This window comes from Lynx canadensis, chromosome A3 (genome assembly GCF_007474595.2).
Source record: "Lynx canadensis isolate LIC74 chromosome A3, mLynCan4.pri.v2, whole genome shotgun sequence".
Taxonomy (NCBI): domain Eukaryota; kingdom Metazoa; phylum Chordata; class Mammalia; order Carnivora; family Felidae; genus Lynx; species Lynx canadensis.
The window spans coordinates 722,983-857,772 of NC_044305.1; the positions used below are offsets into that span (position 1 = coordinate 722,983).

Here is a 134,790-nt window from a genome sequence, read left to right on the forward strand (position 1 = left end):
CTCCAGCTGTCAGCACAGAGCCCAACGAGGGGCTTGAACCCACGAGTCGCGAGACGGTGACCCGAGCCAAAGTTAGACGCTTAACCGACTGAGCCACGCAGGCGCCCCAAATGGGCTTCTACTTAAATGATGTCCTACCTGAGCCAAATCAGAGGCTGACGAAGGAGACGATAGGGCCTCCGAGAGCAGGCAGCCCACGGAAGGGATTTCCCAGGTCAGCCTGAGGCCCCAAAGCCCCCTCCACACTCTGCACCACCCGGGAAGAGCCCCACCCTACCCTGGGTTCCCAGATACAAACACAAAGAGGCCAGGGTGCGGGTTGTAAGGAGGAGGGAAGCCGTTGACCCTCGAGTCGTGCAGGGGGCAAAGGTGGGGGCTGGGCAGAGCCTGGAGGTGGGCAGTGGGGCCGGCTGCTTGCTCCTGGTTTCTCTGAGTTGAATGTCACATGGAGACCAGGTAAGGCCAGGTGCTCCTACTGCTGGGTTCACGAATATATGCCCGCTTTTCCCTTCTTTCTCTGGTAAATGTCAAGGGCCACTGGGGAAACAAGGTTGACCCCAGGACTCAAATGAGTTTGAAGCTGGTCTGGAGGTGAGTGGGTTGGTCTAGAGTGAGGGAAGGAAGGAGGGAGGGAGGGAAGAGAAGGTAAGGGAAAGGAGGGGAAGGGAAGGGAGAAGGAGGGAAAGAAGGAGAGAGGGAAGGAGGGAAGAAGAGTGAAGAGGCCGGCAGGTGCCTGGGATTATAGAAGGACAGACGGCCCCCATTTTTTTTTCAGCCAAATTCCAGCAATGTCTGTGGCCTGAGAAATTTGCATCAGAAACAATGATTTTGCTATCAAAAACTGACACGTAGGGCCTGCGTGTGTCTGAAAGAGTACTAGTTATCCCTCGCCCCGGGAGAGAACATCCGGGGCCCAGAGGAACATTTCTCGGTTGCCGTATTGGGTGCACACAGGGTGGTGAAGCCACAGGCTGGAGCTCGGCCACGCCCGGCTCACAGGGGACCCGGGTGCCTGTGCCACCAGGACCTGGGACTGACCCTCGCTGACGTCGGCCCAGATGCACAGAGTCCGCCTCTCCAAGGTGCCATAGAGTCCAAGATAGGTGCTGGCACATTGGAGTGGCTTGCTTTGAGAGGGGACACACCAGACAGAAACGTCACCGCACCAGGACGGCCAATGGTACCTGAGCAGCAAAAGCCATCGCCACCGATGGGGGGCTCTGGGTGAGGAGGCAAGGCTGGCCTGGTGCCCCTGCTCAGAGGGCCGGTGGCCCGCCATCCTGTCCCAGGGACACTTCCTGCTGGTGACTTCCAGTTCCCTAGGAAGGGGGTGTGGGTGTTGCTAATGGAAAGATCCCCCCCCCACTCTTTCTGTGCCTCAGTTTCCATTTTCAGGCTGCCCTCCAGAACGCATGAGGTCAGGGACAGCAGGCAGAAGACGCAATGGCTGAGAGCAGGCTGGAGGCTAAGCCCCCAGGGAGGCCGGGCTTAGTTCACGGGGCCTCCCTCTGCGCCCCACTCTCCTGGAGATCCAGGGGGGGCCCCCACCTTCAAAGCTCACAGTGGGAGGCACGTGCAGGTTGCCATGGAAACACGCACAGTCTGTGGCCTGGAGGATGGGCCCCGGAGGGCCCGGGATGAGGTCGGGGAAAGAAGAATGAGTTTCTGCGGGGAGCAGGGGAGGAGGACGTGGGGTGGGGAAGCGTGACCCTCTCAGGCTGGGGAGAAAACCTCGCATTCAGCTAGTTAACCGGGGTCCACGCGAGGCTTCTTCGGGCAAGTGGTATTTAAAACCCGTGAGCAAAACCAGCTGTAGGACCCCAGCCGTCCGTCTTGCCCCTGGTTGGGTCGTGCACAGCCTTTACCGGTGGGACCGACGCTTGAGTCTGCAAACACGTGCCTCCCTCCGGTGTAGCTCTGGGCTGGAGAGGTGGGGGCGCCCCGCTGGCAGCCGGGCCACGCCCCAAATCCCGCGCTGTCCTCCCCCACCCCCACCAGGGACTGCAAGGCACCCAGCCCCCATGGGCCTCTGAGGCCCCAGCGCCCGCGCCCACAGGGGGGATCACGGGTCCCCTGCCCTGTGCCTGCCCTCGGGGAGCTGATTTCCTCCCACGGAAGCCCCTTGCCAGCCCATCCCAGACTGAGGGGAGGGGTCCTTCCAGGCGCGGCCCGGTGGCGTGTCCCGAGGCGCCCTGGTCCAAGCCAGGCCCTCAGCAGACCCTGGGGAGCAGGCGGCCGCGGCCGGGGCACAGGGGGACTGCCAGCAGGGGGATTACCGCCTCTCGAGCAGCCTGGCGGGAGAGCAGCGGGGTGATGGCTTGCGCCCACCTGCACCTGCCCTCGGCCCCGCCTACCGCACGGCTTCCCGTGGCAGGTGAGTGTCCCTTCGGGCTGTCCTCCGCTTGCAGGCAGGCAAGCAGCTGGCCCGGGGAGGGGAGGGGCAGGGAGCGGCCTGTGTGCTCAGGCGGGAGGCTCGTAAACCCTGTGGGCCTGGGCCCTGTGGGGGCACCCCCGGGCCGAGCTGAAGGCCGCAAGCCCTCCCTGCCGTTCCTCCCGGGGCCGAGGCCTGTCCTGAGGGCTGCTCTCTGTCCTCCACTCCTAGGGGGCCGGCGGGGGGGGGGGGGGTTACTCGTGGCGGAAGGCGTGTCACCCTCTGGTCGCACTGGAATCGCTGGCTCTGACCATCACATGTTCTCTCTCCTCTGCCCGGACACATCCTCTTTCACACCATCGTCACTGTGAGTAGACAGGACCCCAGCAAGACCAGAGCCACGGGCCCGAGTGCACAAGGTCACCCAAGGTCACTCCTGCCAGCCCGGCCCCGGGGAACTGGGGTCTCACTGTCTGTGGCCGACGTGGGGGGCTCTTGCCCAAAGGCGTGGTCTCCCGAGGTCCCGAGTGTCGGGGGTCCTGTGACCTTCACGGCCGCCCCCCTGGCGAGGCCCGCAGAGGCCTGGCTCAGATCCCGGTCAGGCCCCCCCTTGCGCTGCCCCACAGCTCGCGTCTCCCTGTTGCCCGCCCTCCCGGGGAAGCTGGTCGGGCATAACAGGGTCCCGCTACCCAGATTTCCTGCTCTGAGGGTAACTGTTACAGGGGGGAAGGAAGGCCAGGAGGGGGGCTGAGAGCACAGCACAGGGCTGATGGTGGGCGGGCTCACTCTGCCAGGACAGCGGCTGGCACCCAGGTCCCCATGGAGCCTACAGCGCATTTCCTGGGTCCCAGAGCAGAGCCAGACCCCGCCGTCCATCCCGACCTTGGGGTCCAGCCTTTCCCGGAAGGTGCTCTGCAGAACCCCATTGCCTACAGAGGCCCCCAGATAGCTCTGCGTTCAAATCGGCGTGGTCAGTGCATGCGCCCCAGTCCAGGAACCACAGGGGAATTAGCACGACGAGGCAACAAAAAAGGGCTGATTAATGAGTTTTCTCTAACCAGGATCCCCAGACGCATTTGGCCAGAGGTCACTTCTCCAGAGTAGTCCCTCTAAAGTGTCCGAGTGTCCCCGGCTCATGTGGGCCCGCACCTGAGCTGGTGCTGTTCCCGTCACAGGGGACCCTGACAGCGAGGGGCCTCACTACCGAGAAAGGCAGGCTTCCGGACCCCACACCGGGCATCACAGGGTGGGGGGGGTGCCCCATCACCTATGGTCCACACAGGCACTAGAGGCAACTATGCCTTTCAGAGGCCAGTGAGGACACGGAGGTTTGGGGTGGGTCACCGTCTGCTCCGGGACAGTGGTCCTGGCCGTGTTACCACCATCCCTCCCGCAGGACCACCCTGGGCATTATCTTCACGAGTCTGGATCTCCCGGGCTCCCCCTCCGGCCCCTGGGTCGTCTGTGGGGTGAGACTCAGGGGCGGGCCCTGCCGGTGCCCTCAGTGCCCACCCCGTCTGTCTGAGCCTGGCTGGGCCGAGGGGGCCCCAGGGGAAAGGAGGGTGGGGACTTTGTCTGGTCAATCCATTCCTGAGAAGCCAGGAAGGAGGCGGCTGTGGCTTGGGGAGGGGGGGCCTGGAGTGGACGCCAGTGTGTCCAGGCCCCGGTGGGGGGTGTGCCCTGCCCAGCCTCTCTGTGTGTCCCGAGGGCAGGGGCAGCCGCCACCTTAAGGCCTGCCCTGGCCTGGGCACCAGCTCTGGGCCAGCAGGGTGGTGGGCGCGGGGAGGCCGAGGGGCATGGCCCTCCTCCCTGGAGGCCTCGTCCGGCAAGCGCAGCCATGGGCACAGAAATCCCATTAAAATCTCTCTCCCCCAGAACCCCACACCCGCCTAGCTGGCGAGTAGAACGCCCCCCGGGTCCTGAGCTGGACCCGCTCACCTGAACGGCTTGTGCTCAGCCTTCCCCTCGCTTCTCGAGGGCGCGTGGCTGGCGGGGTCTGATTCAGATGAGGACGCGCGTTGCAGCCGGGGTGAGGGCCGGGGGCAGCAGGGGGGCCCAGCGGCGCCTCCTGCGGGGCTGGCGTGGCCCACTTCCTACAGGAAGTCCCCTCCTGGGGCTGCGGAGGCCTGAGGATTTAGCACCCCTGACTCCAGGGAGAGCAGAGGACAGACTTGCAGGACGCCTGCCTCTGCATCCAGCTTTTTTTTTCTTTTTTTTTCAACGTTTTTTTTTTTTTTTTTTTTTTTATTTATTTTTGGGACAGAGCGAGACAGAGCATGAACGGGGGAGGGGCAGAGAGAGGGAGACACAGAATCGGAAACAGGCTCCAGGCTCTGGGCCATCAGCCCAGAGCCCGATGCGGGGCTCGAACCCACGGACCGCGAGATCGTGACCTGGCTGAAGTCGGACGCTTAACCGACTGCGCCACCCAGGCGCCCCTGCATCCAGCTTTTAAAAGGTCTGCAGGTACCACGCACGGCTGATGCCCACCGAGAGCTAACGGGATTGCCTAGGGGAGGGGAGGGCAGGTGTGGGCCCCCTCTCCCTGAGCCCAGGGCCTCGGGTGGCCTCAACGTCCAGGCCCCAGGTTCTCCCCGGCTGAGCCCCCACCTGCGCCTCCTACCCTTGGCTGGTGTCTGCAGGCACTGGGCCTGGGCTCACTCAGAGTCCCGAAGACGGGCTGCTTTTAGCTGTGCCCCGGCCAGGGAGGGCGCGGCTGCAGGCCAGGTCAGCCCCACGAAAGGGGGAGCGGCCAGAGGGGTCCTTGTGGGGGTCTGGAGCCGCACGTGCTGGCGAGGGCAGGGGACGGGGGCCACGTGCCTCCAGGCAGGCCCTGGCAGGCTTGGTGGCGGTGGCTGCGGGCGAGCAGGTGCAGACCCGGCAGGACACGGTCTGCAAGGCAGGCTCTGGGGTCAGGAGGGCGGGACTGGGGGGCCGTGACCCCAGCAGCTAGTGCTGCCCAGTAGGGAGCAGCGTGGCCAGGTGAGGGGCAGAAAGAGGCTGCAGGGGTGCCCTGGGGGGTCCAGGAGCTGGGCTGGTCCCGGAGAGGTGGCCGTGGCCTGCCTGCCGGAGTCTTCCTCGGCAGACGCGCCCCTCTCAGCCCAAGCAGGGTGTGTGGGGATAGCGAGGCAGCAGGGAGGGGGTGTGGGGGGCTGTGGGGAGAGCTGGGGGAGAGGCCATCCGGCCAGCGGGGTCAAAGCACTCCCGGGCTCACGTCACCACGGGTCCCGAGTCTCCGGGTCACTGTGTGAAGGTGGCCATCCAGGAAGACGACAGACTTGTCCCACGGGGGAAGAGAGGGGCTTCCGGGTAAGACCCCAGCATCGGGATGGAGGCAGGCCCCGTCCCTGTGTGACCGCCCTCCTGGGATGGAGGACCCGGCCCTGAGGCGACGGGCGTGACCCACGCTCTGAGGAGCCCCATCTCCCTGCAGCCCAACAGCCAGGTCAGCCCTGCCTCACCTGAACCACGGCCGCGCCCGCCCACCGACGCCCTGCTGCAGCCGTGGTCCCTCCATCCACGGGCACCACCCGGAGCCTGAAAACGGGCAGCGGGCACCCCCAGGCCCTGGGCGCTGGCCTCACCAGGGGCTCCGTCCGCCCCGTGTGCTCGGGGAGGGCCTGAGGACCGGTGGCCTGCTGTGTGAGGGGGGCCAGAGGGGTCTGAGTGGTGTCCGGGATGGACTGAGGCTCTGTCCCCATACAGTTCCACCCTGCGGGTCTCATCCCAGGGCTTTGCTGCAAAGGCCTCTTTGCACTTGAGCTCTGGGCACATGGGCACATGGGAAAGGGGTTCACTGTGACCCACTGGGCCCTCTGGCCTTGACTCAGCTGGAACGGGGCCCGAGAGGCCAGGCTATGTGGCTGTGCTGGACTGAGGCCCACCGGACCGGGAAACCCCAGAGCCACATAACACTGGGGGACACTTGGGGTCGGGCTCCAGCGGGGGGCACGTGGGAGGCCACCGCCCCCCCGCCCCGCCCCCGGCACTGGCCTCCTCTCGGGGGCTCTCAGCACAAGGTTTTCAACACGAAAAGCCAGTTCTGTGTCCTCCTTATAAACCTTCCCAACCAAAGCTTGATTCTTCCGTGGGGCCTACAGGGAAGCCATTGGCTCAGAACCCGCTCTCAACACGAGCGCCCGAAACTGTGCCGAGGCGCCCGGCGCTGAGATGCTTCCCCGCTGCCTCACCCTCATCCGCCATCCACGCTTCCTGTCCTGGGCAGGACCAGAGCCGCCGTCCTCTGAGAAAGATGTTGGGAGCCCTTTTTGGGGAGGTGGCCTTCTACCCAAGACCTGAATGATGAGAAGGAGCCAGACAGAGCACGGGGGCAGGTGGGCAGGGAAGGGCCCAGCTAGAACCTTCTAGATTCTGGAACTGTGGCAGGCAGGGGCGAGAAAGAGGAGGATGGAGAGGGTCACTCAGGTCCTCTTGGGCCAGGGATGGGGTTGGGCGTTATTTCAGGGGCCCTGTCCCCCCGCCGTCAGCAGCGTGTTGGCTCTAAGCTCTGGGGTGCTGGGGTGGGAGGGACCTACCCTGTTCTGGTTTCCCATGGGGCCATGGGGCCGGCCGCGAGACGGGACGGGGCTGGCTTGACACATGTTTGCAGAGCTCCATCTGGCTCCTGCCGGCCGGACAGCAGCAGCCGTTCCCCGCGTCCTGCAGGCCTGCCCACCTCAGGACCAGGCGCCTGTGGTTGATTCTTCGGAACTAGAGGCCCTGCTCACCCTCCCCCTGCCCGCGGCCCGGAGCCGCTCCGAGTGAGATCCCACCTGCAGCCGCTCTGGGGACCACCTGCACACGGGTGTGGAGCTCTGCAGCTCCCCGCCCTCCGGCCCGCGTGCACCCCAGGCCCCTGTGCCCGGTGGGGATGTCTGGGCCCCGGGCAGGTTCTGAGAATGAAGTGCCCCCTGTGTGTCCGCACCGAGCTCCGTGCCGGTTCCTGGGTGAGAAGACACCCGGCCCCTCAGTGGTGGAAACGCCAGCCCGGAGCAGGTGAGCCAAGAAAGGGACACACCGCCCACCGTGGCTGCCACAGCCAGGTCTGCGTCTCCGACGCCGAGAAAACGTATTTAAGCTCCGCGAACGGACGTCAGGGTCATTTTCTCCGCCCCGGACGGGGACAGGGTCCAGGGCCTTCCTGAGAACAGGCCAGGGACGTGTCAAGTGCTTTGGAGAGACGGCGAGCTGGAGCAGGGCCCGGGCGCCGGGACAGCCCTGGTGGCCCTGACCCCACCTGGGTGCAGAGGGGGGGGGGTCCCACCAGCCACCTCCCGCTGCGCCCGCAGGAGGTGAAGGACTGAGGGGGGGCGCCTGAAGGTCGGAGGATTGCAGCCTGCAGGGAGGCTGGGTTGGCTCAACTCACACTAATTAGGAAGATTCGTGAATATTCATGAGCCGCAGGCTGGCCCAGGTAGCTGAGGCGGAGCTGGCACGGCGGCTTCTGGAGCTACTGGAGCCCGAGGAGCTATTTGCAGACACGTCTTTGTCAACAGGGAGCCAAGCTGGCTTTGCGAGCTCTCCTGGGCAGTGAGCTCTGGGCACCGCCCGGGGAGGACGGCGGGGTGGGGGCCCGGGCCCGGGGGACTTTGGGCGCTGTGACGTGAGGCGGCCAGAGGAGCTCAGCCTGGTCACGGGGGCAACACGACACTCGTGTGGCCCCGGACGCTGTGACGATCCGTCCGGTGTGACAGATGTGAGAACATGCCAGAAATGAAACAGTACTCCACACTGCAAATAAGTACATCTGTCTTCCCCCCCCCCCAAGACACCACGTCTCCCCCCCCCACCCCCAAGACACCAAGCGCGAGCTCAGAAGCCCAGCGGGAGGAGGGCTGCAGTTCCCGGCCTCCGAAAGGCCGCATTTGCACAGGAGCCACAGGTGTTGGACATCCTCACCCGCCGGGCTCCCGGCTCCCCGTGTGGAGGCGGGACAGCCAGCATCCCCCGCAGAGGCAGTGGACGGGACAGCAGAGGGTGATGGGGCCTCTCGGGGCCGGGCTGGGCCTTGGGGCCCCGGACCACTCAGAGTGTGCCTCCTTTTTCTCCATTTTATTGTTTATTTACGTTTCTAGCTTCACGGAGACGTAAGTGACCTTTGGCATTGCGGACGATTGAGGTGCACAACGGGTTGATCCGATGCACACTTTTTTTGAGGTGGGGAAGGAGCAGAGAGAGGGAAAGAGGATCCCAGCAGGCTCTGCACTGTCAGCACAGAACCCCGACGTGGGGCTTGAACACACGAACCGTGAGATCTGACCTGAGCCGACATCAAGAATCCAAGGACCGCCGCTCAACCCACTGAGCCCCCGGGGAGAGCCCGCCCTCCGCAGCCCCGCCCACCCAGCTCGACCTCTGCCTGAGCCCGGGGTTTCTCAGGTGGGCTTCCTCACCTAAGCACCTGGAGACCCAGAGGTGCCAAATCCTGCTTTATCCCACCTGCCCCGCGGCAGCGCCCCTGGCCCCCCCCACGGCCGCCCCTGCTCCAGAGGCCCTGTGGGTGGTGCGTTTCCGCAGCGCATCCTGGGGGGCGGGGTCAGCAACCTCCACTGGGGAAGCCCGGACAGCGTCCCTTCTGCCCAGGGCTCCTGAGCTGCTGGCTGTGGCATGCGAAGCGACCTTGCATCTCTCGGGCACCCAGTGCTGCTTGGAGGACAAGGACAGGACGCAGAGGACAGAGCCCTGCCCCCCCTCCCCCCCCCATCCCTGCTTCACTTCCAGGGAATGTGCTGATTTGAAATCCAGTCGCCTGGCTAAGGGAACCTCTGCTCCCTGGTCAGCACCTGGGCCTGGCGACCAGAGTTCCCACCGGGGAGGGCTGCGGAGGAGGGCCGGGTGGATGTCCCCAGGCTCGGGCAGGCTGGAGGTGGAGGGGCCTGCCTTCTCCTGCAGGGGCAGGAGAGCTGGGCCCGAAATGGGGCAGACATGAGTGGGGCTGGCCAGGCCCAGGGCTGCACTGCAGAAACGGGCCCCCATTTAGGAACGTGGACACAAGGGCAGGCAGCCTTCCCTGTGCCTACCAGGAAATGGCCCATGGCCTCCAGGTTCTCCCCTGGCCTCTGGGCCTGCAGCCGTCCTGAAGATGCTGGGGCTTCCTGTCCAGCCTCCTCTGCCGGCCTCACCGGCTCGGCCCCAGGGAGACCCCCCCCCAACCCCCCGCGTGGCCTTTTGTGGTTCCTCCGCAGGCCGGTCTCTGCAGCCTGTTGGCATTGTTTGCACTGTCGGAGGCGGGTGTCGTCAGCACTCGGGCCCGTGGGACTGGCCCACAAGGTCTGGCAGGGAGGATCCAGCCTGGCCCAAGGGACCCCAACTGTGCTGCTCCCCAAGGAGCCTGGGATGGCAATGCAGGTAGGCCTGGCGTGTGTGGAGGGGGGAGCCGACCTCAGGGCCGTCGTCCTGGGCCAGCCGCACTGGCACCCTCCCCCAGGCCCCTGTGGCCTTTGCCGCAAGGAGCCTTCCCCTCGGCCAGAAACATCCCTGCTCTCGAGGCCTGGGGACTAAGGGAAGGCTCCCTGACCTCATGGGTGGGATGCTGAGCTGGGGAAGGGCTTGCCCAGCTGCTGTGCCTGGAGGGGCCTGGACCTATATATGCCTCCTGACTTGGGGTCCCATGGCTCACACATGCGAAAGCGGGGGCCCCGGGGCATGTGCTCGGGAATGGAGGTGACAAGCTGGGGAGGGGTCTTAGCTCTGCCCAGGTCTGCAGGGAGCAGAGCCCACCCCCGCCCCCCTACGTCCAGGGGCCAACAAGAGCATGAACTTGGCCTCCTCTCCCCTATCTTGATGGGTGGGACCGGTTTTTGAGGATCAAGCCCCAATTTCCAACCTCAGGAGGTGTTCCTCCCTCCCTGGGAGGCCCCTGGGCCTGCTCAGTGGGGCTTTGTGGGCAGCGGCCAAGCCCAGTCCGGGCGGGATGCACCAAGGCCTGGCTGGCCTCTCCTCTAGGATTTCCTGGCAGCCACCTGCCTTGAGGGTCCCAGGGTCTGGTGGGGGAGGTGGGCACCCACAGCCAGCAATTTTGGGCCCCCTGTGGGCCAGCAGAGCTGGGCTAGCCCCAGGACATGCACCTTGCTGTGCTCACAGAAGGGAGGTCCCATGCGTGGCCTGGAGACATCAGAGTCTCCAGACTCTGGGTCACAAACCATGAGCACTAGCCTGGGGCTCAGGGCCTGTCCAGGCCCTGACACGGGGCCTCCATTGGCCTGGGAGGGGCCCGGCCTCGTGGCCCTAGGCAGAGCTCCATCTGGAACTGGTCCGTGCCAGGTTTGGGGGCTGAGAGAGGGCAAGCTGATTGGAGGTGAGGGGCAAAGAAGTAGATTTGCTGGGCGGACTTGGCATTCTCCCTGGAGGGTCACAGAGTTTCCCACTGGACCTGTTCCCTCTCCACATGCAGAGCCACTCAGCCTGTGGGCCGCCCTCCCCCTCCCCGGGGAGCCCCCCCCCCCCCAGGGACGCTGTCTGGGTCCTCCCGGGATGTCCATGTCCGGAGGGCTCAGGCTAGGAATCAGCAGGCCGCCAGCTGGCTGGGACAAAGGGCTTTTCTGTGCCTGGAGCCGTCATGATGCATTTCTTCACAAAGAGCCGACTCCTTCTACTAAAGTCTGCTCAGGGGCCTCTGCCAGAGGGCTCGATGCGTCTGCCAGCTCGAGGAGCGAGGAGCGGGCATGCGTCCAGAGGCCTGCTGTCTGGGTCCTGGGTTAGGCCGCCTGGACAGAGCCTCGTGTGGGGGTCCTCCGCCCCCAATGCAGGCAGGATGCAGCTGGGATGGTCTGCAGCCCCTGGGGCAGGTGGCAGGGCTCACAGGGCGCAGGCTCTGTGTCTGTCCCATCCTCGGCCTGGCCCACGAGCTCCGTGCTTGCACTCTGAAGGCACCTGAGTTGCCACCCCACGCGCAGCCCCTTGGCTGTCGGCACAGGGACGCTTCCCTTGAGAAAGAAAATCAACATAGCAGTCAGTGCACGGTGGCCACAATTCAGCCGCTGCCAGACCCTGAGCAAGGCCCCACATGCCCGGCTGGAAGGCCCCCCTGAGTCGAGGACTAATATTATCCCCACTTAGCAGCTGAGAAGACTGAGGCTCAGAGAGGCACCGCTGGCAGGGCAGAGCCAGTGTCTGAGCCCATTTTCCTCAGCCCTGCTGCACAAGCACCCCGATCCTCTTGCTCAGTGCAAAGACCCCTCACGCTGCAGTCTTTCACTTGGAGTGTGTTTGTAGATAATGAACTACTTAGCAGAGATGCAGGCAGAGCTGGGGGGGGGGAGGGGTCGGTGGGCAGAGACACTCAGCTGTGAAATTGGAGTCCGGCCAGTGGCAGATCAATATTCTGTCTAAAAAGATCCTGCAGAGTCGAGGGCAAGACCCCGCTCACAGGAAACGCAGCTCGAAGGGGTGCTCGTGAAGGTCGGGAGCAGGGCCCAGCCTCGCTCAGTTGGCTCAGGGGACACGGGGCCCCGCGGAGACCCAGCTGTGGGATGCCAAGAGTGTGGGGGGCAGGGGCACCTGTCAGAGCAGCAGCGCCTGGTCCTGGGGCAGCGCGGCTTATCTGTGATTCCACAGCAGGCCCGGGCGAGCTGTCCGTGTCTTGGGGAGGGGCTGTGTCTCCTCTGCTACTGCCCACTCCTCTCCCGTGAGGAAAACATCCAGGGCTCTTTAAACTGCTGTGGTCTGGGGCACCTGGGTGGCTCAGTCGGTTAAGCATCTGACGTCAGCTGGGGTCATGATCTCGTGGTTTGTGAGTTCGAGCCCCACGTCGGGCTCTGTGCTGACAGCTCAGCCTGGAGCCTGCTTTGGATTCTGTGTCTCCCTCTCTCGCTGCCCCTCCCTGCTCACATGCTCTCTCTCTCTCTCAAAAATAAATAAATAAACATTAAAAAAAAAAACTGGGATGCTTAGAAGTCGGGGCCTCCCAGCCACCCTGTCCCCTCTGTCCCGCCCATAAGCCAGCATTGGTGTGGCCTTCAGGGGACCAGCAACGGTGTCCCCATAAGGGGCTGGTTGGAAGCATCTGCGGCGGGGGGAGAGAGGGGAGCCTTCCCCTTTGGAGATGCGCCCCAGGAAGGGCTTCTGGCCTGGGCGGGAGCGGGCGGCGCGAGGCGCTGTCCACGGTGCTGAGGGCCGGGAGGCAGGGTGCGGCAGAGCCCAGCGGGGACCGGGCCGGTGGAGCCCTCTGGACCTGGAGGATTCTTGTCTCCATGTGGTGGTCAGCATGGCCTGGGGGCCGGACACAGCGTTCTCTCCAGGACTCTCTGGCAGTGTGTGTGGGACCAGGGCTCCTGCTGTGGGATTCAACCCCAAGGCCAGGCCAGGGTCCTCCTAACAGCCCCAGGGAGAAGGCAGGCAGGGCCAGCCCGGGGCTCTGGTGGGGCAGAGTCCACTGTGCACCAGGGGGAAGGTCCCACGGGCAGGACCGGCAGACAGGAGTGTTTCAGGGGCAGCCAGGGGACAGGCATAACCCCCGACCGGAGGGAGGGCAGAGCCAGCGAAACAAGAACCACTAAATTCTGATTCACTCCTGATGGATGACAGGAAAATCGATGAGCTGAAAATGGATAGCTCTGAACCCTCCCCAGTCCCCGGTGTCATTGTGCCTGCCTGATCCACATGCTCATTGTTCCTTCCTCCCAGGTATCACCTACCCATAAGCCTAGGGCCAGCCTCAAACACCTGGATCCTCTCAGCCTGAGCATGAAGGGTCCAGGCCAGGGTGGGGTTGATGGGTGGCACAACAGGGGCCCACTACGGACCTGGCTTCCCTTATGCCCTTTGAGAGATATCAATCCATCCATCCATCCATCCATCCATCCATCCACGTCTCCATCTATCCATCAGTCTCTTTATCCGTCCACACACCCATCCATCCGTGCACCACCCATCTCTCCATCCACCCATCCATCCAACCATGAATTCATCCATTCATTCATCCATGCATGCATTCGATCATTTACCCACCCATCCATTCACACACACGCTCATTCATTCATTCACTCATGCACGCATCCAGCATGCTTACCCAGCCTCTGCTAAAAGCCAGGCAGTGTGTACAAAGCCTGCAGCCCCCCCCTCTGAGCCGACTTTGTTGGCAGAGGTGTGGTGTGGAGCAAGACCCACGTACAATGTGCAGGAAGCTGTCTGGTGGACAGGAGTCCTAGAAAGAGAGACACAGCCTGGCCTTGGAGCAGAGTGTGGGGGAATGAGAGAAAACACCCCGAAATCTCCCTTCACAGTGGAGCCCAGATGGCACTCGTCGTATCCCCCCTTCCTCAGGGGTATTTGGGATTTGAAGGGCCTGCCGTGGCCGACCCTAGAGCGAATGGAGGGGTATTAGGCGCGGTGTCACCTGGGTGAGACAGAGGCTCGGGCAGGGCAGGCTGAGGCTGGTGACAGGTTGGAGGTCTTCTGAGGTAGTGGGAGTGCCTGCAGGCTGAGCCCGCCAGCGCTGCCCCCTCCTCACGGGGGTCTCTGGAGCCCCCACTCCTGGGGCTGATGGCCCCTCCCTGGGGGCTCTCGCCGCCCCCCTGCTCAGTCCAGCTCAGACTGGGCACCCAGCTGGAATCTCCCACCTTTAATTCAAATCCCTGTTTATGCCAACAACCGGTTACCATGGAAATGTCCTTGGGACAGGGTGGAGGGTGGAGAGGGCAATGGGAGGGAGGGCCGAGGCTGTTCCTGCAGAGACGACCTTCCACTTTTGCCGGTAGTAGTCCTTGGAGTTGGCGCGACACTGACTGGGGGTGCGTCTGGGAAGGGGCCTCTGAGGGGCCTGTTCCACATCCTTCCTCCCCTCGGCCCCCACCCGTGATCACCCTCGGGGGACACTCTGCTCCCGCCACCAAGGCCGTGAGACTCAGGGCCACGGGGGCGCCCCTCTCTCAAAGCTGGTCTCATTTGTTTGTGAATTTTTCCACTGAAACGGCCGACTCAGGAGCAGCTGGAGGGAGGGGCCTCGAGGCCCGGAGTAAGAGTCTAATTCAGCGGCCGCTACGATGATTACTAGGCTCCCACAAGGAGTGCTTTCCAGCCGGGTGCAGGTGGGGAGGGAGGACCTTGCAAATTAATGAGTGAGACCCGGTTAATCTCGCTGCATTAGCCAATCTGCAGGGAAAGCCAAATGAGGTTGGACAGATGTGTGTGAGCGTGCGCACGCCAGCCACGGGCCTATGTCCGCCAGAGCCTGGTCCCAGGCACCAGGAGAGACAGGCCCGCTGGCCTCTGCTGGGCTCTCGGGCTGAATTCACCCGTGGGAATGGCCATCAAGAGCCACCATCCTGGCTGCTGCGCTGGCCGAAGTGAAGGGGGCAGAGGGTAGAGGGGATTTAGCCTGGGCACTGCGGCAGGCTCCCGCCGAGAGCCAGGATCCCCTTTCCCTGTGCAGGTGTGCACCCCCTGCGGCTGGTCCTGCGCCTGCTGTGGGCCGAGACACCGGGCTGTCTCCCCTGGCCCAGGGCTCAGCCTGACCCTCCTCATGGGTCCTCGGGACTACGTTCCTCTGTGCCCCTTCTTCCAGGAAGCCTTCGCAGATTGGCCCAGCTCCCCGCACACCCCCTTGTCGTCTGACTCCGGTCTGACAATTGCAGGAGCGCCTCACCTCAACCAGTCCTGCGGGAGGAGCCTGAATGCAGGGGCGTGAGGGAACATCCTCATCCCAAAAGGCACACGTTTGCTGTGGGAGAGCGGGACAGGGCAAAGGTCACTTCATCAGTTAGTGACGAGCCTGTTTATGGCTCGCCTTCCTCGATTGCCAGCTGAGTGTAATGATGATGTCTGCTTCACAGAGACGCTGAGGTAGTTGGAACGGCATTCCAGAAGGACTCAGAGCATGGCTGGCCTCTACTACTGACAAAGGAATGCGGGACTGACCGGGCCTGGACTGTCAAGCAGAACGCTGTTCTATTTGCTCTGGGACATGCAGAACAGGGGATCTCTCGAAATCGGACACAAAATCGGAGGCTCCGGGCAGGCGCTCCCATCCGTCCACCGGCACTTGTCACCCTCCCTGGTCCCCTCCCTGAGAGGGAGGCTCCAGCAGGTTCTAAGTCTCCTGGGGATGAGGCGGCTCTTGCCTGGTCCAGGTGAGACACGGGTCAGCCGGGTGGGGGTGGGGGGGTCTGAAGGACAGCTGGGCTGGGCTGGGCTGGGCTGTCCAGGTTCCCCAGAGGGCAGGCTTCCCTTAGCTCCAGGAAATGACAGACCATGGGGTGCTCCCAGGAGTCTGTCTCAGTAGGGACACAGGCCAGTCCCGGGACACACCATGCCCAAGGACTGAAGGTCCGGAAGCCAGGCGGCCTGGGCTGGAAACCCTCTGCTGGCCGGATGAGCTTGGGCACGTGGCCTAACCTGTCCATGCATTTACCTCCCGATCCGGATGCAGGGACAGCAAGAATCCACCTCACAGGGTGTAATGGGTGACAGCTCATCACCTCTGAGACTGGCCACTGACCAAAAGGGCTGAGCCTTTTGGAAGCTCTATTTGTAGGCAAGTGTGGGAGAGCCTGCAGAGAGCTCCCATGAGAAAAGCCCCTGGAGGTCTCAGAGCAGATGTGATGAGCTGTGCTGAGCTCAGCCTGGGCTCCGAGTGCAGGTGGGCTGGGGGGCAGGGGGAGATGGCGGGGCAGGGGCAGAAGAGATGGGGGAGGGGAGCCCAGCTGGGAGGGGCAGGGGGAGATGGGGAAGGGGTATGGGTTGGGGGAGGTGGGCAGGGGAGATGGGGGAGGGGAGCCCAGCTGGGAGGGGCAGGGGGAGATGGGGAGGGGTCAGGGGCCCTTGGGACCATCGCCTGTGTCTGTCCGGGTGGGGAGAGGCGGAGGGGGCTCCTGACAGACATTCTGCCCCCTCAAGGGCGGGCTCTAGGCCAGAGGCTCTCAGTGGAGCCTCTTCTCTGCTCCCCACCCTGACCCGAAGTCTCCTCCGGTGTGGGGGCTCCGGGAACTCCGCGCAGGGATGGCCGCCCGGCGCCCTCTCCTCACCACCACCCGGGTTGTGTGGCACAAAGCGACCCCTCCCAACCCCCTCCGGGCACCTGCTGCGGGTCCGCGGCCACCTCGGCCCACTTGGGGGCAGACCCCCTCCAGGGCACGGGGCACGGTGGCGCCAGGCACCTCGGTTGCGGCTGACATTGTCCACGACCCGCCCGCGGGCGCCGCTGGACTGTCCTCCGACCGCCCGGGCAGAGACCCTCGGCCGCTGTCCGTGGCGCGCGCTCCAGGCCGGATCTGGAGGCGGCAAAGCGGCTTCGCCTGGGGCGGGGGCGTCAGGGTCCTTCCCTCTCCCCAGAAGGGCGGGCCGCGACGCCTGGGCTCCCCACTGGACGCTTCCCGGTCGGTCCGCGGGGGACAGGCTGATAAGGGGTGGTCCTTCCTGAACGAACGCCTCTCTGGGGAAGAAGACAAGGGGGTTGTGATTTCCAAACTGCGAAGCGGGGCGGGGGTGATGGAGTTAACCAGGCGCGAGCGGGGCGCCCCGAGACCCTGGGTGCGCGTCCCCCATCCAGGCAGGCGGCGGGGCGCCAGGATTGGGGACGGGGTGGGGGGCGGGGGTGGAGGTCAGCGTGTCTCGGTCCCGGAACCAGCCGGTGGCAGGATCCCCCAGTCGCACGCAGTGACTACGGCCCCCGCCCCTGGCTCGGGCACGTCCCCGGCCCCGGGAGGACGACGGAAACTTTACCCCGGAGCTGGCCGAGCGCAGCCTCCGCGCCCCCTCCCGGCCGGTGGTCCGCTCCCCCCACCCGCCCTCCTCCCCTCACGTCCTCGCCCGCTTCCCCCCTCCCCCCCTCCTCCCCCTCTCCCTCCTCCGTCTCCTCCTCGCCGGCTGGAGGCGGGCAGGTCCGGGCGCGGCCGCGCCGCCGAGCCCACAGCCCCGCGCTCCCGGCCGGGTCGCCGCCGCCGCCGCGCCCCGCGGGAGGAGCGGCGGAACCAGGCCCAGCGGACCGAGCGGCCCGCGCGGCGCGGGGGCATGAAGTTGGGCGCGCGCGGGCCTCGGAGCGGGGGCGCGGCGGAGACGGGAGCCGCCCGCGTCTAGAGCCCGCTCGGTGCGCCATGGAGCTCGGGGGCCCGGGGGCGCCGCCGCCGCCGCTGCTGCCGCCGCTGCTGCTGCTGCTGGGGGCCGGCTTCCTGCCCGGTAAGTTTCGGGGCGCTAGACAGGCCCCCCTTTCGTCCAGTTCAGGGCGGCCTCGGCTCTCCAGAGCCAGAGAAGGGGAGGCTCCTGGCTGCGGTCCCGAGCCGCGGGTGCGCGCAACGGGGCAGCGCGGAGGCTCCCCCACCCTAGACGCAAAGGCTGTCCTGCGGTGCGGACCGAGCGGGGCAAGGAAGGAGTTAACTCACCCGCGAATGCGGGAGACAGGTTTGGGTGGGGGTGGGGGCTGCTGTTTGGGGAGCTGGACCCAGAAGCTCCAACTTGGGTAAAGAGAGGCGGGGCCCATCTCTCCCCCTCTTTATCCATTTGGCCACATTTTAATGCAGACACCCCCATGCCTGCTCCTGATTTGGGGGATCAGAGCGGTGGCTCCCGCCCTTGACCGCACCCCACCCGCACCTTTTCTGCTCCCCCAGGCTCAGTGGGACAGCCTAAGTCCCAGCCCCCTCCGCCTTCCCCTCCCCCCACCCCCTGGGCAGCCACCTTGTTATTCATAGGTTGGTGGGGGGAATTGAAGCTCCTGGCCTCCCCCGTGAGGGGTGGGCTATACCCTCCTGGTCCAAGGGACCAGGAAGAATAAGGTTGGGCTGGGGAGCTCTGGACTGAGAGTGAAGGGTCCCGCTGGTCAAAGACCGACCTAGGAATGTTGGTGGACCCCCTTTTCACATCCTGTGTGTGACTTACAGGTGAGCTGGTACCCTGTTCCCCTCCCCAAATCCCCTTATGATGCAGTGGCCCCAGTGCAGGTGCCCAGGAGAGACAGAGAGGTCCTCAGATCACAGACTGGTCAGCAAGGCTGGGCTGGGTCAGAGTGGCCCCTCCCAGGAAGCAGAGTGTGTGTTGGGGGGGGGGTCACCCTTGACTCATGGAAGGCAGTCTGCGTGTCTGTCCAAGAACACAGGGTGCTGGAGTGGTCGTCCGGGTCTGGGTGGTAACTCAGGGTTGCTGGCAGCTACAGGAAGCCGGCTGTCCATCCCCCCTCCCCCTCTTTGGACGGGTCCCCAGTGTCCTGGAATCCTGTGGTTATCCCCACCTTGTGTTTTCAGAAGTCTGCTAGTAGCTGGAGATGCAGCCCCTCTTTCCGGAAGTCACGTCTGGCAGGGAGACTTACCCCAGTCAGCTCTTACCAGATCAGTTGTCTGTTTTGGGGGTACAGTGCCGGGTGCTTGAGGGGTCTGGAGAGGCTTCCCTGAGGAACTTACACTTTTACCCAGAGGGTAGGAGGGAAACCGAGGCCGGAGTAGGGCAGGATGTGCAAATGTCCTGAGGTGGATGGGCCTGGAAGGAAGCCGGGGCCAGGTGGGAGGCCGGAGCGGGCAGCCGGTGGGCCCACCATCTTCCGCCCCTGAGCTGCACACCTTCCTGTCCCCACAGCAAGCAGCCACGTGGAGACCCGGGCCCACGCAGAGGAACGGCTGCTGAAGAAGCTCTTCGCTGGCTACAACAAGTGGTCCCGGCCCGTGGCCAACATCTCGGACGTGGTTCTCGTCCACTTCGGGCTGTCCATCGCACAGCTCATTGACGTGGTAGGTGCCGAGCAGGGGAAGCGGGGAGCGCTGGGCCTCGGCCTTCACACACCGCAGTGGAGGTTCTGCCTGAGGGGCGCCCCTGCGCCCTAGAGGAGGCCGGCCTGGCCGGGGCGCCTGGAGGGGCGGGGGGCTGCCGTCTGCTCTCTGTGCAGGCCGCGTGTGTCCAGCCCCGCCAGAGTCCTGCACACCCGCCCTTGCGGGGGAGCCCAGAGGAAAGACGGGTTTTGTGCACCCCCACCCGGAGCTTTGCTCCCCGCCGCCCCCCACGTGGGAACCCACAATGCCAGAGTGTCAGCAGCAGGCCGGGGCCATGTCCTTCAGAAGCCAAGAGCAGAACGTGCCTCTGGGGGGTGGGGGCACTTGCCCCGGCTGCGAGTGGTCAGGCTGCAGGAGGTTTTGTGAGTGGAGGGGCCGGGGGCTTGAGATGCGACCCTTGTGCCCCCTGGTCTAGGAGAGCCCCGCTACCCACTGGTCTGGAACACGGTGTCCCAGCAAGGCTCGGACAGGTTTGGGTGCATTTATCTTCCTGGTTAGGGACCGAGGAGACTGCTGGGGCGGAGGGGGAGCTGGGGGTACCGTCTCCAAATGGTCACAGCTCTGGAAGGGCAGGGGCATCCATCTGGGGTCGGGGCCCATCCTGTGGGGGAGATCTGACTGGGTAGTGGGTTCACTGGGGTGGGGGCCCAAGTGCCTTGGAGGGGAGGCTCCAGCCCGGCCAGGAGGGGGCCTCGGGGAGCTTGGCTCGCTCACCACGAGGGGGCCCCAGGCCTACGGGGTCTGGAGGCCCTGATCCCAGACTGGCGCCGTGTGTATCCGGTGGCCACCGGTCTTTTCTCCCGTGACGTGGAAAGGCAGCCTGTCCGGCTTCCTGGGCAGCGTCTGAGAGGCTTTGGGAAGGGGGGACAGAAAGGGCTGCGTGCGGGCCCTGTGGGTTGGGAGACCTGGTCAGTCTACCTGTCCTCAGCGGTGTCCAGACTCGAGGCTTCCGGCCTTCTGGAGCCAGACCTCAAACTACGCCTGCAAAGTGCTCCTGGCTGAGGCACTGGGCTGGTGAGCCCGCGGAGGTCCCCAAACAGGGGCAGAGGCGGCCCTTGGCCGCCTGCCGCTTAAAGTTCCGAGCCGGACCGTCTACCTGGGTTCCTCGGGGCACCACAGAGCCTCGGCTCCCAGTGCCCGGAAGAGCCTGAGGCCTGGGGCACGTCGGCTCCAGTCCTGGTGAGGGACGTGCCTGGCAGGATGAGAGGAGCCCCCAGGCTCCTCTGTGTGCACCAGAGCTGGCCCGGGGCACGCCTGCACACGCGCGTGCTGATGAGCGGCCCGGTGGCACACGTCTGGGCCCCTCTCTGCCCAGCCCCTGCAGGGCTCATGCATTGGCTGCAGGGCTGTGTCTGGGCAGGGCGTGCTCACGTGTGTGAGCTCACACCTGCAGGAGAGCCGAGGAGTCCCTGGTGAGGAAGGAGGCCAGGCCCTGTCGCCTTGAAGCTCGTCCTGAGCCTGGGGAGGTCGGGGGGTGGGTTGGACGGGGTACAGCAGGGGCAGACTGTCCGCCGGAGGGCAGGGCAGGACTGGGGCCAGGCAGGGGCGTGATGGGCCAGGCAGCACCGGGCAGGACCGTGCTGCCGAGGTCATTGGACATTGTGTCCAACACCGGCTCCAGGGCCCGCTCGGGTCACACTTGGATGGGGGGGGGGACAGCCCTGCTCAGGCGGCTGGGTGGCCTGCCCCGGGTGGGTCTGGGGGAGAGCAGGATCAAGGGCAGTGCCTGGGGGCGGCAAGGGACACGGTCCCCTCTCCCTGAACTAGCCGGCTGGGAGCTTGTCCCCCGGGGAGGCAGGTGGGCAGGGGCCCAGGCCTGAGCCTTTGGGGACAAGACCCCACCCTGACCCCCGTCCGGGCACCGGACACCGTTCTGGTTTGGTGATCCTTCGGATTTCTTTGGTTTCAGCGGTCTTTCCCACTGGCCTGTGTGTTCCTGGCACAGGGGGTTGTGGGGTGGGGGGGATGTCAGGCCATCGCTGGGTGCAGAGAGCCTTGCTCAGACACTGCTCCCGGCACCCTGTGCCTCTCTGCCTGGCCCCCTGCCCTCGGGACCCTGTGGGCAACGGGCACTCTGAGGGGGTCCTCCCCGAACCTTGGGCAAAGGGCCCACCTGGGGCCAGCCCCCTCCTAGGTGTGACCCATGGGGGCTGGGGTGTGCTGTGGCCCACAGAGGCCGGCATCAGTGCCACAGGGCTCAGTGTGAGGCCCCGGGACTTCCCGTCCCAGACCTCCGTGTTCTGCACGGACCCCCGTCCCTGCTGCTCTCCAAAAGGCTCCATCACGTGTTGGGGTCTGACGGCCCAGAGGACGGTGCTCCCCAGCAGAACCGTGGCAGATGGCCCCTCCCCATTCGCCGGTAGGGAATAAGGGGGGGGTGAGGGCAGTGCAGGGCGGGGCCACGGGACTTCTCAGGGTGTGTGGTCCAGCCTCCTCACCTGGACAGGTGACCACACTGTGACCTCGAGAGGGAACCGGCCGGGCCTCCCGCTCCCACCTCCCCTGTTCCAGCCCCTTACCTGTCCTCAAGGTGCTGAGGCTCTGGTCCTACAGGGCAAGTCTGTCGAGGGGCCAGCCTGGTGAGCGCGGGGCCTGTGCGAACCCAGCTTGCTTTAATGACGGTCGGCCGGAGGCGCAGGCGCCTGGTCACCGAGGACACACCTGCCCAAGGGCGGTCTTGAGCAGCTGGGAGGGTGGAGCACATTGGCAGGGTCCCCAGAGGGCAGCTGTCCTCCAGCAGCAGCCTGGGAGCCATCACACTCGCCATCTCACACGTCTGTGTGGCTGGGGGAGCGCCAGGCCCTGGCCGCCTGAGAAGTCAGGCAAGCCTTGTCCCCACTCTCCTTCTGGGAGGGTTCAGGGTCCTTGTCCCCACATTCTAAATCCCCTCGGGCTGACCATCCTGGGCTTGGTTGCCTCCAGGGACGGGGCACTCACTCCTTCTGAGGTCGCCTGCTTCCCGTGTTCAGCACAGGCCTGTCTTTGTGGGTGAGGAAAATACTCAGGGCCCAGAGAGTGGGGGGTGAGGGGGAGAGGGGGAGTAGAGAGAGAAGGAGGAAGGGGGGAGGGAGATGGAGAGAGAGACAGGGAGGCTCCAGTCACCCAAGGGAGTTACAACAATGGCCCTTCTCTGTGTCCCAGGATGAGAAGAACCAGATGATGACGACTAACGTGTGGGTGAAGCAGGTGAGCGAGTGCGGCCCCCTCCACCCCTGGTTCCTCCCCCCACACCCCTCCCTGCCTGTCCCTCCTCCCCTCCTCTTTCCCTCTCCCCCTCCCTCTCCCCTCCTCTTTCCCTCTCCCCTTCCCCCTCCTCTCCTCTTTCCCTCTCCCCCTCCCCCACACCTCTCCCCCACGGCCCTCCCCCTCCCAGCTGTGGCTTCCCCCCCACCTCCCCCCTGCCCCCAGGAATGGCATGACTACAAGCTGCGCTGGGACCCTGCCGACTACGAGAACGTCACCTCCATTCGCATTCCCTCCGAGCTCATCTGGCGGCCGGACATCGTCCTTTACAACAAGTGAGCCCCTGGGAGGTCGGCGGGCAGGGGTGCAGGTACCTGTGTCCGGGTGCCAGTGATCCAGGCCATCCAGGCGCGAGCAAGAGGTGGTGGCCTGTGTGGGCCCCACTGTCGGGAGCCAGGGCTGAGGCCTCTGGAAGGGGAGGGGGGTGAGCAAAGCAGGAGACAAGGGCCCTGGGGGCTCTGTCCCTGCCTGGACCAGCCCCCCCCCCCCCCGCCCCAGTCCTGCCCCAGGGCGACTGCAGGCCCCAGAGCTGCCCCCCTACCGGCCGCACTCACTGTCCCCAGCCGGGCAGGTGGTCCCTTGCCACGCACACAACCACCCGGCCCAGCTCGGTGTCCCCAGTCCCCCTGTGCGGTCAGCCTTCCCAGCACCGGCACCTCCACGCTGCTGAGCGAGTGGCCCCCGGACGCCTCCCTGAATCTGTTCTTGGATGTGGTGGTTCTGTGCCAGGAAGCCGGTGCTTTCCAGGCACGGCCGTGGCAGGGGGTGGGCTCCAACTCATCCTTTCCCGGGACCCTTGCTGGGGGATCCTGAGCCCAGGGCAGCCCGACGACGTCCTCCTCTGTCCCCGTGTCACTGCCGGGTCACAGCTGGGCTGTTTGTTCAGGCTCAGGCCGGGGCAGCAGCTCCCACAGCAGTTACAATTACGAACAAAGCAAGTGGCAGCACTTAGCTCCCCCCCGGACCCCTGCCCTCCCCACTGCCAGACCCCAGCGGGCTGTGGTACAAAGCCCCTCCCGGGCCCCCGGGCAATGGGCCTGACCTATAAAACGTTGCTATTTGATTAAGAACGATTGGGCTCCTTTTCCAACTTAATTGATTCCAGTAATAACAGCGGGAGAGCTGGAGGGTTCTCCGAGATGCATTAGAGGGGGTCAGCTCCGCGAGGGGAAGGCTCTCTCCGCAGGGCACGGTCCTCTGCTCTCTACGACCAGCCCCTGCCGCCACCCCAGCCCTCCCGGGGTCCCCGGTCTGCTCCCCACACCCCTCACCCCAGGACCTAGCACCACACCGTCTGAGTGGCGGATTCAGAGGATGCGCATCAGTGTCAGCGCCCTGGGCCCCCAGGGGAGCCTTCCTGCTGTGCTCACACCAGACCCTCCCTGGGCAGGACGTGTTGGCTGAGAAGCAGCTCTGGGATCTGTACAGACCCCCCGGGACTGCAGCCCAGGATGGGGCTACACTCAAAGTCCCTCCTTGTTTCTGCTCCTTCCGGGTGCCTGGGGGAGGTGGCGGGTGGACCCCCAGCTTCTCTGTGAGGCTGTGGTCGGCACAGAGGCTTTGTCTGCTCAGGGCTGCGGTGGTGGGCGAGGAAGGGTCCCGGAGCCGGTGGCCGATGGTGGCCAAGCCACGGCCACCAGGAGGGCTCGTTTCCAGGGGCAACGGGAGGCCGCTGACCAGGCTGCTGTCCACTTGAGTGTGGCCGGGTGGTCGCCCTGGGCCACTGGGTGAGGGGAAAGAGGGGGAGCAGCTTTCTGGTAGCTTTGGGGAATCCCCTTGGTTGGAGGCCGTGCTGTCTGTCCACTTGGGGGCTTCTCCACGTGAGCCCTTGGGGACAGAGTGTCTCGCAAGGCCTCTTACACGCAGCACCACACGGATGGGGGTTCGCGGGGCCTGGAGCGGGGGGCCCGGACAGGCTGGGACGGCACCCCTGCTCTGCCGTAGAACGTGCTCGGGCTCTGCCCGTCCAGTCCCGACGTCCACGCCCCTCGGCTCCCCGAGGCACAGCCCTGCTGGACGCCTGCCGTGGAGCCAGACACCCCTGGCGCCAGGCCTCGCCCCTGCACCGCCGGGGCCTCGGGGCCGGGCCGGGAAGACGTTGGACCCTCCGGGCCGCCTTCTGAGATCCTCTGCTTCCTCAGGTCCAGACGAGCACGGCCTCCTGGGAGGCATCCCGGGGATCTGAGCCGGGGCTGGGCCGGGCCAGGAGACAGGGGCCTTGCGGCTGGGGGCACGTGGGGGCGTGGCCGCAGGGGTCAGCGGGCTGTGTCCCAGGAGAAAACTCCGATCCTGTCTGTGGGCATCAAAACCCAGAGGCCTGGGTGCAGATTCCCAGTTCCTGGGCTTGCTTTCCGTGAACTTCTGGAACATTCCCTGCCCTGCCTGGAGGATCAGGGCTGCCGGGCTCACGCCACCGACTGGAGCCTCTGATCTCCGTGCAGAATGTTTGCTGAGTGGCGTTGGTTCATTTGCTTTGTGCCTCAGAGGGGCAAGGCTTTGGGTTTGGAGGGATGTTGCCGAGGGAGGACAGTCTTGCGTCATCCTGCCGGGGAGAGAGCCTCAGCCCCAGGCCAGCGTCCAGCGGCCCCCAGTGGAAAGCCCTGCCCCTCTTCGTGGGGATGCATTTGTGGGTCTCCACCTGCCACCGACCTAGACTTCAGCTAGGAAGGGTCATGGAGGTCATGGGATCGGGTTGGTGCCCACTGAGAGCATGGAGGGGGGGGTCTCTGAGCTGGATGCGGGGGACGGGGAGGTGTTCACTGGGGCCGCGGGCTTCTAGGCCCGGGCTGAGTGCACCCGCGGTGGGTGTGGGAAGCAGGGGTGTGGGCCGGCACGGAAGGCTGGGCTCTGAGCCCTTGGTGGGCGCCTGACCCACACCCGGGGCTGAGCAGCTGGTGTCGAGGGTCTGGGGTCTGCCGGCAGCTTCTCTGGCTGAGCTGCTGTGCCAGCAGGTTGTGGTGAACCCCCACCTCCACGGTCTTCGAGCCACTGTCCTTGGGGCTCCGTGGGGCCGTGGGGAGGTTCCCTGCCAGCCCTTCAGAGCCAAGCCTGGGGCTGCCGCTGTCTCCACCTGCTCGTGGCCACCACGCCTCGGGGAGACTGAGGCCAGGAGAGTGGTGACACTGGCCGGGGACCCTGCTGGCAACCAGGGGCTTCCAGCCACAGAGGAGAGCAGGACCGACTCCAGGAGCCGATGAGGTTCCTGGGCCCCACTCCACACTCGCCAGGCACACTCGTGGAGGCAGTGAGGCAGACGCTGCTGTCTGGGAAGCCTGGGGTCACAGACAGTATCCCCCCGGCCCTGTTCTGTGCCCGCTCGGCCTGTGGACAGGAGCCAACACCCGCCCCCGGCCAAGGGCGAGGCAAGAGGGCGGATGGCCAGGGCCTGGCCCTGTCGTCTCCTGCTCATGTGGCCTGGGGTCCTCGCCTGTGCAGGAGGGGAGTAACCTCACCTGTGAGTTGTGGGGGTAGCAGAGAGAGAGTAGCAAAGTGCCCAGTGGTGCGGGCGCGCCTGGTCTGGGGCAGGAGACGGTGACCAGACAGGCCCCCGTCCCGCTTGGCCCAACCCCCTAGGTGACCTGCAGGGGACCAGGCCCAGTCCCCCGAGACCCTGCGGGGTTCTGTGGCCTGGTGCCCGCAGCCATTTTCACGTCCGTGCCGTCATGTGCACGGGGTGTGGGTGGGGGCCAGGACCCTCTGAGGAGCCGTGCCCTTTGCCCTCCGCCCTGGGCCGTGGGGAGGGCCCCCCTCGTCCTCACACCGGGGACGGGAGCTCCCCGACCTCGGACCCTTGCAGGGACCTGACCCCCCTTTAGGCTGCCCGCGGGCCCTGGCCCAGACCAGTTCCTGGCTCCAGGACAGAAACGGACCGGCTGCCAGGCCCCCCGCCCCTGCCCCGGCGCAGGGCCCCCTCCCTGCCTCTCCCCCTCACGGGATCGCCGCCAAGCCGCGTGTCCCCCCAGGGTAGGGGTGATAAGCTGAGGCAGGTGGCTGACCACGACGCGCCCGGGGGCCCCCAGCCCCGCCCCGCCCCCGGGGGGCGCGCCCGTGAGCCGGGAGCAGTGCCGGGGGGGTCTCACGCCCCTCTCTTCCTGCGCAGCGCGGACGGGGACTTTGCGGTCACCCACCTGACCAAGGCCCACCTCTTCCACGACGGGCGGGTCCAGTGGACGCCCCCGGCCATCTACAAGAGCTCCTGCAGCATCGACGTCACCTTCTTCCCCTTCGACCAGCAGAACTGCACCATGAAGTTCGGGTCCTGGACCTACGACAAGGCCAAGATCGACCTGGTGAACATGCACAGCCGCGTGGACCAGCTGGACCTGTGGGAGAGCGGGGAGTGGGTCATCGTGGACGCCGTGGGCACCTACAACACCAGGAAGTACGAGTGCTGTGCCGAGGTCTACCCGGACATCACCTACGCCTTCGTCATCCGGCGCCTGCCCCTCTTCTACACCATCAACCTCATCATCCCCTGCCTGCTCATCTCCTGCCTCACGGTGCTGGTCTTCTACCTGCCGTCCGAGTGCGGAGAGAAGATCACGCTGTGCATCTCCGTGCTGCTCTCGCTCACCGTCTTCCTGCTGCTCATCACCGAGATCATCCCCTCCACCTCCCTGGTCATCCCGCTCATCGGCGAGTACCTGCTCTTCACCATGATCTTCGTCACGCTGTCCATCGTCATCACCGTCTTCGTGCTCAACGTGCACCACCGCTCCCCGCGCACGCACACCATGCCCGCCTGGGTCCGCCGGGTCTTCCTGGACGTCGTGCCCCGCCTGCTCTTCATGAAACGGCCGTCGGTGGTCAAGGACAACTGCAGGCGGCTCATCGAGTCCATGCACAAGGTGGCCGGCGCCCCGGGCTTCTGGCCCGAGCCCGAGGGGGAGCCCACCCTCACGAGCGCAGCTCAGAGCCAGGGCCCCTCGCCCGCCTCGCCCTCCCCGTCCTCCCGCGGCCCCCTGGACGAGCCGGCCAAGGCCCGGGCGGCCTGCAAGCCGCCCTCGGACCAGGTCCCTGCCCCGCAGCCCTCGGAGGCTGAGAACGGGAGCCCCTGCCCCTCGCCTGATCCCTGCCGCCCGCCCTCCGGCCCCCGGGCCCCGGGGCTCGCCAAAGCCCGGTCCCTGAGTGCCCAGCACGTGTCCAGCCCCGCCGAAGCCGCGGAGGACGGCGTCCGGTGCCGGTCTCGGAGCATCCAGTGCCGCGTTCCCCGAGACGATGCCGCCTCCCAGGCCGGGGGCCCCGTGGCCGGCTCCCCCGCCTTTCTGAAGGCCAGCTCGGCCGAGCTCCCGCCTCCAGACCAGCCCTCTCCGTGCAAGTGCAGGTGCCAGAAGGAGCCGTCCCCAAACGCCGCGCTCAAAGCCCGCGGCACCAAAGCCGCGCCCCGGCACCTGCCCCTGTCCCCGGCGCTGACGCGGGCCGTAGAGGGCGTCCAGTACATCGCAGACCATCTGAAGGCGGAAGACACGGACTTCTCGGTAAGTTTCTGCCCATGGCTGTGTCTGGAGGTGTCCCTGGCTGGACAGACGCTCTCTGCCTCTCTTTCGTCTCCGGAGGAGGGAGCGGCCAGGGAAAAGTCCAAAGGCCGGGGCCCAGACCCAGGCTACTGAGCTCTGGGACGCACGCACCTCGAGCCCCGACCCTGTCCTGCTCTCTATTCCCTGAGCATCTGACGCTGGCGGGAGGTCCCAGGGGTGGCACTGGGGCAGGTGGCCCAGAGCGTCTAGCGGAGAGTGGACCGCAGGGGCGTCCTTGCTGTTCAGGACACAGGGATCCTGCAGACAGAAGGCAGGCCCAGGACGTCTGGGCGCTATTGCTGGCCTGCAGGAAAGCCCTGTCCAAGCGGGGCGTGGGCTTCTGGGGAGGGGCTGGGGGTGGCTGGGCCCCGGGGCGGAGGAGGAGGAGTAGGGGGCGGGAAGGACTGGGGTCTGGGGCACAGCCCTGCCTCTTCGGCCAGCACCCCACATGTCAAGCTGGGAGTCGTGGGCGAAGGGGCTCTATCGCTGGCCTGGCTACAAGGACCTGGGGACCCCGGGACCCCAGCTGTGGAGGAGCACAGTCACTGGTAGGGGTCGGAGGGCGCCCTGACAGTGTCCCCAGTCCCTCTGCTGAGTGTCAGCCCCTAGGGCTGAGATAGGACTGCCACGCACCTGTTGCGCTTGGCTCACGAAGGAGAGGTTACTGGATGTGCCCGGGACGCCCAGCTGGTGGGCACTGGGCCCAGGGACGGGCCATCTCTGCCTGACCCCCACCGCTAGGGAACGTTCCTTTTTCCTTGTAGTGATGCTTGTCCACCCGTCCCAGCTCAGACTTGGCTGAAATCTCAGGACCTCATGTAGTCAGGAGTGAGGTGGGGACATCTGTAAGGTCAAAGCACAGGCAGAGGAAGTGAGAGGGGTCTCTGGCCCTGGTCAGTCTGCTGGACCGCTATTTGCTGGTCAGCCTGGGGCCTGACCTCTGCCCTGCTGCATTGACCTTGCCCTTGTCAACTGTGTCCTGCCTGTCGGTGCTGCTGCTGCCACGATGGGGACGCTGCTGTCCCTGCCTGCACCTTGGGTAATGGCCCCTGATTGTTTATGGGACACGTGTGGCCCCAGGACCATGTGCCCCATGGCTGAGTGAGCCCTGGAGAGGATCAGGGGTGCTGCCTGCACAGCACGTCCCCGGTTTCCCAGGTACCCTGCTGAACCTCAAGAGGCTGTGAAGCTGTTCTGGAGGTTTCCAGAAGGTTCTGCCCTGGACCCCATTTTGCTGCCAGCTCTTAAAGAACAGATGGTTCCCTAAGTCGATGTGGGGGTCCGAGCACTGCTGGGGGTCCGAGTACTGCTGGGGGATCCGAGCCCTGGTGGGGAGTTGGAGCACTGCTGGGGGTGGGAGCACAGCTGGGGGTCTGAGCACAGGGTGGGAGCACAGCTGGGGGTCTGAGCACTGCTGGGGGTCCGAGCTGGGGGTGGGAGCACAGCTGGGGGGTCCGAGCAGTGCTGAGGAGGGACTGATGCCGTTAGAAGTGGAACCAGAATCCTCAGGGAGCCCAGTGGCTGGCGGTGCCTGTCTGGAGGGGGCCTGGCCCGTCCTTTATCCGCATCGCGGGTCTGGCCGCCACGACCTGGTTCTGGTTTGGGAGCGTCGCCAGGCTGCCTTGACGAGGACGGGCCTTGGACGCTCTGGGCGGCTTTGTCCGCGAGGGCCTTTCATCCGCAGGATGGGGGACGGGTGCGGGGGGATCAAAGACAAAGCGGAGGTGTGTGTGTGTCTGTCTCAGCCTCCCTGGAACGGAGGGTCCCGGATGGACTTCTTATTTATAAGTGGCCTTGCTTGCCCTCCGGCTTCGGTTTGCTTTGAAACCCTCAGGATGTCTCTGATGACTTGAGAAATCAGAGCAGAAAATGGCAGTGAAGGGCCCTCTGTACCCTCCACACCCCAGAACGAGGGCTGAGCCCACCCCTGCCCAGGCGGCCCACCCGCCCAGCCCGCCACCGCTTGTGCCTCTCGGAGCCTCTGCCCTGGGCTGCCCTCTGTGCCTCAGGGTCCCCACCTGTGAGTGGACAGCACGGCCTCCTTTCTAAAGGTGAATGGCCGCAGGTGACGTGCCCTCTGGCCTCCGTGTCCGGGACCTCCCCTCAAGCCAGGGCATCCTCACCACCTCTGAGGAGCCCTCCGCTCCTGCTGCCGTGCCCCACTCCGAGCCTGCCCGCAGTGCCCTGGTCTGCCGTTTGCTTGTCCCCCCCACTCCCGCCCAGGGACCTTAGAGACAGAGCTAAGAGACCCCGCTGACTCAGGAGGGCAGCTGGCCTGTGAGCACCGCCCCTTGGGGGGTGCTCAGGGTGGGTGGGAGTGCAGGGCAGCTGGGCCTCGGCTGTCGCCTTCTGGACGTGGTCCACTGCGGGGGAGGCCCCGAGGGTGCTCCTGGCCCTGACCCTGAATAGCCAAGGCATGTGGGCATCCCCTCTCTGGGCCTCACTTTCCTCATCTGCAAAATGGGGGCGCACCTGATGCTCTCCATGGCGTCCGTCCCAGCTTTGGTGAGGTGAGAGCAAACGTCACCATAAAGCAGCCTGGCTGCTGGGGTCCCAGAGGCTCTCCACCTCCCTGGCCCTGGGGCTTCTGGCCAGGCAGGTGAAGTCAGGTGGGCCAGAGCACCAAACCCCAGGCCCGGCCTGCAGGATGCGTCCCTGAGCCCCTCCTGCTCAGCTCAGCAGGCGGTCACCCCGATTACCTGGGTGTCCAGGAGGGGAAATGGAGATCCTGCCGGGAAAAGTTCCAGGTTCTAGAAGGTTTTCGCCGTCTGGAGGCCTGAGGGCGGTGGGCTGGGAGTGACCACACGCGTCTGTGTTTGCAGGTAAAGGAGGACTGGAAGTACGTGGCCATGGTCATCGACCGCATCTTCCTGTGGGTGTTCGTCCTCGTCTGCCTGCTGGGGACCGCGGGTCTCTTCCTGCCCCCCTGGCTGGCCGGCATGATCTAGCGGGACGGGGGCCAGGCGCCCGCAGCCCCAGGTCTGTGCCTGGCTGTCCTAGGGGTTCCTCAACTGCGTGGGGTCACAGCATTTGCCAGATTGTCCCCCTGTTTTCTGCCCACTGTGAGACAGCCTTGGAAAGGGTCACTGCACCCCGGGGGAGCCGGTGCTGGCTCGGTCCTGCTGAGACCTGCCTGGGGGGCGGCCGGGCTGGAAAGGACGGCTAGGAAATGCCTGTTCTTGTCTGGAGGGCGGGTCACCGCCTACGTCTTATTAAAGTTTATCTGGAGCATGGTGACACGTTGGCTTCCTGCCCAGGACACGCGTCCGACCACTCAGCAAGCAGCTAGCAGTCCCGACTGTCCCGAGGGCCACGACCTTCTGCCACCGTCAGCCCCCAATTCCCCTCACCCCTGTGGGATCACAGAGGCCCGGGCATCTGCACCCCCACCCACCCACCAGCGTCCTCGGGCTGGCTCTCTTGGCCCCCGCAGAGGCCAGGCGGCAGACTCTGGAATCTCATTTGCCAGGGGTGGGTCCAAGCAGGGATGCTTTGTTTTGTTTTATTCTGGGTAAATTAGTGATCATGCGAGTTCTGGGCCAGCGTGCGGGGGAGTCTAGCGACAGGCGCCCCATGGGCACAGGTACCCTTCGCACCAGGGACGCTGGACATCTGTCTTCCTGGGGTCCTGGGAAGTCCTCGGCAAGCATTTGCAGACTCCCAGTGGACACGGGTAGTGGTGAAGGTCCCGGAGCAGTGTCCAGTGTCCGGGGTCCCTGTCCGGGCTCTCCCTGACCTCCTGTGGGTCCCCTCTGTACACAGCCCCTTGGGAGACCCTCTCTGAAGCACAGGCTCGGTGGCCATGGTGAGGGCCCCCGAGGACACCTTGCCCGGGCTGACTCTGGGACCCTCTGCAGTGTGGTCCCAGAGAAATGTCCTATGTGAGGGGCCCCCACAGGCCTCCCAGCCCTGGCTTTCATCCCGCGGCCGGCACAGCCGAGGAGCCACAGCTGGGGGACCCGGTGTCATTCCCCCCCCTCCCCCGCCCCAAGGCGACGTCAATAGTATCCCCGTGACCCTGGGGAAACGTTGCCCTGGGGGGGCATGGGGGGGCACGTGCTGTCCCCGGGCTCTCCCTCTTTCTCTGGAGCCCTTAGGCCCCGAGTGCCGGGGAAGGGAGGGAGGACAGTGTATTCAGAGGCCACCCGGAGGCCAAGGAGTCTGTTCCTCATGTTGATGGTCAAAATCGTACCTCCCCAGACCCCCTGACTGAAGGGGTGCCGTGTGGCAGGTAGGAGCTGGGCCTGGAGCCCCGCCTGGCCCGCGAGGTCCTGGGTCCGGAGGTACTTGGCGGCCTGGAGAGAAGAGTCACGTTCGGAACCCAGCACAGACCAAGCATCCGGTCCGAGGACTGGTCGCCGCCCAGGCCCGGTCGCTGGTCCCGGTCGGCCGTGGTGCCGGGGCACAGCCACACCCTCACCCGCTCTGTGAGGCGCCTGTGACGCGGACCCTGACTGGGGCCGGAAGGTCCTCACGCCCAGGAGCGGGATAGAGACCCGAGGCTCTGAATGTCCCGCCCCATCCGCCCGGCTCTGACCGGCACCTGCCCGCTGGGGGCCGTCCGGGCAGCCTTCGCGAGAGGCGGGTGTCACGTGTCGTCCCCTCAGTCCTGACGGCGTCGGACCCGGCTCCAGATGTGCGGCGGTGGTGGCGGGAGGGCCCTGGCGCTGGCCCAGCCGCGGACACTCGTTTCTGGATCAGGAGAGACCGCGGAGCCGCTGGGACAGAGACGCTGCCTTTCCCGTCCCTGTTTTTGTTTCTTTGTGGAGCTTTTTTGAGACTCAATAAATAATGTCAGAAAATCACACACAAAAACCTAAGTACCGGGTTCCCCTCACGCCAAAGGAGGGGACGACACACACTATTTTGTGGTATTTGCCTCCAGGGTTTTGCTTCTGGGATCGAGGCAGATTTCACATGTGACCAAAGTGCACGATCTCAGCCCTCACCTCGGGGAGTTTTATTAGACGAGACACCAAGGACCCGGGACTCCGCTCCACACTCAGGGCGCCACGGTCGCCCGGAAAGCCCACCGGGCCCCTTCTGGTCGTGAGTGGAGTCCTGCGGCACGGGGTCCACGGGCATCGCCGAGACCCCCTCGTGGTCCTGGGTCTGCCAGTAAACGCAAAGGAGCTGCTCAGCGCTGTTCTCCACCCGAGCAAACGGAAACGCGTTTTCTTGCCCGTCACCTGTGAGCAGACCGTCCTTCCCGTTTTCGAGGATTATGGCTCAGGCCGCTGTGACCGCACAGGACCGTGCCCTGAACTCTCTTCGTATTAACCACATTCTTATGTTCTGTATCTTGTGACGTTTGGCATCTCGGGGGCCTGAGGACAGACGCCCCCCAGGGCCAGCCCGTTTTGGGGGTGGTGGACGTTTGCCTGGAGCGGGACATGTGTGTGCCACACACCCTCCCACCCCCCCCCCACCCCCGCCTGGGGCCAGGCGTTACCACCGGCCACTCCGAGCAGCTTCTCCCAGCCGTGACACCGAAGTCACCCAGGGCCAGGTCCCAGGCAACGAGGGCGGCTCTGTGCGCCCTGCCCTGCAGGTCCCTGGCCCAGGCCTTCCCCTCGCCCTGCCTGGTGGCCCTGTGGGCATGGCGTACCCTCTTGGGAAATTGAGTTAGATCCTTCTTTCAACGGCACTGGTCTCTCCGTGGCATCACATGGTCACCTGCACCAGCTGAGACGGGGCACGGAGAACTGTGGGCGCGCACGTGTGCGAGGTCCGAAGCGACCGTGCACCTCCCCCTTCTCGCCAAGTTTCTAAGTCCCTCGACGGCACCTGGGGCAGCAGACCAAGCTGGCCAGGGCATGTGGACACGCCCTGTGGCACGTGGCCCGCAGCGGCAGGCCTGGGAGTTTCCATGGAGACCTTGTGGCCCACAAAGCAGAAACTGCTTAGTACCTGAACCTTTACGGGCCGGGCCCGTGGTCCCAGCGTGTGTCCCCACATCAGTGACCACTGACCTTTCCTACGGTCCTGTGCTCTGGGACTTTTTATTCTAGAGTTTTCCCTTTCCGTCTGAATAACAATGGTAAGTTGGGGGTGGGGTTCCTGCCGGGTTCCCGCAGATCATGCCAGATGCTGTCCACCCGGCTGGCAGGGGTCCCATCCCTCAACTGCCGCCGCGTCTGGATATCTGCCCGTCGCACGGGTGTAGCGACAAGGGCATAGCTTGACCTGTTTTCTCTGGCTGACCGTGCAGCCAGCCCCCAGCCCCCAGCCCCCAGCCCCCAGCCATCCATTAGTCCTGCCTCTTCCGGAATTTGCCGGAGAGGGGATCACACAGTGTGCGCTCGTGCCAGCTTCCTTCCCTCAGCCTGAGTCCACGCTCCATCCACGAGCCACACTGGCCGCCGTCGGCGTGTCCCGGCTGCCCTGTGGGTTGCCGTGGGAGGATACACCGGTCTTTATTTATCTATCTCCCAGTCGATGGCATTCGGGCTGTTTCCAGTTTGGGGCTGTTAGTATTTCTTTCTTTCTTTTAAGTTTACTTATTTTGAGAGACAGAGTGGAGGAGAAGAGAGAGGGAGGGAGAGAGAATCCCAAGCAGGCTGCATGCTGTCTGCGCAGAGCCCGATGCGGGGCTTGAACTCACAGACTGTGAGATCGTGACCTGAGCCAAAACCAAGAGTTGGATGCTTAATCGACTGTGCCCTCCAGGCGTCCCTGGGACAGCTAGTATTTCTGCTATGAGCATCTTGGGGCAGGTTTTGGTACATCTGTGCATTTCTACTGGCTGTAACCCCGGGAACGGACCGCCCTGTGCCCCGCGGGATCCGCCGTGGTCAGGTGGTTGGCCCACAGGCTGTGTCACTTTGCCTCCCTGCATCAGGGCCCGGTTGCCCCGTCCACGGCAAGGGTTGTCATCTGTGCCTTTGGTGGGGACACGCTGTGCCTCCCTGTGCCGTCCCCTGCATTTCGGTAGCTAAGTAGTGAGGTGGGTTTCTTATCAAATGTTAATCGACTCTTCCAGAAAATGCCCATCATTGGCCTTTGTCAGCTCCCTTTGACCAGCTTCAATGCTGGTCTCTAACGTAATTCTGTTGTAGACAGAGAACTACTCGGTTTGATCTGAAATTTGTGACACTTGTTTTGGGCCAGCCTTCCACATGTGCTTGACGGGGAGGTGTCGCTTGCTGTGGTCTGGGGAAAGTTCTAGCAATGCCGGCCAGGTCAGGTCAGGGGAGAGGTCTGCTCTGGTCTTCTGTCTGCTTTCTCTCCCGATTCCCGCGCGGGTGTTAGTGCCACCGAGGACAGCTGTGGGTCTGTCCCCTGCTCCTCGGTCAGCATTTGCTTCCTGTATTCTGCAGCCCTGTCACATCGAGGGCTGCCGTGTCCTCCCGGTGAGCAGCCCCCTTGGCCTCATGTCACGACCCCTTCCTCTCTGGCGCATTCTGTGTTTTGAAGTCTACCTTTGCTGACAACAACATAGCCACACGGCTTCCACCTTTAACCGCTAACCTGACTCTTGTCACTGTTTACGACGTGGACAACCCGTGGCTACCACCCAAGTCGATGGATGGAACACGTCCATCTACCTTCCCTGCGCCTCCCCGGGAAGCAGCTGCCCTGACCGCCATTGCACTAGAGCCTTCGTGTGTTCTAGGACCTCATGTAAATGGAGGACTCTCCTTTGTGCACGGCCTGTTTGCTTCAGCGGGCTTTGCCGCTCATCCCCGGTAGTACGTGTGTGATTTGCTTGTGTCTGTGAATATTCCGCCATTTGTTTATTCATTGATGGACGCTTGGATTGTTTCCTGTTTGGAGTTATGACGGATCATGCTGCTTCCCGTGTGCACACGCACACACGTCTCTGTGTGGACATGTTTTCATTCTCTGGCGCAAATACCTACTAGAACTTCGGGGCCCCAGGAGGCCCCAGGAGGTGTTTCCAGAAGCTTCCCAGCCGTGTGGCCTCGCACCCCTGCTGACAGCCTCAGAGACACCGGGTGTGGGTTGCACTGCGTGAGTGGCTTTCTCATCTCTGAAGACCAGGGCTGTTGAGCGCCGTGTCGTGGATTCACTGACCACCCGTGTGTCTTGCTTAGTGAAGTGTTGAAATCTTTTCTCATTACGCATCGCCTTCTTTTAATGAGTTAATATTTCTTTCCCATCTGTGACTACAATTTTCATTTCCTTAATGGTGTCTTTTGAAGAAAAGCTTTTAATTTTGATGAAGTGCAATTTATTATTTTTTTCCTTCTATGGTTATTGCTTTATGGACCCTGCTTAAGAAATCTGTGCCTATCCCGAGGTTTTGAGTATGTACTTCTAGATTTCCTTCTAGAAAGCTTTGTGTTAGCTTTTATGTTTCGGTTTATAACACTTTCCGAGCCAGCTTTTGCACGTGGCATTCGATGAGGGTGGTTCATGATTCAAATCTCCAGCTGCCTCTGCACCATTTTCAGAAAACACTATCCTTCCCCGTTGAAACGCCCAGAATGACCACCTCGTACATTCTCCCAGCTTCCGGGTGCTCTAGTCCAACCCTGGCTGCTCTGAGCTGGCTAGAGGCAGAAAGCTGGGCCGTGCCTCTCAGCGCAGTTTGGAAGTTCACTTATATTTATTGTAATTTCTGCTACACTGGGAAATGTTTCTGTTTACATGTTCTATCCCCTCCCATAAAGGAAATGCTAATCTTGAAGGTTATACGTTCTATTTTCTTCCTCCTCATGGCTGCTGCCAAGATTTATATGTTCCAAGAGTTTAATAAATTGATATCAGGCTGCCCATCTCCGAATAGAGCAAGCGCATTGGTTGCCTTCAGGAATCCTGGCCTCCCACGCACCAGCCACAGCGGAACAATCTAGAAGTGCAGAATTTGTCCACGTGGAGGGCCTCATTGTCCAGTCGGCAGTGAACTTCATCACGTGTCTCAGGGACTGGGCTTTCCTGTGTATTGGATCTAATTTCTGGTTATTTTCTCCTTTCTGGGGGAGCTCCCCCCCCCCCTCTCAGGGGGAAGGTGTTTCCCCTTCTGAGACTTTGTGGACTCGGGACATGTTTTTACCCCATTCATTCCAGTGATAATTCACTGGATGTGACACTTGAGTGCTTTCCCTCAACACTTCGGGTCATCATGCTCCCGCCTTGGACACCACGCTGACTCATTCTTCCAAGAAGTATTTCCCTTCGCTTCACCATGTTTTGCATTAAAGAGCCTAAGGGAGTATTTTCACAATCGATCCCATCCAGCTCTCTGAACCCTTCAGCGTGAGGTCTGAGATCTTCTCTAATTTTCTAATTTTTAAAAACTGCCTATTTGAACATTCCCCAGTCCTTGCTTCCCACCTCTTCCCACTTGGACCGCCCCTCCACCCCCCCCACGTGGATGCCAACACTCGAATTCTCCGTTTCATCCTTTTCTGAGCCTGAGGGGAGACGTCTTCAAGCTGACCCTGCAGCCCGGCTTCGGCGCGTGTCCGTAACCGCCCGCCCGCCTCGCTGATATTTCTCCTTTTGCAACCTCCATGCCGTGTTTCCGGCTGTCTGTCCTTTCTACTTACTGATTCTGGCTTCGTGTCGTTACATCAATCCCTCCCTCTTTGAACTTGGGAGTTTTAGGTTAATGGGCTCAAGAGGACATCCTTGTCGGTCCTCGTTGGTCTGGCGGGCGTGGCGCGGTCTGCCCGGTGCGTGGCCCTGTCCCTCCGATGTCGTTTTCCCTGTTACTTGTCTCCTGGACCCGAGAGTCGTGCCACACGTGAGCACGTGTGCGGCGCGTTCATCCGGACACGCACGTGTGGAGGGACTGGGGGTGCTGCGGTGGGGCTCACACGGACCCGCACGGTCAGCCACACCGGAGGCAGGGCCGGGGAGGGCGGGCGGCAGGGTTGCGCTCTCCCCAGCCCGCTGGGCCGGGGCGTCGCAGGTTGGGGACGGGGGGTGAGCTGGTGCCTGCTCCCCCCGCCTGGGCTCTCGTGCCCCGGCTGCACCCCGCCTCCTTGAGCAGACGGTCCAGAGCGGGCGTCTCCCCCGGTCCCTTCTCTGACCGTGCCGCTCCTGGGCCAAGCCTGCCTGCAGCCCAGGGAACCAGCCCCAAGGCTTCTGCTCACGCTGAGATGGTGGCCGACACGCTGCCCGCCTGAGACCGGACCCAGCACCCCTCCCCAGTGGGCTCCCGCCCCAGATGGCTCCCGCAGTCGCTCCGCCACCGCCCCCCTCCCAGGCTCGGCCTCCCGCCTGCTCTCGCCACCTCCGTCTCAGTGCGCAACGATGAGGCCCTGACCCCACGGGGCTCCCTGAGTTCTTACCCACAGATCATGTACAACAGACTGCGGGTCCCATCGGTTCCTTGCTCGGAAGCCCTGGTGACCCGCTCCTGAGTCCAGACCACACCCCCCTCCCCCACCCCCCCCACCCCCCTCCCCGTGCTGCCCCCCGGGTCTGTCAGAGCCGACCTTGCTCCTGGCCCCGGGCTCAGCTGTCTCTGTCCTGGCCGCTCCGGCCTGTGTAGCCTCCTGCCGTTTCTGGGTGGTGCTGTGGGTTCAGGCCCCCCACGTGCTGTGCCCCTGCTGGAACCTTCTCCCATCTTCCGCTCCCCACTTTGTTCCTGTCTCTGCGCAAATGTCACCTCGGAAGCTTATGTTGGCCTCTGCGTCTGAAGGAGGCCCGCCCCAAATTCTTCCCAGTTTAGAAAATGACATGGTGTTTGTAGGCCACAGCAGGTGAGGTTTCCAGGTAAGTAAGGGTCAGGGGCGGCCAGGGTGGTGTCCAGGCTGGTGGGCCGGAGAAGGGGCGTGCTGGCAGTGACAAGGCATGGGGCCAGCAGGTCAGGGTCCCCAGGGACTCAAGCACATGGGAGGCGAGCTGGACGCTATGTCGTTAGTGAGGGGATGCTACTAGGGAGAGAGGAGCCCCTGACACCGGCCCGGGAAGGTCACATCAGCGAGTGTTTGAGAGGGGGTTGGGCACCGATCTCCAAGCCCCCCCGGGTTACTCAATGCGGCTGAGAAACCCCGTCCTGGGCAGGGCCTGGACCGTGGGGGTGCCGGGGCACTGAATCACAAGGTCACAGGAGGCTGCAGGGGCAGCGGGGGGGGGGGGGGGTCCTCGAAGCCACGGAAGGATGGCAGCTTGTCTCTCTGAGGGTGGAGGTGGGGCGACTTGGACTTGACTGGGCAGGGACGGACTCCAGGTCCCAGGGACACCCCTCCCTGCAGTGAGCAGGCCGCTCCCTTGCTGAGCACACTGCACTTTATCTGAGTGTGGAAACAGTACAGAGGGAAGGCCCCCCACCCCCACCTTCTGCCTCCAGGCCCCTCCCGGGACTCGCTTTCCAGGCTCCTCCTGCAGGGTCCAGGGAAGGGCAGGGTCACTCCGGGCAGCACGGGGGCCGTCCTGGCAGGAGAGAGGGTGAACAGTCTGAGGGAGGCGGCAGCCAGCCGGACGGCAGCAGCCCCGCCCACCTGGCACCGAGGACCCGAGCCCCCAGGGTCCCCGTGCATCCAGCCGGGCCACGAGCCCCGGGCACGAACCTTTCCCCAGGATGCTGCCGCCAGGTGCCCCCGGCCTTGATCCTTTCGCCCACCCGATCCACCCTCCTGCCCTGCTAACCCCTGACTGGGGCCTCCCTGGGCTCTCCTGGCTCCCCTCCACGTGTCTCCAGGTTTGCTGGGCCCCCCAAGGCCCAGGAACCCCCACTCGTGTTCTATCCCAAGCCGCTTCACCAGCTCCTGAGCCATCTGTCCGTGCTGCACCCCCACCTCCCAGCAGTCCCCCGGGAGCTCCTCCTCCCCGAAGGTGGGGGGCTCACCCGTTCCCCCCAGGGGTCCGGGAGGCTCACTCCCTTTCAGCCGAGGGCTGCTCCTCTGACCAAGGGCGCCGGGCTCACCTGAGCGGAAGGGGGTGTGCTGGAACCGGGGTGCGTGTGGTAACGGTCTCCCTTCTCAGGGACCCTGTTCTGACTGAGGGGAGGTGGGCACCCGACCCCAAGCAGGCACGTGTCGTTGGGTCAGTGGCCAAGGTTAACTGAGGGGGGCCTCGTGACGGCACTTACAGCCTTGTCCACGAGGCTGGGCACAAAGAAGGGTATTTATCCCAAAGGCAGTGTCTGGGGCACTCTGACGGACCGTGGGGGGCAGGGCTTCCCGCAGGGGAGCCCCTCTCCCCTCCCAACGCCCAGCCCAGGGGGTGAGGCAGGACCCCGCGGTCCTGCCCATGGGGCGGCACCACAGCCCCACCCCATCCAGGACCACGAGCTCTGTCTCCCCTGATCAGCCTCCCATCCATCTCGGCACCTGAGCCGTGACCAGCGCCACGGCCCCAGTCGGATGGAGGAACGCGTGACAAGGTCATTAGACCAAGCCTCCTGCTGCATCAGAGCAAGGAGAGAGGGAGCACGTGGGAAGGACAGGAGGGAGGGGACGGCAGGGCAGGAGGTGGCCCTAATCTTGGGCTTCCCGGGAGGAAGGGGAAGGGGGCCCTCTGAGGACCCCGGGGAAACCAGGCCGTGTCCAGTCCTGCCTTAGCGACCTCTGTGTGGGCTCAGGGGCCCTGCCTCTGCACCCCGGCCCAGGGAGGGTGCAGGGGATGCCGGGGCCACACGGAACTCCCAGCCGGGGACTGGGAGGGAGCTGCAGTTGCCCCCACACCCCCCGCAAGGGGGCCAGTACCTCCGTCCTCAGGGTGGGGGCCGTCTCGTCCTCCTCTTCCAGGGAGCCAGGCCTCACCGTGAGAGCTGGGGTGTCCGAGGGCCTGCAAGATGGGCCTGGGGGGCCTGGCGCTCTCATGGTGGAACTTCAGCACGTGAGCTGGGGATAGGGGTGGAGGGGTGTCAGCAGGGCGGGGCGTGGGGCAGGGGGACTCCCCGCTCACTTCCCCCGGATTCACTGGGGCATGGCCAGTGCCCGCGGTCCCTTTCGGCCCGGCTGGGGTGAGACAGAGGCCGCACGGGGGTGGGGGTGGGGGTGGGGGGCTCTGGCGCCCTCGCGAGGAGGCCGCACCACTCACTCTGGATGGCAGACTCGCAGGCCTGGTTCAGGAGCTGGTAGATGGTGGCCAGGGACTGCGGCTCCCCCTGCAGGGCAGATGGGTCGTGTGGCCAAGCGCCGTGCCCAGCGGGGTGGGGGCCGGTGCCTCCCGCACACCCCCCAGGGAGCGCCTGGAGCCTGGACAGGGGCCTCACTCACCTTCTCTCCTCGCTCCCCTTTGGGCCCCGGCAGCCCCTGAAATAGAGGAAGAGGAGAAAAGCGGGTCAGCACAGAGAAGTCAACCCGCCTGGACCCTGTCCCGGGCCGGGTGAGGGCTGCATGCTGGGGGCCGCCGCTCCCGACTCTAGGGAGCCGGCAACGCAGAGTCCCCCGCAGCTGGGACACGGGCCCGGACGCCAGCTGGGCCTGCCCGGGGCCTGCCTTCCTCCACCTCCCAGCTGAGCCCTTGCCTAGCTGTGGGACCAGGCCTGCCCCACACCCTGGGGCCCCCAGGCCCGCCCTGTTCCCTGGCCGGTCCCATCTCGGGCTTCCTCCGCTGCAGATCAGTTCCAAACCGAAGCTCCCAAAGTGGCCCTGACTGGGCGGGAAGGAGGCATTTACTCAAATTTGCTCCCCCGCCTCCCATCTTTGCTGAGCGGCTGGCCGGTAGGTGGGAAGGGGACTTACCGTGAGCCCCACAGGCCCCGGGAGTCCTCTCTGCCCTCCGGAGCCCCTGGCCCCCGCCGTGCCCTGGAAGCCCTGCAGGGGTGCAGAGGGTGTGTCCACAGCCCCCCCCCCCCCCCGGAGGACGTGGGTCCTCCTCCCTCCCGCCTTGGCTCCCTGCGGACTGGGTCCCTGCCTCCTGCAGGCCAGGCCGGGCCTCCTCACCTGCCTCAGAGCTTGTCCAGGCTGAGTACCCAGGGCAGAGGCCCTCCCACCCCACCCCACTTGGCACTGGCCGTCCCGAGTGTGACCACTGTCACCCCCCACCCCAGGGACAGCTCCCCAGCACTGAGCCCAGCACAGACCCCGGAACCACAGGCTGGGGAGGGGAGGTGCCTCTGAGCGAGGCCGCGGAGAAGGAGAAGACGGCCCCGGTCATTTCCCCGCCGCCAGCCTCACGCGTCCCCCCTCCCTCGGCCTACCCGGGAGCCCGGGCACTTTCCTGCCACGCGGACTGACGGTGACTGGGGCCGTGCTAACGTGGCGTTTCCGACCTGCCCAGCGGAGGTGAGGAAGACCCTCGCTTGGAGCCGCCCCTGGGCACTCGCGCGCCCTGCGGAGCCCCACCAGGTTCCAGCCCAGGAGAGAGAGGTGTCCCCAGGTCACCTGCGGGGGCGGGGGCTGCAGCCACTGGGCAGGCTCTGACCTGTTCGGCCCTAGGAACTGGGGGGAGCCTCTCAGGAGGACCTACCCTCGGGCCCGGAGGTCCAGGCAGGCCAGCACTCCCCTCCAGACCCCTCATTCCCTGAAGACAGAGGACAGGGCAGGCTAGGGCAGGGGGTGGCCTGGCGCTCCCACACGCCCCTCCCGCGGTGGCCCACGTCACCCCCACGGACAGAACCCAGCACCCAGGGACCCACACCTGTGAGCAGGGGGCAAGGCCAGCCAAGCTCAGGGCCTGCCCCCAGCCCCTGGCAGTGACCACCCTCCCCTCCCCGCTGGGGAGGACCCTGCCCCCACAGTCTCTATCTGAGATCCACCCCCCCCCACCGCCCCCCCCCCCCCACAGGCTTCTCTCCCACCTTAGGTCCCTGGAGGCCGACCTTCCCGGGAGGGCCCTGGTGACCAGGATGGCCCTAGAAGGAACAGAGACAGCTGGCCAGGCTGAGGCCCCATCCCGGAGACCCAGGTCCCCAGCCCGTGCCCTCCCTGCCCACACACCCGGAGGGTGTCTGATCCCACTACCTGCAAGCCCGGGGCTCCGTGGTCCCCCTTCTCTCCTTTGACCCCTGGCGGACCCTGGAGAGGAAAGGGACTCAGTCTGTCCCAGAGGAGGGGGGAGGCAGCCGGGGGGAGGGGGAGGGGGGGGGCAGCACCTACCACAGGCCCCTGCACGGTTCGGCCCTGGGTCCCTGGCGACCCCTGCTGACCCCCAGGACCCTCAGGTCCCGTCTGTCCAGGTGGCCCGGGCTCTCCCTGCAGACACAGGCGAGGGAGGGGCTAAGAAGGCCTCCACCCTGCCCTCAGTGGCCCCCCTGGCCCTCCAGCTGACCGTGGCAGCCAGACCCAGCCCTACAGAGATGCCCTCGCCTCACCGCCCACCCCGGGAGGGGTCCTGCTGGGACCTGCTTGACAGCCAGGGACTGACCCCGGCCACTTCTCCGGGTCACAGAGCCAGTGACCACGTTCTCCCTTCCTGACCGGGAGGGGTACAGAAAGCCCTGTGGCAGAGCCGACCTGGACAGGCCAGTCAGAGCTCTGACGCCCCAGCACTAGGCTCCGTCCTCGCTGGAGTGTGCCGCCGGATCCCTAAGGGCCAGGGACAAACTCTCCTTCCACCGTTTGAGATTCCAGGGCAAAATCAATGCTTTCAAAGAATTTTTGTGAATTTAGCATATAAGTGTACCAAACTCCCTAAAGAAAACTGCAGACATTCTCATGTCTGAATATCAATGAGAAAATCCTAAGTAAAACGTCAGCAAACAGAACCCTGCAGCACACGAATGGGTGACAAGTACTCAGTTTAACGGGTACAGGAAGAGTTCAGTGTCAGGAATGCGCTAAAATCATTCGCCAAACTAAGAGCTCCGGGAAAAGGAATTATTTGGCTGTGTCCAGCTGAGGCAGCACCAGATCTTAATATCCACCCTTGATTTTCTAAATCTCCTAATAAACAGGAACACCCAGAGGTGACTGTCACACAACAAAACCTATCTGTCCCCGCGCCAGCTCCACACCAGCGGGGGGCAAACCGGTCACAACGCAGATCACAGACACGTGGCTAACGTCCATAATCTGTCGAGTGCTCCCAAGAATTAATACGAAAAATAACCCAGCGGCAAGGATTCCAAGGACATTTGTCAAGGGGAAAACTCCAGCAAATTCCAGCAACTCCCACAGGGTGTTGGAGCTCCTGTAGGAGAAATGCCAACACACTTCACCTGTCAGATTGCTCAAGGTCAATGACGTTCGCGATTTCTGGGGTCGGGGGTGGGAAACTGGCCCCTCACTGGGGAGGGGACTTGGCTTCTGGCTGTGGGGCTCCACCCTCCGGCCCCACAGGACCCCCCACAACTCACCCTGGGGCCTGGGAAGCCCTGTTCTCCTGGGACTCCGTTCCTTCCGGGGAGGCCCTACCAGGACACAGACCGGGCTGAGCTTCCGCGGCGCCCACCCGAGGGCCCCACAGCACTGCCCCCCGGGGACTACAGTCCCCCAGTTCAGGTGGGGGAGGGGAGGAGTCTTCCGGGGCCAGGCCTAGCCCGCCCTCCCCGCCGCCCCCCACCGCCCACAGCCGCCGGGTACACCAGACCAGTTCTGGCAGGTCTCCGTTCAAATTGCGGCCCCTGCCCGGTGCGGTCCGTGGACGGCCAGGCCAGAGCCCGTGTGCTTGAGCGACGCTCCCGCCACACGGGCCCCGGAGCCTCGGGGCTGGCAGGGGTGCGGGCCCCGCCCCACGGTGGGGGTCCCACAGCCGGAGCACCTGGGACGGAGGCCGCCCACATGGCCGCGACTCACTGCCAGGCCACATCGCACCCACCGGCCACCACCAGCACGGTGCCGCGGACTGACTGGGCCCCCCCGCCCCCCCCCGCCTCCCCCACCCCACAGGGTTGGCTCAGGGGAGGGAAGCAGAGGGAAGGAGAGGCTGGCTGGGAGGGGTCTCACGAGGCGGGGGGATGGGGCCGCTGGGGGGCTCGTGAGAACATCCCATCTTGGCGCAGGCTGGCTCGGCTGCTCGGCGGTGTGAGTGAGGGGGCAGCGGGCTTTGCCAGGAGCCCAGGTCACCCGGGGAGCCGATGATGGACTCACCGGAGGTCCCTGGGGCCCCGGGGGCCCCGGGGTCTGCGAGGAACAGGCACAAGAGGAAGAGAAGGCAGGGCAGGTCTCTCCATCCTTCTGGGAGGAAGGAGACCCCACTCATTAAGTGGACCCCCACCTGTTCCTGACCTAGAGCTCGGACAGCCAGACAGCTGGGTTCCAGGACGCCGGGGAGGCTGGGAGTGAGGGGCGGGGAGCTGGTCCCCGGTGCCCTCCCCCCCCTCCCACATTGCTGCTGGCTGCCCTGCACGGGCCCTCTCCCAGTCCCTCCCAATCCCCAGCATGCCCAAGCCCCGTGTGGGTACAGTGTGAGGAGCCCTGCCCACATCTTCATGGTGCGGAGGCTGCCCGAGTCTCTGGCAGTCCCTCTGGCTTTGCTAGATGAGCCCCTTCCTTCCTGGCCAGCTGTCTACACCCCACCTGCGCCCACAGAGAAGGGAAGTGGCCCCCGAGTACACAGCAGTGGCCACCCCCGCAGCTGGCGGCTTCCTGACGCACTCCAGCCTGCCTTGGCCTCCGGGGTCTCTTGCATTCAGCTGCCCAGGGCTCTGGCTCTGACCAGAGGCCACCTCCTCCAGGAAGGCTGCCCTGCTTTCTCCTGGCGCCGTGCCGATGCGCCTCCTGTCTACCCCCAGACTCTGCGCCCTTGGCAGGCACTGGCCCACCTACCGACGCAGGGAGCTCACAGCACATGTCTTCCTCCGCCCAGGAGTCATTGCACACGATCTGCAGCGTCTGGAGCTGGAACTATAATGCAAAGCAGGGTCAGCCAGATACGGTTGTGGTCTCTGTGGCCCCCCCCTCCAGCCCGGTGCAGCAGGACGAAGCCCATGCTCACCGTGGCTGAACTGCTCCGGGGCCCGCGGGCCTTGGCCAACCGTCCCAGCATGACGAAGCCAGTAACAGGTGGGCTGCCTGCCTCCCCCATGGGCCTCTCAGCCACCTTCCGGCAGTCCACATAGAGCCTGACCTTGGAGCGGCCCACAGCCACATGCACCTGCCAGAGAGACACCACCAGGGGTTCCCCCTGCAGCCCCGGCGGGGGTGAGCACCCATCTGTGCCCGCAAGGCCAGGCCAGATGGGGAAGAAAGAGCCCATTTACCTGGGGGTCAGGATCCTGACTCTATCCTGGGTCGAATGGGACACCCCCTCACTGGGCCTCAGTTTCCCCTTTGTATAATGGAGCAAACTACACGTGTTGCAGACCCCTCCCAGGGATTCCTGGGACCCGGGAAGGGTTGGGATGCTCTCTGACCCAAAGTAAGACATCTGTCATAGAGGGGATCAGAGGGACAGAGGCTTGGACAGGACAAGATGACTTTCGAGGAAAGTGGGAGGGAGTGGGGGGCAGCGGACGGTCTTAGAGGACATGCACTTCGGTCTTTCGGGAAACTTCCAGCACCTTGTGGAAGCTTCCAAAGAATATCCTCCTCACTTCGGGCAGGTCAAAGGTGACCTCTTGCAAGGTGGCCCTGGGGTCGTGGTTGAAGTAGGTCAGAGACTTCCTGCCGGCTGCAGGGGAGGCGTGAGGGACATGTGAGACCCCCCCAAACAGAACAGGACAGCCCCACGACACGGCAGCATGCAAAGTCAAATGCACCCCAAGCCTCGGGGACCCGAGCTACAGACACGGCCCCTGTTTGGGACTCCTGCCTCCCGGTGACGGCGGCCCCCGGCCTGGCCTGGAGGCAGGGTTTCTCAGGACCCACAGCCCTGGGCCCACCGCCCTGCCTCTGGACTGACCGTCCAGCAAGACCCCCAGGACGGGCTGGGAGTGCTCGGCCGTCATCTGCCACAGCGCAAAGGTCTCGCGGGGTGTCTCGGGCAGCAGACGCAGGAGGAAGACAACCGTGTGTTCCGGTGGGAGGGCGGCCAGGTGGACGTCACTGTTGGGACACAGGCGGGGGCCGCTGCAGGCCTGGGAGGAGACGGGGTCCCACCATGCAGAGACTGCAGAGAGGGTGATGTGACGGCGCTGGGCCCCTCCTGTCTCCGTTCCCCAGCAGTAACAAGGGGTATACAAGGGACAGAAGTGCCCCTGGGCTGGTGGGGGCTCAACAAGACGGGCCCTGAGGACGCAGCCCGCAGCCCCCTGCGCCCTGAGGCCCGGCCGGGATGGAAGGCCCTGCCACAGCCAGTGTTCACGACAATCCCGGGCAGGGTCCGCCAAGACCCCATTCTCCAGGGTCTCTGCGTGGGTGGAGAGGAGGCAGGTCAAGGAGGTTCAGCAGGAGGGTCTCTGGGCCCGTTCCCCGGGGTCAGGAGCCCACAGGAAACCCTGCCCTCAGGAGTCGCTCCCACTGACCTGAGCTTGTTGGGAGGGGAGTGCTCAGAGGGGTTCTGTGCCAGTGCTGGGGCTCCCAGGGCATGCTGAGGGCTGGGGAGGGCAGGGAACAGGGTGTGATCACCCAGTGAAACTGTTCCTAGAGGCCTCCAGCCTTGTTCTTTGCCCTTCATTTGCTCTTAGGATAACCAAGAGCCCCAAAGACCCAGCCCTGCCCATTCCTGCGGTTCTTTAAGTAAACTGACCCCAGGGCCTTGGCACAGGCTGTTCCTTCTTCCTGAGTGTGCTTCCTTTCCCCATTGTCTCCCTGCCCTTACTTGTTTGCCACTTTCTTGGGGAGTCTTCCCGATCCCGTTACAGGGAGGGACCCTTTCTACACTTAGGAGCCCAGAGCCCCATTTGTGGCAGCGATCATGTGGGCGGGGGGCACAGGTGCTGGGTGACCTCACCTGGGGTGGATGATCACATCTGGAGTGGGGGCCACCCCAGCAGAAACATCTGCCCCCACCTCTTGGGCTGTGAGCTCCAGAGGGCGGACAAACATGAAGCGCCCAGCGTGAGGGCCCTGGGACAAGGCTGTCATTGCAGAAAAGGGGTAAATCACAGGAGAGCTGCCCCCACAGTGATTAACAACGGTGGTGGCATCCAGGGAGGGTTTGCTCTGAGAGTCGGAGCGTAAGCCTCGGGCTCGAGCCCCACACTAGAGCTTGGACGGGAGGAAAAGCCAGGCTTCGGCCACCCACAAAACGTGAAACCCGTATGCCGCCTAAAGGAGAAGTTAACACAGGAACAGATCGGGGCCTGGGTGGCACAGGGAAGCCATGAGTTCAGGGGTGAGGCCGCGGCCGTGCCTGCTGCACCTGCTGTGCCCACCGGACTGGGGAGAAAGCCCTGAATCTTAGCAGCGTCGGCCGAGTTTTGCAAAATTATCTATTTTGTATTTTCAAATTTCCATTACAAAGCACACGACTGCGTTGACGATTTACAACATTCTAACTTAAGAAGAGGTTTTGCCGTGTGTGTCACAGTTGCGATTTTGATTCAAGATCTCTCCACAAGCAGGGGAGGGCGGCTGTTAGACGTCAGGAATCACGCGGCCTTTTTCGTGCTCACATAGCAGCCGCTTGCTAAAACCAGGCATCTGCCTGACCGGAGCCCACACGGGAGGCAGGGCTTCCCAAGGAGACAAATGGGGGCCACTGTGAGGAAGTCTGCAAGTCTGATCGATGCCTGGGCCACACGGAACAGGACCCACTCGTGGCCTCATTCTACCCATGCAAGATTTGTTCAGTTGGAAAACCCTGCTCGCCGGGGGGGGGGGGGACGTCCACCTGGTTGGCTCCGGGGGACCGAGCGGCAGGACCTCCCCAGGACCCACCCCCACTGTGCAGCTGCCCCCCATCTCGGGCCGCGGTCTGTCCCCCATCCTCCCACCTGGCCCGGCGCATCAGCTGGGCATCCTTGAAGAGTGTGAAGGTCCTGGCGCGGCCGAATGCCGAGGCCTCCATGGCGACGCCGCGGATGGACGCATACTCCTTTTCCACCAGACCAAAGGCCGCCATGAGGTCAAAGCCTGGGACAGGCAGCAGCACCAGGGGACGATCAGAGACGAAAGGTGAGGGCCGGAGGGGCAGGACGCAAAGAGAAGGCAGCAGGAGTCAGGGGAGAGGAGAGGAGACGCAAAGACAGGACGCCCATCGACGGGAGGAAGGTGATCAGGGGGCCCACAGGTGGACGCGTACTCGGGGCACCCACCCGCTGGCCTCCCCCTCTGGTGCACAGCCCCCGACCTCCCGGCAGAGGCGAGGGTGCACAGGGGTGGGTCACACCGCCCGCCCCGGCCCGGCGGGCTCCCAGCGTCTGCACCTTCTGTGACGCTAAGGGCACAAAGTGAAGGGGAAATCTTATTTGCTGGGTGCTCAGCGCGGCCACAGGCCTGGGGCAGGAGCGGGGGCAGGACAGAGAAGCCTCAGCGCCCCGCCAGGAGTGGCCCCGCCTCGCAGCTCATGGTGGCCCCCGAGGGACGCTCGGCCCTGGAGACACAGGCCTCCACCGCCCCCGCTCTGCACGCCTGTGCCTGACCACGGGTGGCTCTCACGTCGGCCCCGAGTCTGGGAGCGTCTCAGACCCACAAAGCACTAAAGATGCTGTGTGAGCCCCGTGCTCGGCCCCTCACCCGGCTCGAGTCAGCAGAGAGCCTCGAGGAGGCCACACAGGACCCAGGGCTTCGTCTGTCCTGCCGTGTCCCAGCTGTGACCGTGGACAGGCCTCAGCAACCTCGATGGTGAGGCAGGAATAAAGCTCTGGCCAGCCTCATCCCCACTCTCCCCTGCACAGGTGAGACTGGGGCCCCCAACGACCACAGGACCTTGTTTCTTGTCACTGCCCCTTCGTGGCGGGTGGGGTCCCAGGCCACCCTCCTCAGACGGTTGTGAGAGGAGGGGGGGACAGGTGGGGGGTGTGGAGGGTCAGCTGTCACACAAGGGCAGGCCTACCTGAGAGGGAGCCATCTGGGCTGAGGGCGGGGCAGGCTGCTGGGAGGCAACAAGGAGTCGGTCAGGGCCAGGCTGGCACGGGGCCCCGCGCCACCTGGGGAGCGCCCTGTCCTGAAGTCCACAGATGCCCTGGAGATTCTGGTCTTTAGCTTACAGTCTCCACGACTCAGGGAAGGATGGACATGATGTCCCGCTCCCTCGGGGACCTCACTTCCACCCCCTGCAAGACAGCACGCACCCAGGGGTGCTCCCACTGGGCACCAAACCCTGAGGGTACTGGCCACCCGATGTGCCCCAGGTGGCAGGGCCAGGGAGACGGACACACCGACCTGGGGACACCTCAACTGGGGGACATGCCAACCTGGGGACATGCCGACCTGGGGACATGCCGACCTGGGGTCATGCCGACCTGGGGACACCTCGACTGGGGGACATGCCAACTTGGGGACAGGCTGACTTGGGGACATGCCGACCTGGGGACATGCCGACCTGGGGACACGACTGGGGGACATGCCAACCTGGGGACATGCCGACCTGGGGACATGCCGACCTGGGGTCATGCCGACCTGGGGACACCTCGACCTGGGGACACGCTGACCCAGGGACACACCGGCCAGGTCCCTGGCTGTGCAGAGTTCCTCCGCTGCCAGGGGCACAGTGGGTGCTTAGAAGTTGTTCACGAGCCAGTAAAGGCACCACTGAGTAGGGAGACCCCCATCCCCAGAGGCATTCAAGCCAAAACTAGATGGCCCTACGGAGGGGACACAGAGGGAGACTGGAGTGGCCCAGCTGAGTGGCCTCAGTGGGCCCTCTGCTCTGCAGTGTGTGACCCGGTGTCCTCAGCTGGTCCTGCCTGTGGGTGGCCATCCCCCAGGGCCGACTGAGGCCACATCCCTGTACTCCGTGCATCGAGGGAGGCCAGCCCGGGCCCCTCGCCTGCCCTGTCTATGAGGTACAGCCAGCTTGCCCGGGACTCCTGCCGGGCTGGACGCTGCCTGCACCCCCAGACGCAGAGACGGGACAATTACGAGCCCGTTCCCCAGCTTTGAGCATTGCTGGCAAGGTTCCAACCAGGAGCCCCCAGCCACATCAGCCTGCATGCATTGCATTGACCGGCATGGTCCTAACCCCTGGGTTGGTGTTTGCGCTGTCCAATGGGGGCAGGTTCCATGAGAACCCTGATTGTCCTTCTGTTAGTTCGGCAGTGTTCGGCACAGCCTGAGGCAGGACTCCAGCAAGGAGGCCCACGGGTTCTAGGCTCCCAGGGGCCTGGCTGGGTGTGAGGGTCTGGGGTCTTGGCTGGGGCCTGGCTGGGTGTGAGGGTCGGGGGCCTGGCTGCGTCTGGGATCCTGGCTGGGGCCTGGCTGGGTGTGAGGGTCGGGGGTCTGGCTGGGGCCTGGCTGGGTGTGAGGGTCTGGGGCCTGGCTGGGGCCTGGCTGCGTCTGGGGTCCTGGCTGGGGCCTGGCTGGGTGTGAGGGTTGGGGTCCTGGCTGGGGCCTGGTTGGGTGTGAGGGTCGGGGGCCTGGCTGGGGCCTGGCTGGGTCTGGGGTGTTGGCTGGGGTTTGGCTGGGTGTGAGGGTTGGGGGCCTGGCTGGGGCCTGGCTGGGTCTGGGGTCCTGGCTGAGGCCTGGCTGGGTCTGGGGTCCTGGCTGAGGCCTGGCTGCATCTGGGGTCCTTGCTGGGGCCTGGCTGGGTGTGAGGGTCTGGGGCCTGGCTGCGTCTGGGATCCTGGCTGGGGTTTGGCTGGGTGTGAGGGTTGGGGTCCTGTCTGGGGCCTGGCTGGGTCTGGGGTGTTGGCTGGGTGTGAGGGTCGGGGGCCTGGCTGGGGCCTGGCTGGGTCTGGGGTGTTGGCTGGGGTTTGGCTGGGTGTGAGGGTTGGGGGCCTGGCTGAGGCCTGGCTGGGTCTGGGGTCCTGGCTGAGGCCTGGCTGCATCTGGGGTCCTTGCTGGGGCCTGGCTGGGTGTGAGGGTCTGGGGCCTGGCTGCGTCTGGGATCCTGGCTGGGGTTTGGCTGGGTGTGAGGGTTGGGGTCCTGGCTGGGGCCTGGTTGGGTGTGAGGGTCGGGGGCCTGGCTGGGGCCTGGTTGGGTGTGAGGGTCGGGGGCCTGGCTGGGGCCTGGCTGGGTCTGGGGTCCTGGCTGGGGCCTGGCTGGGTCTGGGGTGTTGGCTGGGGTTTGGCTGGGTGTGAGGGTTGGGGGCCTGGCTGGGGCCTGGCTGGGTCTGGGGTCCTGGCTGAGGCCTGGCTGGGTCTGGGGTCCTGGCTGAGGCCTGGCTGCATCTGGGGTCCTTGCTGGGGCCTGGCTGGGTGTGAGGGTCTGGGGCCTGGCTGCGTCTGGGATCCTGGCTGGGGTTTGGCTGGGTGTGAGGGTTGGGGTCCTGGCTGGGGCCTGGTTGGGTGTGAGGGTCGGGGGCCTGGCTGGGGCCTGGCTGGGTCTGGGGTCCTGGCTGGGGCCTGGCTGGGTCTGGGGTCTTGCTGGGTGTGAGGGTTGGGGTCCTGGCTGGGGCCTGGTTGGGTGTGAGGGTCGGGGGCCTGGCTGGGGCCTGGTTGGGTGTGAGGGTCGGGGGCCTGGCTGGGGCCTGGCTGGGTCTGGGGCCTGGCTGAGGCCTGGCTGCATCTGGGGTCCTTGCTGGGGCCTGGCTGGGTGTGAGGGTCAGGGGCCTGGCTGGGGCCTGGCTGGGTCTGGGGTCCTGGCTGGGGCCTGGCTGGGTGTGAGGGTCGGGGGCCTGGCTGAGGCCTGGCTGGGTCTGGGGTGTTGGCTGGGGCCTGGCTGGGTCTGGGGTCTTGGCTGGGGTTTGGCTGGGTGTGAGGGTCGGGGGCCTGGCTGGGGCCTGGCTGGGTCTGGGGTCCTGGCTGAGGCCTGGCTGGGTCTGGGGTCCTGGCTGAGGCCTGGCTGGGTCTGGGGTCCTGGCTGGGGCCTGGCTGGGTCTGGGGTCCTGGCTGGGGCCTGGCTGGGTCTGGGGTCTTGGCTGGGGTTTGGCTGGGTGTGAGGGTTGGGGTCCTGGCTGGGGCCTGGCTGGGTGTGAGGGTTGGGGTCCTGGCTGGAGCCTGGTTGGGTGTGAGGGTCGGGGGCCTGGCTGGGGCCTGGCTGGGTCTGGGGTCCTGGCTGGGGCCTGGACGCGTCTGGGGTCCTGGCTGGGGCCTGGCTGGGTGTGAGGGTTGGGGTCCTGGCTGGGGCCTGGTTGGGTGTGAGGGTCGGGGGCCTGGCTGGGGCCTGGCTGGGTCTGGGGTCCTGGCTGGGGCCTGGACGCGTCTGGGGTCCTGGCTGGGGCCTGGCTGGGTGTGAGGGTTGGGGTCCTGGCTGGGGCCTGGCTGGGTGTGAGGGTCGGGGGCCCGACTGGGGCCTGGGGGTCTTGGTGCCCACTCACCCGTGTGGCCTACGGCAGACACAGTCCTGCTCTCCCCCGCTCCATAGACCGCGGAGACCAGGACCCTGTACTTGCTGGCCGCCAGCAGGTTGGGGAGCGTCACGTGATTGCTGAGTCCTGGAACAGAGATCTGGGGTGGGGCGGGGGGGACACGGTCACCTAAGCTGCCCCCTCTGGAGCGTCTCTGCTCTCGCTTGTCTGCATCCGTCACAGAGGGGCGACCGCCCTCAACACACAGGGCGGCTGTGTCTCCCCCGGGACCCGGGGGCGCTCGATGGGCCGTGGCCTCCCTGCTCGGCCGAGACCCACCGACTTCTCGGGCCCCGAGCCCGAGGCTGGCAGGTAGGTGAGCCGGTAGTGGAGGACGTGGCCGCTCGGAGGTGTCCAGCTGACTTGCAGGCTGTCGGGTGACTTGGACGCCAGGGCCAGGTCAGAGGGCGGGCTCCGGTGCGCTGTGAGGCAGGCGCCACCCTGGGGGCTCAGGCCGGGGCTGGAGGATGGCCGGCATGCCCCGCGGGGGTCTGTCCCTGCTCCCCCCGCCCCCACCCTCCCACCACGTCCTGCGGCGCAGACGGGACCACTGGGCACCGGGTCAGCTCCAGGACAGTCCTGAGCACTCTGTCATACCAGGTAACCCGAAACTTTGGCTGCCCCTGAACACCTTCCTGGAGGGCTCAGGGGGGGAGCCCGTGGACCCAAGTGGTCAGGCCAGAGGGTTGGGGGACTCAGGGAGCTGCCGGTCAATGGCTCTGGAGCTCAAGGCCCTGGGCCCCTGGAGCTGGGAGGGTCTGGGGTCCCTCTGGGCTGCTCCTCCTCCTTGCACGGCTGGGGGGCAGAGCGGCGGTCACCTACGGGGGGTGTAGCGGAGGGACACCGGGTCGCTGCGGGCCCCATCCCTGTAGTAGGCCAGGATGGTGATCTCATACTCCAAGTGGCTTCGTAGGCCAGGCAGGACTGCCACGTCCCGGTGCCCTGGGACAGAGATCTGTGGAGAGGAGGGACAGGCGTCCGTCCCGCGAAGAGGTGTCCTCTCCCTGGGGCTCGGCTCACAGGCCGCGGGCAGGCAGCCGTCCCCGGGACGAAGCACGAGGGTCTGAGCCCTCCCGGAGCCCGGCTTTGGGAGATCGTCCTCCTCTCCCCGGCCCACACCTCGTGGGCCTTCCCGTCTCCCAGGGGCGTCCACTTGATCTGGTACACAAGGACGCCGGAAGCCGCTGCGGCCGTCCACTCCAGTCGAACCTCGTCCCCAGGGAGCTCTGTCACCGAGAGCTGGCTCGGGCTGGGGACTTTCCCTGGAAGACGGGGCGGGGAGACTGAGGCTGGGGGGACGGGGCCTGGAGAAGCAGAAGCCGTGAGGAGGTGGCCTCTGCACCCCTGCCCCTCAAGACTCATCAGAAACATCCTTGGGCACCCGGGAAGGAGATTTCACCGATGCAGGACCACGCCTGGGGGTGACTGCCCCATGGGGGGCAGAGGGGATCCCCAGACCCCACCCAGCAGCCATGCCCACATTTTCCCCCTTTGCCCAGGACCCGGCTGCAGGCTGGGCACGAGCCCTTGTTCTAGAGGTGCCTGGAGTCGTGCCCTCGAGGGCCCTACACCCCGTCGTCACACCTGTCCAGGCACGTGTGCCCCCGGCTCAGCACCGCGCAGGGCAGCTATGTGTTGCTGTGAACCATCCGTCGGGTGGAGGTGTGGAGCGGCCTGGGGGCCCCAGGCAACCGCAGCCCACTCACGCGTAGTCAGGCGGCCGGTCAGCACGGAGGAACTGCCCCCGGGGTAGAGGCAGGTGACGCGGACGGAATACGCAGTGGAGGAGGACAGAGGGCCCACGGTGGCCGAGGTGGCGTTGCCGGGAGCCTCCACCTGCGAGGCACGTGGGTGGAGGCCTGGAGCCAACTGCCCCTGCCAGGGAGGAGAGCCCGGCCTGGGACCTGCCCGCGGGACGGCCCATGACGGCCCCGAGTGGGGGAGTGAGTGTGCACTGGGAGTGGGGAGCCCAGCACACGTGGGGCCTCCCGGGGCCTCCCCCCCTGCCCCCCCACCCCTAGAGAGTCCAGCCAGCCTGTCAGGACAGCACGAACCCTGCACACCTCGTCACGGGTGTCATTTAGGTGTATGGGTCCAATTCCTGGCCTCCCACCGGTCTCCCCCCACCCCTGCGGACTGGCCCCCAGGTGGACATGGTCCGTGCTGCTCCTCAGCAGGCCAAGGCTGGCGCCCGGGGGCCCAGCAACACCCAACAACCGTGAACGTGGGGGTGGAGGTGCTGAGGGTGCTGGGTCCCCCCCCACCCTGTTCACCTCATTCCCGCCGGACACCACGCCCCCCAAGGGCCCCTGGGCAGGTGCTGCTCTCACCTCCCCTGAATGGCTGCCGTCACTGGAGGCAAAGCTGATCCTGAACAGACGCACGGGCTTCGAGACGCCCTCCCAGGAAACACGGGCTGAGTCGTGACTCACGTCCGAGAAGCTGAGGTGTCCGGGGGGCGCGAGGGTGGCTGCAGAGCACGTCGAGGCCTCAGGGACCAGCCAGCACCCTGTCCCCAAGTGTATCGGGGTGGGTGGGCAGGGGCTAGGGCTGCTGGGGCCACCAGAGGGGTCTGCGGTCCCCCACCTGGTGGAAGGCTGGGGGGAGCCAGAGTGGGGCATTTGCCCGGTGGACGGGCACTCACAGGTCCTGGCGCGGATGCCCCGAGCCTCGCTGGCCTCGGCCCCTCGCAGGCTCTGTACCCAGACATCATAGTCCCTGCCGGGCTCCAGGCCGTCCAGCAGCACCTCGGGCTGCCCCACCCGCACCTGCGGGGACGTGGTGCTCATGCTGGCCCTTGCCCGCCACCCTCCCCACCCCACCTGCCCCCAGCCCCGGGCACCCTCCTCCGCCTCCCCTTCCGGCTGGCCTCGAACCTCTCTCCCCTCCTCTTGGCCCTTGGCGGAGGCCGACAGGCACCGCACCAGGTACCGTGTGGCCCCGGCCGACGGCTGCCAGGTGAGGCGGATGGTCCTGGGTGTCACTGCGGCCAGGGCCAGCGCCTGGGGCGGAGGCAGGGGCGCTGGGGGAAGGCAGAAAGGAAGAGAGCAGCACTTTCCAGGAAGCGCGCACGCGAAAAGGAGGCCCCTCGCTAGAATAACCGCGGGGCTGGGTCAGCGCAGACCTTGCGACGGGGCCGCTGGAGGCAGGTGGGAAGAAAGGCCCACAGACCATTCTGTCTGTCCCCACATTTCACTTTGGGCCGAGTCTCCAGCTCACAGCTCTGGGGAATCACAGCCGCCTGGTGTGTTTCTGTTTAAGGCTACCTGCCCTGAGGGTGGGGAGGCCAGGGCCCCTAGGTTAGCAACCCCGTAAAGACGCCCTGCGCTGAATGGTCCCACCGACACAGAAGGTCCAGAAATGGCCAATCCATGGAGGCAGAAAGCAGACTGGAGTCACCAGGAGCTGGGGGACTGGGGGCAACAGCCAGGGGCACACAACTTCTTGCAGGTGAGGACAACGTTCTACAGTGGACTGTGGTGACCCTCAGGGGCCAGACCAACAACCGAGGAGTCTCACACTTGGGAGTTGCACGACATGCGATTCGTTTCCCAATAAAGCTGTTAAAGGGGGCTCATGGCCGGCCAGGTAGGACGGGAGCTCCGTAAAAGGTCTGAGCAGCTCAGAAGAAGACACTGAGGGTCAGAGAGGCCCAGAGACTGGGCTGAGGCCGGGCCTGCCCGCGGCATCGCCCTTGCTGGTATGAGGCTCCAAGGGGAGGCTGCAGGTAGGGTAGCCCCCGAGCCCCAAGCCCGGCCGGCTCCACCCCACCCACCTGTGGTCACGAGGCGCCTCAGGCCCTCTCCGAACCCAGCCCGGAGGACAGGGAGCACAGACACCAAGTACTGCGTGCCGGCCGTCAGGTTGTGAAGCTCCATGGACGAGGCGGGCCCCTCCACCACAACCTACAACAGGAGCCTCAGTGGAGCCGGGGGTGGGCACAGGGGGTGGGCGCAGGGGGCGGGCACAGGGGGTAGGCGCAGGGGGCGGGCACAGGGGGCACAGGGGGTAGGCGCAGGGGCGCACGCAGGGGGCGCAGGGGGTGGGTGTAGGGGGTGGGAGCAGGGGGTGCAGGGCAGGGGATGGCCACAGGGGGTAGGCGCAGGGGGCGCACGCAGGGGGCGGGTGTAGGGGGTGCGGCGGGTGCAGGGCAGGGAGACAGTCAGCTCCGGTGGGGGCCGTGGTCAGTCCTCGCTTCCCACACGGCCGCACCCCCGGCCCCGGCCACCGGGCGGCCATCAAAGCACCCCACGCGCTCCACCTTCTGCCCCCGGCCACCCGAGCCTGCCCTCGGGGCTCCGGCTCCGTGGCCGCTGCAGGTCTGGCGGGACCACCCTTGCCACGCTTTCTCCGTGATGGCCGTGTCACGTGTGGCCCTGACTGGAGCCGCGTCTCACCTCCCTGGGGGTGCCACCCCTGGAAGGCTGCCACACGATCCGATACTTGAGGGGCAGCTGGGGGGCTGGAGTCCAGGACAGGTGGACGCTGGAGGAGGTCACCTGGGTCACGACCAGGTCGGTGGGAGCGAAGAGGGTGTCCGGGGAGGAGGGGCTGCCCGCTGTCGATGCAACTGTGGGACAGGGGGGAGAGTGGCCCACAGCCCAGCGGGCAGCCTGCGTTACCGGCTCCCCCTGCCCTCCCTGGCAGGCACTTCCGGGAGGGGCAGGTGTCGTCCTGGCCGCAGACACCCTCAGAGCCCCGAGACCCGAGGAGACAGGGAGTGCGGGGCGTACCCCAGAGGGGCCGCAACCGCCCTGCCCCTTTGTCCGAAGCGGGCGGGCAGGGCCGGGCAGGGCTGCAGCCGGCCAGGGGGGCCCTGCCCTGCCACCGCCACCCGCCGCTCACCCGGGGCCCTGCTCCTGCCCTGGACTTTCTGGCAGATGAGGCGGCTGAGCAAGCCGGCCAAGGTGCCCAGCTGGGGAAAGTCCTGCACGTTGTGGACGGTGATGTCCAGCGGCCGGGACGCCAGGAGCTGTAACTCGGCCTCGTCCGCGTTCTTCACGCCTGTTCACAGGGTACGGCGGTGAGGACGGCCCGGCCCCGCCCACCAGGCGCCGTTGCCCCATCTTACAGCCGAGACCGCCGGGCCCCTTGCCTGAGTCGCCCCGCAGTTCGAGAGGCCTTCCCAAGCCCCGTACCCAAGATCCTGCGGGCCCCAGAGCCGGGTCACCTGCCAGGCCCCCCCGAGAGACTGCAGCTGGGCGCTGCTGCGGGTGGGGCTGGACCCCCGGAGGCCCCTTGCAGGCTGTGCCCTGCTTGCCTGGGTCTCTATGGGGTCTGGGGTCGGGAGGGAGGCCAGCGTGCTTTCCTCAGAGTCCCACAAACCCCCAGACCTTCCCGTGAACCTGGGGCTTGGGACACACCTGCATGAGGGGGGCTGGGGCACCAAGGAGGCCCACTGCCCCCAGGAGCCCCCCGCACCCGCAGTTCCTTTCTCGAGGGACAGAGGTGATAACTGACCGGTGGCGCGAGCAGAACGAGGTCACTAGGGGTGCTGGGCGCCCGTGGCACAGAGCACGGAGCACACGCAGCGGGGCAGATGCACACAGGGTGTGCAAACCGGGAGCCTCATGTCTGCACGCCCCCTTGAGCGCCCACGGCTGTGCAGCTCCTCAAGCAGGGACGGTCCTCCCTGTGGCACGGGCGCCACGAGACCTCCAGCCCGGGTGGACAAGTAGGGGTGCAAACTGACCCTGCGGCCGGGGCTGCCACGCCGTGGGAACTCCAGCGGGGGGCCAAGGGCCACTCACCCACAGCAAAGATGTCAACACCCAGGTCCTTGAGGGCACGGCCAGCGGCACGGGCATCATCTTGGGACTTGCCGTCCGTCACCAGAATCACCACCGTGGCCGCCTCTGGACGGGGCCCCGCCCCCGGCCGCAGGTTCTGCTCCAGCACGTGTGACAGGGCCAGGCCTTGGGCACAGCGGTGGTAAAGGGCATGCGGCCCCAAGCGCCCCTCCTGGTGCCCTCCCTGCCCGGTGCCACCCCACCGGCCGCTGACCCCAGCACAGTGCCCGCTGAGTCAGTCCTGGCCCCTCCAGGGGGAGGGGCACCCAGAGGCAGGGACCACCCCCTTCCCTCAAAGCACCGCGAGACCCAGGGTCTGCCCGTGGGAGACGGCAACCCCCGTTTTCATCAAAGGTCAGCAAGGAGACATTTGCTTTTTACAAAGGTGTGACTCAGGCTCAGCGCCCACATAGCACTTGGCTAGATCAGCGTGCAAGCTTCCAAATCTGGGAGGCTGACCCGCGGGACGGAGACCCGAAAACAGAAACCCCCGGGGTGGGGCCGCCGGGGGCCCAGGCAGACCTGTGAACGTGTTTCCCCCTTTGTAGCGGAGGCTGCGGACAGCGGCCAGCACGTCCTCCTTGGCGCCGAAGGTGCTGAGATCCCACTCAGTCTGGGGGTCTCCACTGTACTGAGTCAGGCCTGCAGCGGGGGCAGGGCGGGTGAGCGGAGGCCCCACGCGCAGCCTCGCCAGGACGCCGGGGAGGCCCCCCTGTTCCACACTGAGAGGTCACCAGAACGTGCCCCGAGGAGCCAGCTGTCCCACCTGCCCCTGTGGGGATCCCCACATGCCCCTGTGGGGACGCCCCTGCCTGGCCTGGCGGGGTCAGCCTGTCAGCTACGGGTGAGACCCACTGGTGGGGCTCTCCTGTTTCCCCAAGAGGCTCTGGGCCTCTGCCCTGACTTCCAGTTCCTCAGAGCTGGGCGTCCCCTGCATGCTGGTAGGACTTGTGGGGACACCCGGGGGGAGGGGGCGCAGGGCCACGAGGCAGGCAAGGGGCGGGTACCCACCGACTTGGACTTTATCTGGCCCGATGTCAAAGGGCTCGATGACGCTGGCCAGGAAATCTTTGACCTGCTGGAAGTGGCTGTGGCCGATACTCCAGGACCCGTCCACCAGGAAGATCATGTCCACAGGCGTAGGGGGTGTGCAGCGGAACTGGGGGCTGGCTGGGGGCGAGGGAGGGTGTTGAGGAGCTGGGCCAGGCCCACAACACCAGAGGGCTACCCCCCCAGCTGCTCCGGGCCAGCTCCAGCCCCCTAGGATCTCCTTCCCTGGGGCCGACGGAGGGGGAGGGGCCACGGGGCTCTGGCTGGAGTGAGGGGGGTGACCAAGTCCCTACGTGAACGTCGGTCCCTGTGTTGGCCCCCCAAGCACCCCCAGAGAGGGTTAGTGAGACACCCGGGTGCTCGGGCGGCCTCGGCAGTGCCGGTCCCCGTGTGCAGTTGCCCACGTGGGGGCGGGCCAAGGGGGTGCCCACCGGGGCAGGTGGGGGTCAGCATGGCTGGCAGCTCTGGGCTGAGGTCTCACTGGCTTGTCCCATGACCTAGGAGCTCTCCGGAGACGACGGAGCCACTGCCTGGGTCGGGGGCTTCCTGAGAGCCCGCACAGACAAGCCCTCCGGGCTGAGCGCCCACCCCCCCACCCCGTGACAGACCCCTCGTGAAGACTCCCGGGTAGGGGAAGTGCAAGGAGACCCCCCTCTAATGGGGGACACAGTCCCGCCTACAGGGCCTCACGGGCCCACCAAAAATGCCCCAGCTGTCTGCCCTGCCCTGGGTCACACGGGAGCAGCCACCTGGGAGCAGGCAGGGGCCGGCGCCCTGGTTGCTCACCTGGCTTCTCGGTCTTTCCCTCGGGGGCCCTGGGGTGGCTCTGCCTCTCCAGGTCTTTGGTGGGCTGAGAAGGGGCCTTGCCCCCGGGGCCCCTGGGCGGGTGCCGCTCCTCACCGAGCAGTCCTGGGGGGACACGGCTGTGTGTCAGCTCGTACCCGCCGCACGCGGGCAGGAAGCAAGGCACACTGGGGCCCATGTGCACCCCCAGCGGTGACCTGTGCCCCCTGATCTGCGTGAAGCCAGGAGAGCGGCCGGCACGCTCCAGGTCAAGCTGGAATGTGGGGTCCCCCGGGAGGAAGCGCCCCGCCCCATGAACAGAGCCCGGCAGAGGCGGAAGGTTGCTCCCTCCCCCAGCGACTTACCCTCATCCCACCTGGAGCCGCCAAGAGTGGGCGGGTCTTGGCTCGGGGACGAGGCGACTGGGGGCTCCGGGGCTGGGCTCCCCACGTGGGAGGGCGTGGGCTCCGGGGCTGCCCCCAGGGGCCTCTTCAGCTCCTCTACTGCAGAGAAGGACGAGGGGCTGTCAGGACCGCCCCCCAGGTGGGAGCAGAGCCCGGGGGCTACCGGGGAGCCACAGCTCCAGCCAGAGCAGGGCCAGGGTCCCGCTCCTCCCCACGCGCAGGCTCTGCGGCTGGGCTCCAGGGGCGGGGTGACGGACTTACTCACAAACTCCCTCTGAGCCAGCAGGGTGGTCCCTGAGCCAGTAAGCCGGAAGATCTGCGCGGTGTAGCCCTTGGAGGGGCTCAGGCCCCCCACCGTGGCCTTGGGGGCCTTCGTGGTCAGCATCACATCCTGCTCCGCGTCCCCTGGGGTGCGGAGAGAACAGGGAGGGGGGAGGTCTTTGCTCCTCTCTGTGGGGTCTGACGGGAGGGACTGCACTCTGGGGAACGAACTGAAAGGGAATGCCTGTCCGTGGCTCCGTGGCAGCAACACGTCCGTGTCCTTGACGAGGACTTACCCTCCATGACTTATGCACACGTCCTCCGGGCGCCCAGCACAGCGTCCTCGGGGACACCTTGAGGACGTGAACATGGGGGCACACGGAGAGAGGAAGACGGGGGAGTCGGGGCCCCCGCTCTGCCCTCTGCACTGTGGTTGGACCGCATGGTGCCAGCCCGTAAACACCTCCGCGGGTCTGAGGCCGAGGCTGAGTTTCAAGCATGAAAAACAAGCAAAATCCCAAAGGGGACGCGGCTGTCTGCTCAGAGGAGACACTGAAGCGGGTGTCAGGGGGCGCCGGGCACCTGTCCCATCTCCCGTGCCGGGCAGGGGAAGGGGTAGGAAAGGCCGGCACCCCTGCAGGTGGAGAGAAGGCCGACCCTGCCCTGTTGTGTGGCCAGCCTGCACTGGGGGCGCGCGAAATCCAAGGAGTCGCGGAATTGCCGCTGTCGTAATTAGGAGCCACTTTGTCAGGCATTCACTGTGTGTGCGTCACGTTCATCAAGCTGCGTGATTTTCACAAACCCACTGCCCCCACTTTGTAGTAGGGAAAACCGAGGCCCCAAGGACCAAGCCACATAGTCACTCAATGGTGGAATCGGGATTTAACCCCGTCTGTCGGATGCCAAGCCCACCTGCACAGATGTGTGATTAGCGAGCAGTCGATGGGGGGATTCACGTGTGCATGTGTGCACGTGCGTGCGGGCGCGGACACACACACACACACACCCTGCCCTGGCCCGGTGCTCACGCCACACAACAGGGCCTCGGGGATTCTGGACTCCTGGCTTCTTGGGATCAGCTCTGCTCACGCTCACCCCCTCCCAAAGGCTGCCGTTTCTCTCCTCCAACCCCTCTCGGGTCCCACCGCCTGCCCCTCACCCCCACCCCACTGGCGACGCAGCTGGCTTCACGGAGCCAGGGCCTCACACACGCTAGGTCCTAATCCCGCATCCCCACAAACTCTTACAGGCCTGTCATCGTTAAAAGAAGCCAAGTATTTTGCGAAGGTGGAGCACTGAACAGATCGCAGGCGAGCAGCTCTGACGTGTGAGCTCAGCAAGCGCTGACCGAGGCGGCCGTCGCTCTCGGCTTTACTGCAGGGCACCTGCCCACCTGTCCGCCCTGGCGCGTAGACCACGGGCATCGGCGGACTTGGTAGACCACACGACCCTCCGTCCGTAAGAGCTAGAAGAACTAGATGGGGGATTTTCAAAGAAGCTGCTTGCCGAGAGCTGCTGAGGCCACGATCCAAAACCCAGAGCAGGGATGCAGCCGCTAGGGCGCCCCTACAGCAGGCCTGGCCGGGGCCGTGCTACAGGCTGAGTGCTGGCATCCCCCCAAAATCCACACGTTGACCTCCTGCCCCCTAAGGTGACCGTGTTAGGAGGTGAGGCCACGGCGAGGTGAGTGGTTGTGAAGGTGGAGCCCCTGTGATGCGGTCAGTGCCCCTCTGAAGAAGCCCCAGGAGTGGGCACAGAGACAGGACAGCTGTCTGTAAACCAGGAAGAGGGTCCTTACGAAGAACCCAACGGTGCCAACACCCTGACCTCAGATGTCCAGCCCCCCAAACTGTAGGGACTGAATGTTGTTTAGGCTGCCCAGTCTGGAGTGCTTTGTCAGAACAGCCTGAACTGGCAACGCAGGGAGTCTGGAAGAGAGGCCATGAGGACAAAGGTTATGGGGGCTTAAGAAGCAAGAATAGGAAGTCTGGGCTGGAAGTGAACTCTTGGCACATGCCCCCGCGTTTTTGGGTTGAAACCATAAAGATCTACCCTTAAGAGCAAGGGTTAACGGGAATAGACCAGCCCTTGAAGGGACTGGGGCCCAGCTTCAAATACTTCCAACCTCTAAAATTTAACAAAGATTACCCCAAACTGCTAGTTCCCATTGCCTCTGTCAGAAACATAATTTTTTTCTTTTTTTTTTAATTGTTTTAAATGTGTATTTATTTTTGAGACAGAGAGAGACAGAGCATGAATGGGGGAGGGTCAGAGAGAGAGGGAGACACAGAATCCGAGGCAGGCTCCAGGCTCTGAGCTGTCAGCACAGAGCCCGACGCGGGGCTTGAACTCATGGACCGTGAGATCATGACCTGAGCCGAACTTGGATGCTGAACCGACTGAGCCACTCAGGCACCCCACAATTTTTTTTTCTGGAGGAAGACAATGTTACATAAGGTCACAAATTATTTCTGTAAGCTTTCACAACGGCTGGTACTCAATGCAACATAACCAGGTGTACAAGGAGCAAGAGGAAGTGATAGAAAGTTAAGAGAAACAACAGACAATAGGAAGAGACCACTGATTTTTCTGGACAAGTTACGGGGCTTTTAAATAATTATGCAAACTAGTTTGAAGATTTAGGGATAAGCCTATGAAGTTAGGTGTCAAACTAGAAACAGTAAAAAAGAAATTCGAATGTAAAAACCAAATGGATATTTTCCAAATGGAAATTCTAGGATGGAAAAACAAAAACTTGAAGTTAGGAATTCTAAAAATGACTTAACAGCTTCTTACGCACAAACAAAGAGATGAATAGTGGAGTATAGGTCAGAATAAAAACACAACATTAAGAACGGAGAAATAAAAGAATTAAAAATATAGAAGAAAATAAGAGGCACAGATACAGGAGAGGGCCCACATGTGTGATGAGAGTCCCACAGAGAGAAAAGACAGCAAACAGGGCACAAGTGATATTTGCATAGACTTGGCTAAAGAATTCTCCAAAATTGTACGACAGTAAGACCCAGACCCAACAAGCCCCATGAATCTGCAGTGAGGTAAGAAGAGACCCACACCAAGAACATCAGATTAAGTGTGCTCAAAATTAAACAGAGGGAAAAATCAGAAGGCAGTCAGGAGGAAGGAAAGCGAGGAATTACATCTCACAGGGCAATAATCAGGCTGGTAGCTGAATTCTCGAGAAAACACAATAAAAGCCAGAAGACGGTAAAAGGATTCTTCAAAGTGCCGAAAGAAAGTGCCCACTCCAAATTCTATACCCAGCAACAGTATCTTTCAAGAACAAAGAATGAAGACATTTTCAGGCAAACAACAAAACGAAAGCCCAGAGAATTTGCATCTGGCAGAACTGTACTGCAGGAAACGCCAAGGAGTATTTTCAGGCAGGAAAAAAAAAAAAAAATCCCAGATTGGAAGACTCTGGAAGGAATAAAGAAAAGGGGTGTACATGTGAGTTGTTCTAAATTAACATCACGTCAACTACAGTAATTAAAATGTGCTCTGAGATTTAATATAGATACAGAATTAATGTGCATAGAAAGGGGATGAATGTGGCTGTGATGATCAGAGGCCTTGTCTCTACCGGGGGAAAGGCGGTGTAGCGGCCAAGTACGGGACTTGCTGACAAGTTAATGTCCTTGCTGGTGGTTGTCTCCAGGGTGATCGCCACATGAATAAAGGAACCATAACTACCAAGATGATGGGGACACGGAATAATAATGAAAAGTGTTCAATAATCTCATACCTACTGATCAATCCTAACTTCACAAAAAAAGAGACACCAGACACTGTGTACCTCCATTTGTGGCACAGTAGAAACTGCATAGAATCACTTATAAGAATTTCTGTCAACAAAACATAACCAGATTGGAATCTGACCAACTTCTGGGGCAGAAGTGCCAGTCTACAGGGGATACAGGGAGAGAGGAATGGTGTGCGTGGCACCATGGAGATGCCATCAGCAAAACACAGAATGTCGGGAAAACGATCTTCCTTACTCAACAAATAAACGTCAAAGAAAAGGGGAGAGAGGAAACAGTTGTAGAGTAAAGACTACTTGAGACATAGGAACCACATAAAATGTGTGGATTCTGTTGGGATAGCAATTCAAAGAAGTCAAGTATAAGTATTTATCAGACAAACTGGAAGATGAGAACACGAGAAAATATTTAATGGCACCTCTGAAACATTTTTACTTTTTAGGCATGCTACTACTGGAGTTATTTTGGAGTCCTTCCTTTTAGACAAAACTACTAAAATATTCACAGATGGGATTATATGACTACATGACGTCTTGGATTTGCTTTAAGATAACGCAATATATAGAAGGAGTTGGAGAGAGATCACGAAATATTGGCCACATATTGATAACGGTTGAGAGTAAGTCATGGGAATGTGAAGTTCATTATACCACACTCTCTTTTAGGTGTTTAATTTCTTCCATAAAAATTCAGTTTCCGAGAGGACAAGGAGAGAAAAAAATCATAACAAGTATAACAAAAGATAAATAGGAAAATGTTAGATTTAAACCCAAATACATCAGTAATTTCATTAAATGTAAATGGGAAAAAAAAATCTCAGTTAAAAGGCAAAGATTGTCACACAGGACAAAACCAACACCAATTATGTGCTCCTTGGAAGGCGCATCTATGGTGACAGGGGACAGAAGGCTGAGTAGATGATGTAGTGCAGGCAGCGCCCAGCAGAGCCAGTGGCCCTCGTGCAGAGGGACACCTGACGAGAGGTAATGGGCAGCACTCCACAGCAAGATGGAGTCATGCCAGACTCACACGCACCTATTCACATGCACCTGAACACAGCCTAACATACAAAGTCCACTGAGGCAAGCAGAGGAAGACGTTTCTACAAGCCAAGCAGGGGTTAAAGTGCTTCTCTCAGTGACTAATAGGATAAGTAGACCAAAAGCATTAACAAAAATAGAAAAGATTTGGGGTGCCTCGGTGGCTCAGTCGGTTGAGCGTCCGACTTCGGCTCGGGTCATGATCTCACAGCTCATGAGTTCAAGCCCTGCGTCAGGCTCTGTGCTGACAGCTCAGAGCCTGGACCCTGCTTCAGATTCTGTGTCTCCCTCTCTCTCTGTCCCTCCCCCGAGCACACTCTTTCCCTCTTTCTCTTTCTCTCTCTCCCTCTCTTTCAAAAAATAAACATTAAAAAAAGTTTAGGGGCGCCTCAGTGGTTCGGTCGGTTGAGTGTCCAACTTTGGCTCAGGTCATGATTTCACAATTTATAGGTTCGAGCCCCACGTCGGGCTCTGTGCTGACAGCTTGGAGCCTGGAGCCTGCTTCCGATTCTGTCTCCCCCTCTCTCTCCACCCAACCCCTGCTTGTGCTCTCTGTCTTTCAAAAATGAATAAACATAAAAAAAAATAGAAAAGATTTGAAAAACAGGATGAGCAGCCTTGGCTTAATTAAAATATTAGAAAACTACCCCCAAGTCAGAAAGGGGTCATTCTTGGGAGCAGAGACAGACTGGAGCCGGGGGAGGGGCCTGAGTGGGCTGGGGGAGCCCCTTCCCCCTCCGGGGCGTGCCACTTCCTGCAATTACACACTCAGGGTTGGTGTCCAATCTCAGTTTTTGAAGTTTTTAAGACCAGCGGCCAACATCACGCTGGGGGTGCTCTGTGGCTGTACCTTTGCAGGGCTCTTGGCCCCCCTCCTGCAAAATGTCCGTTAGGTAGGCGTGCAGAATTCTGGAGGGGAAGCTTGAGGACAGACTCGTTTCTTCGAGAGACACTGGTTGACCCCTTCTGGGTGTGCTGGATGCGGGGACACAGCGGCGGGACCTTTAAAGGCTCTTCTCCCGCCACGTTCCCGGTGCCGGTGGGGCAGACGCACACGGGTGTGGGACGACGGGCAGGGCACTGGCACCCCTCCCAGGGGCACCTTACCTGCCATGGGCTTCACCTGCACGAGGTAGCCAAGGCTGCTCCCCTCCGACTCCGACCACTTCATCTGCAGCCGGTCCTCAGGCAGCACCGCCAGCCTCAGGCGGCCACTCTCTGGGGAGACAGGTGGTCAGGGCTGACCCGAGGACAGCACCGGAGAGTTTGTGCCCCCTAAAGCCCCCGCCCCAGGTGCCTTGGCCCCACTGGGGACAACTTGAGAACCCGAGGCCCCATCTGGGGCTGAGAGGGACCACCTGCTAGAGCCAAGGAGGGAGGCCTGGCCGGCTCTGCCGAACGGGGCCCAGGCCAGCATCCGGGATTGGCGGGAACAGCCTGGTTGGCATCCCCAGCGTGGAGCCCATGTGGTGGCTGCTGCCCTGGGGCCCGGAGCTGCCTGATTCCCCCACCCCCACCCCCCCAGAGTCCACATAGCCCTGGAGGGGAGCTGCGGCCGTCCTGGGAGGAGGAGGGTGGTGGAGGACGGGCCCTGGGACACAGACTGGCCTCCCGGGGAAGCTTCCGGGAGCTCTGTGGCAGGAATGGCTATTTTTGGAAAATAGGGACAGAGATGGGCCTCTTCTGGATGCCCCTACTGAGAGATGGGGTGTGGGGAGCAGGGCAGGGGTTGGGGGGGGTCCCAAGGCAGGCACAATGACCAGTGGTTCAGAGTGGGAAACAGCTGGGCTGGGCCCCCGGATGGGCCAGGCTGCACGCTGGGAGCACCAGGGAACGTCTGATGGGGCAGCCATAAAAAGCCATTTGTGAGCAGGGACCCCCCCACCCCCCAGCTCCTGCTCATGAAAAGGCTTCTGTGTCTTGCTGGGCCGCTGACACCCTGGGGGAGGCATCCCAGATGCCTTTGGGGTCTGCATGTCAGGGGCCGTGGTGGGGCACAGGGCGGACAGCGGGGGGCCTGTCCCCTCAGCAGGGCCATCCCCGGGGAAGACAGCCCAGACGTGTGGGCCCCCACCCACCCTGGCCTCCTAGGGGCCGGGAGACCATCCATCATACTGAATGAGTCCTGACCTCAAGGTCTGTGGGCTCACAAGTGACCTGGCCCCACCTTGGGGTGGTCCTGTCAGAGCCACGGGGACCCGGGACACGACCCAGCGGCAGTTGCCAATGCGCAACCAGAACTAAGGAGACGTGCCACAAAAGAGTGGTTGGCGGACTCCACACCAGGTGTGGCCACGCGTGTGCCCCGCTGCCGTGACCGTGTCAACAGAGACCACGAGTCAGACGCAAGGGGACTTGGGCAGTAATCCGGGCAGTGACGTGTGGCCTCCTGCCCTCCCTCGACTCGGGGGAGCCCTCTCGGCGGGGGGCACAGCCAGGGCGCTGGCGGCCAGACACCGGCCCTCCCAGAATCCGTCCGAACCAGCACCCCGCGCGGGGAACACGGCAAGGAAGTCCGTCCGGCTCCGCAGCCGTGTCCCTTTTGGGGTCACGTCACTCCCCCAAAACACGTCACTCCCACAGGGAAACACTAAATGCCCAAGAGGAAGCGATCGGACTGAAAAGGCCCCTGGCTAGACGCGGTGCAGCGGCCACAGGCGCTGGCCACGCGGGTGCCGAGGACAGAGGCAGGGCGGCCCTGCCTTCTCCCAGTGCCTGCAATTGCCAGAAGCAGGCGGCAGACAGCAGAGAACGGCGCTCTCCTCCGGGGGGGACAGGAGGAAAAGGGGGCTCCGCTTTCTACCCTAGATTTGTGCCGTCTGGAAACTTTCTGCTGAGGAGGTGTCCTGAATAACGCAAAACAGAACACGACTGTAGGAACCGGATGCAAAACGTGTAAATGCGATAAAAACAAACGAGAAAACAACAGCATCCCCGGGCTGGGCCGGAAAACGGCAAGGCCAAGGGTCCAGCAAAAAGCGGAGGGCGACGCTCTGGGCAGAGGAGCACAGGTGGCCCCCGGCGTCCGTCTTTCCTCAAGAGCACGACCTCGGCTGGGACGACGGCTCCCAGGGAGGGTCAGGAGCAGGAGGCAGAGCACTGGGGCCCGTGCCCTGGGCGGGTGTGGCCTGGGCTGGGGTTGGGCGCTGACTGGGGCCACCTTCCCAGGAAGCACCCCCGCCACGTCCTTACCTCGTCTCTGGCCGAGTCCCACGGCAACGCCCAGCCACAGCCAGAGGCAGACCCCGAGGTGGGGGCACACAAGGGCACTCGTGGCGCACGGCCTGTGGGAGACGAGGTCGTGGACCATCTTCCGTCCGTCCAATCACTCCTGACCACCCCAAGTGCAGTGATCTGGGGAGTCCTACACCCCACAACCGCCCACACCCTGCCCACAGCAGACCGGTGTCCTGCATGACCTTTGTGGAGAGGTCAGCCGCCCTTCCCCAACCCGCCCCCAGATGCATCTGGCCGTCACAGCCTCTGCTCCTACCTTCCACCCCCAGGACACCCTCACAGGGGGGCCTGGGTCCTGACTGCTGGCCCGGTCCCTCTCTCGTCATTAGAACACACTGCTCCCAGGGCCAAGGGGCCTGGGGAGGGAGCTGAGGCCAGGTGGGGGCGGCCTGTGGTGTCAGGGTGGGGACTGGGGCCCCAGACTGAGCACAGCCCCTAGGATCTCGTAGGGCCCCTCGGCCAGCCCCAGGACCAGCTTCTCAGCAGGAAGCACAGGTCCTTGGAGGTGGGGAGGGGCCGCCGTCCCATCCGCGGCTGCACACAGCCTGGGGACTGCCTCTGCTGACAGTGCAGAGGGGACACACAGCACAGAACCTCAGGACCCCCGCCAGTCCAGCCACACCCAGGGGAGGTGGGAGCCAGGACCGTCTCATGGAACTGCCCAGCTTACGGGCGTCCTCGGGGCCGCGGAGGGCCAGAGGGCAACGCTCGGGCTATCTGGACGCTCCAGGTCCTGGGACCTGCCTGATTCACATCCCGAAGCCAGACCCCTCCACCCCCGAGAAGCCTGACCGGACCCAGGGGGACTCCCTCCAGGAGCACAGAGGTCACGGCTGTGAACAGGAACCCTCTCGACAGTCTGCCCTCCCTGCCCCAGGACTTGTTGAAAAGGCAAGATCGTCCTCACATCACAGACCCAGCAGACCACCGGTGGCCCTCCTCATCCCCTCAGCCCCCAGGACCACAGGTGAGTCACCAACCTCCTCCTGGGTGCGGGTGGCATCGCTCGGTCGGTCCCTGTGCACTCACATCCACTCTGGTCCCACTGCAGCCACGAGGGGCCGGGGCTTATGAAGGCCCCTTTCCTCAAGACGTCACTGCCTTGGCCCAGCCCCCACCCCCCCCCCCCGCCTCCTCCTCTCCCCAGGCTCTCCGCCCTTCCCATCTACAGCCCAAGATGGGGGTACAGAGTCCCAGTGCGTAGGACCGCATCGCCGCAGGGCAGGGGTCTCTCGGGGGTGGGAGAGGGTGCACCAGCCAAATGCCTTTATCCCTCATTCCACAGGGTCTGCCCCAAAGAGGGGCTCACGGGGGAGGCACCTCAGGGACACGGCCACCACGTGTGGTCTGAGCACCAGGCTAGGGGTGACGGGCGTAGGTACCTCCGGCAGGCTAGCAGGGTGGGGACGTATCAGCCTCCCCTTCCTCCCTGCCCCTCCTCAACGGACCCCAGCGCCCAGGCCCATGCCCACACTGGCCCCTTCCCAGAAACCTCTGCTGCACCACTGGCCTCGCAACAGCCCTTCCCGGTCTGCAAGGGCCAGCCCGGTGTGGCCCCGCCCACGTGGGCAGCCCCAGGCCCAATGCTTGGGCAGGGACGCTGACCAGACCGGACCCCGCCCCAGCCCCACCGGACTCGGAATCGCCCCACCAAGGAGCCGATGGGTGAGCAGAGCTGACTAGCAGTTGGTCGCCAGGGGCTGGCGGCCGCTCTGGGTCCAGCTTCCCGAGACAGAAGCACTTTGGCGGGTGGGCACAGCCTGGGGCTCTTGGGCGGGGAGGCCAGAATCTGAGACCTGGTAGTCACTGCAAGCTGGGAGCATTTGGGGGGGCGAAGGTCAGGGGCTGGGTGCTGCTGGGGGGGGGGGCCCTTACCCAAGACCCATGGGGGCTTATCCCCTCCCTGGACTCCTGGCCACAGGGAAGACCCCGCAGGACCAGCCAGCGCCCCTGCCTCACGCCTGCCGGTCTACCAGCCCCAAACCCGGGAACACTGCGGGGGTGGGGGCCCACGGTCTCAGGTCTGGGCCAGGAAACCGGGCGGCTCTGTCCCAGGTGGCCGAGTGCCCCTCCCCTGGTCCTGGCTGCACGGTGGGCCCAGCTGCGCAGTCAGTGCTCCTGCGGCCGGGACGGGCCTCAGACCCTGGGCCACACGAGCTCTCGGACATAGCCAGGGAGCGCCTGTGCCCAAGGACCCGAGCCGGACAGCGGAAGGACGCAGCACCCGGGAGCTGGCCCTGCCCGGTCCTGGGACCCACACCCCAGCCAAGCCCCGCACGCCTCAGTGGGGCCCAGCAGCCACAGACAGCCGTGCCCCGGGCCTACCGTGTCTGTCCGTGGCTCACAGGTGCTCAGGACACACGTCTGCACTCACACGCACCCACTGAGGCGCCACCCTGCACGCGCACAAGCCGGTCGGTCGGCTCCTCGGTGCCCTTGGCTGGACCCTGTCCGCCCCTCACCCAGTGCCTGCCCATCACCTGTGATGCCCCTGAACCCCCCGAACCAGTTAGCAGCGTCGGGGCCGCCCAGGACCCCAAGAGAATGGGACAGTACAGTACCGGGTGCTGGCCCCTGGCTGAGCAGGGCCCCATCGCCCTTCCAGAAACAGCACAGCAGCCTGCCCACGGGCTGGCACGTCGCCCCCATCACGGGCCCTCGCTCCGGCGTGCACAGGTCCTCCCCCAGTCCTGGCCTCAGGGGAAACTGGCCCTCGGCACGGAGAAGCCTCCTGCGTGGCCCCCGACATCCATCCTCGGGGCTGCGGGGGCCGGGCCGCCCCTGACCATACCCGTTGGCTCAGACACAGCAGACACGCCAGAGGGCAGGGCCCCCACCGCCCAGTCATCCCCACCCAGACGGCCCCCGGGAAGGCCCTGGCTCTGGGTGTGAGGGGTCAGGGCCCGCCAGGCGGCTGAACTGGGCCACAGCAGAGGTGGACTTGTGTGAGGGCTTGGCCGGCAGGGCGCGCAGAATGCCACGGTCGTGGGGAAGGCCGGAGGGAAGGGAGCTGAGGGGGTTGGCCTTCGCGTGCGCCCGCCCGTCCGTCCTGGCGTCCGGCGAGGGGTCTGGGGCCGAGATGGCAGAGCCAACCGGGAGGCCTCGACTGGCGGTGGTCCTACCAGTCCCTGGTCAGCCTGGCGTCCCGCAGCCGGGGTCTGGGTGGGACCCCTCACAGGCAGCCAGGGGGGCAGAGGGCGGCTTCGCAGCCTCTGGCCCCGTCTCTCACCAGGCTGGCCCGAGGGGGAGACGGCTGGCCACCAGCACAGGTGGGGGAGGCCCACGGGGATTCAGCCAAGAACTGACCCAGGACTGCCCCCATGCCCCCCGGGCCCCACCCAGACCTGCCTTCCCGCTTGGCACCCACTGTCTTCTGCCCCAGACAGGATGGCCCACGGGAGACCACCCAGGAAGAAAGCTCCGGTTCTGGAAACTCCACTCAGCATCCCCCGGCTGTGCCTCCCTCTGGCCCCACTTCCCCTGTCAGGGGACTTCAGACCATTTCTGCCCAGAGCCAGGCAAGCTGCCACGGGCCCCCGGTCCCAGGCAGACACCCACTGGAGACCTCTCTGCCCCCCCCGGGAAGTGTCCCACCTGCACCTCCAAGAGCCCCAGGCCCCGCCCAGCCCGTCCCCCCATCTGCAAGCACATGCTGAAAGTGGCCTTTGGGGCACTCACCCAGGTCACTCTGTTCCCATGTGCCAGTGACCCCTGCACAGGAGAGCACCAGACCGCTGCCCAAGCCCTCAGCCAACACAGCCTGTGGCTGCGGGCACCCCACCCGGGCTCCACCTGGCACAGCACCAAGGGCATCGGTCTGCCGCCCTAAGGGTCTTGGACCACCGCATCCCAGCACCCCAGGAGGGGTCTGGGAGAACACCCCCTTGGCCAGACCACGTCTGAAGATACAGCACAGACCTGACCACTGCACTTAGCATGACAAAGAAACTCACTCTCAGCGTGGCCTCCCAGAGGAGAATTTACTGAAGAGTAACGGCCTGAGCGTCGGCCACCGAAGCCTCCGGTTCCCACCCTGACGGAGGAGGAGGTTCCAGTGCAGAAATCAAACCCACGTCCCACAGGGCACCGACCCCGGAGGATGCCCGTAGGGGTGACAGCTGGCCACGAGCACTCTCCTGAGCACCGGCACCCTGTGACGCTCGTTCCCAGGACGGCAGACCGACCACGGGGCCTCTCATCACCCTGAGGTTCTGACCTCTGATCCGGGTACAGAGGCCGCCGGCTCAGTGACCGACGTCCCCAAACGGCAGCCAAACACCGCAGGTGCTCCACACTGGGTGTCCCTGTCCTCCGACAGCTGTCTCCTACAGGGAGAGCCGTGGGCCGGGAGGCCGTGACACGCCGGCCCATCACACACCCCAGACCTGACACGGGCGGTCACAGCCTGGCTGCCGCCAAGCGTCCACGCCGGGCCGGCCTGTCCCGTGACGTGAACGGCTAGCAGCGTCCAGAGCACAGAGGGGCCACATCCCGCACGAGTCACGCCAGAACTGAGGCACACGCGGCACCGGGTCAGAGGTTGGCTGACAGCCACGTAACGGTCAGGAGGCGGGTGCGGAAGAGCAGGCCCCACAGCCGAGGGTCGCATGCAGGCGCGTCACGCTGATGGGAGAACGACCCGTTAGTACTAGGCCGTGACCGCGGAGGTGGGACGGCCACGTGGTGGCTGACAGCCACGTGGGCTCTGGGTGGAGGAGGAGACGCAAACGACGCTGCGGGCCAGGCCGCGGGCGCAGGACGCGCTGGCAGGGACGGGGCGCCGGCGGCCCAGCCCGACGAGAACTCCCTCCTCGCCGCAGACGGCCGGGGCGGCTTCCGAACCCGGAAACAAACCCGGGACAGCGCCACGTGCTGCTCGTCTGTGAGCCCCGGGAAGGGCAGGCCCCGGGGAGCCCCCCCCCCCCCCCCGCCACACACCCCCACACCTGGCTGGGGGCCAGCCCGGCTCAGACAGGAACGTGCTGGCGTCCCTCCCCCGCTTTCGCGTCCCTGTTGCTCAGCCGTCCGGGCCATCCCGGGGTGCTGCCCTCAGTCCGAGCGCAGACCGGAGGCCTGGGCGTTGGGGACGAGGCCAGAGGCCCTGGGGTGTGCGTGGCCGCGCACGGAGGCCGGGAGAGGTGACACAGGAGAGAGGGACAGGTGGTGACCAAGGGCCAGGAGGGCGAGGTGGGTGGTCAGCAGCGCCAGCCCCGGTGTCCCTTCTGGATTTCCACACGGAGGACCCGGAGCAGGGTCCTCAGAAGCCCCGACCAGAAGAGGCCTGGGCTGAGGCGCTGGAGAGAGAGCACACGTTCCGCGTCACGACACTGCACGGGCTGCGGTGCGGCCACTCGGGAGGGTTTATTAGCGAGGGCGTTACGGGAACGATGGCGCAGCCTGCCTCCCGCGGGGGCGGGACCCCGCCCTCCTCGTTGCCAGGCCACCACAGGAGGGCCAGTGCCCACGTGAGCGGGCAGCCCCGCCCGCAGGCTCCCACCCGAGGTGCCGTCTTCGCGCCACAGCTGGTTTCTTGGGTCAGACGGGAGGAGACGTGGGGACCAAGTGCAGACGCGGTGGCCGTCCCAGCTGCTGGGGGCCGGTGCGCGGCGGGGCCTACCAGTCCTGGTTGTCCCAGCCCTCGTCCACCGGAGCCGCCGGCGGCACCGCCTTCTTGGGGGCCTTGGCTCTGCCCTCCCCGCTGCCCCCCCAGGCCTCCCCGAGGTCGCTGTTGTCGCTGTTCCTGTTGTTGGACGCGGAGCCCGAGCCCCACACGTCCCAGCTGTCCGAGCTCCGCTTCTCGGCCGAGGCGTCCGCGCACGTCCAGCTGTCGCTGCTTGGGGACCTGTGGCCCCTGGCGGGGTCGGCGCTCCCGAAGGTCTCCCAGAAGCTCTGGTCGACGGTGTTCTGGGGGTTGTCCCCACCGCCGCTCCGGTAGCTCTGGCCCTCCGGGGGTCTTGGGGGGAGAGAGGGAGACTGAGGACCAGCCAGAGCCACCTGGCCCTCCCTCGGCGTGCTCCCCAGTGTCCTCCCCGAGATGGGGCTCAGGGCCCGGAGCCGACGTCCACACCAGAGCTCAGGGCGGCTCTGCCTTGGAGCTGAGGGCACAGAACCCTCTGGAAGGACTTGGGCGGGCCCCCTGCAGCCAGAGCCCAGCTCCGCCAGGCCTACCCCACAAGAAGCATGTCCCGGTGACTGAGGGAACAAGGCCTCTCGTGCCCCCAACGGGCCCCCTGACCCCAAGTGCTCAGGCCCCACATGGTCCAGAGGGTGCCCCCAATGGGCCCCCTGGTGCAGTCACGCTACCCAAACCTCGGGACAGAACATCAGGAAGACACATGGTGCGAGTTCTCCCTGCCCAGCCGGCCCCAAGCGGACAGTGAGCGAGGGGACAGCGTCCACCCACCGGACCCGAGACCGCACGCGAGGGCTCAGCGTCCGTCTCCAGACTGAACCCCTGAGCCCATCCCTCAGGGGCCCGGGTACAGCCACACTGAGCGCGGGGGCCAGAGCAAGAGGTCGGGCTGCCAGCCGGCTCTGGGGACCGCCGCAACCCCTGCACCCCTGGGGGTGACGTGCCCCCAGAGACCTTGCGGGAAGAAACCCAGGGAAAGGGGGCCCCTGCCTTCAGGACAGAGGAACGGGGGCAGCAGCATACCTGTCCGAGGGGTCCTCCGCTCTCCCAGAGAAAAAGGTGGTGACGTCCCGCCAGCCCCTACTGCCGGCCCCCTGGACCTAGAAGGGACAGAGGAGGCAGCTGAGCGGGGTCCTCATGCACAGCACACACGGCCTTTCACTCAAAGCCCCCGAGAGGCTCAGAAACGCAAGCAGCGTGGCAGGGGCTTAGGGCCCCGCTGTCCCACACTCCTCCCCCCCCCCACCCCCCCCCGCCGCCGGGGCGGCCGGTGGCCAGGGACGCCCATGGGCACAGAGAGGCCCAGGGCTCAGCAGCTCCAGGAGACGCCGGGCAGGCAAAGGCCCCTGCACGCCCTCGCGGAGCGTCAAGGCCGGCACTCACCAAGGAAAGGGCAGCGGCAGCAAAACAAGGGCAGAAGAAAAAGAAGCGACAGGTTAGCGGACGGACGGAAGCCGCGTCAAGCTGTCTCCACATTCCTGCGGCGCCGGCACCGCAGGGCCTCTCTGACCCTCCTCCTGCGTCAGCGGGCGCTCAGCCCCTTCCTGCGCTCGGCTCCGGGCGCCCCGGAATGTGGAGACTGGCTTCCAGCGGCGCCCGGGGGGCCCGCCCTACCTTGGACGCCAACTGAGAGACCCCACTGGACACATCCTCAAAAATCTTTCCCTCCTTCACCTGCGTGGGTTAAAACAGCACCTTTAGCGGAGCGGCGGAAGCCACACGGTCGCCCGTTTCTGACAAAGGACCGACGCAAACTGAAGAGCCCTGTGGCAGCAGCCGCGTGGGACCTTATCTCCCCCCGGGCTGCCCCCTCCCCAGACGTGAAGGCGCCGGGGCCACCGACTCCAGCCCAGGCTGGTTTAATGCGGCGTCCTCCCTGGCAGAGGACTGTGTCAACGACAACTTCCTGAGGACAGACCGACAATGCCCGAGGTCCCCAGCCCGCGAGAGCTTCCCGCGCTCGGTCAGCTGGGTCCCCACAGGAGAGCGGGACTCCGCGGGACTCCCCCCCCCCCCCCCCGCTGAGCAGGAGCTGATGGACAGAGCCCCCTACACCAGCAGCTCCCCTGGATGAGGGCCCACCGGGGGCCAAGGGCCACGTTACCTTCTCCTGGGCGGGTTTGAGGACGTTCTCGTTCAGACTGTGGCCCAGCTCCGAAGCCTGTGCAAACAGGGGCAAGTCAGGGGAGCTCCCCAGGCAGCGCGTCCCCCAGGGCATGGGTTGGCATGGTGGCCACGAGCGTGGCCGACAGAGGGAAGGCGGGAGACGGTGAGCGGCCCGGCAGCACACAGATGCCTCCCGCGCTCCTGGCGCTGCGCTGGGAGCGGCCCCCGGGCACGCTGGCTGTGGGGCGGCCAGAGACCACCGTCCCAGGCCTCCTCGCTCCAGACAGAGAGGCTCAGAGAGGCAGCAAGTAGTCGGGAGCCCGCCCCAGCCGGTGGCCACCTCCAAGTGTTCCCAGCAGAGCCCCCGCGATCCCGGCCCACGAAGACCACCGCCATGCGGGCTACAGGTCCCACGCTACCCCCTCGACGGGAACGCAGGCAGGCGCACCCACGGTCACCAGAGCAAAGGGGACGGAGCCGGAGGACGAGCCAAGGCAGGTGATTGGTGGTGGGGGGGGGGGGACGACGGGGCAGCCAAGAGCACGTCAAGCAGCAGCAGCCTCGGTGGACCGGGTAGCCACGTGGGCGCCCAACGCTTGCCACCGGGATTCGCTCCTTCCAGTGATTTGGCTCGAGGTGGTCAAGCCGGGAAATGAAAATCCTGCCAAGCAGCTCCTGGTGCCCCGGCAAAAGCAACGTCCCCGGTTCCCGACTCCAGAGTACCACGAGCTGGCCAGACGGGCCCAGTGGGCTGGCGAGGAGCGCCGAAGGTACGCACACGTAAGCGAGGACACACGACAGGCCACAGTCCAGACAGCTCAGGGCAAAGCAAGTGATGAGCGCAGAGACGGGGATAGGCATGCACGAGAACAGGCTCGGGCCTTACCGGCTCTGGCTGCTGCTTGGAGCCCCAAAACTTTACCGAGACAGCCAGGGAGCGGGTTGGGGGGCAGAGAGTGGGGTGGAGGGATAAAAGAGAGACAGAGAGAGAGAGAGAGAGAGACACAGCGCGGGCACTAGGAGCATTTGACATAGACCAGGAAGCATGTCCAAATATGTTAATAGCCTCACGTTCTCATGGCGTCACCCCTGAAGGTGTCCCCAAAAGTGGCTTTGAGTACACACTTCCTGCCATCAGACCTCACTGCTTTCCACTCCCAACGTGCAACTCCCGGGACCGCAAGAGCGAGCGAGCCAGGAGCCCGGGAGGAGGGCCGGGTGAGAAATCACCCTCGGGCAGGCTCTGCTGCAGAAGCAACCATCCTCCCGCCTGGGACCGCCTCCAGGGCTGCTGCCTCCTGCACAGTCCTGACTCCCAACAGCAGACACAGGCGGCCCAGCCCCAGTACCCCCTGGGGACTGCTGGGGCTACCAAGATTTGAAGGAAAAGGCCAAGGCCCAAGGCCCCCAACCACCGCCCACAAAGAGAACGCACTCACCGGGAAGGATGAGTGCTGTTTCCATAGAACCCAGACCCACCATCCCAAGGAAGGGCTGGGCTTGGCCTGCGTGCGGCTGCCTACCCCCCTCCCCACGACGCATAGCCTCAGCAGCACCCAGCTTCCCTCCGCCAACCGCACAGGGGCCCTCCAGCTGTGCAGGGCCCGGGCTGCGATGGAGGGGTGATTTTAGCCCTGCAGGCCCCAGGCAGATGCGGCCTCTTACCCATCTGCACACGGACGTGGGAGCCTGGGCCAAGTGCGGGAGCACAGGCCTGTCCACACCTGAGCCACAGACACGTCCCCTCCCCCAAGCACACGGCCCAAGGAGGGCACACCGGGCAGAGTCCAAACACCAACAGGACATCAGACTAGGAATTTTAACAGCACAGAACACAGAAGCTTCCTTTGTTACCTTCTGACTTGCTTGAGATCCGAATTTCGTTGCCTGAAAAGAAAATCGATGTGGCTTTGGGATCTCCTGTCCCAACGCCGGGCCCCAGGCTGCACCTCCGCAGGGCTGAGACAAAGCTCTGGCCTAAGTCTGTCTGCTGACAGCCACCCACCCCACAGTAGCTCCTGGAGCACGAGGCCACCAGCTCCCTGTCGGAGGAAGGCCATCGGGAGGGACACCCACACGGCACACGGGCCTGGGGCAGCAGGCCCACCAGGAGGCGGTGGCCACCCCAGCCCTGTCACCTAGGGGCTTTCCCATGGCCCAGACCATACCACCCACTCGGCACCCAGGGCAGTCACACAGCTCGCCCTAGCACGGCACCCCCGCCACTAAGGAAGATTCCAGCTGAAAGACGCCTGCACCCCTGTGCTGCACCTTCCAAGGCCAAGGCCACAGAGACAACCAGCAGAGGCTGAAGCACCGGGGCCACAGGGCCTGGGCCCCTCAACGCTGAGCTCCTCCCAGGCTGGGCAGGGCAGGATGCTGGGCACAGTGGCCCACGGGGCCCACTGAGAAGTGTCCACAGCGACTTCACTCCAGCCCAGAGCCTGCCCAGGGCTCTCCCTTCTTGGGGTTACCTTCCTCAGCACGGCCACACTGGCCGGGCAACCTGCTGGACCCCACCCACAGCCTCCTCTCCAGGCTGACGTCCCCAGACAGGTTTCTGGCCTGTTCTTTTCCAAGCACAGGCCCACTCTCCACTTGTCCTGACAAGATCCCTAACCCCGTCGCTATGGCAAGGGTGAGAGAAAGGCCGGCTTGCACAAACGCTGCTCTGTGCCCAGCAGCAGAACCTCGAAGGCCGGCAGGACCACTCAGCCTACAGGGGTCACGACGTGCCCCACCTCAAGATGGCACGCATCTCTTAGGGCCGCTGGCCCTCTGCAAACAGTGCCGCCCTGACACGGAGGTGGATGGCCGCTACAGGGCAGAGAACGATGTGGCCCTGAGGTCTGCCGCGGCCTCAGAGGCTCCGGGCCAATGGCGCACAGCCTGGGCCTGGGAATGCTCTCCAACCGTCGGTTGGAGCCCCTTCAAGACCCTTCTGCACCCCCAGACCCCAGAGCAGCCCAGCCCGCCTGGGTCCTACGGGCGGAGCACTGCGGCGGGCTACTCACACCCTCCTTGGCGGCCGAGGCAAACTTGCTCGCTCCGGTGGTGAAGCTGCTCCAGCCCTGAAAAGAGAGGCCGCGGTGAGGCTGCGGGGGCGCCTCCCAGGCAGGCTCCGTCTGCCACGCCGCCCACCTCTCGGCGGAGGGGCTGCCCGCGTCCGCACCCAGCTCCGCAGGAAGGCTGCCCCCACGGGGCCCTGTCCACAGCTGCAGCCCGGCCTCCCACGAGGAACGGGTTCCCGCCGCGGGCACGCCTGGACACCACGCACCCGACCGGTGGCCACGGCAGCCGGGACAGCGCCCGCGACTCCGCGGCGCTCCCCCAGCCCTGACCGTCCGGACCTCACGTCGAGCACGTGGCCATGCTTTCGTCTGCTCTCCGCCCCCCACCTCCCCTCAAGGGGCAGGGGCCTGGCACCCAGTCTGTAGAGACGCCTGTTCTCTTCGCCCGAGTTCGAGGCTTCCCCCCGAGCCTCCAAATCCGATCGAGACCGTTTAAAAACATAAATGGCTCACTTAAACCTCAGCTTCCCAACAGAACCTCCTCCCCCCAAACAACGAGACAACTGTGTTCAGCTTCTTGCGTGAGATCTGAAACGCGGCAGGAGGGGACATGGAAACACGCACGTGCCCCGTACGGGCGGGGGTCTGTTTTTTCGCAGAGAAACTCTCAGGCAGCAGGCTGTCGGCTGGAGGCGTGCCTTTCCGCCCCGGAGCAGTGACCTCGGCTGCCCAGCGCCCCGGCAGGCCTTCCCCAGGCCGCCAAGGGCAGCGGGCACCCTTCCGAGGGTGCTAGAGCCCACACGGATCAGCTGCCCGCTGTGCCCGGAGCTCTGCCAGGACAGAGGGGGACCGGGCAGGTGCCACACAGAAAGTCGTGCTCTGAAGAACCCCTCCCCCGTTCACTGGACACAAGGATCTCGTAGTCACAGTGAAGAAAGCTTTCTGCGCGTGGGGACCTGAATGCACCAGGCGAATGAACCTGGCTGTAAAGAAAACAGGCCTCCTGCAGAGGGCGGTCCCCGGGGCAAGACGCGGTCCTCACCGAGCACAGGGACGACACGGCACTGCTGAGGAAGTCGTCTTCCCTCCTGGGGGGGGGCACTGTGTTCCCAAACCCGACGTAGCGGTTCTCCTGGGCCCTGACAGGGAGACACAGGCGCAGCCCCACTGCTCCCGACGGCCTCGGGACAAGAGGCCCCCAGACCCCAGATGGAGGTGGGGGACCCCCCCCGCCCCGAATACGTGTATCCACAGCGGTTGGGGGGGGGGGGGGGAAGGCATGGGGTAGGCTACCCCCTGCTCACTGAAAAAGACCCTCCTGCTGCATTCAGTCGGGGCCCCCGGCCGGACCCACAGCCCGCAGGCGGTTACGGCAAAAAGCGTTGAAGTTATTTGACAGCTCCGGCGACAAAAACTCGTTTACGCGTCAGGTTGCGTTCTTTTTTCCTTCTAAATGTTGGGCTTTCTCTCCACTCAAAACTGCGCTTCAAACCTGGGCTGGCCCAGGGACGGCAGTTCAGGACCCGCAACTGCACGCAGACCCTGCACACAGCAATGGGCCCCAGCCCACGGCCAGGGGCAGTCCCGCCCGGAGGGACCCCACCCAGAGCCATCCAGCCACCAAACCCCTTGCTGCCCGCGGCCTCACCCCTGGTAGGAGCCGAGATCGCCATTCAGCCAGTCTTCAAACGCCTTGTCTGAGGAACCGGTGGAGCTCTGTGGGTGGCCAGAGGCTCTGAAACGGAAGAGTCAAAGTTCAATGAGGCCGGAGGAGGTCGGGCAGGTGCCTGAGGGAACCAGGTGGGTCTCTGGGAGGTGCTATCTCTCCACCAGGCCACACTGGGCTCCTCCAAGAATGGAGCACCTGAGGCCCGCTGGCCTCCAGCTCTGTCCCAAAGGCAGCTCAGGCTCGGTGGCCGAGGCTGGCGACAAGCAAGCAGATACACTGTAGCCCCAGCTGGGGCCACAAAGGGACCCCGAGAGCAGCTCCATCCTGCCCGTGCCGGCAGGAAGCAGCCCAGAGGCCGGTGAGACTGAGGCTGAAGCAAGCACCCCGGCAGTGGCAGTGGGGGGGTGGCCTGGGCACCCCCGGTGCAAACAGGGAGCCTTCTCTAGACCGGCCACCCCGGAACAACGCCTCGGCCGTGCAGGAGGACACGGGATGTGCCGTGGGGACCAGCCTGACCGCAGCATAGCTGCACTCGGGGGGGCGGGCCACCCTCCGAGAGGACAAAGGCCGCTTCCCAGAGATGCACACGTGTCACGGGCGTCTGGAAGAGCCTGCACTGAACGGGCCCTTGGGAGGTGGGGAGGTACCAGCTTCTACCTCAGGCACAACCGTACGCTTGCGTTTCTACCGAAAGCCTGTGTTGCTTCGGCAACCTAGAACATTCTCTTTCCCACTGACTTTTGGGCGTGTCTCACAACATGAGCCGTCACCGCAACAGTAAGGGGATCCTGAGCTAAGATCGGGGCCGAGATCGGGGCCGAGATCGGGGCCGGGCCGAGAACAGCGCGGAGCCAGATAAGAGGAGCAGCTACCGGTGGGCAGTGGTCGCCAGCGCCTTGGGCTGGGGCGGGGTCCAGTTCTGGGCAGGCGAGGACTCCAGGGACCATTCTCTGCCTTCAGCTAGGGCGGCCACCTGCCAAGGGGGCACAGGGATCAGAGAGCCTGCGACTGCCAGGAGGGACCGGCGACATCACCCGCTCCAGCATATCCTGCTCCCAGCCCCTCCCGGGCTCGGCGGCCACGGGCTGGGGCCACCCTGACACACGTCAACAGCAAGACCGACTGGGTCTCACGCTGGCTGCAGTGAACGGCGGTGCTGGTGAGTTCCCAGGCAGCGGCTCCAACCCCCAGTGACATGGTTCCTCCGGCAGGCGTGGCCGTCCTGGGATGGTGTGGCCACCACAGAGATGTGGGAACGCGATGCTCCCCCAGAGGGTGTGGGGAAGGCCTGTCCTTACCCCCACCAACTACACACCACCCGCCCCCGAGTGGGACGAGGCGGCCCGCGTGTCCTGTCCGCAGGCGTATCAGGGTCCACAGAAGAATGCCAACGCCCAGACAACAGCCAGCAGGCAGGCCCCTGGCGCGGCTGGTCAGCCTGTCCCCACCTTGTCCCTGAAGAGGGCTGCGGCCTTGCTGTTGTACTTCTCCTGCAGGGACCAGCACGGGTCATAGTCCTCCTGAGACTCCAGGAACTCTCGGAACTTCGCGTTCCCCCCAGCTCTCATCTTCTCGAGCTCCGCGTCCTTCCATTTGTCCATGGTAACAGAGCGCACAAAGCTAGAAGCCGGGCACCGATCTGGTTAGCAGCACTGGGTACCCAGGAGCCACCCCCCACGCCCACCCCAACCAGGGCGTGGACATGACACTTGAGCTCCCCCGGGGCGGAAGCCTGGCCGCGATGCCCCCGAGGGCACACAGAGCCAGCAAGGTGGCAAGTGTCGGTTCATCATCCCACACCCAGCAGTGGGCCCTCGACCGTGGCCGAGGATTCCCGTGGAGCCGGCGGTGCGGGGGGAGCAGGGCACTGACCTGAGGTGCACCCCAAGCCCGCGGTGCTTCCCCGAGCACTCCAGGCAGATCCAGATGCCATAGGTCACGCTCACCCACTGGGGGTTGAATGCTCCACACTCAAAACACACCTGCAGAGAAACCACATGCGACTCACCCAGGCGCCCAGGGCAGAGCCCAGGGACCCCAAAGGCCCCACAGGTGCCCCCAAGAGGGAGCGGGGGAGAGGCTGACTCAAGACCAGCAGCCACAGGGCGAGCTTTGAGGCTACAGGTCGCTTCCGAGAGGTTTGCTGAAGCTCAAAGCACCGAAGCAAAGCAGATGCTTACGTTGTTTTCATCTTGGGCTCTGACTTCTTTAAGAACTTTCCTGGTCCGTGGGCTGGCCATGGTGCTGAAAGGAGAGAAGAAACTTTAAAAACTTACAAACAGGTTACTTTACGAGAAGACCAATTAGGGCAAAGACCCCATAACACACAGCTTCAAAGAAACCCCGCTGAGCTGCCTGGAAGCTCTGGGCAACACCCCTAACCTACTACAGGCAGCGTCGGGGAACCGCTCACACAAGGAAACTGTCCCCCACACTCGAAGAGAAACCTACAGCAGTCTGCATGTTCACAGGCCAAAAGCAACGTGACTACGGAGAACAACGTAATTAGTAGCGTCCGCTTTGCTTAAGCATCACGCACCACCGAGGCTCTGCAATCTATACAACATCCCGTCTTGACAAAGTCCGTATCGAGGGGTGGTCTTTATAAAACGTACACAGACTGGCCGCTAAATCTGACCGCCCGTCCGAAGGCCAACACACCAGACGTGGGCCAATAATCACGGAAGACGGGGAGCCCCAGGTTCTCTGCGCATCACACCTTCCGCTCCCCAGCGGGCAGCGTGGGGCAGAAGTGGGAGCCCTAACTGATGTGCGGAGAGGCTGACCTGTGGGAGGGTCTACAGGTAGGTCCTCTGTAGGGCCATTGTGATGGAGGTGACCGGTGGCATGACCATGGCAGGACAGACTTGCCACCCTGCCTCACGGGGACGCTGTCGGGAACAACAGCCACATAACTCGGGCTGAAGAGCGGAACCAACTCCGTACGGATCTCCTAGCTTTGACAAAGTTCAAGTTCAACCCCTGGCCCGCTGAATTCATGACCAGGACCACTGACATAATAAGATCCGAGCCAGGAGCCAGCGCAGCGCTGGACATAAAGCAACACCGTGGTTCTGCACACACCACGACCACTTGGCCGTGGGCCCCAGGCCACCTCTCCGCCGCCTGGACAGACTGACGGTGTGGCTGCCGCCTTCTATCGACGTGCAGCCTACACAACCCAGGAGGAGCTTCTCTGCCCTGTATCTCACCTTTAACCTTAGTACACAGAACTAAGTCACAGACGGGAACGCCGACTCTCCACACAACTGACCTTTCTAAATCTGGAAGGCCACAACTTTGATGTTCCCGCTCTGAGGCTCGTTGAAGCAAGCAAGAAATGAACAGTTGTTTCTGGTCTTCGATAACTGACAGAAACAAAACCCAGAGTTCACCCAAGGCTCCTCCGTGCTCTGCGGCTTTCTGTGCCGCGTGTGACAGTCTACCGAAAGCATCAGATCTTGAGGGCAAACACCTGCATCCATAATCTGGGCCAGACTCATTCAAATGGGATACTGCTGTCACACTGAGCGCCTAGGCCACAGCACGGCATAGATGGGTAAGGGCACAGACAGGTAAGGAAGGGCACAGACACATAAGCGCACACTCTTGGAGAGACATCCTGCCGGGTCTGAGTCACAAAGCCCTCTCCACACATTCGTCTTGTGGCGGCCACTGGGGAAGCCCACGCAAGCTGGTGTGTGGGGCTGACATGCGTCCCTGCCCGATCAGGTCTCCATACTCAGCCCTGTGCTCTTTCCTGAGGACTGTAGCTTCCCTCAGGGGTTCACATTCTGGTCAAGAGGGCACAGGCAAACAAAAGCCAGAACGGGGCTGCGCTTGCTCTGAATTGGAAACTGTGTAAAATAAAATTGGGCAGAGCAAATGTTTGCAGAACTAGCAGAAAGGTAACATGTGGAAGCTAAAAGACTTGATTTGGATTTAAAAGGAACTCCCCTCGGTGACCCGTTTGGAGGTGAGCATCCTTTAACCCTCTGAGATGCTAACTCTGATGCACGAAAACACCTCCTAACTTTCAAAACCATAAATAAGATTTATCCTGAGAAACAACCCAAAAAATCCTTAATGCTTGAAACCCAGATGGTAAAATGCAGCTTTCTGCAGGTGGACATAACTTCAGGAAACGTTGAACCAAACGAGGACACCTTTTCTTAAAGCTGAGTCCTTAAGTTGGGACTTTCTCCATGTCTACCATTAAAAGTAGCTGAGGACACTGCTCGGTGTCCAAGGCGCTTACACAGGTGACCAGGAGAAACAGAAAGCGCCCGAAGCACCCCTGTGGAAGCACAGACGATCTCCGAACCCCGGCCAGTAACGTCAGAGCTAATCACCCCCTGGGCCGTCGTCACCCTGCTGCACAGCGGTAACCAGAGCGTGGCAGGAGTGCTAGGCCCGCACTTAACGGGCACGATTACTCCTCAACACTGGCGACGAGGCCGATCACCGGGGCAGACAGGACGCATCCGCTTCACCTCCATCCACGCGAACCGAAAAGGAACGGGTTGCTTCTGCCTCCCCGCGGGGGTCGTCCACGGCCAAGGGGCGGGAGCACAGGTGGCGAAGGGAGACCGGCCGGCCCCCCTCCCCCGCCCCCCCCCCCCCCCCCCTCCCACGCTGGCCGGAACCCGTACTTGCCAGGGTGGAAGACGCCCAGACTCCAGCCCCGGCCCGACTGGACGCTCGTCCCGGCCAGCGCCAGCGCCCGAGGGAGGAAAGGGGCGAGCCGCGCCGGGGCCCGCGGCTGCGGGAGGATTCCAGCCCCCGAGGTGGGGGCGGCGGGCCGGGGGCGCGCGGGAGCGTCCGCCGAGGCGGACCGGGGAGCGGGCGCCGGCGGCCTCGGGTCACGCGCTTACCAGGCGGGGTCCGGGCTCGGTCCTGTGCGCCGGGGTCGGCCGGGGTCCGCCGGGGTCGGCCGGGCTCGGGCGCGCCACTAGCTGCTCCGGGGACGCTCGCCGGCCGCCCACCCCTCAGCCACCAGCTTCCGACTACGTTGCGCCTCTCAAGGCATCACGGGAAGCCGGGGGGCGGGCCGGTGGGCCGGACTTCCGCCTCCGCCTGCCGGGCCGGAGCGAGGCCCCGCCCCTGTCGCCATGGGGACGCGGCGCGGCCGGAGTGCTGCCGCTGAGCGTCCCGCGGGGCCCGGCCGCCCGCCCTCCCGCACGGCGGGCACGGAAAACGCGTTGCCGCCTGCTCTCGCCGGGATGATTCCGGGACAGCTTCCTCGCCGGGGGCTGACTGGGAAGACGCGGCGGGGGAGGGGGCAGCCGGTGGGCTCCCCGGGGCGGGGCGGGCGGTTGCGGAGTCCGCGCGTGTGCGTGCGGCGGACGGCACGGCGCGCCTCGGGGACGCTGAGACCCCGGACTCCGCCCTCCGTCGGCGGGGCCCACCGGGAAGCTACGGTGCCCGAGCCATTTGGGGTGGTCCGGCGCGCACGCGGGTGGGAGCGCGCACGGAGCGGTGTGAATGCAGCGCCCCGAATACGTGCCGATGCGCCTGCAGCAAAGAGAACCCTGAAAAGTGTTGATGTCGGGGGAGCGGGAATTGCAAGCGATTTTTTGTTTGGTTTGTACTTGGTGCTTTCTGCGCATACGCTACATCCCTGTAACTTTTGGAATGACCACGTATAAACGTTTTTATTGAGGTATGATGTGCAGTCAGTAACGGGTACCGTTGAACCACTTGACCAGTGCCTACCCCAATGTAACCTCCCCCGCGATCGGCTAAATCAGCTAGGGAACATTCCCATCCAGGCAACCACTGTTTGCGTTTCGTCCTCACACCTTAGTTTCACCTGTTCCAGAAATCTGTATAAATACAGTCACGCAGTGTGTACTGTTTCAAATGGCTTCTTTCCGTTAACACGATGTTTTCAAAATCCCACGGAGTCGTGCGTATCTGTCTCAGGGATTTCATAAAAGTGGAATCATGCAGTACACGAAAGAAGCTTCTTTCACGCGGTATGATGTTTTCAGATCCATCCATGCTGTAGCTGTGTCAGCACTTCGTGCCTTTTCATAACTTAAGAATATTCCACTGAATGCAGTACCAGGGCGCCTGGGTGGCTCAGTCAGTTCAGTGTCGTACTCTTGATTTTGGCTCAGGTCATGATCTCGCAGTTCGTGAGATTGAGCCCCTCCACTTTGGTCTCTGCTCGGGGCGTGAGCCTGCTGAAGATGGTCTCTCTCCCTCTGCCCCTCTCACCCGATCGCTCACTCTCTGTTTCTCTCAAAAAAATGCAGTATATGGGGCACCTGGGTGGCTCATTCGGTTGAGCGTCCGACTTCACCTCAGGTCATGATCTCGTGGTTTGTGGGTTTGAGCCCCGCGTCGGGCTCTGTGCTGACAGCTCGGAGCCTGGAGCCTGCTTCGGATTCTGTGTCTCCCTCTCTCTCTGCTCACGCTCTTTCTCTCTCTGTCTCAAAAATAAATAAAATTATTTTTTAAAAAGTGCAGTATCAGTTTGTTTATCCATTCACATATTGGACACCAGAGTCATTTAAAAAATGTGGTATTATGAATAAAACTGCCTCATTTATGGACAAGTCTTTTTTGAAGGCATATTGTTTAATTTATCTTGTTTAACCTAGAAGCAAGATTGCTGAGGATGGGCAGGTGTACTTTGAACTTTATGTGAAATTGCCTGACAGTCTTCCAAAATGGTCTTCCACCCGCAGTAAGAGAGTTCCACGTCTTTGTTAACAACTGGGATCGTCAATCCTTACACTGCAGCCATTCTGGTGGGCACACAGTGGGGTTTCCCTCCGCTGTTGGCTGAGAGCTGCTGTGGGTGCTTAGCTTACTTCCAGAACTCCCAGCCTGCCTTGTGATGGCTGAGCCTGAGCACCCTGCCAAAGCCAGAGGAAATCCTCAGGGAGGGGCCGCTGGCATTCACGGGAATGATGGCACCAGCAGGGTCCACATGGTGGCAATATGAGGCTGGATGGCAGCACAAGAGCCTGTGGCTGGAACTGTAGGTTCCCCGAGTTCAGAGGGTGAGAGCCGTGGGCCGTATTAGTTACAGTGGGCTTCTTGGAGGAGGTGGGCTGGGAAGGGTGAGCAGGTGTGGAAAAGGAAGTGAGGAAAAGGGAAGGCAGTCCTGGACAGGGCAGAGAAGGGGCGTCATTTGTCACCGGCTAGACCAAACAACCACCGGAGGCTGCCTGCTTGCAAGCACAGGGAAACCTACCGCAAACAGCATCTGGACGTGGTTTGCCGCTTTCTGTGATCTCAAGGCTCCTGCAGCGTCCAAATAACAGGAGAAAACGCTCATTGACAACAGCAGCATCTGGGCGATAAAGTGGTGAATGGTGCAGGTTGTGCGGCTACAAACAGAAGATGTTTCATTACTCCCTCTGAAATATGTAGATAATTTGTTTCTCTTTGAGAACCACAGGCAGTCATTAATTGTCAGTTACAGTAATAGGATCAGTCTGTGGTTTCCTGAGGGGGGGGGGGCTTGAAGTTCTTGATGTGAATAGACCTGAAGGGAATGCCAAGGGTAGCAAAATGCAAGCCTCAGGGAAACAGCCACACAAAGTTGCAGAGCTCTTGACGTCAGCCCAGCCACACCAGGTGAGCAGAAATGAAGTCCCCGCAAGCCGGGGAGTGTAGGTCATCTGCGAGGTCGCTGTGGGAGCTGGGGCAAACCACAGCACTTTGTCCTGACTCGGGTTCTCCACTGCGGAAGGGCAGTCTTCAATTCCCTTTCAGGCCAGGAGCCCGTACTTCCTGAGCACTTTCCCGAAGTCAGGCCCTGGGCTTGATAAGGAAGGCCTTGTAAAGCGGCACAACCACCACGCATGCTCTGATATGACCCATTGTTCAGATGACGAAACTGAGCTGCAGAACAAATAAGCAATTCTCCCAAGACGAAAAGGCCGTTCGATGGAGCCAAGGTTTGCACCCAGCTTCCGTAACAGCCTCCTCAGAGTAGAAGGCAGGTGTGTGGAGCTGGGCATCCACGGGGGGGTAGCCAGGTGTGTCTCCGGGTGGGGACACCCAGCACCGGTCTCTGGCCTTGTCTGGGCCCCACAGCTAGGTCAGCTGGATCCAGGGGGTCCGGCCAGCTGCCAGCAGGGGTGGCAGAGCCTGAGGAAACAGCTGGAGCTTCACAGGGCTGGTGAGGGCCGTGTGTGTGCATGCGTGTATGTATACGCATCTGTGAAGGTGTTTGGGTCTGCACGTGTGTGCATCAGGCACGTGTGTGCATGTGATGTGTGTGTGCTCGTGCGTGTAGGGGTGTGTGTTGTGTGCAAAGGTACAGGTGCATTCGAGTCTGTGATGTGCATGTGCATGCAGACGTGTATGCTTGTGCAGATGTGTACCTGTGTGCATCAGATGTCCGCATGTGCCTGTGGCCGCTGCATACGTGTGCACAGGTATAGTGTATATGGGTCCGTGCCTGAGGCTTGTCAGGTTCAGTTTCATCGCACCGAGTCAAGCACCTGCACGGACGGAACCAAGGCTTCCTGGAGAGGCAGGTCCTGCTGTGTCCGCTCTGCACAGCTGCAGAGGCTGTGAGAGGGCGCCTGACCCCAGGGCAGTGGCAGCAGCGCGACAATGCGGTCTGAGGCCGCTCAAACCCCAGGGGCCCCGGGGTCAGCCTCATTGGAAGGTCGCGCGGTGAACGCGAGCAGAAGTGCAGCCAGCCCCCACGCGCAGGCGCCCCCCGGCAGCACCTCGCCCAGGGCTCCAGGACAAGGCGAGACGCAAAGCCTGCCTCGCCCTCCCTCGGAGCGCTCCTCCGCCGCGCGTCCCCCGGCGGGACCCACGGACCCGCGCGTGCGTGCGCCCGAAACCCATCGCGGACCCGCGCCGTTCCCCAGACGGCCACCGGGGGGCGGTGTGGGGCCTCGCGCGCTCCCGCCGCCAGCCCGCGGGCAGCGCCCCTTCCCTCCCCGGCAGCACCGCGCCTCCTGGGAAGCTCGCCACCGGTCCTCAGCCGGCTTACGGGCAGGCCGGGAGCCTCGGGTATGGCGGGCCCAGCGGGCGTCTTGAAATGACATTCTCTAACGCCATCAACTGGCCAGGGCTCCGGGGCCACCAGGAGAGGCTGAGGCTGGCCCCAGATGTCACCAGAGCCTTCGGTGTCACTCTGGGCTCTTGGCTCAGATCAGGGGCCAAGGACCGATCTCAGCTGCGGGCAGGGGCTATTTCCCACGCATGTGAGGGATGGAGGAGGCCTGCAGGGAGGCCCCCAGGGCCCAGAATCAGCTCCTCCGTGATATCCAAGAATTGCTTAGACGGTGAGAAAGGTGTACAGGTTCCCAGCAGGAGCGCCTGAGGCCAGGACCACCCGTTGGCTGACACGGCGTGAGCCCACTGCTGACCGGGTGCTGACCGGGTGCTGGATGCCGGCAGCGGCCTGTGCCCTGCGTCTCTCGGGCACGCGTGGGTCATGCGGCTGTGACGCCGTGGGGTCCTGCACGGCCTGGGGATCCAGGTGCTGCTGAGGTAGACGTTTGGGCCGATCCCAGGGCGGAACTGAGCCCTCCTGGGGGCCGTGTGACAGGAGACCCACAGAAATAAGGGACCCTCGGCCTCCTTCCTATTTGTTCCCAGCAGCGTGTGCATCACAACAAAATGCAGCTGCGGGGCTCGGGCTTTGTGCTCGCTGACGGAGAAAACAGGTTACATGGGGCGGGACCCAGGCTGGCCAGTGCTGGCCCCTGCGTAGGTTCTGGAGCACAGTGGAGGCCGTGGTTTCCTCGTGGAGCCCCTCACCCACGATGCACCCACCTCAGGTGTGGGCCCGTTGGATGCATCTGGCTCAGAGAAGCCCCTCCCCTCCTCCAGACTAGCTGTCCCCCAGCTTTGCACCACCCGCAGGGCTTCTGATAATAGCGGTGGCAGGAAGGGGGTACAAGGGAGAGGCGCCCTGTTGGTGGGTGCCTGACTGGCTCTGGGGCATTTCCTGCTCTAGCCCCCCCCCCCCCCCGCCGCCACCATGAGATCAGGCTGAGGCTGGTCTCCAGCTGAGACCACCCCCTGGCTTGGTTTTGCCTGCCCCATCCCGTGTCCCGCCAGCCCTTCTCCTGAGAAGCCCTCGAGTGGCCAGTGGCACAGGAGACGAAGTCCCAGGCCCTGCTCCTAGGGACTCCAACCTGGGCGGACCCAGCCCTCCCAGCTGGCATGTGGGGTGGTCATTTGCTGTGACAGATGCCAGTGCCTCTTAGCGGAGGCAAAGGAGAGACAGGCAGTCTCTCTGGGGCCATCTCCTTTCTCTCATCTCTCCCACCTTCTCGGTCACTTCAACTGGTGAGTCACACCGGGTCACCATGACCACAGCCAAAAAGAGCCCCAAACCGTATTGGGCCATGCCTAGACGTGAGAGCTGACGGCACAGCCCCATCATCTGTAGAGGCCAGGCTCCTTCCCTGCAATTCTCCCTTCTAGCCCCAGGAGTGGGAAGCATTCAGGGCAGAAGGCGGAGGCTCAGAGAGGCAGTGTCTCACGTGAGATCACACAGCTTGTGCTTGGTGGTGTGGGACTGGGCCCAGGTTTCTCTGGCACAGAACCGCTGTGCCCCCCCCGGCCCCTGGGCTCACCCACTGCCACCAGGAATTCACTCAGTTTCCTGCCCAGATGCTGCCCACCATAGTCAGTCTCCAGGCCGCCAGGGAGCTCAGGCTCTGGTCTGGTGACAGCCCTGCCCCTGCAGTCCTGGAACTCAGGCCTTCCCACCCCCACCCCCCAACTCTCTGCTTGTGGGAATCGTGCTCATTCTTCTGGGTCCTCCTCCCTGCCCTGTCCGGCCCGCCTCATGGTCTGGGAAGGCCAGCCCCGTGCCTTCGCCTCGCCCTATCATTCCGTGTGCCTCACCCAGAGGCGCCTGGGGACAGATTCCTATGCCCCAACCGCTGCCTCCCACTTTGCTCCAAGATCACAGCAGGTTCGAGCCACAAGCCAGAGGTCCTGGGTGGGAACGGGCTGAGGCTGAGAGCCTCCTCACCCATGTGGCTAGGCGGGGACCTCACAGAGCTGGAAGGACACAGCCTGCAGCCCTAGGGCGTCATCCGGGGCCTCTTGGGTTCCCGCGCGGGCCCCTCCAGAGGTGGCCGTGGCAAGAAGTTTGGGGCGGACCTACCTCACTAGTTTTTCCCGGTAAGCATACATCCTGCACTGCGCACTCCCCCCGGGCCTGTTTACAGCGGAACTTCAGCCTTCCTAACCGTGGGCACATGTGACGTCACGGCTTCTCTAACTGGGCCCTCTGCTATCGTCGCTATCGTTTTCTTATTAGTTTGCTTCATCCTTGCGCTTTGCTGGACGTCCGGGGGCAGTGACCTCTCTGCACTCGTGTGTTTTTATGGCCTAGGTCTCCGAGTGGAAGCCTGGGTTAGTTCCGGGAGATTCTCACCCGTCGTTCCCAGAATCTGTGTACCGAGTGCCCGGCGGTCAGCATGCCTATTTCTCACGGCCTCTCCGTGCCGTGCCCCCCAGGCCGCTGGCCTTCGTCCTGCTATAAACACACATGCACGTCGCTGCCGTGTTGGGCTCCATCTCCTTCCCGGTTGGCAAGGCTGAGCACAGGCGCGCTGGGCAGCGTGCGTCCCCTCCTGAGGACCCCTGTGTGTGTTCTCTGTGGTTCTCCGCCACCGGGTCCGTCCTGCACCTGGAGGGAAGACGGTGAGAGGGGTTTGGGTTTCTCCAGGCCGGGGCTGCGGGGATCCTGCCTCTGGCCGGCCGGGCGGGAGGACTCAGCCCCTTGTGGAGAAGGGCCTGGCTGGCCCAGCCCCATCTGACTCTCTGCCACGCCTCTGAAAGTTGCTGAGGACGAACTGGGGCCCGGGGCACAAGGAAACAGAAGGGATGCCGGAGAGCATGGCTCTGCTGATCTGAGAGGCTGTGCGCGGCTGCGGAGGGGCGACTGTTGGCGAAAACCCTGAGCCATCATTCCACTCTCCGCCCCGAGGAGCTTGCAGCTGTGCTGAGCGATGCTCGTCCACACTGGCCGAGGAATCACAGCGGGGAATGTGCGGAGTCCGGGCCAGCTGCTCTGATGGCAGGCCTGATGGCTCAGATCCTGGGCCCAGGCGGTGAGGACCCACACGCACTGCCTCAGCCCCTCCCTCGCCCCTCGTAGTCAGGAATGCTTCTAGGTTCAAGTTGCTAGACACAGAAAATCAACCCCAAATGGCGTAAACAACAAAGCAAAGTCATTGACTCGTGTGATGAAAGGCCCAGTGGTAAATTGGCTTTCAGGCAAGGCTTGGTCCAACAGCTCAACGGTATTGTCGAGAACTAGGTTTCTTTCTGTGTCTGCTCCGCAGTTTCTTCTTTCTCCTAAGGTCCCAAGATGCAGCTTTTGAGGCTGCAAAATCCCTGGTTCGCATCCAGCATCCCTGGCACTCCCTGCCACTAGGCTGGCTCTGGTCACATGTCCACTTCTGAGCCAATCACAGGCCCGGAGGATGGTGTGTGCTCACCTACCGCATCTGAGCCCCAAGCTCTGGCCCCAGGGGGAGGCTCCTTCCCCAGGACCGGAAGGATACCAAACAGCAGTCTGAGGAGCTGGGGAGCCAGAAGGAGAGACACTGGGGAGCGACCAGTCCACAACCTTGCACCTCCAGGCAGCCCGCCTCAGTGGCCTCTGTGCCCCCAGGACCCAGCATGAAGCCACTCAGTGACAGCTAGCGTACAGAGGCTGGTGTCAGCTGGGCAGGGGTCTGCCTGCGTCTTCTACTTTCCGACGGCCTCGGCTGCCGCTGGAAGGAAGAAGGGACAGGGGCAGAGACAGGTGGTTTGTCAGGAGAGGCAGGGACTCGGCCTGGGGTCAGGGAGAAAAAGGGGTGTAGGTCCAGGTGTGGGCATGTCCCGTTTGGAGCACCTGGGAAGACCCGAGGGGCTAGTGTGCAGACAGGAACAGCACCGGGGGCCTGGAAGGGAGATGAGCCACAGGCTCGTGGCCGGGGGGGGGGGGGGGGGGGACAGGGGGGCGGTGACATTTCAGGAGAGACAAAGAGCCACTAACTGACTCTCACTGACCCCAGGCCAACGTGGCCAGTGACGGGCAGATCGGGAACCGTAAATGCATCCCGGTCAAGGCTGGGGCGGAGAGTGCCCCTGGGCCACAGGGAGGCCTGAGGTCTTTTGTCACCCACGTGAGGCTCCTCACGGCAGCTGATACCCGCTTGCTTCCCGCCACCGTGTGACCCTGGACCCGGCTCATGTCCCCGAGGTTCAGGGTCCTCACCTCAGAGGAGGCATCACCTCCGGGGGCCCGCGGAGAGCACGTCAGACGAAGCAGACGGCGGTGTGCTGGGTCCCCGACTCACGTGTCAGGTGGTCCGTGTGAACCTGTACCAGCCCAGGCACACTGCGGCAACAGCCCGTGACAGTGTGAGACGTGACGATGACACTCAGCCCAGGGGGAGGCTGGGGCCATGCTGGGGGGCAGACGAGGTGAGCTAGGCAGACCCTGCGGTCTGAGCTCCAGACTCAGGTCCCCTGGCCACGGGGGGTGGGGGGGGAGCACCGGGAGCCCCAGGCACTCCCAGGGCCACCGTGCATGCGGCTCAGCAAGAGCCCTCTCCAAGTTTGCTCAAGGTTGTGTCCCCTCTTCCCGGAGGGTGAGAGCTGGAGGGCAGAGAGGTGCTGGCCAGGCCGGGGAGAGGCTGCACCAGGGCCCCAGGGACCAGAAAGCACCAGAAATGGAGGCCCAGCAACTCCAGGGCTTGGCTTCCTGCTGTCTGTCGGCAGAACTACAAGGGACGCGGGCTGGGCCCTCGGTCCCTACGAGGCTGCCAGGAGCACGTGTCCTGGGCCCCCCTGAGGTTCAGGGGCACAAGCCCGTCCATGCGGGAAACACACCAGATGCTGCTGGTGAAGGGGGGTACTTTTCCTTCAGGACGGAGATGTTGAGTCCAGCTACAACTCGAAAGGGCTCCTTCTCTTTGCTCTTGTGCAGGAAACTGGACAAAAGACAAAGCCGTTTTCTTTCGAAGAAAGAGCAGAATCGACAGCCCACCCATCGGGCTGCCTTTTATCCGGTGCAGATGAGGGGCCAAGCCGCCCCTCCATGCGGTTCTGGGGATCGGCCTCTTCTTCTGGGAGGGGCTGTCGATAGCTAGAAATTTCTCCCAGTTTCATCTGAAAACATCTGTGTGTGCGGCAATGGAGGTTGGTGACAGCAGCGTCCAGTGAGCTGGTGGTGGAGGGGTTCCTCCAGCCGCGGTGAGCTGACCCCACACAGACCTCGCTGATGGCCATGCCCGGGAGCCCAGGCACAGGGGCTTCTCCTGCTGTCTCCTAATGCCTGGAGCCTGTGAATGCGACCTTCTCTGGAAAAAAGATCTCTGTAGACGTGATTGAATTAAGGGTCCCGTTGTGAGATTGTCTTGTGTTGCCTGGGCGGGGCCTAATGGACTCACAAGTGCCCTTATAAGAGACTCGGGGGAGAGACAGAGAAGAAATGCCCCCTGAGGACAGAGACAGAGGCCACGGCCACAAGCCCGGGGACGTCAGGAGCCATGAGAGCTGGAAGTCGAGGATGGACCCCCCCCCCCAGAGCTTCTGGGGGGAGCACCACCCCACCGACACCTGGATTTTGAACTTTCGGCCTCAGATCTGTATGGGAACAAATTTCTGCTGCCTTGAGCCTCAAGTTGGTAGTAGACTGTTACAGCGACCGTAGCAAGTTAATACACCCCGGTTACTCCGGAAGGAAAAGAGAGAGCACACGTGGTCCTGGCCCGCAGAGCCCTGGTGTCCTGCAGCCTCCAGCTGCCGGCCTTCTGAGCGTGACTGCTCCTCCCCAGGAAGAAACAGCCCCACACGCACTGAGCATCTGGAAACCAGGGGTGTCGCCCGGCTGTCCTAGTTCCACCTTCCTGTTCCCTCCTGCCTCCCCGTTCGCCTAAGCCCGTGGGCAGTGCTGATGATCCCCGCCCCACTTTGATGACTGAGTCCTTGCTGGGTGTCAGGCTCCTCTCTGTCCCCCCAGCCCCTTGCACCGCCGGGTGGGGGGGCCTGGACACCGCCCATCTCTCTCCTTTAGTTATGACTGACCACGTTGCGGTTTCTGGCTGCCCTGAATCCGATGAGGCAGCTGGGGGTCTCCGTCTGTGGTCTTCTCATCTGGGGGTCTATGCAGGGTGAGGCATTGCTCAGCTTGCTAGAACCGGAACCGTACTGCTCAGCCAGAAGGCACAGGAGATGAGGCGCTACCCGGAATCTCACCGCCCAGAGGTGGCGGGGTCCCCACGCGGTGCAGCGCCGCCCACCGTGTGACCTGGGCAGGTCCGAGCCTGGTCATCTGTAAAACGGTGACTCTGCACTCTGGGGTCCCCCTGCCTTGCCCTAGCCGCGTGCGCCCCACCACGGCAAGTGGGGTGGGGGTGTAAGGACACCACGGACCCCGTGCAGACCCCACACATCAGAGGTCCGTGTTAGACCCCAGCCCCTCCAGCAGCACTGGAATTGCTGGAACAGTGATGGCTCAACTGATGCCCCCCCCCCCACCCCTGCAGGAGGAGGCCAGCGGGCTCCATCGTTGCCCGGCATTCGAGCTCAAGTGGGAGAGCAGACCGTCTCTGGGACTTACTTCACTAGATGCGCTGTTTTCGACATTCACCCACAACATAGTCTGTATAGCACTTGACTTCTGTTTACACCGGAGGACTATTCTATTGTTCTGGAAAGACCTCATCTCAAGGAGTTTGTTCATCTGTTGAGGGACACTTCAGCCGTTTCCTCTTTGGGCTGTTACAAATAACGCTGCTACAAACATCCGCGCGCGAGCTTTTGTGTGGGTGTTTCATTCTCCCTGGTGAATGCCTAGAAGGAGGATCGCTGGTTCCCATGGTAACCGTAAGGTTAACCTTTCGAGGCGGTGGCCTGTTTTCTACTTTCACATCCCCACCAGCAGGTGCAGGATTCCGGTCTGGGATTCCAGCCACCAGGGTGGGAAGTACCCTTTCCAGATACTTGTTGGGAACAACGGGCAGTTAGTTAGCCTCTCGTGTGGGCCCTGGGCTGTCCCTTCTTCTGTCCGCAGATGACACGGTGACAGCCATCGTCCACGCGCCCTGGCACCGATGGGACAAGGTCCAGGGCCCAAGGGCTTATGCACTGTCAGCTGGTGACCAGACCTGCCATCCCGTCCCCTGGACCCCTGGATCTGTGTCGTCCAGGAGCCTACATGGCACCTTCCTTTTGAGAAAATTGGGACCACATTTTACAGCAGTGAGGGCTGTCCCAGGGGACATTTGGCTCCGCCTGGAGACATGTTTGATTGTTCTGGCTGGGGGGATGCCACTGGCATCTAGTGGGAAGAGCCCAGGGATGCTGCTGGACCCCCATAGCGCCCAGGACCCCCGCAGCAGAGAGCCACTGCCCCATGATGTCCGCGATGCTGACTTTGAGAGGCCCCATTGTGTATTCCCACCTGTGCTTTTCACTGAAAAGGTTTTGATGAACATCTTTCTACGAGGCCCCTTTACTCGCTGTGTTTTAAAGTGTCAAGACTTGCAAAGAAGGTCAAAGACCTTGGGCGGTGAGTCCAAGCTTCCCAAGTGTGGTCTTGTCCCCCGTAGAGCCCCACACCCCACTCCCAGTCTGCTGAGTCATTGCGTCAGGAGCTGGACTTCATGGCGGGGGAGGGCTTCAGAGGCCCCTTCTGCTGCCCTAGCCCAGCCTTTTCCATCAGCAAATACCCCTCCACCAACCTGTCCCCCCAACCTTTCCTATTTACTGGGATCTGAGCTCTGCACCCCTCAACAGAGCCTGGGTTCGGGATCTGCTGTGCCTTTGTCTCCCCTGTGCTGGAGACCTTAGGAGAACTTGACCTTGCCCTTTTGTTAAACTGACTGATAACCTCTGCCCCACATGCTTTCAGGGACCGTCAACCAAAATCATACAGTTGAAAACTCCCAGTGCTTTGTAAATCCCGTGGGAGGGGTCAACTGAATTGATTTCAGTCGTTCCCCTGTGAATGGGGCGCTCAGAGCTCCTGGGAGTAGATGTTCAGGGAGTGATCTCGAAGGTTCCCCTTTGCCTGATGGCGCTGCCCAGCCTTGCAAGGCCTTTACTGTCCCTGCCGTCACCAGGGAGCTGGGACCCTCTGGCCCTGGCCCCCTGGAGCCAAGATCAACGGCCTGAAGCTGAAGTGTCGCTTGCTGTGCTGCCCTGGAGGTGGGCCCTCCTCCCCACTCCCCCCACGTGCTCCTCTGTTCAGGAGGCTCCTCTCTGGGACCCCGCCAGGACCACCCCCTGGCTCCAGCCTAAGATTCACTTCCTGAGGCAGGCTGATCACGGCTCACACCGATCTCGATCTCCAGTGGCTCCCTATGGCTGAGCGATGAAGTCCAACCCAGTGTGTGCAAAGCCTCTGGATCCCACCTTGCCTGCATCCCTTCTCCCATCTGCCCAAACCTTGCTCCGTCCCACCTCCGTGGCTTTGCGCAGCAGGGTGATCCCCCAGCCCTCCCTCCAACACACAAGACGCGTGCCTCAAGGCTGCCTGCGATGCTGAGGGCTCCCCAGCGTCCTCTCCCTCCAGCCTGACCCTGCCCTGGCCCAGACACAGTTGCAGCAGACCCCACTTCCAGGTCTCCCCATATTCTGTGGGCTGGTGAGCTCTTGGTGGACGATCCCACCCGCCTCCCGCTCCTCCACCCCAGGAGGGGGACCTCTAGCTCCCGACCTGGCCCAGGAGCCTGGGGGCTGGGGTGCACCTGCGGGTCCACGAGGGGGAGGTTGATGGGGAGGGCACCCTGCGGGGGGGCAGAGGAGGGAAGTGCTGGGGTTTTCCTGGATTTGTCTGGGGCCTGGGTTCTGGCCCAAACTCCTGAGGAGCCGCGCCATCGCCCCTTTAAGAAGGGGGTCCCCGTCCCTCCTCAACTGGAGCGAGGCCCCCAGAGGGACCCAGGGACAAGGTACTTGGAGGGGCGGAGCTGAGCGGTGGGGTGGGGGTGTGGGGGGAACCGGGGCTGGGCCCCAGACATCTTGGGGGGGTGGGGCTGGGGGGTGGGACCTGGCTGGCAGCGGGCAAGTATGTGGGGCGGGCCCGGGACCCCAGGGCTGGACAAGAGAGGGGGGTGGCGGGAGGGGGGGGGCTCTGGCCCGGGCGCCCCCCACCGGGTGCACGGGTGGCTCAGGGCCCAGGCTCGGAGGCAGCACCATGGGTCGCTGCTCTGGGCGCCACAAGATCGTCTTCCTCCACACTTTCCAGCTGGTGAGTGGACTCTAGCCTTCAGGTCCGGGCTCCCAGCGCCCCGGGGGGATCCAGGCTCCTTGCGCCTCCCCTAGCCCTGCCTGCTGGTCTGAGCCTGCCTCGGGGTGGGGGTGGGGGGTACCGAGCACTTCTGGGGCCGCCACCCAGGGGAGGCAAGGAGCCAGTGTCCTGTGCGCGACCCCGATGGCCCCTCTGCCGACCCCAGGTGCGCTCGTGGCGGGGGGGGGGGGGGCATGGGGGCCCGAGCGGCAGCGGCGGACACGCAGCGGGGACAGGTGCCGCCTGGAAGGGGCCTGTAAGGAACAAAAACCACTGGGCAGGGTGCCTGGGGCGGGGGGAGGGAGGGGGACTTCAGCGCGGGAGACCCTGGCCTGGCCCTGGTCCCTCCCCAGGACTGGAGAGATTCGGAGGTAGTAGAGGGTGGGAGCTGGTGCCCAGGGCTTGGGAGCCTTTCGTGTTGAGGGTGAGCTGGTCCCCGATTCAGAGCTTGGTCTCAGAACTTGGGCGGCCCTCGCCAAGGTCCCGTTCTGCCCTCAGAGCTGCTCCCGGGGCCCTGGGTGGGGTGGGGGACACTAAACCAAGATCCCTGGCCACTGGCCTGGGGGGCAGATACTGATGGGGCCCTTCTTAGAAAGGAAATACTGCTCTGTTGAGGTCAGGCTGGGCAGGCTTCTGGCTCAGCTGGGCAGGGGACTCCCTCCCCTTGAAGCTCAAAGACCCAGGGAGGATGAAGTTTTAAGCAGAAAGTTGTCCCGCACCCGTGGGGCCCTGTCCTTCGCCTGGGGGTGAGGGTCGCTGGCAGAAATGGCAGGGGGCTGAGGTACAAGGCTGGTGTGTCCCACGTGGGGGTTTCCTGTGGACACACACTTCGTACTTTGGAAGCCTGAGGGGTGGGGGTGACGGGCTGTGTGCAGGAGGTGGACTGTTTGTGCTGGACAGGCAAGGCTGGGAGACACCTCTGGGCTTCACAAAAGGCTAGAGGCCCGAGGACTGTTCCACCAGCAATAGGGAGCTACAGCAGCTCAGAGCAGAAGTGTCCCCGTGTCTTTCGGTGGGAGGCTCCCTCAGTGGCAGGAATTCCTTAGGAGGCTCCTGGGGGTGGGTGGGGGAAGCAGGAAAGGGGAAGAAAAGGCCTACGGGGTGAAGGACGGTGAGGAGCCCGGGCTGATCAGGTCTGCAGTCTGCATGTCAGAAAGTGGTGCTGCTTTGTGGGTAGTGTGACTTCGGTTTCCACGTGCTGAGTTTGGCGTGTGGGATGCAGTCAGGGTTGATGTGCGGCCCAGGAGGAGGGCAGCAGAAATAGATATACCGGGCGAGGGATGTGGCCTCGGGGCTCACATGGCTCAGGGAGGGTCATGTTGCCTGTCTCACTTCCGCAGTGGCCAGTGCACAGGGGGGCACCTCAGCGGGCCCCAGAGAGGTCACCTGCAGGTAAGGGAGAAAGGTTATCCTGGCCCCAGGGCAGCGGGTTCCCCTGGACGGGGCAGGTCGGTGCGGGGGGGGGGGTGGGGAGGGTCACTTTCTGAAGACTCTGGGTCTCAGCCAGGAGGGTCTAGGGCTGGGACAGAGTGTGTCCCACATGGCCGGGCAGGCCCCAGCTAAAGAGCCTTTTGTCCTGGCCACCCCCGTGCTTCCTCTGCGCCCTGGAGGGGAAGCAGAGGGGGAGAGCTGGGCATCGCATGTGGGGTAGGGGCGCGTGGGGGGGGGGGGGTCCTGTGGCTTTTCTTTTCTCTTTGATAAGCGTGAGAGTTTTCTTGTTACCGAGCTAGTGGACGAAGTCCTGAGCATCTCTTCTGGGCGCCTCCCTCTCGAAGAGTAGCCTGAACTTTGGCCGCTCTGAGCCGGCCGGAGTGCGCTGTGAAGGTTCCCCACGCTGCGCCCAACCCACGGACGGACGAGAGGGGAGCCTGGGCTCAGCAGGCGGCTGAGCTAAATCGCTCACATTCTCCCTGCCCTGAGGGAGGCCGTAGGGCCGTGCAGCGCCACGGCGCTGAGCCTTCTGGCGCACGGCTCAGAAATGGAAAAGATGCCCCCCACAGCCCCACCGGGGTGCTGACACCCTGCCCGAGCTGCAGGAGCACATCCAGCCCAGGCTCAGAGAACGGTGCCAGCGGTGACCTGGTGCGTGGAGGCGGAGGGGGAGGGGTCTTGGGGGCCGTCCTCACTGGCCTCCCCCGGGCGCGTGGCACGGGCAGGGGCACGGAGGCAGGGCAGCGTCCCAGCCCGTTGCTTAGGGTCTTCTGGGCAGAAGAGGAGGCCTGGGGCTCAGAACGTAGTTTCGTTCTGTGTCTAGAGCAGATAGTGCCGGCCAGCCGTGCCCCTGAGCTTGTGTGCGCGTGAGCTTGTGTGTGTGTGAGCTTGCGTGTGTGTGCACACGTGTGGGCCTTTCTCTGTCTCCTTGCCCCGTGGGGTCACCCGTCACGGCGTCAGCCCTTCATGCTTGCCCCTCCCCCCGCCACCTCCAGAGCTTTGTCAGTCCCTCCACTCACCCCTCCCCGCCCACCACACCCCTCTGGGCCTGGCCAGGGCTTCCTCCGCCCTCATGGGTGGGACCGCCGGGTCCCTGACCCCTCAGTGGCCGAGGGTCTGTGTGTCCATCCTCCAGGGGGTTGACCGGGAGCTCCAGGCCTGAATCCCGCACCCTCGGCGGCCTGGTCAGGCTGGACGGGCTCTCGTGAGGCAGGGGGCACACGAGCTCTGCCCTCAGCTGCCTCCTTCCCGACACGCGTGTGACTAAGTCCGTGGGCCTCCTCTGGACCCTGGGGTACAAGCTGCGATGAAGGCAGCTGTGCCGTGACCGGCGACGCCGCTTATTAAGGGCCGGGCAGTGGGCCAGCCCAGGGCGACGTCGCGGACAGACAGAGGGAAGGTCTCCCTGCCGTGCCCTTCTGCTGACACCTGAAGGGCTGGCAGGGTGAGCCGCCGAGCCCGGCACTGAGCGGCTCCACCCTGACACCTGTCCCGTGGCGGGCTGGGGGAGGTCATCCTGCGAATGGAGTCTGCGGGTGCCCGGCTGGGGGAGCAGAGCCCCCAGGTCTCCTCCACGGCCCCCCCTCCCCACCAAGAGCTGAGCTCGTCTTGTCCACCCCCAGCCTCCCTCGGCTTCCTGGCACGCCGTGTGGGCGGCCGTCTGGGTCACCTGGAATGTCTTCATTATCTGCTTCTACCTGGAAACGGGGGGCTGTCAAAGGTGAGTAAATCGGAGGGGTGTGGTCAGGCCTGCCTGTTCGTCACCGTCTCCCCCATGGTCTGTTCTCGGCTCTGGCCCGCAGGGGCGGCTCAGCGAGGGTTTGGGGATCTGAAGGGCAGGCAGGCGGCCTGGGAGCGGAAGCCGCGGGTGGGAACACCTCGGAGGGGGCCGGGCAGTCCGGCCGCTCCTTCAAATGCTGGTAAAACCCACCGGCCTCCCCCTGGAGGAGGGGGACACCACATCCAAGCCACGTTTCCATGTTTTGCTGGGAGCATTGGTGTGAACACCTCCCGAGCGGCTGTTTTGGGCACTTTGTCCGTGATGCTGTATTTCACACTTGCCTGGGGCTCAGAGTAGGTCCCGAGAGCTAGGAGTGGGGGAGGGTCTGCCTCCAGGTGGGCAGCAGGCAGACCGGCCAGTGCTTCGTGGGGCCACACCTGGGGCAGTGGGGTCGGGAAGACAGACGTCAGTTCAGACCCCTAAACTGGCAGCGATGGCCAGAGACGTGAAAGAGGGGCCGGTGTGCTGCGAGAACACAGGGTCCGACCTGGACAGGGAGGCCTTCCTGGAGGAGGGGATGAGAGCGGGGGAAGGGGAGTCCGGGCAAGCAGAGGGAGGGTGTGGCTAAGAGCACCTTGGGGGTCCCTGCCTCCCTGGCTGGGGCCCAAGCAGGTGGGGCCGGGACAGGCAGGAGGGCAGGACACCCCTCACCCTTCTGGGGACCCATGGGGGTGGGTGGGCGAGCAGTGTCTCTGGTCCCACCCGCACCCCCGGGACAGCAAGCTCCTGACCTTCCACCTGCCCCGGCACCGTTCCTGGTGGCCCCTGGACGGCCAGGCCTTGGTGCCGGGCATCGGCTGCGCCCTGTGCCCTGGAGCACGGCTACAAAGAGGCCCTGTGGATCCTGGTGGCGGTGAGCCCAGGGAAGGGGAGGGGTGGGGGGACTCTCCAGCTCTACCTCCCCAAGGGCCCCCGTCGTTGCCTCACAGGTGAGGAATGACACTCCCGCCCCCACCTGTGTGCTTTGGCCACAGGATGTGCAGGATGGAGGGTGGTTCACCAGCCTCGCGGGGCGCGGGGGCCTCTGCAGAACTGGGGTCTGCTGTCTGCTCACGGCACAGAGACGCCAAGTCTCCGTGAGAGGCCCGCGAAGGTGTAGCCGAAGTGCTTTTACCCGCGTTCACGGGCCCTGCTGTAAGGGGAGAGTCTGAGATCGATGGAGAAGGGCGCTCGACTGGGGTGGGGGACACCGTGCACCGCCACTCCGCGTGGTTGATGTCACTCATTTTCCCGGTGTGTGCAGCGAGGGTGACCCGCTGGGAGCCACAGTGCTGGTGGACGGCTGGAGTAGCATCATAGCTCGAAACAGTAACTCTCTACGCGGGTCGGGGAATCCGGAAATGGCTTAAATGGCTGGTTCTGGCTCCAGGCCATTCCCGAAGCTACGATCAGGCTGTCGGCCGAGGCCCGGGGTCACCCGCAGGTTGGATGGGGGCTGGACGGTCCCCAAGTTGGCCCGCTCACGTGGAGTCGGCAGGCGGCCTCAGGTCCTCGCCCCCGGACTCTCCCCAGGGCTCGTCCCCCCGGGGCGAGCCGTCCGAGGGGGAGACGAGGGGGCTGCGGTGCCTCTGTGACCCTGCCTCGGACGTCACACTTGGTCATTTCTGGAGAATGTCAGTGTTGCACAGAACAGCTCCAGCCAGGGTGGGAGACGGCCCCACAGGCGTGGGCTCAGGGGGAGGTGCACCGGGACGGACTGGGGGCTTCTGCGGGAGCACAGGCTCCCTGTGCTGCTCCTTGCTGCAGTGACAACACAGATGGGGCCCAGAGTCCCACCTTCCTCCAAGGCCCAAAGTCTCTGGATTATCACTTGGGGAAACCCTTTGTCCCCATCGTCTCCCCATCTGAAGAAGAGGAAGGTGAAGGGCCGTAGTTTGACCTGAGGCCACACGGCCAGCTGCAAGGAGCTAGGACCCAGAAGAGGCTGTGTCCCAACCTCCCTCCCCCCCCATTCAGGGATGGGAGGAGGCCAAAGGGAAGGAGGAGGTGACAATTATAACATGTCCTCCTTCAGGGCTTGGTGGCTGTGAACATACGTGCCTGGTCAGCAGAGCCCGTGACCATGAGCATGACCCCATCACCGAGCTGGTGCGGGGGAAAGCCCCCATGTGGGCTCCAGCCCCTCCCGCTCACAGCCTCCGGGAACGTCCCCTGGGGTGTGTGTCTTCTCTCCAGGTGCCACCATCCGTGGGCTGACCCTGGCCCAGCGTCGGGGTGCCCACCCAGTGGGCCTGGGGCTTCTCCTGTGCTCACTTCTCTGGGGGCAGAGCCCTGGGGCGCATCACAGTTGGAGGTCTCTCCGGGAGTGTGTCTTTTCAGGGGCGGGGGGGGGGGGTTGCCTTATCCGCGGATGCGTGTGTCAGATGAGACTGTGAACTCAGAGATGGTCCAGACAGCCTGGAGGTCCCTGGAGAAAGGTGGGGTCATCGAGCGTCTCCCAGAGCCAGCGGTGGGGCTGTGCACAGGCGCTTTCCCTGTGCAGAGAAGGGAGAGGGCCCGGTGTCGGGAAGCCCATGCCGGGCTCCACCCTGAACAGGGTCCCCGCTGCCCCCTGTGTGGCCAGGCCACGTGGGCCAGTTCTGACTGATTTCTGGCTTTCCACCTGGGAGTCTCCCAGGGTCCCCGTAACAAGGCACTGAAAACAGGCAGCTGGAAACAACAGATATTTATTCTCTCCGACCCGGAGGCCAGCGTCCAACAGGGTTGGTTCCTGCAGGGGGCGCTGAGGGAGGGTCTGTCAGCTGCCGGTGTCACTGTGGTTCCTCGCTGGTGGACACATCTCTGTCTTCACGCAGCCTTCTCCCTGTGTGCATTCTGCGTCCAGTTTCTGTCCCCTTTTCCTTAAATCACGGCAGTCGATGACGTTAGGGTCTGCCCTAATCTGGTGTGGCCTCTTCTTCTTTTTTTTTTTAATTTTTTTTTCCAACGTTTATTTATTTTTGGGACAGAGAGAGACAGAACATGAATGGGGGAGGGGCAGAGAGAGAGGGAGACACAGAATCGGAAACAGGCTCCAGGCTCTGAGCCATCAGCCCAGAGCCCGACGCGGGGCCCGAACTCACGGACCGCGAGATCGTGACCTGGCTGAAGTCGGACGCTCAACCGACTGCGCCACCCAGGCGCCCCTGGTGTGGCCTCTTCTTAACTTCATCGGATCTAAAAAGACCGTTTCTAGACAGGGTCATATTCGCAGGTACTGGGGTTAGGACGTGAACACACGTCTCTGAGGATGTGATTCAGCCCACAACGACTAAGCAATTCCTCAGGGTTCCACGTATGTGCTCTGGCTCCTGGAGGACCCCCGCGGCAGAGGGCTGCCCCGCGGGGACCAGCCGACCCAGGCCCCTTTCTGAAGCTTCGTGTTGTGCAGGCTGTGGTGGCCCTGAGGAGGCCACTCTCCCTGGGCCCACGTGGGTCACAGAAGGCCGACAAAACCTGATGCAGTCACCAGAGGGGACTGGCCGGATCTGGAGGCTCCTGACTTTGCCTGGTGTGCACGGGGGTGTCCGGGTGGATGTCGGGTTTGTAGCACGGGTTCTGAGCCAGCGGCTGGTACTGGAAGTGAGTTTCAAATCCAGGGCCATCCATGACTTGTGGCATCCGTGCCCGTTCGTGGTGGTCTGTGGCGTGAGAAAACACGGCAGTTCAGGTGGCCTGCGTACTTCCAGGGTTCCCTCCGCCCCAGTTTTTATAGGCCCCACGGACAATCCGACTGTGGGGCATTTGGGGTGCAGCCCCATAGCCAGGAAACAGACCCGGCCTTCCCTTTGGTGCTGGGGACCCCGTCCCCATGTGCCTCGCTCACTGCTGCCAAATGAGGGCCACGGTTACGTGAAAACACATGGGAACCCAGGTGCCTTCCTCGAAAGGGAACTTGGCAGGGATATTCATCAGCACTTCTGAAGTCATTTACAGAGTTTGTAAAAGGGCAATGAAAAGGAAAGTGGGGAAGAACAAATGAAGATTCTCGGGGGAGTCTCCAACATGCCTCCGCTGGTTCTGGTGCTGGAGAATTCTGCGTGCGGATGGGAGAGACAGGGACACCTGGTAGTGATTACCCTTCACCCGCAGGGCTGGGCATCCCGTTAATGAAATGCAGGTTTCTGAATACCAGTCAGCTGGTACGAGCTTTGCCTCCAGGAGCCAGCCCTCTGCTGTTTGCTTTGGAGAGTTCGGAGAGGCAGGCGCTGAGCTGGCCCTGCGGTCTGGCTGGCGGGGAGAGAGCCAGCCAGAGGAGGCTGCGTGCCCAGTGTGGACGGGGTAGGGTCTGCGAGTGCTGTGGGCCTCTGGGGGCTTCAGGGAGGACGGACGGAAGGTGGGAAGGCCGAGGTGTGGCCGTGGGGTTGCCTCCCCCGGGGACCCTGTGCACAAAGAGCAGTGTTGGGGGGATGGTTTCAGCACCGCGGTCAGCGCCTGGCCCTGGACCCTTCCCAGGGAGGGACACCAGGCACGGGGCCACAGGGCTGCTGGCCAGCAGCACTGCGGCGTCGGAAGGCTTCTCAAGCTTGTCTTTCAATAGGGAGGAGACAGGCTTGCCTGGGTCAGCATAGACGAGGCCCACGACCTGCCCCCTGGAAGGACGGGGGCTTCCAGAGCAGGGGCACAGCACCCTCACGACATCAAGGGGGCCTGTTGGGCCTGTTCTGTGGATGAGGAGACCAAGACCCAGAGCTTAAGTGACCCCTCGGGTCTCACCTCTGCTGGTGGAGGGCCAAGCCACTCCCAGGAAGGCTGGGGAGGCTAGCTCCTTCCCGAGGCCCCTTGTTTCCAAGACCATGCTGCTGGCCACGTTCCTGTCCCCCCACCACCCTCTCTCCGAAGATCTGCTGCGGCTTCTCCATAGCGGGCTCCCCTGTGAAACCCCAGAGCGGTCAGCGTCCCACAAGGCAGAGAGGGTGCACTTAATTAGGTTAATTCCGGGGGACGGGTGAAGGGGCCGTTCTAAGTGTGGGTGCCATGCCGGGCACCACACGGGGTATCCCACCCCCTCGGTGTGCATAGCCCTGGCCAGCAGGGGTGTGGGGAGGAGTCACACCCAGGCAGAGTCCCCCCTGCTCCCGGGAGGCAGCCCTGCAGAGAAGGGATGGAGGGATCTGTGCCCTCCTGTCTCCCTCCCATCGCCTGCTGGGCTCCCCACTGGCCGCCCGAAGCTGGAGGGCGTTGGAACCCAGACGCCACCCGCACCACGGAGGGTGGAGAATGTGGAGGCAGGTCTGTGGGGGGAGGTGGGGCACCTCCGACGCACCGCCTCGGACTCCTGCTCGGAGCTGCATCCTTGGGGTGGAGACCATTGCTAGGGGAGGTGCTCCAAGAATCGGTGATGCCCCTGAGGGTGCAGGTCTGACCTGCAGGGTTCAGAGGCCATGGGGCATGACCTCACCATCCTCAGCTGCCTCTCAGGGTTCCAGTGTCTGGGGAAGAGGTGACTGCTTCCCTCTGCAGAGCCCCCTGGATGAGTTGGGGCTGCCCTCCCAAGGGAGCACACGGGGCTGCGGGCCTTTCGTGGGACTCCCTGTGGCTGTCTTGTGCACAGGCAGTCCTGCTCAGGGGCCACTCTGCTCTGGCTGTGAGTCCGGGCTGGTCCCTCATTCTCGTTCACAGAGGACACAGCTCCCGGACACGCTCAGGAGTGATTCATGCGTGGTTAGCGCTGCTCGGGCCACGAGAGTGCGGAGAGGCGGGCCGTGGGCAGCGTGGGCCCTGCACCGTCTCCGCTGGAGCCCTTGCTCCCACAGAGGCTGGTCCCTGGGTGTCCATGGGACACTGAATGCCAGGCTGCCCTCTCCCCTGGGCACCTCCAGTGAGCCTGGCTGGGGAGCTTCTGCCTGAGCAAGCCCCTGACGCCCTCGTGGCGGTGGCCAGCCCCGTCCACTCTGCCCAGGATGGCCCGCTGGGCTGGGTCCTGGGAACTTCCAGCTTGGCCAGCCCCGACTTCTCCAGCCAGGGCTGCCTCTAGATGCCCCCTCGCCCCTCCGCAAGGAGGAGAAACCTGGCGGTTGGCTGCTTAAGACAAGAGGCCCCGGATGCCCTGGCGGTGGCTGGAGGGTTCCTCCTGGGGCTCCATCTGGGCTGTGGCCACGCCTCTGAGCGCTTCTGTCTGCCTGCGTCTCATCCTCTTGCTAAATAAGGCAGGGACTTGGTTATGTTGACTCACCTGTCCGTTGGCCAGCCCTGACCCCTCCCACCCCTCACCTGCAGGGGCCCGGTCAGCCTCACAGGGGAGGTCAGATGCCACCCAGTACATCAAAGCTAAAGAAGCCCCTTGGGTCCACTCTCCTGGTTCACTTTACAGACAAGGAAACTGAGGCCTAGAGGGGCTGTGGCTTCTGTCCCATGCCCTTGCAGCTTGCCCGAGTCCTGGTCCGGACCTCTTGGTGTCTTTCAGCTTGTGGGCTTCGTCTATGGCTGCTATGTGGTCAGCGTTTTCACCGAGGAGGACAGCTGTTGGTGTGCGGCTGCCAGGCTCCCACGAGAGCCCCTGAGCGACCCGGCCTGGACCCGCCAGGCAGTGGGGAAGGGACAGGGAAGCAGAAGGCACAGAGGGGGTGACTCTGCGTTCTCCTGGCCTGCTGTTGGCCAAGCCTGAGACCTCGCCCCTTAGAGGGACCCCTGTGCCCACAGGGTTCCTTGCCTGAGCGGAGGGGGCAGATGGCCCAGGCACCTGAGAAGAGAGGAGGAGGAGCCCTGGGCTGTGGGCACCAGGGGTCAGCTCACCCCCAAACCCCAGGTCCCGGGGATCCCGTGCTGCAGGGTTGCCCCCCCCACAGCCCCCACAGCTGCTGCAGGTGGAAGGCTGAACCCTCAGACCCACAGGGAGGGGCCCCTCTGCCTCCTTGCAGCTGACATCCCGGCCCTGCTGGCTGTGGCTGTCCCCACCACAGTCCCCCGGCTGGACGCATCTGGGCAGCATTTTGGCTTCCTGCTTACAGAGGTGAGCCCCCGTGACCTTCCTCTGATTGGCAACCTGAACGCTCAGGCACACTTGCGAGCCCTGATCACCCCTGGCTCTGACTGGTTTCCTGGGAAGACCCTGCAGGGGACAAAGCCGGGGTGGGGGGGGACTGGGTACACCCGGGGGCCACGGGTTCCGTGAGCAGAACCCTCCCTGGGGTCGGTTCCCTGGGGATTCAGAGCCTCTGTTCCCAGGAGTTAGGTGGCTGTGAAGTTGGGGGTCCGCGTGTCCGAATGATACCCTGTGCTCAGGGAGCCGAGTCTGGACCAACCCCGGATCCCTCAGCTCTCGTGCTGTGTGACCCCTGGACCATCGCTCGCGGGCTGAGAGAGAACAGAAGGGGCTTCGTGTGTCGGTTACATTAAAACAAACGTTTTAGGAGGAGAACCAGCCCTGGGGGGTCAACCTGCACGGTCACCCCAGGCCACCTCCCCCTGCTGAGGTGGTCAGCGTCCACTGGAACGTTTTCCCTGGGGAGTCCCACTGTTCATCCTCCGGAGGGACAGTGCCAGGCCTGCCCTCCCCCCACAGCCCCCCAGTCTCACCCCTGCCCCCGCCCTCCCCCCAGAGCCCCTCAGTCTCACCCCTGCCCTCCCCACATGAGTGCCTGTGGTTGGGCATGTTCTCCATTCTGTCATCTTTTCCATTGTTTGGGGCTTGTTTTATTTGGGTCTTGATTTCTTACAGTTGATTTCATTGGTGGATTTGACCCATTTCTTCTCTACCATGTCAGTGAAAAGCCTTCCAACCTCTTGTGCAAGCAGGCGTCCTCGTAAGTGTGGCCATCAGAGCCTGCCCCTGGCTGGGCCTAGCCGGCTGGGTTAGCACAGCCATGAGGCTTCTCTTCCTGAGGAAACTTCACCAGGCATCTGCCTGTCCATCCGTCCATCCGTCCATTCCCCCACCTATCCCTGACTTGTCAAGGTCAGCTCGGGGCTTGGCCCACACTCCCTGGAGCTCAGTGCCCAGCAGGGTCTAGGAGGTGGGTCTGGATGGTTCTGTGCCAGGGGGTCGAGGGGGCATCGAGAGGCCTCCTCCCAGGAGGGCGCTGTGACACTTCTGTCGGGGTCTCACTGTGGCAGGACATCTGGGGTGTTGGTTTCTTATCTATCCAGGGCTCTGAACACTGCGGGCTCAGGGTGGGGGCACCTGGGCCGCTGGCCCACCTCCTCTCAAGTAGCCTTTGCTGGGTCCCATGCATAACCCTGAAATCTGGGGTCAGGAGAGGCGGCTGGCGGTCCTTCTCCATAGAGATGCTCGTCCTCTGTCATGCCCAGGCCCTCAGAGACAGTTCTGCCCTTCACGCTACGCCTGTGGCCACCCCCTGGGGACCCAGCCCTCTGGGCAGCCACAGCCTTCCTACCCGATAGGTGAAGGCCCATCTCAGCCGAGGGCCACAGGGGTAGTGAGCGTCCCATTCCCATGACAGGGGAGCCCTGGTTCAGGCCCCTGAGCCCGGGGGGAGGGCGGCCGACCACCCGGAGCACACGCAGCTCAGGCTGGACCGGGCTCTGGGGAATCTTCCTCTGGCCACCAGAGCCTGGGTACACCCTCACCCGACCCCCAGCCGCATGGCCCAAACTCTGCTGGCGTGTGGGCGGCCAGAGCCCCTGCCCAAGGCCTGGGAGCCCTCGGGGGCTGGGAGGCGGCCCCTCTGACATCTGGAGCCTTCCACGCAAGAGCCTTCCTGCCCTGGTGCCAAGGGCGGCTCCCAGGGGCCCCCTGACTTCTGCCCACCCCCACCCTGCCCCCACAGGCCTGCGTGAGTGAGGAAGCACCAGTCCCTCCTGCGCGTGACCTCCAGCCTCAGTGCCCACCGAAGACTGGAGGAGACACCAGCCTCTCTGCCCCCGGGGCCAGGTGATCGGACACCAGCCAGGACAGCAGGGCCAGTGCCCAGCTGAGGATGGCCGCGGCCTCAAGAGAGCTTATTGTCTTCTTTTTCTAAAAAAATCGAGGAAAAGACACAGAAGACTGCAGCATCGCTGGGACCTCCATCCCCCGCAGCCAGCCTGGGACGGCCCTCCCTCGTGCGCCTGGGACGGCAGCGCTGGACCCCCGGAGGCTGCCCGCACCGCTGCTGGGGGGGCCACCACAAGGACTTTGAGACAGGAAGGTGTGACCCCACCTCGAGGTCCATGTAAACCCACAGTGACACCCCCACCGCCCTGAGCGGGGGTTCCTGATTAAACACCACACACGATGCTGTGAGCGGTCGCCCAGGCAAAACCCCGCCCCAGGTGCCCTGCTGACGGACCCTGGGGGTGGGCGGCCTGGCTTGACCAGGACCACAGGCCCCTTCCGCCACAGAGCGAGGCGCTTCCTTGTCATTAGCCAGTGACCCTATTCACAGAAGGGATTAAACCCTGGTCCTACAGCATCCCTAAGGTGCCCCCAAGTAGGGAGCAGAAAAGAGCGCCGCCTGTAGACCCCCTTTCCTGAGAGGCAGGGGTCTGGAGCCGAATTTTAAGCTCAGGCTCAGAAGTGGCCTCAGGCTAGATGCCCTTGGAAGTCCCGTTACAATGCTGAGACACAAGATCAAGGAAGAGGAGAGAGAGGGGGGTTGGAGGCAAGGCAGCATTTGGGGAGAGGGCGGCCGCGCCGCCCTGCTGGTGAGGAGGGGGCCGGCTGGAACAGAGGCTGCGGAGTGCCGTCCAGGGAAAACCCGCCACTTTACTGTAAATCTGCAAAAGCGCCTAAGCATCGGTCAAAGCACCTTCACGCCCCCTCCCCTTGCCAAGCCGTCTGCAGCTCCCTTCCTCCCTGGGCTGCGAGTGGGGACTCTGGCTGGCCAGTTCTGGACGCCGGCTCAGTCATCCTCAGCAGCCCCCCACGGGACGCGAGAGGCAGCCAGCATCTGAAGCACCTGGGAGAGAAGGAGAGATGGATGGGCTACTCTCAGGTGGCTGGTCCAGTGGCCAGGGACCTCAGCTGCAGGGAGCTCCCTCCCCTGCCTCTTGACCCCCCAGAAGATGCTTGGAGACATGGTGGGGCACATGGTGGGGACAGCCAGGAGGAGGCCCCCCGTGATAATCAAAGGCTGAGGCCTCCCTCCCTCCCTCCCCCATCTCGCACTCCCGCCTGGCCTCGGCTCCCAGGTTAAGGTCTCTGCCCAGTCCCTTTCTCGCGACAACACACCTCCACAGCCATCCTCCCCTTGGCCTGGCTCAGGCCACACACGCAGCTGGACAGGACGCATTATCCCCCGATCACTAGGAAAATCAAGGCAGAGATGGCCCAGCCAGCCAGTATGGTCTAATGCGCCCAAGTAGAGCGGCAGGGGCTGCCCAGGGTGCGTGTTGAGAAGGACCTAGAGCCAGCATCTGAGCGTCAAGGGAAGGCAACAGGTTGGTGAGCAACACCTGGCCAGGCCAGGGAGGCAGGAGAAGTCAGGAGGCTGCCTCCCACCGCCTGCAGTGCTGGCCACCCCGGAGGTAAGAGGCGCCCCAGGGGGAAGATGGCAGCAGACAGGGTGTGCTGGGGTCACTGCCCTGGCACGTGCTGACACCCCGGAGGCCCACGCGGGGAGGCGCCTGCTGGGGCCAGGCGAGAGCCGCTCTGGGGCCACTCACCTGGCCTAGGGTAGGAAGGTGCGCACGCAGCTGCGGATGGGGGCCCTGCAGAGGGGGCAGAGCCGCAGCACAGGAGCGCAGTCCGCGCAGACCAGGTGGCCGCAGGGCACGAGGACGGTGCACACGGGGTGGTCCAGGCAGACCTTGCAGGTCCGTTCCTCCCGCAGACGCCGCAGCTGCTCCTGGGCGTCCTGGGCTCCTGGGGGGACCAGCCGCACCCTCCGGGCCTGGGCTCCTCCACATCCACCCCCCCCCTCCCCGAGACCTCCACCTTCTGTATGGGGGCCAGGCCAGGAGCGCCCTCCCCCGGCAGGGTGCAGGGGAGCCGGTCCTGCCCCCGGCGGTGGGGGGGGGGGGTCCCACCCTCACCTGGCTCTGTGGCACCTTCTGACTGGGCCTCCCTTCTGGGCGTGGGCAGCTCAGGACCCACGTGGACAGGAGCTGTGGGTGGTGTGGGACAGACTAGAAGCCCCCAGGGGAAGCGAGACCCCACCCAGGGGGCCCCACAGGCGAGGTCTGGCTCTGGCGGAGCCCATGCTGCCCGAACCCCCCAGAGCCCACGCCACCAGGACGGGCCCCCCGGCCCCTGGGCAGTGGGAACTGTATGCCAGGGGAGAGCATGGGGCAGGGGCGGGCACGCACCTCTGGCCTCCGCAGCCCGGCCCCCGTCATCTTCCTGGAGCAGGTCGGCCACCAGCTGGGACGCGGATACGCTGGCCGGCACCGCCCAGAGGTACTTACGCTGCACCAGCCGCCGTACCTGGTTCTGCCCGAAGCCCATGCAGAGGGCAGCCTGCACTGCCGGGCACCGGCTCCATGCAGGCCACTCCTGCCTGCCCCTGGCATCTGCAAGGCAGGGGGAGGGGCACTGGACCCAGGGAGCGGGGGGGAGCAGTCCCTGTGGCCGCCTTAACACAGGGGCCTCTGTGGCCGTCACGGGAGGGCTGTTCCCAGCACGTTTGTCCAGAGGCGCCACCACACAGAAAACATAGGAAACGTCATCGCCAAAGCCACTGCAGACAGAGCCCCAGCGGGTGTCAGGGGCTGTTCCCAGAGCGTCACAGAGACCAGGCTCAGTTCCAAATTCAGAGCTCGGGGCAACGAGGCCCAGAGAGCAGAAGTCCCTTGCTACAGGGCTAGAGAGGAGAGCCAGGATCTGAGCCCCGGAGCCTCTCGGACCCCTGCCCTGCCAGGTCCTGGGCGTGGGTATGGACAGGACAGCCCCGCTCCCCCGCGCGCTCGTGACCGCTGCTAAGGTGGGGCCGTCCGGTGCACGGCCTCTCCTCCTCCCACCCCTGCCGCCAGCGCTGGGATCGGCCTCGCCCACGGCGGCCTGCTGTGGCCTCCCCTGGGCACCAGACACACGGAACGCCCGCACACAGCCCCCTACCCCCAACGCGGGCCCAGCACTGCTCCCTCACATCTGGCTGAGCACACCTGGCCTGCTCTCCAGCACGGGGACACCCGATGGCCCGAGCCACAGTGCGGGCTGCAGGTGCCCGGGGAGCAGAGCACGGGCCGCACTTCACGGCTCACCTGAAGGGGTGGTGGGGGCTGAGTCTGCGGGTTCTTCCGATTGGTCCTGAAAGGAGCCAGAGGACATCTGTGCCCTGAGTAGATGCAGGGGCAGGGGTGGGGAGGGACCCTCACCGTCCGTCCCGCCACGGCCCTAAGGGGAGCAGGACTCACCCAGGAACCCAGCGGGTGGTAACAAGACTCCTGGACGCTGCAGACAAAGTCCCTTCCTTTTGTCTGGAGCAGGAACCCACACCTGGAGGAAGCAGCTTGAGAGGCCTCAGGGCTGCAGGCCCGGCTGTCAGAGAACCAACCTCTCCAGCCCCGCCTGCCACCGCGCACCCCACACAGGCCCGCGCAGGGCAGTCGGGGCTCACTGAGTGTCAGGCACTTGCTGGGAAGGCCGCCCCCAGAAGGCCCCCCCTTCCCGGATTTCACCTCCCCCCCCAGGACTGGGGAGGCAAAGCCGGCCCATGCCCCGCCCCAGGAGCGGCCTGCAGGGTCCTTACCTGGGGAACCACTTGGCATGCTCTGTCCAGGGGTCATCCCCTTGCTCCCAGCTCTGCAGACCCCCGCGGCAGAAGAAGCACCTCACTTGGTCTTGCCGCCCTGGGTGGAGCATGGATGCTGGCCCTGCCCACACCCGGCCCCTCGGCGCCGCCAGGAGCCCCCTCACCCACCCGCTAGGCCAGGTGTGTCCTCCGAGGCTGGGGTCGTGGGGGCTCCCAGGTGGTCTTTCCTCACATGGCAGGGGCTCTCTGGGGTCACCCTTGAGCCCCCGCGGGGCTCCCCCTGCTCTCTGCCACCCCCCTTGCCTTTCATTCCCCCTGGATTTCACAGGCACCCCACTTTCTCGGGGGCGAAATGGGGGACGGGGCAGGCGTTTGTTCACAGCAAGGCAGGTGGACAGTTAGACCTGGAGCCCTGAGTATTCTGTGACCTTGCAGCTTCAGGTGACAGCAGTTCCTCTGTCACCTCTGCCCCAGGTGCCACCTCCCCAGGATAGATTCCCAGTGACTGGGAAAAGGGGTGACTGGCAGCCTCAGGCATCCACGTGGGGATGTCGCCTCCGCCTCACCCCCCACAATCAGCAGAGACTGCAGACCAGGGGCTGCTACGGGCACAGCAGACCTGACAGCCCGTCCCTGGGTCTCAGGGGCCCCACGGAAGCCCCACACACCTCCTGTCCCCCTCCCCCCCCCCCAACCCCTGCACTCGTCAGAGTCTGAGCAGCCAGGAGAGACTCGGAGGCTGGGGACAGGTGCCCCCCCTCGGCTTTATCAGGCACAGACCCCCCTGCCGTGGGGGAGGAGCTCTCCGGAGACCCCGGAAGTCTCCTAGAAGTCCGGAAGGGCCCCCAGGGCTCACCAGTGTGGAAGAAGCCTGCGGCAGCCAGCGGCTCTGGCCGCACCACAGCACTCAGCGGCCAGTCGTAGAAGGAGGCCAGCCTCAGCTCCTCAGAGCCCATCCCGGGGAAGGCCGGCCCTGCGTCTGGGGCTGCCCTGGCCCCCTCCTCCTCCTCCTCCTCCTCCTCTGCAAGGGGGCGCAGCTGGCCCAGGATCTGCCCATCTGTGTGGTCCCGGCCTCCCCAGGACAGGGCACAGCTGGTGTCCTGGTCCACAATGGAGCCGCACAGAGAGAGGGGTCCACAGTGGGCCCGTGTGGGACTGCGGCCGGCCACCCAGCAGCTTCGCTCAGGGCCACAGCACCGGCACTTGGCTCTGTCTTCGGGCCCCATAGAGCAAACACCAGCCCTGACCAGTTCTGCAGCAGGCACGCGGGCCCGTGGAAGCCGGTCCTGGAATGTGCCCAGCTAACCTGCCTCCAGGCTCCTGACCCCAGGGCCCTGCCTAGGGACAGCAAGTGGCTTTTGCCTCAAACAGCCGGGCAATGAGGGCAGGCACAGTCCTGACCCCAGGATGCCCCAGGTGGGGGAGTGGCCAGGGGGCCCACTGCTTTCTGGAAGGGGCCAGCGTGGCATCCAGCATCACGCGCTCTCTGCAGCAGGGGTGTGTCATGGGGCTCAGCAGTAGAGGCCTTGCCCCACTCCACAGGGGTGGGGTGAGGTGGGGAGAAGGGGGAGGCAATGCTGTGGGTCAGCTCTGAGCTCCTGGGCCAGATGCCAGTGACGGCCTCTGAAGGCAGAAGGTTCCAGGTGCTTTGAGCTATGCACTTAGTGCCCCCTAGAGGGGAGGATGGCCCCCTGTCACAGGGATGACGCCGGGCTCCCTGGGACAGGGATGCCTAGTGAAGGGCTGGGTCCTGGAAGTTGTGCTCTGAGCCCTGGAGCTGAAGGGGGCGCCAGACATCCCCGCGTTCAGCCCATCGCCCAGCCCCTCTTCCAGCCCCGTGCCCCGTGCCCCGCCCCGAGCCCAGCCCCTCGTCCGCCCTGTGGCCCCGCCCCGAGCCCCGCCCCGAGCCCCGCCCCGAGCCCAGCCCTTCGTCCGCCCTGTGGCCCCGCCCTGAGCCCTGCCCGGAGCCCAACCCTGCACCCAGCGCCATCGCCCAGCCCATCGCCCCGCCCCACCCCCAGCCCCGCCCCGCGCCCAGCCCCCCAGGGCCCGAGGGCCTCAGTAGGTCAGCGTGCCTCTCTAGTCCTTAAGCCGTGAAGTTCGGGGACGGTTGGGCTTGTGTCCTTCCCGAGGTTCTGGGGAAGGGGCTGGCCTGAGTCGCCTCTATCGCCTCCCTCAGCGTCAGTGTCCAGGTGGCACTAGGCTGAAGGGTGAAGTCACACAGCGTGGGCTCGGTTTTCCCATTGGAATTAGCGCTCCCCAGGCCACTGTGACCCAGACATTTGGGGAGGGGTCACAGTTCCAGCTACCTGCACCTGCTGCGTCAGAGGAGTCTTGCTGCTTGGGAGACCACACCCACCATCCCATCGCCTTCCCTGGTGCCCCCCACTCTGCGTCAGAACCAGCCCGCGTCCCCGGGCCTGGCTGCAGCTCATCCTCCTGCCGGGTATGTGCCGGGAGCCCCCAGTGTCTGCTGGGGGCCCAGGTTTCCAAACTGCACTCCCACCACGTTCCAGGTCAAAGCCGCTGGCCCCTCAGGACCTTCCCCGGGTGGGCTTCCCTCAGACCTGTCGTGGCCACACAGGCTCCACCAACCGGCTCAAGCCCAGGGGCCCCATCCAGCACCCCCAACCCCAACAGTTAGGGAACACGGGACGAGGGCTGAACCCAGGGACCCCGGGCGGGCAGAGCAGGATCAAAGGGCACACAGGGTCCAATGCGGAGAGGACAGACAGGAAGGCTGGATGGGGTGTGGGGGCCGCGGCCCCGGGGGCCCAACCTGACTCCCTGCTTCCTGGACCAAACCTGTCTCGGGGCCTGCTCGGGCCCGAACCCTGGCTCGTCCCCGACACGCTTCTCCCGGCGGCTCCCATCTGGCGTCCGCGCAGGGCTGCTCCCAGTGAGCAAGTAAAGAATAAAGTGAGGAAGCAGGCTAGTCAGGGTCATTGCTGACAGTGGGGCAGGGCGCGGTCAGGAGAGGCTAACCTGTCCCAGGCCTGGCCGCAAAAACATCCCCAGGGCCGCCGGCAGGGTGGGCCACGCCACGGCGAGGGGCACAAAGAAGCACCGGGAGGAGGCGCGGAGGTGGAGGGGTGTGGGGTCTGACCCGAGCGAGACGAGATGGGGCCGGGCACCTGCCCCAGCACGCTCGCTCACCTTCCACGCGGAGCTGCCTGAGCCCGGCCACAGCCCGGAGCCCCTGCTGCCGTAGGTCAGCCTGCACCTGTGCCTCGCGTCCAGGGGGCCGGCGGCTGCCGCCTCGTCCTGGAGGAGACCCGTCGCTGTCCTGGCTACGCCAGCTCTCAGCTGCCGGGGTCCCAGCGCGTGCCAGAACCCTCCTCCTGTCAGAGGCCCAAAGCCACCCGGTGTCCCGCGGGAAATCCCCGCACGGCGAGTGGCCGAAACCAGGCAGCAATCCGCACGGCACTGCACCCCCTTCTCTGCCCCGTCCGGCTCCCAAGGCCAGAGTGGCCTGTGGAGGGGGGTGCAGCGGGGACGCAGGCGGGGGAGGGGTGTAGCTCAGGGGCTGTAGGGGGTGGCCCCCTGCAGGAGGAGGCCGTGGGGGCTGGACCCCAGATGGGGCTTCCCAACGTGTTGGTCTCCGGATATCTGGGCCCTCGACCCCTCCGTGATCCCGTGCCTGGGATGCAGAGACACTGTTAGCTTTGGCCGTTTCGGCAAACCCCGAAGGGGCTTTTGGGGGGTTCCCTCGGGGGCGGCCCCTCTGTCCCTGCTCCACCCCCACCGTCAGATGGACAGGGAGGGGGGTACCAAGCCTCCAGCCCGCTTTTCCCTCCAGAGAGAAACCTGCAGCGCCCAGGGTTGCTGTGGACGCTCTGGACCTGGGGCCCGGACAGGCTCGGACGACCCTCCCAGGTGGCCCTGGGGGCACCTGCGTCGTCTGTTCCCTCTGGCCCTACTGCTGTGGGGCTGGCTCTGGAGAAGCAGTGTCCCACAGAGTTTCGCGGATCAGGAGGTGGGGGGAAGGAGGCGTCTCCCTGGGCGGCTGGGGTTCGCCGCCTGAGCCGAGGGGCGTCTGCGGGAGGCCCCGCGCCCACGGCCCTGCTCATCTACAGCCACGCCTGGAACCGTCGACACAAAGGGTCATCCGTGTTGTTTGTATAAGTGAATAAAGGGAACTAGGGAGGTGAAAATGGCTAGCACATGCTCCTTCTGGAAATACCGAGAACACTGGAAAGACAAAGAGAATAAGTCACTGTCTGAACCAGCTCTGTGGCCAGACCAGGGCCAGCTTCTGGATCTGACCTCGCCCTGCAGCCACGCAAGATGTGACCACGGTGGGGGGCTGCACTGCACCCCTGCACGTGTCGCTGAAACTCTCTGTGAATCTAGAATTATTCCAGAAGAAGGAAAAAAACACCCATGGGCGTCTGGCACTGAGACGAAAGCACTGCTCTTACCACCCGGCTGCTGACTCCCAGCCAAGCTCCACTTACCTGCTCTCTGCCCGCTCTCCCCTCCTCTGCCCCCTCTCCCCTCGGATCCCTCTCCCCTCCTCTGCCCTCTCTCCCCTCCTCTGCCCGTTCTCCCCTCTGCCCTCTCTCCCCTCCTTCGCCCCCTCTCCCCTCCTCTCCTGCTCTCCCCTCTGCCCGCTCTCCTCTCTGCCAGTTTTTAATCGGGAACAAATGTCTGTCAATGCCTTGGAGGGCTCACCTTGACCACGGGGGTGCTGTGTCTTTACAGTGAAGTCTCCCCAGGTAAGATGATGCCAGATGCGGGGGGGGGGGGAGTGCCCCTCATCAGCCCAATCATTTACAGATGGGGGTCTGAAGATGATCTGCGCAATTTTCTCCTGGAGCCAGACAGGACCCTGCTCTGCCTGGATGATTCGGAGCCAGCTGGATCTGAGGGGAAGGGCCCTGAACCAAGGCCTCCTCCCCACCTGTGAAGGGCTGGCCGGTCAAGGTAGGAAAAGAGAACATGAGAGAGAGGGGCCAGCTCAGCATCACCACCCCACCCCCCCAGTGCCCACCTCCTCCAAGCCAAAAAGCCACCTGAGAAGGTTCTCGCGTGGAAGGCCTGCGACGTGCTGTTCACGCCAGCGCTGGCTTCCTTTGAGAAGATGGGGGCCAGGCCCCCTGGGCGGACGTGTGGACTGACTGGACACATCCCCCTGGAGTGAGGCTTCCGAGGCCGGCCCCAGTCGGCGCAAAGGAGGTGGGGGAGGAAGCTGAGCCCCCGGCTCTCAGCCCAGCGAGGCCTGGAGGCGACCCACCAACCCTGTGAGACGGGGCAGAGGGCCCTCTCTCGCCTCCCGTCTCCTCGCTGAGAAAAAGGCTCCGTGAGCCCCCCGCGCAGGGGCCAGAGGCCTGGCTGGCCCGGGAGCTCCCCCACCTGCGACCGCAGAGCGAGGGCTCCAGGCGAGAGCACAGCGCCCCTGACAAGCACACTGGAGGCCCAGGGAGGCTGTGGCCTCTGAGGGGGCAAGAACGGGCGTGCAAGGTGGCAGCAGAGCCCCGTGCCCGGACCCCCGCACACACTCGCCCCTGCGGCGTGCACACCGCCGTCCGCCTGAGACCCCGCCCTGACCCGGTGCTACAGCCGGGCCCTTGCCGACGGTGATGGGGGACCCCGTCCCGGCAGCTGACGCCAGCGGAAGGGACCCACGGCCTCGTGGCCGGCAGCACAGCCTGAGCATGACCGACGCTCACGGAGCCGAGGCAGCCAGCGTGGGAGGGCGTGAGCCACACCCGCTGTGGTTCTCTGTGGGGTCCGCAGAGCCCAGAACCGTCCCACAGAGGCCTGGGGAGGCAGAAGGGGGGGAGGGGGGAGGGGCTCCTTTTGGGTCATCCTCACAGAGGATGCTCCTGTGTCACCCCACCCTCTTCACCCCTGCATCTTACCTTGAGGTCTCTGGAGCGGACCCTGGGGTGTCAGTACTTTGGGGGGGGGCCTGCGGGGAGCACAGGGAGGGAGCGGGCAAGCCGCCGATCCTGGGTGTGCTCCTGAGGAGTCATCGCCCGGGCAGCCCGCTGGGGGCCTTGGATCCCGCGGGCAGGGGTGGCAGGGCACGTGGGTGCAGGGCTGAGGGGAGCTGCGGGCAGAGCCGCCAGAAGCCAGCAGGGGGCGCGTGGGAAAGGCGAGCACTAGACAGTGGCCCTCACCCTCCTCTCCCCACCTGCTGAGGCTGAACCCGCAGGACCTCAACCTCAGCCCACGGAACTCACAGCCTCAGGGCTGCCCGTGGTGGCCCGGCCCGAATCACCTCGGGCTCATTTAATCAGATTATTTCCTGGCACGCGTGGGCCCAGGCCTGGGCGGGACAACCGGCTTCTCTGTGAAGACAGTTCAGTAAAGCTGAGCCCGGCTCCCTCCTGCCCCTTCCCCAAGCCTGGGTGCCCCTGGAAGCGGAGCCAGGAGGGTGGGGGATGGCCTGAAGGGCCAAAGGCAGGGGCAAGGCCTGAAGAGGAAGGAGAGGGTGAGCAGCAGCCTGTCACCCTACCGCCCCGCAAGCCCGGGGATGTCCACTGGCCAGACGTCCACGGGCCTGCTCTGCCGTGCGCCACTGTCTGGGCATCGTCTGGAACCTTGAGAGGGTCCCACATCTGGGGCCAGATCCCAGCCGAGGGACCCAGGGAATTGTCGGCTCAGCTTCAGGAAGGGCTGGATCAGGGAGCTCAACCACCTTTGGTAGACAGCTCTAGAGAGAGCAGAGCTGACAGGCCGCACCGGTAAACAGGTCTCAAATTTCCCAACAGCGTGCAGGCAGAGGGCCGAATGGATTATAGGGGCTCAAAACCGCACGCTCTCTCTCTCTCTCCCTCACTTTGGATTTTCAAACTCCATTGTTTGGAGCAGAGGTCTCACATATGGGGTCTCAAGCAGGGGCCCTGCAGACAAGTGATGCCTTGGCTGGGCCCCACGTTCCCCCAGAGTGAGCATGAGGTTCAGGGGAGCCACAGAAGGGAGGGACAGACCACTCGGGAGCCCAGGGGAGGCTTGGCAGGGGAGGGAAGGAGGGGCTGAGCGTGCCTGTCGGAGACGGGGAAGGGAATCACAGGCAGAGGCAGCAGCGTGGCGGGGGGTGGGGGGGGTCGTGCCTGTGGTTGGTTGTGGTGGGGACTGGAGGAAGCACAGGAAGGTGCCGGGCTTGTGTGGGGCGGGTCATGGGGACCCTAGAGCCAGCCAACAGGTGCCAGCTGAGCAGCGTTAGGGGTATGATGGGCGCCCAGGCTCCGCAGACACCCTCCTCTGTGCGTCTGAGGTCTGGGCCTGGGTTTGCACGCCAAGCATCATCGCTGTGGCCGGGCCTCGCAGCCACAGGTGACAGAAACACAAAGCTTTAGCGAAAATGAAGTGTACTGGTTCCTGTGACCAAAGCACAGAGATGGACCGTTTCCGGCTTCTCCTCTGCTGCCCTCTGGGTCGCGTGGCTTCCAGGCCGACGTGGCCGACAGCTCCCGCGTGTTTGGCTTCTCGCTGGTGGGGGGAAGGGGGGCGTCTCATCTCCAGGCACAGGCCCCGTCCTGGGCTGGGGCTCGCAGGCTCCAGAGGGGTCATGTGAGGTGCCCACTTGTAAACCACAGGGACCGGAGGGAATCTTCCGGAAGGGCGTGATGCCGTGCACCCTGCTCCAGGCCCCCACTCTCACCTTGCTTGCAAGGGCTGAGGGTCCAACATGATTCTCCTCCATGGTCCCAGGACCCACCCAGGGGCCAGACGCCTGCCTCCCTGTGCCCTGAGGGAGCCTGGCCGGACCCCAGGCCCCTGCCCAGGGTGGGCCCTGCTGCTTCATTTCTGCCCCACCTGCCCACCCTCCCCGGGCACCTGGCTCAGCCCCTGCCCCCCATTCTCTGGCCACTGGCTTTTGTGGTCCTCCCTCTTTGTGAACCCCTGGTGCACAGTCTTCGTGGCACCCTGACGCCCTGTGACCCAGGGCCGCCCTCGGGGCATTGCATCCAGCTCAGACAGGCCGGAGCTTGGGGTTTTTCAAGCTCTGTGGTCAACATCTTGATATTCTCAGTACTTTTGTCTTTCGCCTTGTGTTTTGTGAAGTGACATCCCACGGGACGATGTGGGGGGGTCTCCCTGTTCCTCTCTCTCCCCAGGACCGATTCTCAGCTGTCCACTCCACTGTCCTCTGTCCGGTCCCTGCTGCCACTTGTCACCCCAGCAGGGGTCTGGGTGTGAACAGAGGGGCGCCGAGTCATGAAGATGGGCTTGGGGAGCCTGCAAGGGTCTGTGTTCTCCCTCCGAGCAGCCCCTGCCCCAGGGAGTGTGACACAAGCAGCAAGTAACAAATGCTACAAGAGGTGCAGAGAAAAGGAGGGCCCCTCCTGCTTTCTGAACCTGCCGAGAGCCACCCCCGCCGGCTGCAGCCCAGGTGCGCCCTGTCGGACCCAGCAGTGCAGTGCTTTGCCACAGCCTGCATCATCCCATCGCCAAGGTCAATGCCACCTGAGTGGGGACAGCATTGCAGAGCAGCCACCAGCAGGGGGCATCCCCACCCTGCCCCCCACGCCCGCGAGACATCCGGGCCACCACCTGGCACCGTCTTTGGGGACAGAGGAGGCAGAAGACGCCTTCTGCAAAGTGGAGTCAAGATTCTAAAAACGCAGCTCCCGGGAAAGCAGGGAGGGAGCTGACGGGCACAGACTGGCACGGGGAGGGGTGCTGCCGGGCTCTGCGGGGAGGTCACGCAGAAGGGCGGAGCCAAGGGTGCCCGCTGACAGGACAGGCTGCAGGGTGCCGGCAGCTGGTTCAAGTCGTCTGGCTGGCCGTGGGGGAGCTCTCTAACTGCTGGGGGTCCAGCTGCTCCAGGAACCCAGAACCGGCTGGCTCTCCGCCTGTTACCACGCGCCTCCCCCTGCCAGGCTGTCCACCAGTACCGCACAGGGCAGTGGACACAGGCCTGGCCACCGAGGGCTGCCCTCGCAGGGGGCGTATGCAGTCGCCTTTGCACCTTGGCTCCAAGTCCTGGCTGGTGAGTTGCTGTCCCCTGAGCCTCAGTTCTGGACGGGCCCCAGAGGCCTTCCTGAGGCCAGGCCAGCACCCCTTCTGCCTGTCTCAGCTCCAATCCAAGGTGACCTGTCTGTCCCCACCTGTCCCCGCTCTGGGTCACCGGGCAGCATCTGGCTCATCCTCTGTCCCTGTGCCTGGCTGCCGATACACAGCAGGTGCTCGGGGAATAAGCTGGGCTACTTTCCAGGCTGTGTGGGTGCTCCCCGGTCCCTTCGCCAGCTCCTCAGGGCAGAGACTGCCTGGTGCCCTCAGAACCCCACGTGAGCAGGCCGTGTAGTAGGTGCTCAATTAATGTTTATGGAATGAACGACCCAGTGAAATATGTAAAAAGGGGAGGTTTCAAAACTAAACTGCTGTGAATCACAGGAGGCACGTCGAGGTTACTACTGGTGGGGGGGGGGGGACCTGCACGTCTGGAGAACGTGGGCGGGTTTTGTCAGGGGTGAAGCAACTCCACAGAAAGCAGAAGAGGGGTTTCTGGAAGGAGGCCACTGATTGGGGATAGACTCAGAGCCGAGCTGAGAAGGTGACCAGAGAGTGACTGGACACCGGCATGGGTGTCCTCGTTACCTGTCGGGTGGACAGGCGTGTTGGTTTTGCAGGCCCCAAAGGCTGGTTGTTGGGTGAGGAGAGTTTGCTCCCGCCGGGTGGTCACCTGAACTCAGGGCCACCGGCCATCGGGCCCCGCCCCGATGAAGGGATGGGGCTGGGATGAAGGCCTGCCTCCCTGCTGATGAATCAGCACGGCCCCTTTTGGGGGCCATCTGCCAGATCTCACATCACGTCGCGGCCAACGCGAGTGCCCTTTGATACAGTGGGTCCGCCTACGGGTACCTCCCTCCGGGTGTTGTGTCCCCGCACCAGGAAGCCCCGTGCAGCGACGCCAGAGCCTGAACAGCCTAGGAACGACCTGGGGAGGGACGAGGGGAGAGCTCGGTGGGCGCTGACGCGTTCCGTGAGAGGCAGAGCTGTGTGCAGGCTGAATGGTGGGGCAAGGGACAGACAGACGGACCCGTGTTTACATGTGCAGTCAGGGTGGAGGCCTAGGGAATACCCCAGCCCCGCTCCCGGAGGGTTCCACCTTGTCCGTTCGAGTACGAAGGCGAGGTGTTTAACCACATGCCTACGTGCCTTTGAAATAAACGGGAAATCAAAACAGCCCTCTTCAACACCGGCAATGTTTAGCAAACCCCGTACCAGCAGGGTACGGCCGGGGGCAGGCACCTGTCTAAGGGTGGAGGGCCCAGGACGGGCTGGGCTTTCTCTGCCACTGGGCACAGGTGGCAGTGACACGCGGCAGGAGGACTCAGCTCCTCCCTAAGGCAGAAGGATGAGCAGGGACCACGTGGGGGACAGGAGCAGAGCGTTCCAGGCGGTGGAGAGAGCCTGTGCTGGTCTCAGCACAGACCCTGCGGCTGGGCCGCCCCTGCTCCACGGGTCCCTGCACCGTTCCAGAGCCTAAATCAGCCGGCCCCAGACCTCTTCCCTGCCAGGAGCTGCTCCGTCCCTAGCCTGCAGCCCCCGAGCCTCTCTGTCCTGAGGAGCTGGGCTGAGAGGGTCTCCACACCCCTCCCCGTGGCTGGCCCGTGGCGGCGGCCCTCTGCACTGGCAGAAAGCGCAGCTCCAAACTATGTAATGCCATCCCTCCTGGGTCCTCAGGCCCGGCAGAGGGAAAGGCCGGGGCTGGTCTAGAGGGGCGTCAGCCTTCTGAGCTGGGCCTGCAAGGTCCCCAAATTCAAGCTCCCCCGGGGCTCCTATTCTCTCCGCTGGCTGCCACGCACCACGCCGGGCTCTGGGCGGCGCCCGCTCCCCGTCTCACTGAGACTTGGCACTGAGCACTGCTGGACCTCTGAGCCGCTGGGGTGGCAGCCGGTGGGCCTGCACGATGGCTATCAGATCCCGTGTGCCCCTTTCCTGGCCAGCAAGCTGGCATGATCATACCTCCTTCATTTCAGAGGCCTCTCTTTCCACATCTGTGGGTGGAACTCAGCCCAGCCCCTGGAAGCTCTTCTCCAGATTTTCCAGCTGATATCACCCGTGGATCCCTGCACTGAGCTGAATAGTGCTGCCCCAAATTCACACCCACCCAGTACCTGTGACTGTGACCCTATTTGAAAGTCGAGTCTTTGAAGACAGAATGAACTTAGGATGAGGTCACTCGCATTGGGTTAGGGTGGGCCCTAAATCCAATGATAAGTGTCCTTTTAAGAAGAAGGAGATTCAGAGGCACCTGGGTGGCTCAGTCGGTTTGCCAGTCAAGCGTCTGACTCTTTTTATTTTTTTTAATTTTTTTTCAACGTTTTTTATTTATTTTTGGGACAGAGAGAGACAGAGCATGAACGGGGGAGGGGCAGAGAGAGAGGGAGACACAGAATCGGAAACAGGCTCCAGGCTCCGAGCCATCAGCCCAGAGCCCGACGCGGGGCTCGAACTCACGGACCTCGAGATCGTGACCTGGCTGAAGTCGGACGCTTAACCGACTGCGCCACCCAGGCGCCCCAAGCGTCCGACTCTTGATCCCAGCTCAGGTCTTGATCTCAGGGTCGTGAGTTTAAGCCCCTCGTCGGGCTCCACACTGGGAGTGAAGCCTACTTCAAAAATCAATAAAATACAAAATGAGAAAGGAGGAGCAGATTCAGAGACACGCACACGGAGGACAAGGCCGTGTGACGGTGCGGGCGGGGGGCTGAGGAAGGCCTGGGGCCAGAAGCTGGAAGAAGCAGGCGGGATCCTCCCCTGGTGGGACTGCATCTCTGATGACGCCTTGGTTTCAACCCAGTGACACTGATTTTGGACTTCGAGTCTCCGGAGGGAACACGCCCCTGGTGCCGCCAGCGGCCCGGTTTGTGGTGCATCATCACAGCAGGCCACGGACGCTCACACAGTCCTGAGGGCTCCATCCAAAAACTCGCCGACGCCCTGAGCCGCTGCTCCCCCCAGTGCGGTGCGGCTCCTCGGGCAGGTGCAGGTGAGGCCGGCGGGGAACAGCCAGCACTTACGGGCCTGCCCTGATGCGACGGCTGTACGTACGCCATCTACTCCTCGTTGTAATCCTGGAACGGGAGACTTATTCTGCCCAAAACAAGGACAGAACGGAGCACAGGAGGGTGAAGGAGCCGTAACCAGCCGTGTGGCCCTAAGCCACCATTGCGACCACCACCCTCTCCTGCCTGAGGGAGGTCAACTGGAGAAAGGAGGCGCCGGGGCTCCGAGAGGGCCGAGTGTCCGGGCTCGGACCACTGTGTTCTCCTGGCTCTGGGTCACAGGCATCATGCTGTTCCAGGCCCCGGGGATGACAATGTCCATGCGGTACGTCCAGCCTCACCTATGCAGACAGCAGGAATAAGACAGCACTAGGTGCCCCCCTCCCCCAGCAAACGATCTTACAGGCAACCACAATCTCCATGTGTCTTCTCCATGCCTGCCACCTGTTGGACGTGGCCCGCCCCAAATGCCTGACTTCACCTTAGTGTGAGCTGCCCACGGCCCGAGCGTATCAAAGTCCTGCTGGACCCGGATTCATCTGCAGGGCATCAGATCTTCCTCTGGGCCTTGTGCCCAACCTGCCTTTCCCATCCTTGGGTCAGGCAGGGCCCCCGGGAGATCCGGGGACGAGCAACTTGGAGCAGCGCACTCCCCCGTGGCCCGCCCACCCACCAGGGCCACCTCTACCTCCTCCTGCAGCCGCTGGAGATGTTGTCTGGGGCCCGGCTGATCCTGTCTCTCCAGGGCCAGTGCAGGCTCTGAGGCTGTCTCGGGTCCCACTATGATCTATGATCCCAGCAGTCCCCATCCACCCTGCTTAGTGCCTAACCTGCCTGCTGGCATCTGCCTTGGCCCTGCTTTGGGGAGCGATCCTGTGATTCCCCAGCCTGAGCCGGCATTCCAGGCCTCTCTCCTTCATCACAACCAGCGCCCAGATCTGGGGCTTGTGAAGATCTTACCCACCAGTGCACTGGAAAGAGAGCTGGAAAGGGAGCTCAGAGACCCACCTGGAAGCCACAGTGGGAGTTGGCCACAGGGGCTCTCCAGCAAGGGATCGGGGTCCAGGCTGGGGACCCTATATTGGGAGGGGTGGGAGTGAGTGTGGAATGAGAACTGGACCCCTTTCAGGAAGGTGGAGCCAAGAAGGGGCTGTGCGGCGGTAAACAGACACCAGAAAGCCCCCTTGCACGTTCTGGACCAGGGCAGGGTGTGGGGCTGAACTCGCTTTTCCTCCCTGTGGTGAAATCTGGGGTCAAAACTAACATGCAAACTGGCGATAAACTGGGGAGCCCCCTGGAGGCCCAAGGGAGCGCTGGAAAGGCAGCTCCCTCAAGGAGGCCCAAGCACGGGGCTGGGGGCGGGGGGGGGGGGGGTGGACAGCTGTTGCCACCGCAAAACTTAGGAAGCCCAGGGGTGCAGCCCCACGGCCCGCAGAGCTCACACCCAGGCTGCCCCTCTGAGGGACGCTGGTGGGGCGCCAGGGGCGAGCGAGCTGCAGGGTAGACGGGGATCCAGCCCGCTGTAAGCGGCTTTCGGTAGGCGGTCGCACTCGCCGGCTCAGCTTGTTCAGACCTCGGGTAGAGAAGCACGAGCGGGGGGCGTTGGGGTCCACGACCTGCGCCAGCAGCTCAGGGTGCAGGCGCCGGGCCCGGCAGGTGCAGCCCCCGGGAGGCGACCCGCCGCCGCTTCCCGCCCGGCCCCCCGCGGCGCCGCCGGGTGCGCCCACGTGACTTCCCGGGCGCGCCCCGCCCCCCCCGCCGCGCGATACCGGGACCCGGGCGCGACATCCGTCCCGCCGGGCGAGGGCGCGCAGGCGCGGCGCGTGGCGGCCCGTCGGCGCTCCCGGCCTGCCCCGCGCGCGCTGACGTCGCGCAGCCTCGTCCCCGCCGACGCCGCCGCCGCCGCCGCCGCCGCCGCCATTGGAGTCGGCGCCTCGTCAGTGCGTCCGGTCCGGGCTCCGTCTCACCGCGCTGCGCCCCGCGAGCGGCCCGCGCGCCCAGCAGTCGCCGCCGCCGCCGCCGCCGCCCGGCCGGCGCCCGGGGAGGAGGCGGCGGGCCCGGGGCCGCGAGAGCGCGGGTGACAGGCCCGGCCTCGCGGGGAGGCCCGAGCCGGCGGGCGCCCCGGCCCCGCGCCGCGCCGCGCCGTTCATGAAGCATGTCGGCCACCAGCGTGGACCCCCAGGTAGCGGGACCCGGGGGCGCGGGGGAGGGCGGCCGGGGGCGCCCCGGGGCGGCGGGGCCCGTTCGGGGCCGGAGCGCGCCCCACGCCCGGGAGGGGTCCTCGTGAATAACTTTGTGTTTCCCTCTCCCCGGGGTCCCGTCTGCGCGCACGACCCGGCCTGCGGCGACACAGAGAACAAAAGGACAGGATACTAAAGGTGAGCGAAGTTGGCGCGGTCGCTGCGGGTCCTGGATGGAGGAGGCGGCGGGCCATGTGGGGGAGAAAAGGTCTCGGAAGGGCGTCTGGAGCCGGACGCTTCTCCTCCGTGTGCTTCCGGGAGATAGATGTTAGGTGGCGATACCGGGAGGTTTAGCAGCTGGAGATCGGGGACTTTTCAAGGAGAAGTAAGTAAAAGGGTGGCGGGAGGCATCGCATCCTCCCTCCCCGCTGCAAGATGGTGGACTTGAATGGGGGAAGGGAGGGAGGCAGGTGTGCGGGGCTGGCCCGGGGGGCCCTGGGGAGCTAGCTGCGCACCCCAGTAGTTAGAGCCCTAGTGAACCGGCCTCGGGAGTCTCTCGTGATGTTCTGGCTTAGGGTAAACCCCCAAGACTCCCTGTCGTGAGAGCCCGTAAGTGACACTTCGTGTTTACTTGGAAGACTTTTCAACCAGTGTGTGTTACTCGGGTGTAACCAAATATGGTTCATCATGTTTTAAGACTGGAAAGGGCCCAGCACTTTATTTACCTTTCCTTTCCTTTTTCGGCTGAGCGTTGAAACAGCGGAAAGTAAGCGGAGAGCCGGATAAAAATGAGCTCGGAAGCGTCATTCGGTTACAGCCTGGCCCCGCTGCCCGGGCCGGAAGCTCCCGGTTCTTCTCCGTCCCCCCACTCGCAGTGAGGCCTTTGCAAGCGCCGTGGTTGCCTCCGTAGTCTGCTCAGGCCACACCATCATCCCCGAAGCCCACTTACAAGCTCTTGGTTATTTTGTCAAGTTCTACCAAATTATGATCAAATTTTTACCAAAAACATGAAATTGTTGAAAGTTCTGCCTTGCCGTCCTAATTGTGTAAACGTCAGCTGGGTACTGTGTTCTTTCTTAAGTAAAAGCAATTTTTAGAAATCGAGGGACGTAGGCTTTACTGTCTTTGATTTCCATGCTTAAAAGTAATTTTTTAAAATTCAAAGATAACGTTTTGCAACTTCTCGTTCTAGTACAAAATGGTTCTTTGCATCAGAAGGATACAGTCCATGACAATGACTTTGAGCCCTACCTTTCTGGACAGTCAAATCAGGTGAGCTTTTTTTGTTCTTTATTTTTTTTAAACCTGTATTTTTATGTTAGTTTTGAGTCTCGTGATGCAACTTTCCTGCTACGTTTCTGATTTTATCATCCTAAACAACAAAGAAGCGCCATATAAAGTATTAGAAACAGAGAGTGTGCTGAGGACCTGCTCAGAAGACTAGCCTTGAGTTAAACATGGGGCGTGAGTGTGGGGAAGGCGGCGCGCCCCGGGAAGGAAGGTCCCGCTGGGGCCGTCTGCAGGGGGACTTCTGTCGTCCTCAGCGCCTATGGCTCGGTGATGCACCGCTGTGGATGGAGTGCAGGCGTGTGTCGTTGTCTGAGATTTCCCGGGGAGTTATTTTAGCTCTGGGCAAGTAGAATTGTGGTCCAGTAGAAATGTGGTCCAGCATCTAAGAATCCAGCTCCGGAGCCAGACTTTGGCCTTGGGTTCAGATCTTCACTCCGCTGCCGTGTGACACTTTCTCAGGTGGCTCGCCTCTTGTGTGCCTCACTGTCCTTTTGTAGAAGACTGGCTGTGGAGACGGCTGGGGAGGATGGCAGGCAGTGCTCGTCAAGCTCCGACATGGCACCTGTACAGGGCCCAGCAGGTCATAGCTGCACGTTTTTCTTTGGTATTTCAGAGTTTCTCCACCGTGGCCCTGTGGGCATTTTGGACGGAAACAGTCTTTGTTTGGGGGGCTGTGAGTCGTGGGGTGCTGAGCAGCCTTCCTGGCCTCCTCCCCCTACACGCATACCGGTATGACGAGAAGTGTCTTGATGGCGTCTCCTGGGGGCTGACTTACACTGGGTAAAACCACCAGGCTAGTTGGAGTTCAGGGTTAAGCATAGCGTCCACCACTTTTAAAACATACTACGCGTGTTCGCTTTGGAATAAAACCAGGCTTTGCCTCTTCCCTGGGGTGGAATGAAGTTAGTTTGTCTCTTTTCTTGCCAGTCTGCCCCTTTCTGAAGTGTCTTAGAACTTAAAACTTTTCCCTGTCTTCGTCCTTCTTTTTTTCAAATGTGTATTTTTGAGAGAGAGATGGAGAGAATCCCAAGCAGGCTGCACACTGTCAGCTCAGCCCGACCGGGGCTCGATCCCGCAAATTCGGAGAACGTGACCTGAGCCAAAATCAAGAGTCGGAGGCTCAACCTACTGAGCTCCCAGGTGCCCCCGTCCTTACTGCACTGAGCCAGTCTGCAGTCAAGGTGCCCAGGACACCCTTTCTAGAGCCCCTCCCCTTGCACCCACCCCAGGACCCACCCCTCCTCTGGGCAGGGCCAGGTGGGGCAGAGAACTACCCTGGCCTCGGTGATGCATTGTCGGGGTAATGGCAAGACGTTGAATGAGTACTTTATTTTTCCCTTATGTGGTCTGAATGCTATGGCGGTGTCATGTTTTAGGCTTTGACCAAAGAAAGGTGAGGGGAATTGTTTCACTCGAAATATGTTTTTATGAGGCAGGCGCTTTCATGTTATTTGGGCAGATTTCCTTAGAAGCAGAGCAGATGATTTTCTGTCAGGAGGGTAATTACGGCTGTTTCACCCTGGGGAAGCCAGCTCGGAGGACAGGGGTCGGGTGACGCTGCAAGGGACAGCCTTAAAACAGCCCTTTGTCCTGGGTATTGGTGTGCTTGTCAGCAAGATGGTTAATCACATTACTTAAGAGTAGATTCGTGATCTTTTTCGTTTTTTTGTTTGTTTATTCTGAGAGAGCGCACATGCGTGAGAGCTGGGGAGGGGCAGAGAGAGAGGGAGAGAGAGAGTCCCAAACAGGCTGTGCACCGTTAGCCCAGAGCCTGACCCTGACACGGGGCTTCAGCTCACGAAACTGACATCATGACCTGAGCTGGAGTCAAGAGTTGGACGCTCAACCGACAGCCACCCAGGGCCCCAAGGGTAAATCCAGGTTCTTGATTGAGAACAGATTTTCCAGACACGCCCAACTGTTAGAGTGTAGAATGCAGGTAACACGGGAGAGCTCTTAGAGCCTAATTTTCCTGGTCCTCTTGTGGATGAAGAAAAGGGCCCGAGAGGCCTGGTTTGCCCGGGTGGTGGAGCCAGTTTGTGGCAGAGCTAGGTTCTGGACTAACTGGTGGGGGGAAGAGATGGTCTCTTCCATGCACACAGCAGGGGCTCGTTTGGTCCTTGTGTTTGTTGCTACTTTCTTCGTTCTGGCCACCACGCACGTGGCCTCTTTGCAGACAGAAGCCACTGGGGATTGATGACACCTTTGGGTTTGGGTTCTGCTGGCAAAGGCTTCTCCTGAGGACAGCTCTGTGTTTCGGTGTTCCAGCTCCCAGACGGGAGGCGCGCCATGGGGCCCGCCCGACCGCACGTGAGTGAGGGACAGTGGTGGCTCGTGTGGCCGGGAGCAGCGCACTTCAGTTGCCAGCGCTGTGCTTCTCTTTATTGAGGTGTTTTGGACATGTGACAGGTGGCATGTATTTGAAGGGTGCCATTTCACAAGGGACTTTGCCTGTGTACCTCTGGGGCCGTCACCGCAGGGAGGATGGTGACGAGGCCGTCAGCCCCGTGACGCTTTTTTTTAATACGGGTGTTTGTAGTGGCAAGTTCAAGGCTCTTTCTGTTTTTGTGTTTTATGAAGTTTTAATACCGGGACGATTTGGAAAGCGTTTACAAGCATGCTGTTCAGGCTAGTTCAACTTGTAACGCCCCACAACGGAGCCGGGGTCCTGGGGTGCGGGAGGGCCTTTGGGCCCTCGGGCGTGCATTTGTCCCTTCCTGGTCGCCCCGGGAGCATCCTGATGTAGCAGCCCTGCATCCCCTCTGTGACACGAAATACATGTTAGCTTTAGGAGATGGGTGGGGGGGAGTGCGGGGGAGCAGACGGGCTCTGGGTGGGGGCCACGCGGTGTGGATACTACGGACTGAACCGGATCACTCGGTCGTCAGCAGACGCGCTTGTTTGCCCAGGCACGTCTGACAGAGACGCAAAGGAGTGGAAGCAAACTTTTCTAGTTTATTTCTCAATTGTGTTCAGTTGTGTTCTAAGTGCGATAGGATGTTTTCAGTTTATGAGAAAGTTCTGCAAGTTTTCCTGTTCCCGTTTTCATTGCCAAGCACCGTCATCGGTTTATGCTTATTCTTCTAGAAAGCTGTGATGCCTCTGACGTGAGGATCGACTTCCACTTTGAGCAGAGCCACTTGACGTGCTGGGGTGTGTTTTCGCAGTTGAGGGTGTGGTGGGCTCTCACCTCCGTTTCCAGGACCTGGTGTGCCCCATCTCAGAGGTTCCTTAGGTGGTCAGGTTGAAATTTGTATCTTCTCGCTCTTTGCAGAAAGCGTCTGGCCTCGGGAGGTGCTTCTGTTTAAATTTTTTTTTTTTTTTTCAACGTTTATTTCTTTTTGGGACAGAGGGAGACAGAGCATGAACGGGGGAGGGGCAGAGAGCGAGGGAGACACAGAATCGGAAACAGGCTCCAGGCTCCGAGCCATCAGCCCAGAGCCCGACGCGGGGCTCGAACTCACGGGCTGCGAGATCGTGACCTGGCTGAAGTCGGACGCTTAACCGACTGCGCCACCCAGGCGCCCCGAGGTGCTTCTGTTTATAAAAAGACCAGCTCATCTTGAAAATCGTGCTCGGCTGTCATCCAGGGTTTCTGTCAGGTTTGGGGGTGGTTTTCACCCCGCAGCACAAGGCCAGGCTGAACTGATGCCCTGTTGGGTGGGCCACTTCATGTGGAGAGCCCGGGGGCCAG

At 63.8% G+C, this 134,790-nt stretch overlaps 6 protein-coding genes across 8 annotated transcripts in view; 3 read left to right on the forward strand and 3 right to left on the reverse strand.

Annotated features, from left to right (window-relative positions):
• Window positions 1-17,400: 17,400 nt before the first annotated feature.
• Window positions 17,401-31,049, forward strand: CHRNA4 (cholinergic receptor nicotinic alpha 4 subunit). 2 transcript variants are annotated; one of them, XM_030309205.1, is made up of 6 exons: window positions 17,401-17,482; window positions 18,872-19,023; window positions 22,204-22,248; window positions 22,471-22,580; window positions 26,405-27,782; window positions 30,644-31,049. In XM_030309205.1, the coding sequence occupies exons 1-6, from the start codon at window positions 17,401-17,403 to the stop codon at window positions 30,767-30,769; spliced, it is 1,893 nt and encodes a 630-aa protein (XP_030165065.1). In that variant the 3' UTR covers window positions 30,770-31,049. The 2 variants fall into 2 exon arrangements, with proteins under 2 accessions (XP_030165065.1, XP_030165066.1); XM_030309206.1 differs by lacking the exons at window positions 17,401-17,482; window positions 18,872-19,023; window positions 22,204-22,248 and having other exon boundaries at window positions 22,524-22,580; window positions 26,541-27,782.
• A 7,972-nt stretch (window positions 31,050-39,021) lies between these two features.
• Window positions 39,022-62,610, reverse strand: COL20A1 (collagen type XX alpha 1 chain). Its single transcript, XM_030309086.1, has 37 exons — window positions 62,434-62,610; window positions 61,187-61,466; window positions 60,887-61,024; window positions 60,525-60,647; window positions 59,700-59,858; window positions 59,211-59,330; window positions 58,650-58,814; window positions 57,745-57,903; window positions 57,297-57,469; window positions 56,675-56,804; window positions 55,776-55,921; window positions 55,544-55,667; window positions 55,230-55,369; window positions 54,606-54,735; window positions 54,019-54,161; window positions 53,722-53,854; window positions 53,179-53,321; window positions 52,870-52,999; window positions 49,506-49,544; window positions 48,445-48,583; window positions 47,032-47,103; window positions 46,470-46,612; window positions 46,129-46,238; window positions 45,564-45,722; window positions 45,395-45,472; window positions 44,717-44,803; window positions 43,984-44,037; window positions 42,785-42,880; window positions 42,650-42,703; window positions 42,487-42,540; window positions 42,156-42,209; window positions 41,429-41,500; window positions 40,961-40,996; window positions 40,782-40,848; window positions 40,445-40,582; window positions 39,586-39,663; window positions 39,022-39,170 (listed from the first exon to the last, which is right to left on the reverse strand). The coding sequence occupies exons 1-37, from the start codon at window positions 62,608-62,610 to the stop codon at window positions 39,145-39,147; spliced, it is 4,269 nt and encodes a 1,422-aa protein (XP_030164946.1). The 3' UTR covers window positions 39,022-39,144.
• An 11,972-nt stretch (window positions 62,611-74,582) lies between these two features.
• ARFGAP1 (ADP ribosylation factor GTPase activating protein 1) lies at window positions 74,583-86,675 on the reverse strand. 2 transcript variants are annotated; one of them, XM_030309207.1, is made up of 14 exons: window positions 86,538-86,675; window positions 83,844-83,907; window positions 83,536-83,645; window positions 83,112-83,283; window positions 82,536-82,636; window positions 81,643-81,729; window positions 81,037-81,133; window positions 79,998-80,054; window positions 78,838-78,870; window positions 77,870-77,899; window positions 76,982-77,038; window positions 76,492-76,551; window positions 75,901-75,977; window positions 74,583-75,198 (listed from the first exon to the last, which is right to left on the reverse strand). In XM_030309207.1, exons 2-14 carry the CDS (start codon window positions 83,901-83,903, stop codon window positions 74,859-74,861), a joined length of 1,281 nt encoding a protein of 426 aa, XP_030165067.1. In that variant the 5' UTR covers window positions 83,904-83,907; window positions 86,538-86,675; the 3' UTR covers window positions 74,583-74,858. The 2 variants fall into 2 exon arrangements, with proteins under 2 accessions (XP_030165067.1, XP_030165068.1); XM_030309208.1 differs by lacking the exon at window positions 77,870-77,899 and having other exon boundaries at window positions 86,538-86,674.
• A 13,130-nt stretch (window positions 86,676-99,805) lies between these two features.
• Window positions 99,806-110,837, forward strand: NKAIN4 (sodium/potassium transporting ATPase interacting 4). Its single transcript, XM_030309087.1, has 6 exons — window positions 99,806-99,859; window positions 102,952-103,049; window positions 103,829-103,962; window positions 106,480-106,670; window positions 109,495-109,552; window positions 110,749-110,837. Exons 1-6 carry the CDS (start codon window positions 99,806-99,808, stop codon window positions 110,835-110,837), a joined length of 624 nt encoding a protein of 207 aa, XP_030164947.1.
• Window positions 110,838-113,638: 2,801 nt separating this feature from the next.
• Window positions 113,639-116,886, reverse strand: BIRC7 (baculoviral IAP repeat containing 7). Its single transcript, XM_032592730.1, has 6 exons — window positions 116,517-116,886; window positions 115,658-115,757; window positions 115,323-115,404; window positions 115,170-115,215; window positions 114,003-114,074; window positions 113,639-113,832 (listed from the first exon to the last, which is right to left on the reverse strand). The coding sequence occupies exons 1-6, from the start codon at window positions 116,884-116,886 to the stop codon at window positions 113,639-113,641; spliced, it is 864 nt and encodes a 287-aa protein (XP_032448621.1).
• Window positions 116,887-129,698: 12,812 nt separating this feature from the next.
• The window catches only part of YTHDF1 (YTH N6-methyladenosine RNA binding protein 1), a 14,457-nt gene continuing 9,365 nt past the window's right edge, over window positions 129,699-134,790 (forward strand). The window contains exons 1-3 of the mRNA XM_030309209.1: window positions 129,699-129,808; window positions 129,980-130,004; window positions 130,999-131,078. Of these exons, the coding sequence (XP_030165069.1) occupies window positions 129,782-129,808; window positions 129,980-130,004; window positions 130,999-131,078 (132 nt within the window). The 5' untranslated portion in view covers window positions 129,699-129,781. The remainder of the gene's footprint in view (window positions 129,809-129,979; window positions 130,005-130,998; window positions 131,079-134,790) is intronic.

Coding starts and splice junctions, on each gene's coding strand:
- CHRNA4 (XM_030309205.1), top strand. CDS start 17,401: ATGGAGCTCGGGGGCCCGGGGGCGCCGCCGCCGCCGCTGCTGCCGCCG. Junction 19,024..22,203: donor TCGCACAGCTCATTGACGTG/GTAGGTGCCGAG, acceptor TCTGTGTCCCAG/GATGAGAAGAACCAGATGAT. Junction 22,581..26,404: donor GACATCGTCCTTTACAACAA/GTGAGCCCCTGG, acceptor CTTCCTGCGCAG/CGCGGACGGGGACTTTGCGG.
- COL20A1 (XM_030309086.1), bottom strand. CDS start 62,610: ATGCCCGTGGTCTACGCGCCAGGGCGGACAGGTGGGCAGGTGCCCTGC. Junction 53,322..53,721: donor GTCCCTCCGCTACACCCCCC/GTAGGTGACCGC, acceptor CCTGCCTCACAG/CGCACCGGAGCCCGCCCTCT. Junction 53,000..53,178: donor GCTCGGGGCCCGAGAAGTCG/GTGGGTCTCGGC, acceptor GCCCCACCCCAG/ATCTCTGTTCCAGGACTCAG.
- ARFGAP1 (XM_030309207.1), bottom strand. CDS start 83,903: ATGGCCAGCCCACGGACCAGGAAAGTTCTTAAAGAAGTCAGAGCCCAA. Junction 83,646..83,843: donor GAGCCCAAGATGAAAACAAC/GTAAGCATCTGC, acceptor GTTTCTCTGCAG/GTGTGTTTTGAGTGTGGAGC. Junction 77,039..77,869: donor CCAAGCAGCAGCCAGAGCCG/GTAAGGCCCGAG, acceptor CTGTTTGCACAG/GCTTCGGAGCTGGGCCACAG.
- NKAIN4 (XM_030309087.1), top strand. CDS start 99,806: ATGGGTCGCTGCTCTGGGCGCCACAAGATCGTCTTCCTCCACACTTTC. Junction 103,963..106,479: donor CCCTGTGGATCCTGGTGGCG/GTGAGCCCAGGG, acceptor CGTGTTGTGCAG/GCTGTGGTGGCCCTGAGGAG. Junction 109,553..110,748: donor TTTCACCGAGGAGGACAGCT/GTTGGTGTGCGG, acceptor GATTTCTTACAG/TTGATTTCATTGGTGGATTT.
- BIRC7 (XM_032592730.1), bottom strand. CDS start 116,886: ATGGGGCCCGAAGACAGAGCCAAGTGCCGGTGCTGTGGCCCTGAGCGA. Junction 115,758..116,516: donor CGCAGGCTTCTTCCACACTG/GTGAGCCCTGGG, acceptor TGCTCCACCCAG/GGCGGCAAGACCAAGTGAGG. Junction 115,405..115,657: donor CATGCCAAGTGGTTCCCCAG/GTAAGGACCCTG, acceptor TGCTTCCTCCAG/GTGTGGGTTCCTGCTCCAGA.